The following is a 133,242-nucleotide window of genomic DNA, read 5'->3' on the forward strand; positions in this document are numbered from 1 at the left end:
AAGAAGGGAGTTTGGCCTGACAGGCTACTGACAAGCTCCCAGGTGTGAGAAAAGGCCAGTGCTTGCTTTGGCTGGCGGGCTCTCTGCTTCCTGGGCCCGGAGCTGGGGGGACATTGAGGGGCCAGCCTTCTTGTCCCCACCCTGCATGGAGTCCCGCCTGGCTCTTGAGTGGAGGCCAGGGGCTGACTGGAAGGCTGCCAGCTCCTCTGATTGTTGCAGCTTCACCAAACATCAGGGCCCTCAGAAGACACCCCTTTTCTGAAGGCTGTGACCACCCTGAGGGGCTCCAGGCCACGGTCCTGAATGAGAGTAGACTGTGTGGCCCTCACATGAGAACATTTGGCAATGTGTATGGATAGGGAGCCTAACTTTTGAGTGCTGGTCAACCATTTTTGAACTATCTGTGCCTTTAAAACCTCCAAAATTTGACTGGAAGCAGGTTTTCTCCTGAGGTTTCTGGTAGTTCCTGCTCCACGTAGCCAGCATCTTCCAAGCGCAGCCTTTCCACGGTGTCTGGCATTTGGCTTTCTCTCTGGGCCAGAACGAGAAATGAAAGTGCTGGAAGGGGTAGGAAAGGGTATCTCTCTATTTACGATTGTTACCAAAAATAAAAAGGTGTTAGTCTTTGCTTTCAGAAGAGAAGAGTTGGATTACTATGGATTTCACTCAAACGCGGCCTCTATTAAGAAGGATCCCTGAGCTGAGATTCTTTAAAAGCTCGAAAGTCGGCGAACATTCTTAGGTAATAACACTTTCTGAGAAGTTCAGTGTAAAAAATTTTAAAAGGGCATTTATTTTTGCTTAAAGAAAACGAAAGCTGACTGATTCTGTGCTGTGAGCAATCACAGCAGCCCCCTCCCCCCTCCCACCCCACCAACCCATGCCCGCGTTGAGTGTGGAGGTTCCTTGCTTTGCTTTGTGTTAACTATGCCTCCTGGCCCTCAAACCGTCCACTTGTGCTAATGAGAAACCTTTAGGTGGAATAAAAATGAATAGAGATGCCTCCCTCCCCACCCCCCAGACTCTGCTGCGCCTACTGTCTGTCTCCCTCTTTTCAGTAGGAAGTGGGGCTGTCGGATGAGACAGGGGTTCATGTGGGACTGAGTCGGCTGTGGCTGCAGCGTGGGGCTTTTCTACAAGCATCTGCTCAGGAGAAAGGGCTGTGGGCCACTGGAACAGCTTTTACAGACTTGAAAAGAGAGTGACATCCCTGTAAAATACACAATAAATTCCTCTTCAAGACATGTGGAATGTTGTCTGCCACTTGACCCCAGAGTAGCAAAAAGGACAAACAAGGGTCACAGATGAGCCAACACCCCCCAAAAGATGTCCCGTCAGTGACACACAAGCTGGGCAGAGACCTGTAAGCAGGACGCTGTCTGCATGTCTGGGACATGGCAGCTCCTCATTGGGCCCTGAGCCTGGCCTGCAGCCTTCAGTATGTGGCTGGTTTCACGGGGCCTTAAATGCAAGATGGCTCTTGTAACTTGCATTCTAGAATTCCTCCTTCCCGTTAAAGAAAATCCTGAAAGCCCATACGTGTTTGTCTGTTTGTGGAGTATTGAGGTGCCCCAGGAAAAATTGGGGGACTCCTTGGGATGAGTTTACCCAATCTGCAGCCATTCCTGGGCCCTGGCTCTGCCGCTGTGGTGAAAACTGCAGACGCATCAAACGAAGGATCAGCTACAAAAGTGAGCCCCTTCGCTGTACAGACCTTATTTTCCTGTAAGTCATTAGTTACACGAGTTTGTAGAAATCTGGCAGTCTGCTTCTGTAAAGATTACAGCCTTGGAAACCCTATGGAGCAGTTCTACACTGTCCTATAGGGTCACTATGAGTCGGAATCGACTCGACGGCAATGGGTTTTTAACTCTTTTTAATTTAACTAAGATATACCTGTAATTACCACTTTTAGCATTTACAACTAGTGTCATCTCTAAATAAGTTTTCTGTTAACAAACATCTCTGTATGTTTAAAAAAAAAAAAGAAGAAGGAGGAGGAGGAGGGAGGGAGGGAAGAAAAGATAGAAGTGAGGAAGAAAGGAAAGAAGGAGGCAAGGAGAGAAGAAGGAAGGAAGGAACCAACTTTAACCATCTTAGCTCAGCCTCCCAGGCCAGGATGCCTGCAGCCCTGAGTTGCCTCAGGAAGCCTGCCTGGTGACTGGTGCCTTGTCTCTGTGAGGCTCCCCTCCCCCGCTTTCCCACATACATTGTCTCACCCACAACAATGCCAACTCTTCTGTCCTCTAGAGTCTTTCCAGGGTCACCTAACCGTGGATTCTGACCTTTTCACCCATGCTGACAGATTTCAACATCCAAGTTCCTGTCCAATTTGTAAATTTGTAGACTCCACAGCAGCTTGGTACAGGGAGCCTCGTGACCATAGTTGCTGTCTTAACCCTGTGGTGCCTTTGTAAATGTTTGTCTCATGGTTCCCAGCTCCAGGTTTCAAGCTGAGCAACAGTGTCCCTCCGCCTGTAGTTCCCCACACTCACTGCCTTCTGCTCAGGTGTTGGCAGGGCGACCTTCGTTTAGGCCATCAAGTTTCTTCATCGTCACACCCTTGGCTTCCTCCACCTCAAAACCTCTGTACTTTGCTTACAATCAGGGTGTCTACATGAGCTATCGTCTAAACCAGGGCACTCCTAATAACTATGAAATTTATTTATGAATTATGAAAGGGCAGTTTGAATAATTACGCTGGGGCAGTAGGCTCAGATTCAGACAACCACCATCACCGCCGTGGTAGCGAAGGCCCAGGTATCTGTCTGCTTCCTCTCCGGATAACAGCACTTAATCTTCACACTTTTGAATGTTTCATGTGTTCCAGCTCAACTGTAAACCTTTCCACTTCATTCTCTGGGGAAAGATGGTAGTGCACCTCTCCCTTTAAAGCACAGCCCCTTCCTTCCCCTGCTTACTAGGTTGGGTTTTGCCATTTGGGTTTGGAGGATGCTAGAAAAATGGAAAAATAAGCTTCAGCTTGCATATGTAATTTAAAGGTCCAATTGTGCCCCAGTGTGGTGATAGAAAAGAATGCAAACCAGAGAACTCGCCTCAGTGGGTGTGTGCTACACGTCCACTCATGTGTTTGCTGGGAGACCTGAACGTGGTTCTCAGATTTGGAAACAATTAGAGAGGACAGTAGCTCCGTACCACCCTCTTTATAGAACTTTGTTTTTTAGGATGCTTGATGGAATATTTTATTAGCTTATTGACTCTTTCAGACCATTTATTGTGTTTATTACCTAATTTATTCATTCCTTTATTTCTTCGGCAAGCATTTCTTGGATGTCTTTTATATTCTTCCCCAAGCATTTTAAGCAGATGGTTAATAACAAGAGATAGTACTCCCTCTGCACAATGTGACTATGCAATACCAGGGTTTGCCCTCACAAGGCAATTAGTTAGTACATGAATTCCCACCCCCCCCCAAAATTGCAACACTGTATAATGTGGAGAAATCCTACAAGGTCTCAGGTTTCTTCATTTCAATTTCTTTCCCAAGATAGAGCTGGTAGTTGCCATCATGGGGAGGCCTAGGGTATGAACATCCACGAGCATGTGTGCAATCTTGCCACGATGAAAATACTTCTGAGAAAGTGCGTATAGAGACAGAAAATCTGGAATTGGAAGGCCATGATTCAAACTCTCTCTCCAGTTGCCAGCAGTTACCTAACTGCTCTGAGTTTCAGTTTCTTCGTTTAGAGAATGGGGATAATAAGACCCATTGCCTCACAGGATTGCTACTAAAATTACGTAAGAGAATGGAACTTTGAAACCTTTGAAGCTCTGAGTAAGCCTGGCAGGCAGACCCATTGGTGGGTTGGCGGCAGCGGGTCCCAGACAGAGCAAGGGAGGAGAAGCCCTGCTCCTCTCTCCCAGGGGTCCCGCGCACACACGTGGGTGTCTGCACAGAAAGAGGTCAGAAAGCAACCAGCAACTTTGTCCACTGAAGTTGACTCCTGAACCTGACACTGAGTTTCTCAGTTGCTGGGGTGCTCTCCTGGTTGCCACATGCAACACTCAGGGATCCCTCCTGTCCTTCTGCTTCGACTGTGCCTGTGGGACCTGACTCCCTCCAGTTCAAGGCCTAGAGAGCTGTATCCTGCCAGGCTTGGCTTCCTGGGGGCATTACCACAGATGGAACGTCGAGTTTCTTCAGCAGATCTCGCCCTGGACAGTTGTCTGAGAGGACACCATCGTAGCTTCTCGGTACTGTAAGGGGAGCAAATGGCTTCCTGGGAATTATTCTCCGAGGAGCAAGCAGAGGCTCCTGGGCAACACATAGGACAGTTGCTCTTCTCTGCTTCTGAAACTGGAACTTATTAAGGGATTTCTATGTCCTGGCCGCACTCCCCAGGCCCCAGGCCCCCTTGCACCACCCACAATCGTGCCATGGCCTCCTGCTGCTCGGATGCTGAGTTACTTAGTATTTTTCTTTAAATATTTTAAATACAATCCTTTATGTATGTTTTTAACTTAGCCTTTTTTTTTTTTTTTGTCCTAAGTAAATGTGTAATGTCATGGGCTTAATACGCTCGGTTTTTTGCTTTTGTTTTTTCAATTACACATTTAAATGGATAATGATATGTGATAAATGTTTAAAATAAAACATGTTTGTCCATATGCTACTTGAGAAAGCCTCTCCTGGGTCAGCAGGTCTAGGGGCAGCATGTGGGCTGCGTGGGTTTCTGTGGGTTCCCCTGAGTCTGGTGTCTGCGCCCTGGTGGAGAACCCCGCCCCTGGGCCCCTCTCCTCTGGGTAAGCTGCCCATACGATTCAGGACGAGGCTGGGGGAAGATTCACTTGAAGAATGTCTCCATCTCGTGGTTGTCTCTTTTTATTACACCAGGAAACACCTTCCTGCGGATGTGACTGGCATGGGGTTTCCTTTCAGGGGATGAAGAAAACGTCCCGGAACTGATTGATAGCGGTAATGATCGCACAACTCTGGGAATAGAATAAAAACCTTCGAATTGTACACTTCAAAGGGGTGAATTATATGATGTGTGAATTCTATCTCAAGTTTAAAAAAGAACTATGGTGGAAGGTTTCAATAGGGAACAGAGAAAAGGCATCATCCATGCTTTCTTACAGTGAAATTAAATTATCTAAAGCATAATTTTTTTTTAAAGCATAGACAGGGGTCTTGCCTTTTGTTTGGGGATGTGATGTTTACAGCCAGGAACCAGTCTTAAAAATAGAAATCAATTGTTTCATTTTGAACTTTGTAAACCTCAGGTATAAAAAAAAAATTTTTTTTTTCCTAGTAAACACTGTTTTTCCAGCACTCACTTATCTGATGTTCGAAAAAGTTGCTTCTTTTTGAGGCCACTTCTCCCAAAACAGAGTTTTGGAGCCACAATTACACGGCTCTGAAATGGGCAGCATCTGCCTCTGCTCTGGCTTCACAGTACAGCTTGTGGGTGTGGTTAAATGATGATGTTTTATTCTAAGGGGAGGCTAAGGAAACATCTGCTTCTTGATGGAAACCATCTGCTATTACAAGACACGACGTCAGACACTCTAACACAAGATAGTCCTTAGAATTACACTCACTGAACAGAATACCATTACAGAATTCCCACTAATGTTCTCATCACACACCAACTCAAGAATCTCCCCCTGCACCTCATCGGGGATTGATCAGTGCAATTATTTTGTAAAGGTCTTTGTCAGTGAATTCAAAATAACCAGAAACAGTAATTATTATTATTTAGGATCCAAGTGTTAATTTTCCAGCTGAGATGCAACTCAGCTTTCACAGCTACAGGTGTGGATAAAGTGAAAACAGTCAGTGGTACAGCCTCCTTTCCCACAGGGAGGGCATGTGACGCTCCCCCATTGTTGGGTGGGAAGAGAGCTCCCAGCTCCAGCCAGCAGAAATATTGCCTGAGGGTCTTTGTAGGATCCTGTGTGAGCCTTACTTAGGTCTGTCTGGCCCCTGGTCATGTTTTTACAGCCAAAATACTCGGGGGAGGGGGAGGTGCATCTTCATGGTCTGTACTGCAGACAGAAGCCGCCTTCCTGGGCAGCAGACCCAGGGCATGCCTACTCAGAGGGCTGGGCTGGCCCGGTAGGGGTGCTGGTCTGCAGACACCCCCAGCTTCAGCCTCCTGGGGGCACCTCTGGGGCAGAAAGCCCCCCTCACTGTGGCCAAACCCTCCAGCAAGGCAGAAAGACAAAGGCCCAAGTATTTCGGCACAGCTTTGAAGGGCACTGTGCTCCTGGCCACTATGGGGAGGCTGAGTTGGGGCAGCAGCCAGCATTGCAGCCCAGCTCCCTCTGCTCCACCCACTCCTTTCACAGGCGCTCACCCTAACCCACACCTCACACCTTGCAACCCATCTGCGTGCCAGCTGTCGGCGACCCTACCCTGGGACCTCATGTTATTTAGAGAAAGAACTTTGGAAATGTGCTTGATCTTGGATGAATGGCTTCTCATTACAATCTGGCTGGGTTGGTTTTCGAATTTTTCTTAATTCCAAGGTTCCGTTGATACAACCATCATCTTGAGGTGTAGAATGAAAGGAGGCGAGGCAGGCGAGATACACATGCCATGCTCAGGTGTTGGCATTTTATGCAGAAGGGGGTTCTATGCCATTGAAGATTTTAAGATTTAATATATCAGTCAGTACAGTTGGAGCCCTGATGGCACAGTAGTTAAGAGCTACAGCTGCTAACCAAAAAGTTGGCAGTTTGAATCCACCAGCCGCTCCTTGAAAACCCTATAGGGCCAGTTTCACTCTGTCTTATAGGGTCACTATGGGTTGGAATCAACGGCAATGGGTTTGGTTTTTCTTTTTTGGTTTATCAGTAGAGTTTAGGGTCAATTGGAGGAAGTAGGACAATCTGTTAGAATGCTCCTACCATTATCAAGGTTAAAAAAAAAATGATGATGCCCAAAACTGAGGAGCGGGATTGGGTAGACAGGAGCAAGCCTTTAGAACGTGGGATCGAAAGTCTCAGGTGCTGGCAGGAGAATCCAGGGAGGCCTGTAGGCCTCGGCTTGGGCAGTACAGTGGGAAGATGCCCTGCTGGGGAAAGAGCAGGTCCAGGTGGGGAGGCACGGTGAGTTTCAGATGCTGGCAGACTTCCAAACAGAGATATCAAGTCAAGGGTGGAAAACACGGGTTGGAAGCCTGGAGTGGCAATCTGTGTTTGGGAATCACAAGATGGCTCAGAGAGTAAGGAGGAGATGATCGTGCCTGTGGATCCCCAAGAGTTGAAATGAGGGCAGATGAGGAGAGCCAGTGAAAGCAAGTGCAGAGGAGCAGCCAGAAGCATAGGAGGACAATCTGAGGCAGGACTAGAGGCTATCACCTGTGCCGAGCGCTCCAGAGCAGTGCTGTCCAGTGGAAATAGAATGTGTACCACAAATGTGCTCCATCTGTGGATGTAAAATCTTCTAGTGGACACATGAAAAGATGTGAAAAGAAACTGGTGAGATCAATTTTATTATCATTATATATTTTTTAATTTTTATTATGCTTTAAGTGAAAGTTTACAAATCAAGTCAGTCTCTCATACAAAACTTTATGTTTATACTTATGTAATCCTAGTTGCTCTCCCTCAATGAGACAGTGCACTCCTTCTCCCCACCCTGTATTCCCCATGTCCATTCAGCCAGCTTCTGTCCCCCTCTGCCTTCTCATCTACCCTCCAGGCAGGAGCTGCCCACATAGTCTCATGTGTCTACTTGAGCCAAGAAGCTCACTCCCAGGGAGATAAATTTTAACAAGATACTTTATTTAACTCAATACATCCAAAATTTTAGCACATCAACATGGAATTGATAAAAAATGAGAAATGGGCTAAAATGGGCACTAAGCCTTCCAAACCCAGCATGTCCCCCACACCCCCAACACACCGTATTTGAGGGTTCAAGAGCCACATGTGGCTAAGTGGCTACCTTATGGGACAGTACCCAAGTGGTCCAAGGGAGCTCGTTAGAAATGCAGAACCTCCCCACCTGCTGAGTCAGGGACTGTTAGGAGACCCCAGGGGGTCTGGAGCCTCATCAAGGCTTGGGAAACGATGGTCAGGGGTTAAGGATTGTGAACACATGGGTTCCTGTGCGTTTGAATTTGGATCTGCTAGAAGCGCATTCATTTCAAGGAGGTCAACGATGAAGAAGATAAACTGAGTCTTGGAGAAGAGCCGCTGTTTACAGAGAAATCGGGATTAATGCAAAGCCAGTATGCTTTATTTAGAACAAATACGAACAGACTTCATTTCCTACAGCCAATACACTGCACAGATTAAATTAGCAGCCCCAGACTTTTTGGTCCCAAGACCGGCCCCTTCCCACTCTTAAAAATTATTGAGGCTACTAAAGAGATTTGTTTCCGTGGGTTATTTCTATCAATATTTACCACATTAGAATTTAAAACAGAAAAGGTTTTCATATTTATCTATTAATGCAATTTAAAATTCTAAAAATAAGTCTGTTACATGTTAACATAACATGTTTTAGGGAAAAATAATTAAATTTTCCCAGGAGATATTTGACAAGTGGCATTGTTTTACTTTTTTTTCAAAGTCTGGATTCTCACATCTTCTGCGTTTAATCTATAACAGAACCCCCCCATCATGTAGCCTTTGGAAAAATCACTTTTCTTTCCACAGGGCTGAAATAGAGTGATTGGAACTGGCAACTAGGTCCTTGGGTCAAAATAACTTCAATTTTTCTCCCAAAGGCTTGACTTTGAAGGTGAATAGAGAGAGAGGCCGGTTGCTGGGGAAGCCAGGCAGATCAATGAAGGTGTATGATTCGTGGTCATGCTGGCAGGGAAAAGCAGGAGAGAGGGGGAGGCTGAAAATACAGAGTAAGAGGAGGGCAGATTGAACGGGGTCCCTAAGTTTAGGAGGGGAGGGACCTATAGGGATAGGTTGCCAGATTTAGCAAAAAAGTGAATAAAAATATAAGAAGCCCAGTTAAATTTGATCTTCAGATAAGCAACAAGTAATTTTTTAGTGTAAGTATGTCCCCAACATTGCGTAAGATGTTCTTATACTAAAAAATTATTCTTGGCTTATCTGAAATTCAGAGCCCTGGTGGCTCCATGGTTAAGAGCTTGGCTGCCAACTAAAAGGTTGACAGTTCAATCCACCAGGCGTTCCTTAGAAACCCTGTGGGGCAGTTCTACTCTGTCCTACAGGGTCGCTAGGAGTCAGAATCGACTCAATAGCTACGGGTTTTTGGGTATTTGAAATTCAACTGAGCACCCTGTATTTTATCTGGCACCTTACTGAGAAATCAAGAGAGGGTGGGATTGCAGCCCACCCACTTCAGAAGGGTCCACCCAGAATTAGACATTCCCTTTCAAAATCTGATAAACTGTCCAAAACTGGGATCACTAAACTACAAGTCAGACAGAAAGGGGTGTTTTCCTCAACTACTCCAGTTATGTAGCTAACAGAAAGTTGCTTGGCCTCTCAGAATCTTCTTTCTCATCTGAGAAGGTGGGTCAGGTGACCATTTCTCAGGACTGTGTGGGGAAAATAGGATGAGGTAGGTTGTGTGTAGCGTAGAACTCAGCACACAGAAGACATCGACAAATGTTTGTTTCCTTTTCCTCATACTCACTGAGAAAAAACACTGTTTCCTATGCTTTCCATTTCAACTCCTAGTTGAAATGCTAAAATTTCAGTTGCCACTATAATCCTTGGAATCATCTGTTAATACCAAGTTCATTGCCGTATTTGGCATAACTACTGAAATGTGTGAAAATAGCTACAATAATTAACTTTTCTACAAATTCTACAGCTCTTTCCTATTCAAACGGTTGGCCTATTTTCCTGGAAGGAGTGATGTTTTGCATTCGGCATAATGCAGTCATTTCTCAGCCATGAGTCCGGTCTATTTTACCAGTAAATTTCAAGCACTTTTCATCTTCACATGAACTCACGTATTTTCCTGTTTTCTTCTGTGTCTTCTCCTCTGGCCATTGGAAATCTAATATAAACAATGTATTACAGTAATATATGATGGCTAATAAAGAAATGAGAGATTGATTTAACTTCCAAAAATCCATCAATTAATAGATGCAGAAAAAATCATTTGACAAAATCCAACACATACCCCTGATAAAAACTCTCAACAAACCAGGAATAGAAAGAAATGTCCTCAACCTGATAAAGGACACGTATGAAAAACCTACAGCTAACGTCATAGTCCATGCTGAAAGAACATACGCTTTCCTCCTAAGTTTGTGAACAAGGCAAGGACATCTGTCCTCTCCGCTCCTATTCAGCCTTGTGCTGGAAGTTCTAGTCAGTGCAATAAGTTTAAAAAAAAAGCGGGGGGGCGAAGAGTGGGGGGAGAAAAAAAATTAATTAAAGCCATAAATGTTGGAAAGGAAGAAGTAAAGCTGTCTATTCAAAGATGACATGATCCTGTATGTGTATGTAGAAAATCCTAAGGACTCTTCAAAAAAACTACTAGAACTAATTAAAAAAAAAAAAGCTTAACAAGATTGTTATGCAAAAATCAATTGTATTTTTATACACTAACAACAAACAACCTGAAAATGAAATTAAGAAAACGATTCCATTTACAATAGCCTCAAAAAGAATAAAATACTTACCATTAAAGGTAATGAAAGAAGTACAGATTTTATTCACTGAAAATTACAAAACAACCTGAGAGAAATGATCAAATATCTAGATAAATGGAAAGACGTGCCATGTTCGTGGATTGAAAGATTCAATATTGTTTCAATGCCAGTGCTCCACAAATTGCTATAGAATCAATGCAATCGCTATTAAAAGTCCAGAGTGGGGTTTTTTTGTTTGTTTTTTGTAGATGTTGACAAGCCAATCCTATTATTTATATGGACATGAAAAGGACCTAAAACGGCCAAAACAATTTTGAAAAAGAGCAAAGCTGGAGAGTTTACACCACCTGATTTCAAAAGTTACCACAATGCTATAGTAATCAAGGTCGTCTGGTGTTACCATAAGGCAGGCATAAAGATCAATGGAATAGAACTTGAAATCCTAGGACTTCATGGTCTCTATCTTAGACTGTGAACAGAATAGCACTGTAAAGAGTCATTGGAGAGAAATTTCTTTCTATTAGGGACTCTCTCAACCCTACAGTTTATTCTCATGTCTGTTTTGTGCTGCCTTTCCCTGAGTCAGATCCATTCTCTGTTTTGAATTACACTAAGATGGCCATCTTGGGACTGGCTTTTTATAAACTTCTCTCCAGTGGCTCTGATGGAAACTTGGCAGTCATGAAATGAGAAGCAATTTAGAATGTAATTTGTACACAAATTACAAGTGGAATTTATACGGAAAGATTATTTCCTCTAATACAACATCGAAAAGAAATTCTTTTATTAGGAAAATTATCAAACATACGCAAAAATACTGACGACCCTATTACCTATCTTCAACAATTATTAATACAGAAACAGTCTGGTTTCAGTCCTACCTCTACCATTCCCTAAACCAGATTATTTTGAAATAAATCCCAGATATCATATTATTTCAACTGTAAGTATTTCGGCTTATATCTCTAAATAATAAGGATTCTTTGGATGACCTGAGTCAAAATCAACTCAACACCAACTGGTTTGGTTTTTTGGTCTGGAATCTCCTATAGGAATTTTTTAAATGGTAGTAAACAGAAGAAATCTGTCTAGAAACTGAATGGACTGGCTGCAACTAGTCTTTAAAGCCTGGGGTTCTCTTTAGAAGCCTTTTCAAGATCCATCTGATGATGTAAAGTGAAATGAATCTTATGCTCATTTTTCAAGAAAGTATACTTTTTCCAGCCACACAGAAGACATTGTGATGTTCAGTAGACATAGCCTTTTGCCACAGTTGTGCCCGAAACTCATATTTGAGAAGCCATTCATTTATTCCCTCCCCCATAAAGGTCTACTTGAACACGTGACAACTACAGCGCTACAAAAGCTGCGGGAGGCCCGGAAGCTCGCAGCCCAGTAGAAAGGGTTATTATCTACTTCTAAACCTGGTAAAGTGAATTTTCAAGCAAAAGCTTGTGGTTTGGAAACGTGAATCAGATTAACTCTAAAATGTGTTTTCTTTTTTTTTTTTTTAACTTGTAATAATAAGAAAAAAAATTAAACCCAAGCCATATAACCCATTGCTGTCAAGTCAATTCCGACTCATAGTTACCCTAAGGACAGAGTAACTGCTCCCGTAGGGTTTCCAAGGCTATAAATCTTGATGGAAGCAGATTGCCACAGCTTTCTTCCATGGAGCCACTGGTGAGTTTGAACCACTGACCTTTTGGTTAGCAGCCAAGCACTTAACCACTGTGTCACTAGGGCTCCTCCAAGCCATGTAGCAAGGCTCAAATAGTAAAACTTTGCAATGTCATCTCTATCCTACTAAAATTAATAATATACCTGGTGAAAATTCTAAGAAGGCTTCCGTCTAGCTCTGTTCCTGTCCCTGGAGTCATAATCCCACGGGGCGTTCCAGATGAAGAACTAAGCACAGCTTTTATTGCATCTCCCTTTACTAGGAAGCATAACAATAAAAAGAGCGAGCAGGAAGAATTACAGTCTGTCTATGTCTTCACTCTTGATTACCTGCTTGCTTCAAAGTGCTGGGAAATGTTCCTGCAAACCAGTCACTGAGCACGAAGTGTGTGTGAGCATTCCGACGCACAGCCTCTGCTCACTGATGGTTAGAAATGCATGTGTTCCACACTTTATCCTAGTCTGCCTTGCACGGAGCACCAGATGGTCTCACGGGTAACAAACTGTGGGTGCTGTCTCCATCCTTGTGACGCCGCCTTCCTCCTGCAGAGCATGTGAACCAGTCCTGCTTTTCCAGTTGTCCTTTTCTTCCCATAATTGACATAATATCTACTACTGCAGCCTTAAAAAAAAAAGTTTCCTTTAGTTGAAATGCATTTGTTCTCATTATTTCTCTCTTCTCAATGAGTCACTTTACTGAAAGTAAAGTACTATATATCCAAACCTTTGGGAGTGGTAAAAAAAGAGCCAGTAAAGAGTTGATTAAGCTAGGACAGCCCTAGTACTTAAAAGTTTTACAAAACGGACTTTCACTTTGGGGCCATTATATCATTGCCAAGATGTAATTGGTCTGTGTATTAGGTTGTAGGGTACAAGTGAGCTAAAGTTAATCCTATCGTTTAATAACATCTGATATGCAGAAGTGGTTTTTTGTTTGTAAATACCTTATCTTATAGAGCTTTCTCCCCCAAATGAATTAAAACTCTTATGTCAGAATATCTCTTCCTAGACATGTCCAATAATGCTCTTTTACTAACTGAATCTTTCCCTAGCTCCGCCTGCTTCTTCTGCCCCACTCATCAAAGTAAAAAGGACTTGTGAGCACACGACTCCACTAAGATGAGTGCTACATCTTGAAAAACAGGGCCAAAGAGGAGAATGTTTTCCTCTTTGGTGAATTTGATCCAGTTAAAAACAAAGAGAGAAAACAGAGAGAAGCACTTCCACTTCTGGTGAAACGGCAGTCTAGTTACTCCCAAGTATCGTCACACGAAAGCAATTAGATCCTGTATAAAATATACTTTTCCGTGCCAGTGTTGAACTTGAAGGAAGTAAGGTACATCTTTAAGGCTCTAAAACTCTTATGAGCTGAATCCAGAGGGATGAAATCCAGTAATAAAATGCAAAAATCAGGTTTTCCCTGAAAGAGCATGCCAATATCAGAATTACCTGGCCATTGTGGAGGTGGGCAGGGTAAACCTTGGTCTCCTGCACAGAAGGAGAATTGAACTCTAGACTTCTAACCTGAGAGGATGCAAAAGTGTTCCCACTTGGGCCCTCTGGCTCTTGACAGTAGCAAATGCCACCAGTACTCCCAAGATTAACATCAACTACATTTGAGCTCAGAGTCAAAAATCACCAAACATAAAAGCAAACATGCTTCTGAGAATAAGAGTTAGTGGGAACAACTACAAACACAAAACAGATTTAGACCCACAAAGAACTCAGTTATTGAAATGATCAGACACAGAACTTAAAAAACTATGTGTGAACTATTAAAAATAAAATTACAAAAATGAGCAAGTAAAAGGAGACTATAAATGGCAGAGATTAAGAAATCTGACAATGCCAAGTTGTTGAGGATGTGGGTGGGGGTAACTCTTATTCACTGCTGGTGGGAGTATAAATTGAGACAACTGTTTTAAAAAATATTTTGGCATTATCTCATAAATCCAAACATTTGCATACTCTGTAACTCATTAATTTCACATCTAGGTATATACCTCAATAGACTTTGAAGCATGTACACCAAAAAATTTGCAGAAGAATGTTCATTGCAACACTTTTTATAATACCAAAAAATGGAAACAATCTAAATGTCCATCTACAAGAGAATGAATAAATACAGTCTGTTGTATTCATTTATGAAATATTATACAGAAGTGACAATAAATTAACTATAACTATCTAAAATAATAGGTAATTTTGGATACTCATAATAATGAGTGAAAAAGCTATTCAAAGAAGATGTCATGGATTGGATTGTGTCCCCCAAAAATATGTGTATCAATTTGGCCAGGCCATGATTTCCAGTATGGTATGAGTGTCCACCATTTTTCATCTGATGTGATTTTCCTATGTGTTGTAAATCCTATCTCTATGTTGTTAATGAGGTGGGATAGGCGGCAGTTATGTTAATGAGGCAGGACTCAATCTACAAGATTGGATTATGTCTTGTGCCAATTGCTTTTGAGATATTAAAGAGAGAAGCGAGCCTCTGAGAGACAGGGGAACCTCCTACCACTAAGAAAGCAGAGTCAGGAGCAGAGAGCATCCTTTGCACCTGGGGTTCCTGAGTGCAGAAGCTCCTTGTCCAGGGGAACATTGATGAGAAGGACTTTCTTCCAGAGCCCACAGAGAGAGAAAGCCTTCCCCTGGAGCTGACACCGTGAGTTTGGACTTCTAGCCTACTTTACTGTGAGAAAATAAATTTCTCTTTGTTAAAGCCATCCACTTGTGACGTTTCTGTTATAGCAGCACTAGATAACTAAGACAGAAGACTATATATATTTGTTGCTGTTGTGTGCCATAGAGTTGATTTTTGACTCATAGCTACCCCATGTGACTGAGTAGAACTGCCCTATAGGGTTTTCTAGGCTGTAATCTTTACAGGAGCAGATAACCAGGTTTTTCTCCCATGGAGCCATTGGGTGGGTTCAAACCATCAACCTTTAGGTTAGCAGCTGAGTGCTTAACCATTGTGCCACCAGGGCTTTCATAGTTGTAACAATGTTGGTAACATTCTATGTTTCAGATTGGCTGGTGGGTGTTCACTTTAGTGTTATGCTTTATAATTCACCTATATGCTACACATAGAGGTAAGTTTATATGCCTTACCTTATATGCCTTATAGACTTTTGGTATGTACATAATTTATATAATTTTTAAATGGAAAAGGGAAGAAAAATGGAGAGGCAGAGAGTTAGAGATATCCAACTAAAAGATATTAGATGTTATTATTGGGGTAGAAATGTATCCATATCCTCATCTGTACAAAAGGATCTGGGAGAGAAAATGGAAAATGAGGGACATCAACAATACTAATACTATCTCTCTGAAAGGAATGTTCATGTTTTCTAAAGGAGAATTACTAGCACCAAAACAACTAGGTTTGCTTTATTTAAAAGAGAACAAAACAAAACGTTTTTTTCTGCTGTCCTGTCTGCTATTTCTTCCTCCAGAAACACATCTGTAAGTATTTGTGATTGCAGTGTGATGGATCACTTTTATATGGCCTTTCTTGCCATGATCTTATGTATTAGTTATCTAGTGCTGCTATAACAGAAATACCACAACTGGATGGCTTTAACAAACAGAAATGTATTTTCTCACAGTCTAGGAGGCTAGAAGTACAAATATAGGGTGCCAGCTCTAGGGGAATTCTTTCTGTCTCTGTTGGCTCTAGGGGAAGGTCCTTGTCATCAATCTTCTGCTGGTTTAGGAGCTTCTTAGCACAGGGGACCCTGGGTCCAAAGGATGTGCTCTGCTCCCGGCTTCTTCTTTCTTGGTGGTCGGAGGTCCCTCTCCTTTCTGCTCGATTTTCTCTTTTACATCTCAAAAGAGATTGACTCAAGCTACAACCTAATCATATAAATTGAGTCCTGCCTCTTTAACATAACTACCTCTAATTCTCCCTCACTGACATCATAAAAAAAAAATTTTTTGCCATTGAGTTGATTTCACTCATAGAGACCCTGTATGACAGAGTAGTACTGCCCCATACAGTTTCCAAGGAGTGGCTGGTAAATACAAACTGCCAAATTTTGGTTAGCAGCTGAACCCTTAACCACTGCACCACCAGGGCTCCATTTACATCATAGAGGTTAGGATTTACAGCACACAGGATAATCACATCAGATCATAAAATGGAGGACAACCACACAATACTGGGACTCATGGCCTAGCTAAGTTGACACACATTTTTGGGGCACACAATTCAATCCATAACATTTTGTAACTCCTACCAAATTGTTGGGTGGAACTAGGCAAATAAGGTGCTGGTGGCCCACCAAGGGGGTTGGACAGCTTGCTAATAATGCCAATAAGGTGCTGTGCCATTGTGGGGGTGGGGCCATGCAAATAAGGTATATGGAACCCTAATAAGGGGATTGGTCAATTTTGCCATCCTGCTAGGTTTAAAAGGAGCCCCCCCACAAAACTGCAGAAGCTTCACAGACACATCCAAATGCCCTGAGGGACTAAGCTACTGGGCTGAGGGCTGGGGACCATGCTCAACTGAAATAACATAGTCCATTAAGAAACTGTTCTACATCCACCCGTGGTGAGTAGCGTCCAGGGTCTTAAAAGCCTGTGAGCAGCCATCTAAGATACGTCTACTGGTCCCATCCTGGCTGGAGTAAAGGAGAATGAAGAAAACAAAGGACATAAGTGAAAGATTAGTCCAAAGGACTGATGGACCACAACTACCACAACCTCCACAAGACTGAGCCCAAAACTAGATGGTGCCCAGTTACCATTACCAACTGCTCTGGCAGGGATCACAATAGAGGGTTCTGGGTAGAATGGGAGAAAAATGTAGAAGAAAATTCAAATTTACACACACGCAAAAAAAAAAAAAAAAGACCAGGCTTGCTGGTCTGACAGAGACTGGAGAAATCCCAAGAGTATGGCCCCCAGATACTCTTTTAACTCAATACCAAAGCCACTCCTGAGATTCACCCTTCAGCCAAAGATCAGACAGGTCTATAAGGCCAACAGTAACACACGTGAGGAACATGCTTCACAGTTCAATCATGTATACAAGACTAATGGGCACATCAGACCAAAAGCAAAGATGAGAAGGCAAGAAGGGACAGGAAAATGGGACAAATAGAAATAGGGAACCCAGAGTAGAAAGGGGTAAGTCTTGACACATTGTGGAGTTGGCAACCAATGTCACAAAACAATTAGTGTATTAACTGTTTAATGAAAAACTAATTTTCTCTGTAAACTTTAACCTATAGTACAATTAAAAAACACAAAAACCAATAAACAAAGTAAAAAAATTAAAGGAATAAGAACAAAACACGCCATCCCAGAGGTGGAAATGGGGGTCCTCACTACTACCAAGAAGAAGAGACAGGAGTGGAGTACACCCTTTGGACCTGGGGTCCCTGTGCTGAGAACCTCCTAGACCCAGAAGATGGAGAGCCGGCACAAGATGGCGAGAAGCAGCAGTAGAGAAACTGAAGCAGCAGAACCAGGAAACTGGCGCTAGATGGCACAGTGGGCTTCCTGGCCCACAGAGCAAGGTGGCTACAGTTGGTATGCTGACCCACAGAGCTAGAAAGATAAGTGCCTTCAGGCAATAGGCTTCCTGGCAGAGTGGGGTGCCCCCAGGCACTTATTGATAGCGCTAAAGAGCTTTGTAACACCTGCTCCATCTGGGCAGAGGACAGGCCAAATGGCTGAGGAGCTGACGGAACGAGGGGCCGAGATGTAGAGAAGCTGAGGGCCACAGAGAGGACTTCCTGTGGGCACAGCTGAGAAGAGGCTATCCTGATTGAAGAACTGTATCCCCCATTTCTGATCCTGAATTGTAACCTGTTACTTCTCTAATCAACCTAATAACTGTGAATATGACCTACGAGTTCTGTGGGGCCACTGAAACGAATTATTGAATTCTCTGAGAATTAGAAGTAGAGAGTGCTGTGGGGAGGATGGCTGATGTCAGAATTGGTAAAAAGTTTGGAGGTTGAAGGTATGGCTGAGCTCTGCCTTATAGAAATCAACTTTGGGCTGTTGATGGTGATAATGATTCTCTCCCTTTCCCCTTGTGAAGTTAGACAAGGAGGTCAGATGCGCCCATGGTGCCATTTTTTTAGTAATGCAGAGATTAGTCTTCAAAAAGACGTTAAAATTCATTGTTCTTCAATACAGCGTAATGTCCACAGAAAATTTACATACGTGGTTGAATATTTTTAAAACTGTCAAGGATTTCATTTTACTTGGATCCATAATCAACACCCATTGAAGCAACAGTCAAGAAATTAAAAGGTGCATTGCACTGGACAAATGTGCTGCAGAAGATCTCTTTAAAGTATTGAAAAGCAAGGATGTCACTTTGAGGACTAAGGTGCGCCTGACCCAAGCCACGGTGTTTTCAATTGCCTCATATGCATGCAAAAGCTGGACAATGAATAAGGAAGACTGAAGAAGAATCCATGCTTTTGAATTGTGGTGTTGGCAAAGAATACTGAATATACCATGGATTGCCAAAATAACAAAGAAATCTGTCTTGGAATAAGCACAACTTGAATGCTCCTTAAAAGTAAGGATGGCGAGAGTACATCTCTCATACTTTGTACATGTTGTCAGGAGGGGTCAGTCCCTGGAAAAGGACATCATGCTTGGTAAAGTAGAGGGTCAGCAAAAAAGAGGAAGACCCTCGACGAGATGGATTGACACAGTGGCTGCAACAATGGGTTCAAGCATAGCGACAATTGTGAGAATGGCACGGGACCGGGCAGTGTTTCGTTCTGTTGTGCACAGGGTAGCTACGAGTTGAGCCTGGCGGGACTGTGCAGGTGGAAACTAGCCTGTCTCCATGGGGCCACTGTGTGGAATGAGTCCTAAGAATCTCATCAGGATAGGCTCCTGGTGGTGGTGCAAGTGGTTAAGTGCTCAACTACTAACCAAAATGTTGGTGGTTCAAACCCATCCAGAGGCACCTTGGAAGATAGGCCTGGTGATCTAATTCCAAAAAGCCACCGCCTTGAAAATCCTATGGAACACAGCTTTAGTCTGACACACATGGGGTCACCATGAGTTGGAACTGACTCAACAGAAGCTAACAACAACAACCACAAGAGTCAAGAGGACTATTGGAGTATTACAGTTTGGCCTCTTGACACATATACAGCTCTTCGGGGTCTGGTTTGGGAACAGTAGGAGATAGAGGACTTGCAGTTATAATGGCTTGAGTGACTGAGCACCACCTCCATTTATCAGGAAATGGGTTTGGGGAGCAGAGAAAAATGAAATGCCACCATTGTAAGATGGAAAGGTAAAGTCATTACACCTTATGTGTGATTCTTCTCCCGTAGTCAGGACTAGGAAGAGTCGAATGCTCCTCGTGGCAATAATGCCTGAGTTACTGTTCTCTAAGAAGCAGTGCCAAATTCATGTTAATAGAAAGTATACCCTGGTGGTGTAGTGGTTAAGTGCTACGGCTGCTAACCCAAGGGTCAGCAGTTTGAATCTGCCAGGTGCTCTTTGGAAACTCTGTGGGGCAGTTCTACTCTGTCCCATAGGGTCATTAGGAGTAGGAATCAACTCGATGACACTGGGTTTCTGGGTTAAGGAGCAGTGCCAAAGTCATGTTAACAGAAAGTATATGCTTTCACCATGAAGGCTAGGCTGTTAATTCTAGAAAAAAAAGAGTTTCACTTTAGTGAGATGTGCTTGCCTCTTGGGTGACCGCAGAAGAACTTAGCAAAAGCTCCCTGGAGGGGGAGTGCAGCTGGAGTTGGAACTTCTGCTGGCTCTTCCTCTCTGAAACCAGAGCCCTGGAGCTGGAGGCTCAAGGAGGCCACATTCACCAGGCCTGAGCCCTGGGGCTTTGAAAGAAGCTACTGTGGAGGAAGGCTGTGTATGGGAGGGCCAGAGGCGCGGGGAACAGGAAACAGAGGTGGGAGTAAGAAAATACTGACATAAAACATCTCTCTCTGAAAGGTCTTAAGTCCGTGAGGCCTTTTGTAATACTGAGAGAAAGTAAGTTAGATAAAATTACAACTTCTAGTCCTCTAACTCTTGGCTGCCCCATGAGAGCTGCTTGATGCTGGAGGAAAAGAACATTTTCATCTAGGGTGCCTTTGGTCCATGTGGGAACTCCTCCAGAACAGGGGTCATTGCACCTGGTCAATCTTGTGGATGGGAGGGCTATCTGGGCAGGGATGACCAGACAGAGCTCCCACCAAGAATCACCAGCTGCAGAAGGCCCTTTGGACATCCTGGCCTAAACAAGGAAGGCAGTTGAGATAGAATTCCTCATGTTTTACCCCCTTTGAGGTCAGCATGGAACGCCTGTTGAACAGAAGGAGCGAACCTGGCCATACTGCACTTGTTTTGTCCCCAGGTTGCAGAGGCTTCCAAGTCATGGGATCATGGGCTCCATCAGTCCAGTGAGGGACCTTAGGTCTGGTCCAGATGCTTTTCATTTATGAGAGAAGCCAAGCCTGGTGCAGCATCCTGACTTCCAGTTTGTCCTCCTGGCCCTCAGCTGGAACCCCCTTCTCAAGAGTAGGATGTAAGGGCCTAGGTTTAGTGGGTAGATTCTCAGCAGTTTTTTTCACCAGGATCCTTTACCATTTTAATAAAATTATAGTAATAGATATATCCCAGGTAACATGGACGTTATATGTCGTGATGGCTAATTTTATATGGCAACTCGGCTAGGCTACGGTGCCCAGCTGTTTGGTCAAACACTAGTCTAGATGTTGCTGTGGAGGTATTTACATGTGATTAGTATTTAAGTCTGATTAGCCTCCATAATGTGGGTAGGCCTCATCCAGTCAGTATAAGAACAAAAACTGAGATTTCCCGAGAAAGAGGGACTGTGCCTCAAGATTGTATATAGACATCTTGTCATTTGCCTGGCCTACCAATTTCCAACACAAGACTGCCAGGGTTTCCAACCCATCACTTGACCTATGGATTTTGGGCTTGCCAGCCCCTACAACTGCATGAGTCAATTCCTTGATATAAATCTCTCTCTGTCTCTCCCTACATTGTGTTGGTTCTGTTTCTCTGGAGAACCTAAGACACATGTTTATACATTTAGTCTCACCATTAAATACTTTAGGGTCAAATTTCTCGAAGTAATATCTTTGGCCCACCGCAACCTAGGAGTGTTTGCTAAGTAGTCAGATTCCTGGGACAAGGTCTTCCCAAACCAAACACAAACCCACTGAAGTCAAGTTGATTCCGACTCATAGCGACCCTGTAAGGACAGAGTAGAGCTGTCCCATAGGGTTTCGAAGGCTGTATCTTTACAGAAGCAGACTGCCACATCTTTCCCCAGAGGAGCAGCTGATAGGTTCCAATTGCCAACCAAGTGCTTACCCACTGTGCGCCACCAGGGGTCTCCTTAAGGTCTTCCCAGACCTACTGAGTCAAAACTTTTGGAAATAGGAGCCTGAGCATCCACATTTTAACAAGCTCCTTCTGTGGTCTTTAGCATACTAAATCTTGAGAACCACTGCCTTAGGTGGTTCATGTTCTGCGCTGAAACCTCTTTCAAAGGCCAATATTCTAATTTACATGTTGTAAGAACATGGAATTTTGTATATTAGATTTTCTTAAACCAGGGCATAAACGTTCCACCATTGAGGATTAAAAATATTAAAATAAAAATGATACATAGAAATAGCTACTTTAATGTATAAAATACTGTTATAGGTTGAGTTGTGACCCTAAAAATTTTGTGTCAACATGGCTAGGTCATGATTCCCAGTGTTGTATAGCTGTCCTCTATTCTGTGATCAAACGGAATTACCTGTTGTGGTCGTTAGAAGCCATCGAGTCGGTTCTAACTCATAGCAACCCTATGTACGAAAGAACAAAACGCTGCCCAGTCCTGCACCATCCTCACAGTCTTTACTATGTTTGAGCCCACTGTTGCAGCCACTGTGTCAATCCATCTCTTTGAGGATCTTCCTCTTTTTTGCTGACCCTCCACTTTACCAATCATAATGCCCTTCTCCAGGGACTGGTCCCTCCTGATAACGTGTCCAAAGTACTGAGATGAAGCTTCACCATCCTCACTTCCAAGGAATATTCTGGCTGTACTTCTTCCAAGACAGATTTGTTCATTCTTCTGGAAGCCCATATTCCATACTCTTTGCCAACACCATAATTCAAAGGTATCAATTCTTCTTTGGTCTTCCTTATTCGTTGTCCACCTTTCACAGGCATATGAGGCAACTGAAAATACCATGGCTTAGGTCAGGCACACTGTAGTCCTCAAAGTGACATCCTTGATTTTCTACACATTAAAGAGGTCTTTTATAGCAGATTTGCCCAACGCAATACATTGTCTGATTTCTTAACTGCTGTTTCCACGGGCGTTGATTGTGGATATAGGTAAAATGAAATCCTTGACGACTTTGTTATTATCCTATATGCTGTAAATCCTAACCTCAATGATGTTAATGGAGGCAGAATTAGAGGTGGTTATGTTAATGAGGCGAGACACAATCTACAGGATTAGGTTGTATCTTGAGTCAATCTCTTTTGAGATATAAAAGAGAGAAGTGAGCAGAGAGGGAAGGGACCTCATTACCATCAAGAAAGAAGAGCCAGGAGTAGAGCACATCCTTTGGACCCAGGGTCCCTGCACCGAGAAGCTCCAGACCAGGGGAAGTTTGACGACCAGGACCTTCATCCAGAGCCAACAGAGACAGAAATCATTCTCCTGGAGCTGGTGCCCTGAATTTGGACTTCTAGCCTCCCAAACTGCAAGAGAATAAATTTCTGTTTGTTAAGGCCATCCACTTGTGGTATTTCTGTTATAGCTGCACTACATAACTAAGACAGATAGCAACCCAGCCTACTGGTATATAGCAACAAATTTTGAAAAATGCTTGTAGAACAAACTAACAAACTGATTGTGCTTAGAAAGTACCTAAGTTGATAGAGAGGAGCCCTGGTCAGCAGTGGTTCAAGTGCTTGGCTGCTAACCAAAAGGTCCATGGTCTGAACCACTCCATGGGAGAAAGATGTGGCAATCTGCCTCCATAAAGATTTATAGCCTTGGAAACCCTATGGGACAGTTATCCTCTGTCCTACAGAGTCATTATGAGTTGAAATCAGCTCCAAGGTAGTGGGTTATGTTGATAGACTCTAACTATAAATTAGAGAGAACTTCGATTGGGACAACTGACTCATCCAAGCTGAACTGTGAGTTGCTGAATGCCTCAGACATGCAAGAATATGAAGCAGGTTCTGTTGATGAATACAGTCGAGGACTGATCATGCTCCTTCAACTAAAAACTTGCTCATGTGGTAGGAACAGTTGAGTTGTGAGTGGCGTCAATGAGTTTAGTTCACAGCATTGTGAGACACAATGCTACGACTCCTTTCATTTTTTTTTAATAACTTTTATTAAGCTTCAAGTGAACGTTTACAAATCCAATCAGTCTGTCACATATAAGTTTACATACATCTCACTCCCTACTCCCACTTGCTCTCCCCCTCTTGAGTCAGCCCTTTCAGTCTCTCCTTTCTTGACAATTTTGCCGGCTTCCCTCTCTCTCTATCCTCCCATCCCCCCTCCAGACAAGAGTTGCCAACACAATCTCAAGTGTCCACCTGATATAATTAGCTCACTCTTCATCAGCGTCTCTCTCCCACCCGCTGACCAGTCCCTTTCATTTCTGATGAGCTGTCTTCGGGGATGGTTCCTGTCCTGTGTCAACAGAAGGTCTGGGGAGCATGGCCGCCGGGATTCCTCCAGTCTCAGTCAGACCATTAAGTTTGGTCTTTTTATGAGAATTTGGGGTCTGTATCCCACTGATCTCCTGCTCCCTCAGGGGTCCTCTGCTGTGCTCCCTGTCAGGGCAGTCATTGATTGTGGCCGGGCACCAACTAGTTCTTCTGGTCTCAGGATGATGTAGGTCTCTGGTTCATGTGGCCCTTTCTGTCTCTTGGGCTCTTAGTTGTCGTGTGACCTTGGTGTTCTTCATTTTCCTTTGCTCCAGGTGGGTTGAGACCAATTGCTGCATCTTAGATGGCCGCTTGTTAGCATTTAAGACCCCAGACGCCATATTTCAAAGTGGGATGAAGAGAAACCCGATAACTGGGAGCTCCTAAAAATCAAACACCTATGCTCATCTAAAGACTTCTCCAAAAGAGTAAAAAGACCACCTACAGATTGGGAAAGAATTTTCAGCTATGACATCTCCGACCAGCGCCTGATCTCTAAAATCTACATGATTCTGTCAAAACTCAACCACAAAAAGACAAACAACCCAATCAAGAAGTGGGCAAAGGATATGAACACACATTTCACTAAAGAAGATATTCAGGCAGCCAACAGATACATGAGAAAATGCTCTCGATCATTAGCCATTAGAGAAATGCAAATTAAAACTACGATGAGATTCCATCTCACACCAGCAAGGCTGGCATTAATCCAAAAAACACAAAATAATAAATGTTGGAGAGGCTGCGGAGAGATTGGAACTCTCATACACTGCTGGTGGGAATGTAAAATGGTACAACCACTTTGGAAATCTATCTGGCGTTATCTTAAACAGTTAGAAATAGAACTACCATACAACCCAGAAATCCTTTCATTTTTAAAAAGAATAACCTGGTGGGGTTTTAAAGCTTTGGGGGTAAAATGAAATTGGAAATGATTTTCTTGATAGAACAATACTTATCCCAGGCCTTTTTCTCTGAAAATATTAAAGACTTGGGGAGTTTGAAAGAGTACCTACACTACCCCAATCTAACTCTTCTTCAGATCTGCTCTCTCTAAGCTCTGTACAAAATTTGATGAGATTCTTCCACATGCTGTGCCATCATTCTGTTTAGTGAAATTGATTTTTAAAAAATTATAATAAAAGGAAACGTACAGAATCAGTTTTCCTTTTAAGATACCTGGGATTGATCATATTTAGGATGAGAAAAATAATCAAAAACAATGGCTTTGTCAACATCCGGGATGCTGTGCCATGCGCCATAGAGAATGAATCTGGTATTTTTCCTCAGGGGAAAGGGAAACAGTATTACACACCAAGGCTGAAAGTACCATCTAGGCATGGTGTGCTCGTCAGCTAGGCACAAACTCTGCCACAAGACTGCAGACAATGCTTGTAAGGGCTTAACATACAAACGATGTAACAGTAATTTCTGAAGGAAGTGTAGTCACTCAGAGTACCTGGGTGGTGCAAACAGTTAAGCGTTCAACTACTAGCCAAAAAGTGGTGGTTCGAATCCACCCAGATGCACCTTGAAAGACAGGCCTGGTGATCTGCATCCAAGAGGTCCCAATCTGGAAAACCCTATGGAGCAGTTCTACTCTGCAAACGTGGGGTTACCATAAGTTGGAATCAACTCAACAGTAACTAACAACAACTCTTAATAAAAACTGTCCTCGATATTATCTATCTACATGTCTCCCAGCAGATTCACTATCTCCTCTCAGCAAACAGCCTTCAATATCATGAAGAGCAGATCATTACTTATTCCAAATTACAGGATTTTCCCAATAACTACAGTTTTATTTATTTAGGTACCTAAAATATAGATTAAAAAATTGTAATACATGTATCTCACCTAGAGATAGAATTAGTCAACAACACCCAGTCTAAATGGTGATGCTCCTTCTAATAATTTATTTTTAAAAGACAACCATTTTCACGATTAGTGAGTTTTATTCACAATGATTATTTTTTCTCAGAGAAATTGAATACATATACATTTAAGAGGAAACTATAATTCATTTTGGAAACCCTGCCGGCAGAGTGGTTAAGAGCTATGGCTGCTAACCAAAATGTTGGCAGTTCAAATCCACCAGGCACTCCTTGGAAACCCTAGGAGGGGCAATTCTACTCTGCCCTATAGGGTTGTTATGAGTTGGAATCAACTCAATGGCAAGAGGGTTTTGTTTTGGTTTGGCTATAATTTATCTGAGAAATAAATCAAGTGTATTAGGGTTTTTGTTTACTTAGCAGTGGCTAGGCGGCATCAATAAAGTGACTCAGACATGTGATGTCTCAGTGCAATAGATATTTATTTCTTGCTCCCATAAAAGTCAGCAGGGTAATGTTCCTCCAGGTGGTCATGCAGAGGTCCAGGCTGTTGAAAGCTGCCATCTTCATTTCATGGCTTCAGGGATTGCCATGGGAGCACTTCCAACCCAGACAGCTGCAGTATGGAGGAAATTCTTACGAACTAGGCCCGCATGAGGTACACATCGCTTCTGTTCACATTCCGTTGGCTAAAATTCAGTCACTTGGCCACACCTAACAGCAATGGAAGCTGGGAAATGCAATCTAGATATGTACCTAAAGGAGAACTTGGAGTCATCTCTGCCTCATAATCTTCACTGGTTAAGTCCCTAATATGTGTCATATGCTACTCAGGCCAACAGCGTACAACAGGGACCGGATTTTTTAGGATTTTACTTAAGCCTTGATGGGGACACAGAACTATTAAAAAAAATGAGTGCAGGGAAGCTGTGGAAGTGTCTAACAGGACAGTGGGGGCACAAAGATGAGACTGTGACACACTCAGGGCAAAAAATTACAGCTCTTGGCCTCTCCTTTTCTCCACCTTGTTTTTCTCTCTAATTTGCCCCATTAGCTTCAGTCTTTCCTATTGCAGAAAGGCTTGCTCCCTGGGAGGGAGTGGATTCACAACTGGGTAGACAGAGGGCTGTGGCTGTGGCTGTGGCTGAAGTTTCAGGGTTCAACAACTTTACATTCACAACCCTAGAGAAAAGAGCTTCTATATCCTAATACCTATAGGTAAAATGCCAAGGAAACATTTAATTGGCTTAGCTTGGGTTATCTGTCCTATCATGAGCCAACCAAGAATCTTCAATATTGTGACTAACAGCTCTACCAGAACCACACGAACAGAAGTAGTAGTTCCTCCAAGGAAGGAGGTGCTGTTATCAGAGAAACAGGGCATGGGTTAGGACAGATAAAACCAACACATGTCCACTGTAACCAGCATCTCCATGGTGTCTAAATTTCTTCCTATGAGCAGCAGCACTTTAACAGAGTGTATTAAGTAACCAAATCAAACCAGTTACGTTTGAGTAGATTCTGACTCAGATAGACCCTATGGGACAGAGTAGAACTGCCCCACAGGGCTTCCAAGGCTGTAATATTTTTGGTTTGTTGAAGATCATTCAAAAGCAGCTGCAGCCAGTATACTGACAGGGAACGGCCAGAAATTCAAGCCAGATTCAGAAGAGGATGCGGAACCAGGGATATCATTGCTGATGTCAGATGGATCCTGGCTGAAAGCAGAGGATACCAGAAAGATGTTTACCTGTATTTTATTGACTATGCAAAGGCATCTGACTGTGTGGACCATAACAAATTACGGATAAACGGATAACGTTGCAAATAATGGGAATTCCAGAACACTTAATTGTGCCCATGAGGAACCTACACATAGATTACAAGACAATCGTTCGAACACAGCAAGGGGATACTGCATGGTTTAAACTGAGGGTTGTATTCTTTCACCATACCTATTCGATCTGTATACTAAGCAAATAATCCGAGAAGCTAGACTATATGAAGAAGAATGGGGCATCAAGATTGGGGGAAGACTTACTGACAACCTACATTATACAAATGACACAACCTTGCTTGCTGAAAGTGAAGAGGACTTGAAGCACTTACTGATAAAGATCAAAGACCACAACCTTCGGTATGCATTACAGCTCAACATAAAGAAAACAAAAATCCTCACAACTGAACCAATAAACAACATCATGATAAATGGGGAAAAGATTGAAGTTATCAAAGATTTCATTTTACTTGGCTCAACAATCAACACCCATCAAAGCAGCAGTCAAGAAATCAAAAGGTGCATTGCATTGGGCAAATCTGCTGCCAAAGACCTCTTTAAAGTGTTGAAAAGCAAAGGTGTCACCTTGAAGACCAAGGTGTGCCTGACCCAAGCCATGGTGTTTTCAGTCGCCTCCTATGCATGTGAAAGCTGGGCAATGAATAAGGAAGACCAAAGAATTGATGTCTTTGAATTATGGTATTGGAGAAGAATATATCATTGACTGCCAAAAGAATGAACATATCTGTCTTGGAAGAAGTACAATCAGGATGCTCCTTAGAAGCAAGAATGGTGACAGTACGTCTCACATACTTTGGACATGTTGTCAGGAGGGATCAGTCCCTGGAGGAGGACATCATGCTTGGTAAAGTACAGGCTCATCGAGAAAGAGGAAGACCCTCAATGAGATGGATTGACACACTGGCTACAACAATGTGCTCAAGCATAACGATTGTGAGGATGGCACAGGACAGGGCGGTGTTTCATTCTGTTGCACATAGGGTCGCTATGAGTGCAACCAACTCGATGGCACCTAACAACGACAACAATTTTTATGGAGCTGACTGGTGGGTTCAAACTGCTGACCTTCCAGTTAGCAGCCGAGTGCTTTAACCACTGGGCTCCTCATTAAGTAAACCAAAACCCTTTGCTGTGGAGTCGAGTCTGACCCATAGCGACCCTATATGACAGAGCAGAACTACCCTACAGGGCTTCCAAGGAACTCTGGTGTATTCGAACTACCTTCCATTTGGTAAGCAGCGGATCTCTTAACCACTGTGCCACCAGGGCTCCACATTAAGATAACTCTATTCAAGAGTACTGTGGAAAACTGCTAGAAATGTTCCTGAACATGGGAAAACCTCCTTGCACTCCTCAAATCAAGCATGTATATAGAACCCAGTCTTACCATAGTCTACCTCTGACCATCAGGTGGTGTAGTGGCAGAATACTATCATCAAAACACCTAGATTCTAGCTCCTGCACCATCAACAAGCAAGTTCCTGGGGCTTGCTACCTCCCGTGTAAAATATGTTCATGATGGTTAAAGCGCTCTCCAGTGCTTAAAATACACTGTCTTCCCTTGTTTTGAAAGCTTCTTGGATAACACAGGAGCTGAAAAATTTTAGCTCTTAAAAGATGTCAAGAAAGTGTAAATAATAACTACAACCGGAGCTAAAACTTTGTTGCCTAAATATGAAACTGGGCACAACTGGCTCAATTAGGATTAACCAAGTCATTTATTATTAAGAGTGTTTCCTTAAAAATGTTAAAATAGCACTAGATGAGAACTGGGATAGAAACCGTCTTGGTCCACTTGTAATTTACCACTTGTATTTACTTTGTACTCTTCCATCTGGGGCCCGTCTCCCGTTTCTCAACTCAAGCCTTTTCCTTCCTTTGGGTCAAGAAGTGTGCTGAGGTGTGTTGGGCCGAGGTAACGCGGGATTCCCCAACTCTCCCTCTTCAAACCCTGATGCGCCAGAAACAACTGCATAGAAGAGCCCACCATAAATGAAAGTCCCTACTGCGCCTCTTTTTTTTTTTTTTTTTTTTTACTGCGCCTCTACCACTGCAGCTCCGCAGAGCTCAACCCGTGACCACGGTCTGGGGCAGCCACAGGGGGAGGAGTCAACTGACGGCGAACGCCAGTCACTCCTCCCCTCACCTCCCTCCGGCACCACAGCCGTGTGGCATGCCGGTACTAGTAGTTCCGTGAGGCAGGACCTCAAAGCGTAACGTTCTAGGACAATGACCCGCGTGACACGCCGGGAATCGTAGTTCCGCGACCAGGCCGTAACGTTGTAAAACGGCGGCCGCGTGGCATGACGGAACTCGTAGTCCCCCAACGCCCAGACTCAGAAGAAAACGTTGTAGGACGCCTGCCCGCATTGCATGCCGGGACTCGTAGTTAAACGGCGCTCCGCGCGGCATCCCGGGACTTGTAGTACCACGACAGCGGTCTAGGAGCAAAACGTTGCAGGACGGCGGCCCGCGTTGCATGCCGGGACTGGTAGTTCCACGACACTTGGCCGCAGGGCACAGTAAGCTGTTGAACGGCGGTGCGAGTTGCATGCCGGAACTCGTAGTTCAGCGACTCCGAGCCTCAGAAGGTAAACGGGGCACAATAATAACTGTTCCCGCCGTTTTAAGTCCCCCGAGGTTTGTTCCTCGGCGTTTCCGGTACAGTCGTTCGCACACCGTCCCTTCCGGCCTGCGCGTGGGCGTCTGTTTACACCCGAGGCGCCGCTGCGCACGCACGCAATCGGCGGCGCTTGAGGCCAGCCGCCAGCCCCGCGCCCCATGACGTCAGCGCGTTCTCCAGGAAGTCGAGTGGAGCGCACCGGCCGGTGGGAAGCCGGTTCCCAGAGCGGGAATTGCAGACGAGTCGCCGCGCCGCCGCCGCCCGGGCGGGTCTGAGGCTGCCGCCGCGCTGCGATGGGCGCGGGGCCGTGAGCGCGGGTGCGGACCTTCACCGCCGCCGGCCGCCGGCCGCACCCAGTCTCCGTCCCCTCAGGCTCGGCCGCGCCGCCTGGGCCGCCCCCGGCGCGCGCGTTGCCATAGCGACCCCCGCACGCGGGCCCGGCATGGAGGCGCCGGGCGGGGGGCGCGGTCCCGCCGAGAGCGCCCTGACGGCGACGGTGGCCGACGTGCACTGCCCGGGCCCCGCGCCACTGCGCCTGCTGGAGTGGAAGGTGACGGCGGGCGCGGCGGTGCGCATCGGCTCGGTGCTGGCCGTGTGCGCGCCCGAGCCCCCCGTCTCGGCTCCTGGCCCCCCGCCCGCCGGGCCACCCCGCGCCGCACCGGTGGCCGGGGGCTGCGGGCGCGCGGCGCGGGGGGCCGAGCGCAGGCTCAGATCGGAGCGCGCCGGTGTGGTGCGGGAGCTGTGCGCGCAGCCCGGCCAGGTGGTGGCCCCCGGGTGAGTGGACGCCACGCGCGGGGCCGGGGAGGGCGGGGCCGGGTGCAGGACTCAGAGGGAGCGGGATAGTCAGCACGTGTGACCTCACAGCCTTTAGGAACGAACTCCTTTTAGCCAGCTGAAGTTGCTCTTTAGACAAACAGTTCTACTCTTTTCTGTGTGCGTGTGTGTGTGTAATAAGTAGTTTTTCCATGTTTGTAAACTGAGAAAATGCAAGGTGACAGCGAGTGCAGGATGAATCAAGCACCTTTTCGACTTGTTGTTGAAACATAACCGGTTGAGGTGTGTGCTTTTTTTTTAAGCTCTTGCAAACTTTGTGAAACTCTTTTGTAAAAACTTGATGCAATTTTGCGTCGTAACTAAAGAAGGGAGGACCAGACTCAGCGACGCACCAGGGTGTGGACAGCCTCCCGCGCGCTATTTCCCACTATGGCCGCATAGTTGACAACAGCAGGAGTCACCACAGGCTAGTTTAATGTGACAGGGTAGTGAATTGCCACAGGACAGATTCTGCAGCTGTTAATAAACTCCGACATTGAAATTTTTCGCTAAATCTACACTTTATGTCAGAATTTACCAGTGTTGTTTCTTGAGATTGAAATTCATGGTGCTAAAAGTAGTTTGGGATTGATATGTGTGTACACATGGATATGTACACGGGGTTGTTTGGCTGTTTCGATTGTAAAAAACCAAACCAAATCTGTTGTCGTAGAGTGGATTCCGACTCATAGCGACCCTATAGGACAGAGTAGAACTGCCCCATGGAGTTCCCAAGGAGCACCTGGTGGATTTGAACAGCCGACCTTTTGGTTAGCAGCCACAGCTCTTAGGAACAGTATAAAAATGGTGTGGTGGGGGTGTCTGACCTCCTCTAACATCACCAGGGGGAGAATCAGCATCAGCCCAAAGCTGATTTCTTTGAAGTGGAGGTCAGAGGTATCTCCTGTCTCCACCCTTATTATCAATTCTGACACCATTGTCCCTCCCAAGGCAGTTTGTACTTCTCTGCTAGGTTTTGTAATTTGCTACGGTGACCACATAGAACTCACACACAATACTTAATGACTCTGGGGTTTGTTAGGGAAGTAACAGATTACAGTCTAGGATCAGGAACAAGTGAGGATACACTTCTTCCTTCAGGACAGCTTGGCTGTGCCCACAGGCAGGCCTCTCCCTGACCCTTGGCCCCTCAGGCCTCTCGAGCTGGCCTGGCTTCTGCCCTGCTCAGGAAAGTGTGACAGAGCTCCTTAGCTACACTAGTAAGTGCCTAGAGGCACCCTACTCTGGCAGTAAGCCTCAGCCTGAAGGCGCTCAGCCCTCTAGCCCTGTAGGTCAGCAACCCTAGCGCCATCTCCTATGCCAGCAAGTCTCCTGGCTGAAAGTGCTCAGCTTTCTTGCTCTGTGGGCCAGGAAGCCCACTACACAGTCTCCTGCCGGCCTCCTGGTTCTGCTACTGCCAGTTCTCTGCTGCACTTGCCACTAATTCTTGCCATCTTGCGAGTGTTACAGCTCTCTGTCTCCTGGGTCTAGGGACCCCAGGTCCAAAGGTTGCACTCTGCTCCTGAATCTTCTTTCTTGATGGTAGTGAGGTCCCCCTTTTTCGCTTCTGGGATGGCTCATTTTAAGCCTAGTGGGATGCCAGAACTAACCAGTTCCCTCGTTAGAGTTCCATACACCTTATTTGCATGGTCCCACCCCCACACAGATGCCATGGACCTTATTTGTATTATTAGGAAGCTGTCCAGTTACCTTGGTGGACCACAAGCACCTTATTTGCATAGCCCCACCCCATCTTTTGGTGAGAGTTACAAGACCACGGCTAGAAAGGCCATATAAAAGTGATCCATTGCATCGCAAACAGAAACTCAGATTTTTTGACGAGGGAAGGTTGAGCATCGTGCCTGAGGACATGGGCCTGCCTGAGGTGGGTTGGCTGTGAGAGCTACTTCCCTCTAGGGGACCAGCATCAAGGTATCTTATCTGGCTGCTTGTCTGCTTGAGTAGCTGCTTCTGCCAGCTCCTCACTGGTTCCCTCCCCTGCTCACTCTTGCTTTCTCTAAGTCACTTCAGCTTGCTCATGGCATCAGCTCCTCTCTACCTGTGGCTCACAGTCCACTTACCGTCCATTTGTTAATCGACTCGACAGCACTGGGTTATGTGGCAGGTTTCGCACATATGCTGATAAACAGCGCACCTCTGGAGCCTCGTTCTTGGCTATACACTTCTACTCCTGATATTACCTCTCAGCCTGTATTTACTGGTTCCATTTCTCCAGAGAAAGAATTTGATCCATCATCTGGAAATGGGGCACTGGCCAGGCTCTGGGTTTTCACCTTTGGCTGAGGGGCCCCCCTGCATTTTGAGGGGTGGGAATAAGAGATCATGGGTAGAAGACTTGGCTGCTTCAGGGCTCTGCATAGCTGCTTGTAGAAGGTTATGGGCTTGGTAGGCACTGCGGTTGTACCCGTAACATAACTGTCACAAAAAAGTATATTCTAAGTTATTATCTTGAAATCAAGTCTTTACTACTGCTTGGACCCTAATTAGCAAGTTTAGCATACTATCATTACATAAATGAATGGATAAAAAGTCCAGTGCTAGTTTGCCTTTGTAGAAAACACTGAATGTGAGAAATCTTGGTTCTTTTTATTTGTACAGAAAGGGCAGCTGAGGCCCTGAAAGAGTAAGTGACTTGATCATAGAGCCAGACTCCTTGTTCCGTGCTTTTGATCGAATTAATCTAGTTAATCAGATTAACCCAGTACATTAGTTCAATCAGTCATTTAATTAATTTGATATTAAGTTCCCAGCAGTGGGTAGTTTTTGTGTGGTTGCTGTTATTTTTTTGTTGTTTTGTTTTGTTTTTGATGTTTGAAATTTTGGGGCATCTTACAGCAGTGGTCTGTCTCAGAACTCTTTGAGAAACTGGTGAAAGTTGTATCGTGTCTACTTAGGTATAAGCGGCACCAAAGGCAGTCGTACAACTTCAGGGTTCATCGATCCCTGTGCTGCCTGTCCGTGGACCACAGAGATGGATTTAGAGAAAGCCCATCACAGTATTTCCTTGAATTAATTTTAAAATGCCCTCCCACCCCCGCCTTGCCCAAGTCCTGGTACTTACATGCATTTGTGTACAGGTGTTTTTGTAGGCATTCCAAGGAGTGCTGCAGTGATATAACATCCAGGGCATTTCTAGGGTGTCTCTGTGCATGAGTGTGTACACGATGGCACAGATGGGATGTTGAGATCATTTCTAGTGTACCCACAGAAACAAGCCTCCAAGAATTTTCAGAGTACAGATTGACATGCCTCAACAAACAGGTGCAACGCTGGAAGCAATTAGTCGTCTATGTCAAGAAACTTGGAAGACCTGGCCGGCTGGAAAAAATTCACGTGCATGCCCATTCCAAAGAAAGGTGATCAAATGGAATGTGGAAGTTATCAAACAATATTATTAATTTCACATGCTAGCAGAATTTTACTGACGGTAATTCAAAAATACTTGCAGTCATACATCGACAGGGAACTGCCAGAAGTTCAAGCTGGAGTCAGAAGAGGTTGTAGAATGAGGGATATCATTGCTGGTGTCAGATGGATCTTGGCCAAAAGCAGAGAATACCAGAAAGATGTTTACCTGTGTTTTTATTGGCTATGCAGAGCCATTCTACTGTGTGGATCATAACACAATTTGGGTAACATTTCAAAGAATGGGAATTCCAGAACATTTTTAGTTTTGCTCACGTGGAAGAACCTGTGCGTGGATCAAGAGACTTGTCCAAACGAACAAGGGGATGCTGCATGGTTCAAAATTGGAAAAGCTGTGCGGCAGGGTTTTATCCTTTTACCTTACTTATTCCATTTTTGGAAACCCTGATGGTGTAGTGGTTAAGAGCTAAGGCTGCTAACTGAGAAGGCAGCAGTTCAAATCCACCAGGTGCTCCTTGGAAACCCTATGGGGCAGTTCTGCTCTGTTTTTTGGGGTCGCTATGAGTCAGGATCGACTCGACAGCAGCGGGTTTTTTTTTTTATTTATTCAATCTGTATGCTGAACAAATACTCCAAGAAGCCAGGCTATATGAAGAAAAACACAGCATCAGGACTGGAGAAAGACTCATTAACAACCTGCCGTATGCAAATGACATACTCTTCCTTGCTGAAAATGAGGATGACTTGAAGCTCTTACTGATGAGGGTCAAAAACTACCGCTTTCAGTATGGATTACACTTGAACATCAAGCAGTAGCAGAATCAGTAGCCTCAAACATACCAACAGTCGCGGAGATAGCACAGGACTGTGCACCGTTTCCTTCTGCCATACATAAAGTTGCTGTGAGCTGGAGCTGACTTGATGGCAACCAGCAACGTCGGGATCCTCAAACACAATACTTTGACTTTAAGACTTTTTTCTTTCACTGCTAGTTTGTCTACTCATGGTTGGTGTGACCATTCCCAGTGGCAGCCCCACGGGTTGGACTGGCAATGCCACACCTGGCAATGACTGGGAAACCAGGACATGGAGCTCCAGTAGAACTGTACCGAAACCATTAATATTGTTGCTAGAAAGCCCCAGATGTGTGACTGTTTTACTAAGTCCACACAGTCACATGTAAAGCTAGTTTACAATTGATTAATCTTGACAATCTCCAGGAAGTCTTACTGCTCAAAGTTACATGCTTTTGGGAATCTTTTTATGGGAGAATGGACATTTGGTTAACGTTTGCTTTAAACGTTTCTAGACTTAGATGACTGCCAGCATGATTTATTGAGTATATATCCTTAGAACACCTGCCATATTTTTAAAATCACATACAACTAGTACTGACAGTTATTGGAGTGAATGAAGAACTGTTTATGAGGGAAATTGAGTCCCTACCCTTGGCTCATCTCAGTATGGGAAGGGGTGGCAGTTGGGGAGACACCCTGCTCATGCACACGCCCTGATAAGAAAAGGTTCTTCCCCTTTACAGGGACCTCCTAGCAGCCATGTGTCCAGTCTGCCCTCGGTTTGCAACCTGTGGCTCTCGTCAGAGAGAGTAGTATCCAGCTCTCTGCTGACTAATCAGAAACATGAATGTAAGAAATGGTATTCTTGGAGGGCTCCTGAGCAGTATTCAGTTACACGATTCATCTAAGATTAAATAGCCCAAATTTTGTATGGCGGGCAAGCCAGACCCTCAGAGCCTTTGGTACTTGGACCACCTTATTTTGGCCCTTCCTGGAGTTTTTTAGGAACCTTTGCTTAGTCTTGTCACTGGCTCTTAAGAGACATTATCACAAACGTCTTTAGGAACATTTGAAGAAAGTCTTATGGAACTCAATTCAGAATTTTCTCTAGGAGTGTTTCTTGTTGAGGACATTGTTGACTCCATCATACAGAACGTTCTGGGAGCGTTAGTGATGGTTCTCCTGCAGGCCCTCCTTTCTTTATGAGCCCTGGCATGCTTCCCTGCCCCCCTCTTTTTTGTGAAATTTTATTTATTTTGTTGTTGAGAATATACACAGCAACACATATACCAACACAAGAGTTGCTGCATGTACCATTTAGTGTCACTGCCCCTAAGGTTCTTATCAAGTTGCCGCTGTCAGTTTGATCCCATGTAGATGGTTCTTAAAAGAGCATCATACTCAAGGCAGACTTTTGTTTTTTTTAACTAAACTAAGCTGTTGTTGGTTTTTAAGATTTCAGGTGATATTTTTGGTTTAAGATTTCAAGATTATCTCAGGGCAGTAGTTTCAGGAGTTCATCCAAACTTCATGGCTCCAGGAAGTCTGGAGTCCATGAGAATTTGAAATTCTTTTCTTCATTCCCCCCTCCCCCTTTTTTAATTGTGAAGAAAACATATGTGCCAAAACATCCACCAGCACAACGACTTCCACATTTACAACTCAGTGACGTTGATTACATTTTTCATACTGTGCCACATTTATTGCTATCCTCATCCAAACTTTCTTGGCATGCCTTTTTTGTACTAGCCTTATGGTGGATGCCATCTTTGTTTCTGGTTTGATTTTTCCCTACCCATTATTGTTCATTCATCTTGATTTTTTTTCGTGGAGCACATAAAAATACTTATTTTTAAAAAATGAAGCGAAATTATCTTTTGATGAAAGTAACTAAGCTTACTAATTTTGAGCTTTAAAGGAGTAGGCATTGGTAGGGGTAATTTTGTAATGGATTTGAGATTGAGTGTGTAGACTTTGTCACCTCCTCTTTAGCTAAAATGCCTTTTTTTTTTTTGACCCTATTCAGAATCGACGGCACTGGGTGTCTGGGTTATTCAGAATAGATTGCTTGACAAAACCAAAAAAAAAGCCAAACCCACTGCCATCGAGTCAATTTTGACTCATAACGACCCTATAGGACAGAGTAGAACTGCCCCATAGAGCTTCCAAGGAGCGCCTTTTTGGATTTGAACTGCCGACCTCTTGGTTAGCAGCTGTAGCACTTAACCACTGCACCACCAGGGTTTCCTTTCCTGACAAGTAACATTTTTATTATTGAAATGTTAGTGTGTACCAGAGTGAAAGGCAACAGTGTTTAGGTAATCCAGGGTCAGAATGCTCTCATTCACTCAAACAGGACCTGCCAGGCAGGGTGTTAGGAGACAGGGAAGCTGTGACTTTGTCCTTAAGGAGTTTAGAGCATTAAATCTTAAAAAGATCCTTTACAGTAAGGATTGTTATCAAGGGAAAGGAGAATCCCATATTGGTGTGTAAACTGGCTTTGTATAGCTCTGAAATTAGTTATTGAAACATAGCACTGCAGAGAGTGGGCCCCGGGCCCCGTGGAACTCGCATCTGCCTCCACGTGGAAGCAGCAGGTGTGAGGGAGTGTATGTAACTCACGGACAGCAGAGTTGCACTGTAATTGTCATTGTTACCATCATTGTTATCATCAGCAAGGTTCATCCTGAGCAGATTAGCGATTATTAGGCAAGGGGCAATTCTAGGAACCTAAATATACTACACTTGGGTGTAGTTAAATAGTCATTAGATTATCACTTTGGTCTATAATAGGGTCATACATTTTTAAAGGGCTTCATCCTATCAAGGGAGCCCTGGTTGCACAGTGGTTAACGCACTCGACTGCTAACCAAAAGGTCAGCAGTTCAAACCCAGCAGCCACTCCTCGGGAGAAAGATGTGGCAGTCTGCTTCCATAAAGGTTTACAGCTTTGCAAACACTGTAGGACAGTTCTGCTCTGTCCTACAGGGTCACTACGAGTCAGAATCAACTCCATGGCAGTGAGTTTTGGGTGGGTTCAGCCTGTCAGGGAGAAAGAGGAACCGTGCTCACTTTACAGATAAGGAGCTGGAGGTGCCCATGGCTCGTGCGTGGCCTCACAGAGAAGTGTTGTCCTGTGTCTTCCTCTCCTTGCTCTCTCCTCCAGCTCTGTTTCAACCATAGAGATGCCCAGAGTTGGGAAGCCTATAGAAGGATACTATGTTTATTTTTGTAACATATGCAACACACTTACTTTGGATAGGCTAGTAGTGTAGTGGTTGGCTGCCAACCAAAAGGTCGGCAGCTCAGATCCTTGGAAACTCTATGGGGCAGTTCTGCTCTGTCCTATAGGGTCACTATTAATTGGAATCAACTCAGTGACATTGGGTTTGGTTTGGTTTTTATGTGGATTAAAATTGTTTTGATAATATTCTAACAAGGCAACACCTGTCAGAAACTCTGTGGATTATGAGTTTATCAAATGATTTCCTTCCTGCCACCGCCTTTGCCTTTTCTGTCTGTTGTCATTTACTGGGAGACATTGAAATCCCCAGGAGAGAAAGGAAGAGGCATAAACTTAGAGCTGTATCTGGTGATGGGGTGAAGACTAACAAAACAGTGTCCATGGCTTCAGCTGGAGGTTGTGTGGGTGTTTGTTTTCCTGTGTTTAATTGATATCTGATTGGCCTCATCTCCGCCCTTACAGCCTATCTGGAAGCATGTCTGTATTAGCCAGAGTTTAGTGTGAGAAAACCAAAAAAACCAAACCTGTTGCCATGGGGTCAGTTCCGACTCATAGTGATTCTATAGGACAGAGTAGAACTGCCCCACAGAGTTTCCAAGGAGCGCCTGCTGGATTTGAACTGCCAGCCTTTTGGTTAGCAGCTGTAGGACTTAAGTGCTGCACCACGAGGGTTTGTGAGAGTGCTACCAAAAAGCAAGAAAAAAAATTGTTAAAAAGTGAAAATGATTCTAACAATAGCAGTATTACTGTGTGTATTGCTTTGTGGATTTTAGAATTACGAATCTCGGAGAAACTAAATTTAGAATACGGCCTAAGATTAGGACCCCATTTTAACATTCTAAAATTAGGTTGTGAGAGGTTTTTAAGATTCTAAACACAGTTCACACCGTGCATTGGGATAATCATCTACTGAAGTCTGCTTTCATCCCATTCTGGAGAATCTTGATGAAGTGGTAGATGTTTTAGATAAATTTTTTTATCCTTCTTTGTTGACATCTGGACTATGTAAAAGACAGCCAAGTCCAAAACTTAAGAAATTATTCTTTTGTTTAAATGAACCCATTAAACTGCTAAGGTGTACTTTAGATGGGTTTTTGTTTTGTTTTTTTCCAGTTTTTAGTTAACAAAACCATTGGACCTTTTTACTTCCTTAGTTCTCTGGGCATAAGTTATTTACCTTGGTTGTAGTTCTTTTGATTTTTACGTGTCTCTGATCTAGTCATTTAAATAAAAGCCTTTGAACTATAGATGGGCTTTGAAGCCTGTCTGCCTGAAAATGATACGTGAGTTTTAAGAATCTGTTGTGTGTGTTATCAGATTTATCTCCATGTCTGTTTCCTTTAACATTAATTTTAAAGTGGATTGTATGAAGTCATCAAATATCTAGGTACAGAAGAATAGAAGACTCTTCATCTTATATGTATCTTAAGTCAGTACACAAATACAGGTCATAAAGCTAAAACCAACAATAAATGATGCAGTATGTCCCTTGTCTCAGAAAAAGCGCCTTATATATTTAGAGGAGAGAGAATATAGAGAAAATAGAGCAAATCAGTTTCAGGGTGTTTGTTTTTGTGTAATATTTTCAGATAAATATACTTCCTCATGATTATCAGGTGGTGTACTGAATTTTATGTATTATATAGCCTCATATTTACAAAATTTCTTGTAGTTTCAAGAAGAACTTAAGCTAAAATTTAATATTTTGAGGTAGCTTTTATAAAAGGTTTTCAGTAGTTTTCATGTGGTGCTTTAATTTGTGAATGATACTGGTCTCATGCTATTTTATCTTAATCCATTTTTTTGTGTTGGCTATAAATTGGTAGGAGCCCTGGTGGCGCAGTGATCAAGAGCTCAGGCTGCTAACCAAAAGGTCAGCAGCTCGATTGCGCCAGTTGCTCTTTGGAAACCCTATGGAGGCAGTTGTACTCTGTCCTATAAGGTTGTTATAAGTGGGAGTTGACTCAGCAGCAACGGGTTTTAGTTATAAATTGATAGAAATGGTGCCTTTCAGTTAGCGTTGTGCCGTTAACTGATCTGTAAGCACAGTATTGGATTTTTACCTTAAGCATACAGTGGGGACGGTTATTGCTTTTTAAGATGGAAGCATTTAAAATCGTTGGCATGTTATGTGTGTGAGAGGGATAGATATAAGATATGCGTATGCGTGTATGTATATATACACACATACATAATAGAATTGGGGTAGCCCATACTTGTTTTAGTTTTTTCTCCAGATGCTTTACACTGTCTTTTTACCACCGTAGGTTCAGTGACCACTGCAGGAACCTGACTTGTCCATGGCTTTGAGATGCTCAGTGATGGGCTCTGAGTGGCTTCTGAGCCAGATGCCCCAGTAAATGACAGACCACTGGGGCCCCTGTCAGCGCCAGCCCTGTGGCTGTGGATTGGGTAGGTGGATTTCAGAGTCTCTTCTGCCACCCACTCCCATCCCAGTGGTTACTTACTTAAAAAAAAAAAAAAGCCAAACCAGTTGCTGTCGAGTCGATTCCAACTCATGGCAACCCCGTGTGTTACAGAGTGGACTGTTCCGTAGGGTTTTCTTGGCCATAATCTTCACAGAAGCAAATCGCCGGGCCTTCCTTGAGATTGGAGGAGTTGGAACCGCCACCCTTTAGGTTAGTTGTCAGGTACAAACCTTTTGTGCCAACCTGAAACTTCACAGACAAAACAAATCCTTTTTTCTTTTTAGCTTTTTTTGGGGCACATAATTTCAAACGTAGAGAAAAGTTGTAAGAATAGCATAAGGAATTCTTGTATAAGCTCCACTCAGATTTCTCAAATGTTCACATTTTACTCTATTTGCTTTATTCTTCTCTCCCCCTGCTCACACACACTTTCTTTTCCTGAAAAGTTGCAGACGTGATGTTAGTTTACCCCTAAATGTTCTCAATTTCCTAATAACAAAGATTTTCTCTTGCATGATCACTGTACAATGATCAAAACCGGGAAGTGCATTGATACCATGCCATTTTCTCCTCTACAGGGCTCATGCAGATTTCCCCAATAGCCCCGACAATGTCCTTTGTAACCCAGACCAAACCCAGTGCCATTGAGTCGATTCTGACTCATAGCGACCCTATATGACGGTAGAACTGCCCATAGAGTTTCCAAGGAGTGCCTGGTGGATTCAAACTGCTGACCTTTTTTGGTTAGCAGCCGTAGCACTTAACCGCTATGCAACCAGCGTTTCCTTTGTAGCAAAAGAAAATCCTGGGTCATAGTTTGCATTTAGTTGTCATATCTTTCTCTCCTTTAATCTAGAACAGCTCTTTGTTTTTCTTAACATCGATGTTTTTGAAGCGTATGGGCTGTTTCTTTGTAGACCGTCACTCACTTTAGATCGCTGTCTGCGTTTTCAGTGGGCCTGTCACAGGAGTGGTGATGCGTTTTTCTGAGTACACGTGATTTCATTGTGTCCGGTTCTGATGATGTCAGCGTGGAGCCCTTGGTTAGGATGGTCCCTGCAGGCCTACTTTTTGTGGTGGTCCTGGTTCTCCTGCCTCTTTTAGCCTTGATTTTTTTTTTTTTAATGCTCTTTTCTCTGCCCATCTTTAAATGCAGAGTTCCCCGAGGATCATCTCTGACTGTTCTTGGTGTCCAACCATGGCCTGGCCTGCTTGAGTGTCTGCACCTGCATTTCCCACCCTGACCTTCCTTCCCTCTTATCAGGGGCATGTGAGGACCCCCAGATCCCTTTATGACGAAGTGCTTATCCACCCCCTGCACTCCTGTGCTTCCCCCCTTCTCCCTCAACTTTTGCCCCTTACTCAGTTTTCCAGGCTGTAGTGTTAGTACTCTTTTTAATCTCTTTCACCCTCCCCATCCTCTGTGTCTGTCCGTCATCAGATCTTGTTGGGTTTATTTCAGGAACGTTTCAGCATCCCTGTGATCCATCCTTCCCACCATGGCCAGGCTGCTCTCCACCCATCTCCCTGGCCAGCGTGTGTCCTGGTCCTGGTACTCAGGACTCTTCCTGTCTGGCCTCAGAGCCACCACTCTCCTGGAGGACAGCAGAGCGTTCTCTGAGACCCTTGTGTACTGGCCACTTGGCCATCAGTTTTGCCCCTTCACCTCCATCCCTCTTGTGCTTGCCCATCACCTGTCAAGACCCGGGTGCCACCCCCTTGAAGCTGTCCTGAAGCCTCTTTCCACCTAGAGTAGGAGTCACCATCTGGGCTTCATCAACTGCTCCCACCCCCGGGTTCCCATTGCATGTTGTTTATGCCTTTGCTGGCACTTTGTTTAAAGGCTCCTGTTAAAATTGCTGGTGAGTCTTTCCTTCTGCGTTGGGGCTGTTTGAGAGCAGGCGGTTGCATACCAGCTGTTCAGCATGTGGCTGTTTTCTTCAGAATGTCTCACATCTTGGTCCTTTATTCTCCCTGCCTCAGCATCCTTCCACTTCGAATACTGTTGCAGTTACCTTGATTATTATAGAATTAAGTGCTGAGGAGTTAAACCTCTATGAGGAATATACTTCCACAGGTTTTAGGAAAAGAATTTTACCAAAACCTGTGTGGAGTGCATTTCCGGAGCTGTAGAGCGAGCGGCTACCCTCTGCCGTGGGCTCTGCGGCTCAGGGCTTCGGGGCTTTTTCCTGGGGCTTGCTGTTTGACCTGCACCTTCAGGGAACTCCGCACTGGCTGGGAGCTGTCAGGTGTGGCATTTGGCCTTGTGACATATGCTGCCCTTGAGGAGACCCCCATGTGGCACTTCTGCTCATTCCCAGAGGGGCAGGGGGCAGGTAGGCAATATCTCAGCAGTCTCCTAAGGGCAGGGGGAATTGAGAATTAGAAGAAACACCTGCATGTCTGACTTTATACTAAGCTGGTAACCAGTAGCCCACAGCTAGTAGATTGGGCACAGATTGCACGGCATTTTCATTTTTGCAGGTGGACGTGATTACACCGTGGAGCAAATTTCTCATCTACATCCCAGTTGCCTGGGTGCTTGGTAAATGCTGACTGAGCACAATCCAAATAAAAATCACAAGAGGCTTTTTTGTAGAAACTAACAAGCTGGTTCTAAAATTTATATGGAAATGCGAGGAACCTAGACTAGTCAAAACAATCTTGAAAAGGAAGAACAAAGTTAGAAATTTTTCACTATTTGATTTCAAGACTATAAAGGTACAGTGATCAGGACTGTGGTTTTGGTATAAAAGTAGACATGTAGATCAATAAACACATAGAACAGGAGAGAGTCCAGAAATAGACCCACAAATATCTGACCATAGATTTTCCACAGAGGTGCCAAGGAAGTTCAGGGAGAAGAGAGAAGCTTCCAGCAAATGGTGCTAGAACAGTTGTAGCCCATGTGGTAGCCAGTTAATTGCCCTCCCAAAGTGTCCATGGGCCCTATAACTGTTACCTTGCATGGTAGAGGGGACTTTCCAGGCATGATTAGGTTAAGTACCTTGAGATGGGGTTATTTGGATTATTCAGGTGGATTCAGTGTGACCAAATGGGTCCTTAGAAGCAGAAACCTTTCCCCGCTGTGGTCACTGGGAGATGTGATGATGGAAAAGAGAGCCTGAGGACAGCCCACTGCTGCTGGCTTTTAAAATGGAGAAAGAGGCCACAGCCAAAGAATGCAGGAGGCCTCTGGAATCTGGAAAAGACAAGGAAACAGATTCTCTCCTAGAACCTCCAGAAAGGAACCAGCTCTGCCAACACCTTGATGTTTGTTAGCCCAGTGAGACCCCTGTTGGACTTATGACCTATAAAACTGTAGGATAATAAATTTGTGTTGTTGTAAACCACTAAGTTTATGGTAATTTGTTACAGCAGCAACAGGAAACTAATACAATCCATATGCAAAAAAAAAAAAAAAACAGACCCTTTGCTTATACCATATTAAAAATTAACTTAAAAATACGCCATAGACCTACATGTACGAGCTAAAACTAAAACTTCTAGAAGAAAACAGGAGAAAATCCTAGTAACCTTGGATTAGGCAAAGATTTCTTAATAAGGATACAAAAACTACATAAGATTTGATTAATTAGACTACATCAAAATTAAGAACATTTGCTCTTCAAAAGACTGTTTTTAAGAGTAAATGCAAAGAATGTTCAAAGTTTCACTTCTGTTAACCATGCCCGGAGATTAAAAGCAGAGTCAAGAGGCCAAGCCTCTCATTAGGAAATGCAGCCACGCTCATGAAGGCCCTTTCCCATCACTGTTTATGTACACATTCCTGTGTGATGTTTAATCAACAGAACCTTATAATTAAAATTAAGCAGCTGAAGCATTTTTCAGACTTCCAGATGGTTGAATGAACCAGTTTACTCCATTTCTTGTAATACTTACCCAACATTCCAAGAGGCAAACAAAATAGATTTTTAGGCAAAACACCTCGATTTGGTTACACAGGACCTCACAGACATTTACTAGCAAATCCCTCAGAAGACTCATTGGTAAATTATCAAAATATGTCTGATATTTGGGAAAGAGCCTCAGGTTCCAGTGCTGATTATGCCAGCGTGATCTCAAACAAGGCATTCCACCTTACCAGACCTCTCATGCTCTAACTCATTCAGGAAAGGGTATTTAAGCCAAACAACCAACATAAGCAAAGGAAGTGGAAAATGTAGCAGGTATTTGAGCCTGAATTCTAAATTGCTTGTAAGAGGTTCATCTGGAAAAGGAGGGTGGGACCATGTTGAAGACTTTGAACTCCGCCTTGAGGATGGTGCTCTTAATTAAACTGGGAGCTTCAAGAGGTGTTTCATTAAAGAGAGTTAATCTGGAAGTGATATGTAGAATTGCTTCAAATGAGAGATTGAGACAAGGGAGACTCATTGGTGGTGGTTGTTTCTAGAGGTGGTGGTGGAGGGTTAGAAAAGGGGATGGAGGTGCTCTTGTGTAAGTTGAATTGCTGAGACTTGGTAAGTGATGGAGTGAGAGGGAAAAGTAAAGCATTCCAACGTTTTAAGACCTGATCATTAGAAGAATGGTGTTTAGGTTAAGAGAAATCAGGAGCCAGGATTTGGGAGTTCACATGGAGGACTGGGTTTTGGTGGTCTGTGGTAGAGAGGCTGGGGGGCCGCTGGCAGGAAGAGGACTTGCTGGCTGATGAGGGTGTAGGCTGGAACTGGGAAGCCAGACCTGAACCCCAGCTCTGCGGACAGGGCCCTGTGTAGGCAGTGCTGGGTGTGGGAGGCACAAAGACCGTTGGTGTAAGGCCCAAGAAATAAAGAAGGGCTTGGAGGGACAAACAAACAAGCTGGTCAGTCGTGATGGGATTACAGGGAGCAGGCATGTCCTTGGAGAGTGTTCGATAACCAGTGGCGATTAGTAGGTAGGAAGTTAAATGTTTATGAAAGCTGAAGAGAGAAGGTATTGAGCCATTGCTGATGGGAGTAAAAACAAAATCTCAAACAGTATATGGACTAGTCTTTGACTAAGTTTGATAAAAAGAGGAAGATAGTTTTGAGGACGAGAGGGGCTGTGGTGTGGTCCAGGTACAGGGCTTTCGTATTTCCTTTTTTTTAAGATTGGAGAAATTTGAGCAAATTTCTGGGTAGAGGTTAAAATGGCATTAAAGAAGGAGAAGAAGATACTTTAGGGAGAGGGATCAAGATTCAGGGGGAACTTCCAGGAGTAGAAAGTACCGAGAAAGGGGCTCTGTCTCTGAAAAATGCGCAGCGAGAGTGATGTGTGCAGAAGGTGCCCAGGCCAGATTCACTGAACAAATATTTTTTGTTTTGGGTAACGCACGCACCTGGGTTGCGAGGGATACAAGGTAGGTAAGTGCAGCCCCCATCCCCAGGGAGCTCACAGTCCAACGAGGGTAGAGGGGCACATCCAGTGACTAATGGGGAGCAGTAACGCACAGAATTGAAGGGAAGAAAAGAGGTGAGTGCTTGGGTACTACCCCTGAGTGGAAAGAGGTGGGTGCTGCTTTTGTTAGATGTCGCCATTTGGTTCCTGTCAGCCCATGAAAATTACAGTCTCAGAAGTTGTGTCCCAACTTTGGGATACAAAGGGGTAAGGAAGGAGGTAGTGTATAACCATCCATTTTTATTTATGAGATACTGGTAAGCTGATTCTTTGGAACGCAGAGTGTCTCTATATTTTGTGGCCCATTTTTTGTTTTGCTTTTGCACTTTTAGTGTTTTTAAGAAACTGCCAAACTTTTCCAGGGTGGTGGTACCATTTTAACACCAGCCTTGCAAGAGTGATCCGGTTTCCGCACATCTTTGCCAGCGTTTGGTGTTGTCACTAATTTTTGTTTTAGCCACCCTGGTAAGTGTGTAGTGATATCTCCATAGTTTGAACTTGCATTTCCCTGGTGGCTAATGGTATTGAACATCTTTCATGTGCATCTTTGCCATCTGTTTATCCTCTTCAGGGAAATGTTTCTTCATGTCATTTGCCCATTTTGTAATTTGCTTGTTTGGTTTTTTGCTGCTGAATTTTGAGCACTCTTCATATATTCCAGATAGTAGCCCTTTGTTGATATGTGCTTTGCAAATACTGTCTCCCAGTCTATAGCTTTTTCTTCTCATTCTCTTCACAAGGCTTTTTGCAAAACAAGTCTTTAATTTTGATGAAGTTCAGTTTATCATTTTTTTTTCTTTTATGAATCATTGTGCTTTTGGTAAAGTCTAAGAATATTAGCCAAGAGCTGGATTCTGAAGATTTCGTTTTTTTCTAGAAGGTTTACAGTTTTACTTTTAAGTCTGTGATCCACTTTGAGTTAATTTTTTATGAGGTGTGAGACTTAGGTCAAAGATTTGGGTTTTTTTGGGGGGGGGGGGCTTATGGATGTCCAGTTGCCCCAGCACTGTTTATGGGAGCCTTTCTTTCATTATTTTTGTACCTTTGTCAAAAATTAGTTGGGCATATTTTGTGTGGGTCTATTTCCAAGTTCTCTGTTCTGTTCCATTGATCTTATGTGTCTGTCTGCCCATAATGCCACATTATCCTGATTAGGAAACCCTGGTGGCACAGTGGTTAAGAGCTACAGCTGCTAACCAAAAGATTGGCTATTTGAATTCACCAAGTGCTCCTCGGAAACCCTATGGGACAGTTTTACTCTGTCCTATATGGTTGCTATGAGTTGGTATCGATGGCAGCAGGTTTGGATTTTTGGTTTTGTCTTGATTACTGTAGCTAAATAATAGGTCTTGAAGTTGGATAGACTGATTTCTGTCATTATATTGTTTTCCAGGATTGTCTTAACTATTCTAGGGCCTGTGCTTTTCCATAAAAATTTTAGAATACACCTTTCTATGACTACAAAAAAAAAACTTGCTGGGATTTTGATAGGAATTGCATCAAACCTGTAGATCAGTGGGGGAAAATTGACATCTTTACTATGCTGAGTTTTCCAGTCCATGAGCATAGTATGTCTCTCCAGCTATTAAGGTCCTCTTTGATTTCTTTCGTCATTTTATGATTTTCAGCACGCAGATGCTATGCATGTTCTATTAGTTTTATGCCTAAGTATTTCATTTTCTTTGTTTAGCTATTATAAATGGTATTATGTTTTTAATTTCAGTTTCTGTGTATGAAACCTAGAAATATTTTAATAGTTCTGTCATAAAAATTTCCTCAAGCCATAGCCTCCCTATAGACTGGAAATAACATGAGGAGATAATAACTTTATTAATCTTTGGTATTATGCTAAGCTGTTCCTTATAGTATTTAATTAATTAACAAGTTTTCAGTTTTTATAAATTCTTTATCAGAAATACAAAGAGGTCATCTTAGGTATTTCAGACGATGAATACATCATCCCAAGTCTGTCCTTCTCTCTTAAGTGAGAGACACCATGAGTGAGACTAGTGACAGTGTGGCTTAGTGCCTTCATTTTGTAGATATGAAATGAGATCCCGGGGGACAATGAGACCTGCCTGTAGTTAGACCAGAGCTCGAGGTAGAGTGGTGCTCTCACTCTGATTTACATCCAAGCTCAGGGTAGAGGGTGCTCACACCTGGGTTTACACCATAACTCAGGGTAGAGTGGTGCTCACACTTTGGTTCACATCAGATCTTGAGGTAGAGTTGTGCTTGCAGCTGGGTTCACTTTAGAGCTTGAGGGAGAACAGTGCTTGTACTTGAGTCCATACCAGAGCTCAGGGTAGAGCAGCGCTCATACTCTAGTTCCCATCAGAGCTTGGAGTAGAGCGATGCTCAGACTTCATTTTACACCTGTGCTTGGGGTAGAGTAGTGCTTGCACTCAGGTTTACACCAGAGCTTGGGGTAGAGGGCATTCACACTCAGGTGTATACCAGAGCTTGCAGTAGAGCAACGCTCAGACTCTGATTTACACCAGAGCTCAGAGTAGGAGTAGTGGTCACACTGTGGTTCATACCAGAGCTTGGAGTAGAGTAGTGGCTCAAGCCCAGGTTCACACCAGACCTCGGCGTAGAGGGTACTCATGCCTGGGTTTACGCCAGAGCTTGGGGTGGAACAGCATTCAGACTCCAGTTCACACCAGAGCTTGGGGTAGAGTGGTGCTCACACTCTGGGTCATACCAGACCTTAGGGTAGAGGGTGCTCACACTTGGATTCACACCAGAGCTTGGGGGTAGAGCGTGCGTACACCCAGATTTACACCAGAGCTTGGGGTAGAATAGCATTCAGACTCTGGTTCACACCAGAGCTCGTGGTAGAGTGGTGCTCACACTCTGGTTCACACCAGAGCTCAGGGTAGAGCAGCGCTCACATTCGAGTTTCCCTGTCCCCACCGTGCATACTGATAATGGTGGTTCCATCTGTTTGCAGAGCCATCCTGCTGAGACTGGAGGGATGCAGCCACCCTGTTGTCATGAAAGGGCTGTGTGCCGAGTGTGGCCAGGACTTAACCCAGTAAGTACCACCAGGAGAGAATAACAGTGTCCATCAGCGTTTGCGATCCATTGACCTCTGGGTAAGAAGAGAGTAAATTTTTCAAGGCATAGACCTGGTAGCGGAAGGGCTTTAATTACAAATGACGGATGTCCCCTTCTCTCTACTAGATGTACTCACATCAGATCAGTTTCCCCAGGAGGTCGTCCTTTTTATTTCTTTGCATTCTAAAAACACTAGATTATTTCTACTGGTAGTCTCAAGGGGCATCCCAAATGTGCGGAAGAGCAGGGGAGTGTGTAAACTGCATGGTACTTCCCGCCGTGGCAGCCTCTCTGAAGAAGGCCCAGTTTTGTAGCCTCTGTAGTCCTTGAGCACGTATCTGTGGATGAGATTAGCCACTGACACTGGGTCACAGTGGTTCTAGTTGGTAAATTAAACACCATGTGGGCTATTCTTAACTGGACTTTTTATCCTGTGTTTTCATGTGTAAGAGCTCCCTTGTGTTTCAGAGTGACTCTTAACAGTTTATTTTCATAGAGAACTTTGATTGTGATCATCGGCTTTCTGTTCTCCAGGGTTCCTGTCTGTTTTCAGGCAGTTTCTGACAATGGAGACATTTTAGTGGTAGTCAGCAACAGAGTAAGAGTCCACACTAAGCTAGCGGTACATGTCAATTAAATTATGGGCTGAAACCCTCCAGCGTACACATAAGTGTGCTACTGTGTGCACCCTTGGTTTAGAAAGCACGTGTATAACACTCCTCTCTTTGTACAAAGGCTACAGAGCAAGAATGGGCGGCAGCGGGCACCACTCTCCACGGCCACTGTGTCCATGGTGCACAGCGTGCCCGAGCTGATGGTGAGCTCTGAGGTGAGTCCTGCTGCTTTATGCAAAGTAACATTTGAGAAAACCTTTTCCTAAGGAAAGTCAGGGGCACGCTCAGAACTCCCTTCTTTGGTAGAGGGAGGGTTGGAGAATGCACCAGATTTGCCATCTCCGTTATTTCTGAAATAACTACTCACAAGACAGAAGGAGAGTCCCTGGACGGTGCAAATGGTTAAGTGCTTGGCTGCTAACTGAAAGGTTGGAGGTTCAGATGTACCCAGAGGCGCCTTGGAAGAAAGGCCTGGCCATCTATTTCCAAAGAACCAACCATTGAATGCCCTGTGGAGCACAGTTCTACTCTGACACACATACAACACAGGCCAACAAAGGAGTGGCCTGTGAGCCAAGTGGTCAGGCATGCAGACATTGTGTAGAGGGTCCATATGCATTGGGGTCCATCTGGGAGGTGGCAGGTGGTGGAGATTGGTTAGAACTCCATGGTATCCTTTTTTTCTTAATAAAACTGAGTCTCCTTTTGGCCCAAATACATTTACTTTGTTGTTTTTCTCTTTTTCATTTTAGCAAGCTGAACAATTAGGACGGGAAGATCAGCAGCGACTACACCGGAACAGGAAGCTGGTGCTCATGGTTGACTTGGATCAGACCTTGATCCACACAACGGAGCAGCACTGCCAACAGATGTCAAACAAGGTACGTCTGCAGTTCCTCAGGAAGCTTAAAGCATGTCGTCTTATTTTATCATTTTCCATAAGTCAGCCTGGATTTGAGAAACAGATTGGGGTCATCGATTTTATCTATTTAACTGTGCCTTGTCATTTCATCTTTGCCCGTGTATGTACCCTTTTATAGGGTCTGTGTTCTTAAGGTAGGCCTGGAACCAGACTGGACTGAAGAACTAAGTGTCCCTTATTGCCACTGGTGAACTGAAAATCTTTCTTCATTGGCAGCCTTAGAAGAATAGTATTACTGTATGAGAGGTTTGACAAAAATAGATTTGTGAAAACTATGTGTAATTAAAGTTTTGGTATAAATGGCATCTGAAAAAAGTTTGGTCATTTAAGTTTTGTCTTAGTAAATACACCCACTCTTATCTACATTGTTGGTTCAAAAGACCAGGTGGTTGTGGGAAAATTAGCGGTATATGAATGTGGACGGTGACCAGATCAGGCCACAAGACGGAGGATGCCTATATCACTACATAACTGCCAGATTACATCATTACGTAACTGCCAAATCACTGAGAATCATGGCCCAGCCAAGCTGACACATAACCCTAACCATCACAGCCAGCGTTACTGTCACCTTGCAGCTCAGCATTCGTTACTGCCAGACATATGTCGTTAATGGACAAAATAGTTGGATAGTAGATTTTTCGCTATTGGTGTTAAATGCAAAATGTCAGATAAGAAAATAGAGAGGAGTAGGTGTATATCAGTAATACAAACGTGTACAGTGGTCTGCACCAATTCCTTATGCAGTAAAGCGTAGTCTCCTTAAACTCTGTTGTATGTATCATGGAGGTAATTTAATGTTCCTGGTGACCAGCAGTGAGCATCTCACCTACCAAACACAATTTATATTTTATAGTAATATTAGTCGTTTTTGTGTAGCATCTCACCTACCAAACACAATTTATATTTTATAGTAACATTGGTTGTTTTTGTGTATCCTAGGATCTTACATGGGAATACATTATATTCTTTTGTGTAGTATAAGCTGCTAGCTAAATTTCACCGTACTTACTAAATGCTTTACAAAGTGTACGAATTTTATGAAGATACTATGTACGCATATATACCTGCATGTATTGCCTTGGCTATTTCTGGTTTTATTGTGCCTTTGAAGGTTGGCATTTTTAATTAGTTTTAAGAGACCATTCGAGCTATTTATAAGCTGCCCATTTGCCAGCTTGTGTGATCTGGAGGGAAAGTGTGTCTTTGTGATGGCGCCGAGTGGGTTAGGCACCAGCAGTTGAGCTCGTGTGGGTAGCTTTCACAGGCCACCCCTTCCTGTTTTCCCTCTGCTTTGCACCCAGAGCGGACAACCTGCAGACAACCTGCAGACTGCCTCGTGTCTTGCTAATGGGCTCATTAGGGCTTAATTAAAAGGCTTTTCCCATGTTTACTCAGGATCCTCCGCCTATACTCCACACCTCCTGAAGCTCCTTAAAGTCGTCACCCCTGGAAACCTGCTTGCAGCATGGAGAAAGATGGATTTAATTCCTAACTTTGGGAATCTGAACTTGTATTTTTTTAAGGAAGGTTTTACTACAACTATTGGACTTTTTTTTTTTGTTTTACTGTTGAGTAGTGGAGCCCTGGTGGCATAATAGTTAAGAACTCAGCTGCTAACCAAAAGGTCAGCAGTTGGAATCCATCAGCCGCTTCTTGGAAACACTATGGGGCAGCTCTACTCTGTCCTATAGGGTCGGTGTGAGTCAGAATTGACTCAACAGCAACAGGTTTGGGTTTTTTTGGTTAGGATGAAAGTGGAGCTCTGGTGGTGCAGTGGTCAAGAACTTGGCTGTTAACGAAAAGGTTGGCAGTTAGAAGCCACCAGCTGCTCCTTGGAAACCCTATGGGGCAGTTCTACTCTGTCCTATAGGGTCAGTATGAGTTGGAATTGACTCAGCAGAAATGGGTAGGGTGAAGGCAGTTTATAAAATTTCATACTTCTAAATCTTTTAAGAGAATAGCCTCATCTTGAGGGGTTTGATTAATTCAGAGTAACAAAAATTTAACTCAGCCCTAACAACAAGCATACCGTTTTTTAGTTGTTGTTGTCGCTAATGGTAGACATTTTTACTGAGAAAATTAATGATAAACAGAATAGAAAGGGTCAGAGTTTAACTTCCTAAAGAAAATAAACTTACTTGTGTATTAATCGTGTCTAAGCAGAAATTGGTTGGTATTACTAATTTCATTTGTCTACTAAAGACAATTTCAAATGCAGTTTCAGCTTCTGAATGACACTTGAAAGTAAATAAAGCTAAGTTAGACTTTTAACAAGATCTTATTTTAATTTGGTTTTAATTTACATTTTTGATATTTGCCATCTTAAGTCATCCAGGAGTGTCCAGTTGACTTTTACCAATAACTCAGTAAAATTCTGTCTGTATGTTATGTAGAGATGTGTTCTAAGCAACCTGCTGTGGCTCTGTTATTTGACGAATATTGTTTGAAGAAACAAAAGCATAAATGACATATTTTAGGGATGCTCGTTTTATCTATTATTACAATAATAGCATGGAGTAAAATAGGAAAGTTTAAGGACCTATTTATGTTCTTCCAACCTTCTCATGAGACTGTGTTGGCTAGGCAGCTGGGCGTACAATAGAGAGGGTACTGTTCACCTGGGAGCACACGTGTGGTAGTACTTCAGAATTGTCTTGACAGCAGTAACTTGACATGGAAAGCGTAAAACATTCTGCAAGATTAGTGTCCTAAGGTGCACAAGTAGAAATTGTGATCTTTGTAACAGGTCTTGTCTGCAACTGGTCCTCTGTCCTTTCAGGGCATATTCCATTTCCAGCTGGGCCGGGGCGAACCGATGCTGCACACACGCCTGCGTCCGCACTGCAAGGAGTTCCTGGAGAAGGTTGCCAAGCTGTACGAGCTACACGTCTTCACCTTCGGCAGCCGGTTATATGCACACACTATCGCAGGTGGGTGACCTTTAACATTATGGGAGGGAGGTAGGATGTATTTCCTATTTTTAATTATTAAAGATTTCTTAAAGATTAAGGAGAAGAGAATCAATAACCTATCCCTGAGACTAAGTTGGTAGTTGGGGGAGACCATGTGGACTTCTTCACCAGTGGCCCAGATCTTTGACAAGGGTGGGAGGATAGTGCCTGAATACTGTTGGAGGGCAAACATGCATAGTGGAATCGGATTCTCTTTGCTTTAATGTCCAAGTGGGTTCTACCCCAAGAATGCAAGTTTGATTTAACATCTCAAAATCATTCACATTAGTAGAAAAAAAGGACAAAAATCACACGTTCATTTCAATAGACACACAAAGAATCTGACAAAATCCAATGCCCTTTCATGATAAAAACATTCAACGAACTAGAAGAAAACCTCCTCATCCTGATAGAGGGCATCTATGAGGAACCCATAGCTCACACCAGACTCAGTGTTTTCCCCAACAAGCAAGATAAGGATGCCCACTTTCACCACTTGTGTTCAACAGTGTACTAGAAGTTCTAGCCTAGACGTTTAGGCAAGAAAAAGAAGAAGCATCCGTATTGGAAAGGAAGAAGTAAGACTGTCCTATGAACAGATGACAAGATCTTGTCTATAGAAAAATCCAAGAACTTTACTAAAAAAAACTACTAAGACTAATGAACACATTTAGTAAGGTTGCAGGATACAAGATCAGTATACAAAAATCAATTTTATTTCTATACATTAACAATAAATTATCTGAAGATGAAATTAAAATTTCATTTAGAATAGTATCAAAAATGATAAACCTTTGAGATCACCTTTTAGCAGCAAAGCAGAATGACACAAAGGATATTACATGTTAGATCAGTGCTCTACTAAAAAACTATCTGAGTCCAAGAGGTCAACATTTAATCTGAAGCAAAGACGAAAAGATAAAGAGGCAGGGAAACTAGAGTACCGAAAATTGAACAAACAGAACGCAGAAAATTTTGACACGTTGTGAAAAAATGTAACTAATGTCATTTGATCAGTTTGTGTGGAATTGTAAAATGGGAAAAAGTTTGCTGTGTAAATTTTCACCAGAAGCACAATAAAATATTAAAATAATAATAAAATATTTAAGAATATTTTAACAAGAGAAGTGGAGGATTTATACACTGGAAACTACAAAACATTGTTGAAAGAAATTTAAAAAGTTCTAAATAAATGGGAAGACATACCATGTTCATGGATCAAAAACTTAACATACCCAGCGAGCAAGATGGTGCCATCCACGTTGCTGCACCCCTTCTCCTGGCTGCTGGCCCCAGCCCAGCTCCCAAGCAGCCTTTTAGCTTGGTCAGAGTTCTACGTTCAGGAGCTACTGAATAGCAAGCCTGATTAGCTGAAAGTTGGACTGACCTTATTAAGCACCACAGTCTTCCCGTGGGTCTGTCTCATCAAACAACATAACAGAGATGTTTTAGAGTACAAAAGAAGAAATGGGTTGGAATAAACTATTGAAATACTAATATAAAACCAAAATCCAAACTTGTTGCTGTCAAGTTGATTCTGATTTGTAACAACTCTGTAGGACAGAGTATAACTGCGCCATAGGGTTTCTGAGGAGCAGCTGGTGGATTTGAACTGCCGACCTTTTGGTTAGCAGCTGAATGCTTAACCACCGCGCCACCATGGTATAGTGATTACAGCAGTTCCTCTGGATTTACCAATGTTTTGATTGTAAATGAGTGAGAAAAAGTTATGTTTGAATATATGTTGTCAGCATTTGTGTGTTGCATCAAGTGAAAAAAATAAAAATACTTCTGTGTTCTTCAGATAATGCATATTGTGATGATTTGCAGAAAATGTCAGTTCTAAGGTATAGTATTAGAAGTTTTTCTGTATGGAAGGAATGTTGTGTTAAATGTGCAAGTTGAAAAATTTAATCAATAAACAAAGTTCAGTGTAAAAAAAATCAAAACGCAGCTGTCGTTGAGATGGCAGTACTCCCCAAATTGATTGATGGATTCAACTCTGTGCCCTATCAAAATCCCAGCTGGCTCTTTTTCAGAAATTGACAACCTGATCCCTAAAGTTTGTATGAAAATGTAAGGGACCCAGAGCAGCCAAAAGAATTTTGAAAAAGAGTGAGAGGACTCACCACAGGGCTGCGGTCATCAAGATAGTGTGGTGCCGGCATAAGGATGGATGACACGTGCTTTCCTCTCCAGTGTGCTGAAGCCACGTTAGCTGGCTCCCTGCCTGCAAAGGTGATGTGAAATGAACCTTCAGCATTTGAACTCTGTTCTTTTTTCTTTTAAAAGGCTTTTTAGACCCTGAGAAGAAGCTTTTTTCTCACCGAATATTATCGCGGGATGAATGCATTGACCCCTTTTCTAAAACGGGGAACCTCAGGTATGTACTTGGCTGTGTTCATCTCTCCGCAGATTGCTCCTCAGTCCCATTTTAAAAGTGCATTTTGAAAATGATAGTGATATTTCTGTATGTAACGTTTTCTAGAGTTTTAGGCCCACTCCCCACCCCAATTTGAGTGTTGACCTCAGAGTCTTTAGAAAATGCCTATTTTCTAGCCCAGTCTTCTCCTCTACCTGCCTCCTGTGTTGTCAGTCCTGGCCCTCCCCTTGCCCATGTGGGGAACCTTCTCCCGCCTCCACTGTACCCCAGCGGTCCTTGTGGTAGTCCGCCTACTTTTGAGACAACTCTTAGCGGACTTTGGTTTCCACCCCTGCTGCCCCATGTGGGCAGTCCTAGCCATTATAACAACATCAAGTATAGCCTGTTCTCATGGATACTGGTACCTGAAGAGACTTGGAGAGCAGCCACCTTTGCCTCAGTGTTGGCCACCCTCAGCAAACATTTATTTTTAGATTTAGGAAATCCACATGACTGTGTGGCCTATTCAAGTTAATACCAACTAAGAACAGAATTGAGTGTGTTTCAAAAACAAATCTTTTTACCAATTGCTTTGGGATTTGGAGGCTGATGACAGCAAAAGAGAATAAAGAGTGAGGAGGTGTTGGAGATTTCACTTCCTGAAAGCAGCCAGAGGAGCCAGGTCTGTGGACCAGGTGCTGGCGAGCATTTCTCCCACTTATTTCCTGATCCTAGAAGACAGGTGCGAAGCAGTCATCATTCTGAATGTTGGGTGCTATAAGCCTGCCTGTCTGAGACCCAAAACCGTGGGCCCAGGTTGAACTCGATCAGACACATGAGAATAACAGAGCTATGTCCTGCATTGCTCAGGAGGCCCTATGGGCCTCTGTTACATTCTGCTCACCTTGCATATCCCCATGGCTTTTGGAAATACAGCAGTCACTTTCTTGGACTTGAAAAAACAAGTAAGTTCATGCTCTCCTATCTGAAGTTCCTTACCTCTTAGAGCAGGGCCAGCAAATGCAGCCAGCAGGTTAGCCACCTGTTTTAGTAAACAAAGTTTTATTGGCACATGGCCACACCCATTTACTTACCTGTTGTCTGTGACTACTTTCACACTGCAGTGACAGAGCTGGCCCACAAAAACCAAAATATCTGGGTGTTACATAGAGATTAGAATCCTAAACATTTATGCTCAGCAAAAGGAAAGATTATTCCAGTTTTTAGTTGGTTATTTTTTGTAAATGGTGCTAATAGCTCTGATACATTTTTACTTCTAGAAATCTCTTTCCCTGTGGAGACTCCATGGTTTGCATTATTGATGACCGAGAAGATGTCTGGAAGTTTGCCCCCAATCTGATAACCGTGAAGAAATATGTCTACTTCCAGGGCACAGGCGATATCAATGCTCCTCCTGGGTCCCGGGACACACAGATGAGAAAGAAGGGTGGGTGAACTGCCTTCTCACTGATATAAAAAGAGATTATCACGCTCCTGAAACAAGATTCAGTTTGTTTTTGTTGTTGTTGTTATTTGTGTTACGCTTCGAAGAGGTTGTTAGGTTTATTTATGTAATACTAAAAAGCATGGTATTGTTTAGTTTGTTTGGGTTTTTTTTTTTTTTCCAGTAGTACAAACCTAGATACTTTCTTCAATCAAGTAAAGATTAAAAGATGCTGCTTAATTAATACTTTGGAATACTACCTTTCCTTGTAGTTTCTTTAAAAAGCACAGCAGTGGAAATTTGGCCTAACGTGCTGTTGGGAGAGCGAAATGTGGGGCACAGTGGGCCCCAGTCTCAACCATCTGAGCTCTGTACACTCCAAGCATGGAGCCAAGGTCTCAGGAAAATTGAGAACTTCAGTTTAAAGTATGTCTGGTGATCTTTGGAAACCCTGGTGGCGTAGTGGTTAAGTGCTACAGCTGCTAACCAGAAGGTCGGCAGTTCGAATCCATCAGGCGCTCCTTGGAAACTGTGGGGCAGTTCTAATCTGTCCTACAGGGTCGCTATGAGTCAAAATCGACTCGACACGGCAGGTTTGGTTTGGTTTTACGGGGTGATCTTTAGTTTTCCAGTGCAGTGCTTTGAGTCATGCAATTATTGCTGTCGTCCACTAGGAGGAGTCTAGCGATCCGGGCGGGGGAGAGTGGACAGAACCCTTCTAGGTGCTGGTGCTGGTTCTGAAGTCGTCTAGAATAAGGGCTGGCAAACTGCAGCTGGGTCTGCAAGCTTAGAATGGTTTTTACATTTTTAAACGAGTGTTTAAGAAAAAAATAACGAAGAGACAATACGTGGCCCGCAAAGCCTAGAGCATTTTCTGTCTGGCCCTTTACAGAAAAGTTTGCTGACTCTTGGTCGAGAAGATAGTTAAATTCAAACAACAGGGAGAAGCATGCTGCGTTTAATTTAAGAAGCTCTTTGTCTTCGTGTTAAGTAATGGGAGCTTTTTCTTTTGTGTGTATGTTTAGTAAATCATTCTTCTAAAGGTGCCGATGCCTCAGAGCACATGCTGTCCGGGAAGGACGCTGAGGAAGGAAAGCCTGCTTCTGGGGCAGAGCAGAGCAATGGCCTTGGGAAGCCCCCCACGGAGCTGAACGGCAGCAAGGTGGGGACGGGGGACCCTTCCAGTGGGGACACGCCTGCCCATGAGAAAGCAGACGAGGGTGACAGCAGTGAGCCAGTCAGTGGGAAGGAGCCCCTGGTGTCTACGGAACAGGGTGGCCGAGCATCACCAGAGCAGCAGTCTGCTCATGGCACCCCAGGGAACGAACTGGATTTTGACTTGTCTAGTGACAGCGAGAGCAACAGTGAGCTGGACGGCCGCAGGTCCTCCTCCTCCTCTGCCTCCAACAGCGACAACGAGGGGAAGAGAGGGCGCAGGAAGTCTAGGGTTGCACGGGAGGGTGCAAGCACCCACCCTGGAGCAGAGAAGCCCCCAGGGGTGGCCCCCTCTGGCACCTGCGGACGCAGTGTCCGCCCACAGGACAAAGGCCCTGACCTCGAGGCACCAGAGGAGGGTGAGCAGAGCAGCCTCTGTGACCTGGGGAATGGCTGCGCTGACCGGAAGGAGGCTGAGACCGAGTCCCAGAACAGTGAGCAGTCAGGCATCACCGTGGGCGAGTCCCTGGACCAGAGCATGGAGGAGGAGGAAGAGGAGGACACTGATGATGATGACCACCTGGTCCACCTCGAGGAGATCCTTGTCCGAGTGCACACTGACTACTATGCTAAGTACGACAGGTACCTCAACAAGGAGACAGAGGAGGCCCCAGACATACGGAAAATCGTCCCAGAGCTGAAGAGCAAAGTGCTAGCTGACGTTGCCATCATCTTCAGTGGCCTGCACCCTACCAACTTCCCCGTGGAGAAGACCCGGGAGCACTACCATGCCACAGCCCTTGGGGCCAGGATCCTCACCAACCTCGTGCTGAGTCCTGATGACCCCAACAGGGCCACCCACCTGATTGCGGCGAGGGCCGGTGAGTGCCCAACCCCCCCACCGGTCCTCTTTGGGGTGGGAACCCAGGGTACAGAGAGTGTTTCCAGCATATGTGTAATTGGTCTGCCCTGCTTTTATTGTATTCATTTTCTTTTAAATTAGCACCGCTATTGCTTCCATGTTGAATTTGCAAAAACGTTTTCCCAAATCATGACCTTAAGAGGCTGCATAGATGGTGACAAGCTGGTGAAGCTCTGCTTGACTCCCTATACTTGCCTAGGTGCTTCGTGCCTGCGTGTGTTGTCCTTGTGTGTGCAGCGTGTGCAGAGTCCGTGCAGCATCAGTTACTTGTGTCCTCCGTGTTCTGTATGCAAAGTCTGAATCTTCTGTCCTGAGTAAAAACCAGGAAGCCAAACCCATCATTGTTGTATTGATTCCGACTCATAGGCACCCTATAAAAAAAAGGTCAGAGTAAAACCGCCCCATAGGATTTCCAAGAAGCAGCTGGTGGATTCAAACTGCCGACCTTTTGGTTAGCAGCCAAGCTCTTAACCAGTGTGTACCAGGGGTCTATCCTGAGTAAAGGCCATGAATGGGTTGGAAGTGGAGTATTGACTAGTAAGTCAGTAATGAAGAAGTGGTGAGTCGGTTCTAGAGGAGTCAAAAGTCCTCAATTTACGAGGTAAAAGATTGACCACCCTCTGAGCTGGAACCTGAACACAAAGGTCTGGACTGGAACAAGAGCCCGTAATAGTTCATGGAGGCTGGAAAAGTGGTGGGCAGGGGACTGTGTCCTTACCCAACAGTGAGCTCTCCCTCAGATGCTCAGGGGATCACATCCTTACCCGACGGTGAGCTCTCCCTCAGATGCTCAGGGGATCACATCCTTACCCGACGGTGAGCTCTCCCTCAGATGCTCAGGGGATCACATCCTTACCCGATGGTGAGCTCTCTCTCAGATGCTCAGGGGATCACATCTTTACCCGACGGTGAGCTCTCCCTCAGATGCTCAGGGGATCACATCTTTACCTGACAGTCTTAGTTAACATCTCTCCTCATGCCTGTCTGTGGCTACTTCTCGGGGGTCCAAAAGATGGCATTTGAGCTGGGGGGTGATGGGTTATGGTGGTAGGTGGAGCTGGGTTTGGGCCTTGAGGGTTTTGCAGGGGAGATGAGGCTTCATGAGAAGAGGGGTCTTGTGAAGGCTCTGGAGTAGATGGTTGTGACAGAAGGACCCTTCCAGGAATATTCACCTGGCAGCCCCGTGGGTGTAGATTGATGACCAGGGCAGACGGCCCTAGATGGCCAGATTACCAGATCGGATAGAGGGAGGAAGGGAGGAACAGGTGTAGAGAGGGGCTGTGGAGGGGACACAAGGTTTCATGGCTGTAAAATAGCTTCTCCCAGAGGTAGGCCTGGAAGAGGAAGGTTGGGTTTGATATGGGGCTCATACTCTTCCAGAAAGCCTCTGAGTTCATCACAGTGTGAGGGTCTCAGCGTGAGCAGGGCAACCTGCTGTTTGTGAAGGGTGTGACTAAACCCCAACCACTGTGTGTAGGGAAAATGCGGGGCATGGAATGAGCGTAACTGGGCAGGAGATCACCTAGGTAGGGCAGGGCCAAGAGCAAGCCATGGTTACCTGAGTTGCACCCAGGGCAGGCACTCCTGGGAAAGACAAGCTGGGTGGGCACAGCAACAGGGTATCACCCAGTGAGCTGGAGCGCGTCAGTCCCTCGCTGGCTGTGTGAGGACCTCAGGCCTGTCCGGTTAGGGTCACACAATGGTGTGACATCACTCGCTGTCTGCCATCTCATGGAAGATGGTGAGCAGGTGCAATGTTGGGTCAGAGAAGCCACACTCATCCCGCAGGACACGATGGCCTTGAATAGGGCAGCTGTGGGGGAGCAGAAGTGGACCAACGGGTGGTCTGTGTAGAAGACAAGTTGACAAAACTCACTGAGGGGTACGTATGGGGGTACAGTGGAGGTGTGGGGAAGGAAGTGTCATGGGTGGTTACTCTGTTGTGAGAGGAGCACTGTGGTGTGTGGGAGAGCCACCTGTCAACAAGGTAGACCAGAGGTGTGAGCTGAGGAAAGAGCTGTGGGTGTGACATCCAGGCTTAGGGAGGTCACCCTGAGGGCAAGTCCCTGCCTGGTGTCTGCATGGTGGAGTGGTGGAGGGCCTATGAGCCCGTGAACCCTCCTGGACTAACGAGCGATGTCTCCCTGCAGGCACTGAGAAGGTGCGCCAGGCCCAGGAGTGTAGGCACCTGCACGTGGTCAACCCCGACTGGCTGTGGAGCTGCCTGGAGCGGTGGGACAAGGTAGAGGAGCAGCTCTTCCCCCTCAGGGACGACTACACCAGGATGCAAAGGTAAGTACCCCCCCACTCCTGGCCATAGTTCTCATCACATAGCAGGACTGTGGGCATGGCGTACTGGGGGGAGAGGCCAGGGGCTAGGCTGGCGCATGGCGGCGCCATGGTGCACACTTGGGGAGGCCTGGGTGAAACCACGTCAGTGCCCCTCCACACATCCGTTTGTCTTGCACACCAACCCTGACTATGGATGAGAAAGCTGAGTTCAGTGGTGTGGGAGAGAACCCATTGCTTATGGGTCAGAGCCAGGATTCATGCCCCAGGCTGCTGCGAAAGGCTTAGTGTTCTCGAGAGGAAGTAGAGCCGTCAGTTGGCGTGTGCGTGTCTTTTGCTGGCCGTGTCCTCGCCTTCCCCCCTCAGCCTCTCACACAGCAAGGAGTCCGATGACACCTTGGACTCTTGACCCTGTTTACTCATATGTTACCCAAAAAGTGCTTATGTAGCCATTATCGTTTGTAAAAGAAACCAAAGTGCTTTTTCTTGTAGAGAAATGCAGTATGGCTTTGATAGTGGATATTAACTTCCTTCACAGGAGGGGAATGTTACGATAGGTTTTACCTCACAAAGTAGTGAGAGGGTCTATGACATTAACAAGAAGAAAAAGTGGTGGAGAGGTGGGTGAAGAAAATGGAAAAGGTATATTTTAAGTATTTACAGGGAGAGAGCCACGTGTGTTGAGAAAAGTGGCAAGGCATGAGAGTTAACTAGTTTTGTTGGGAAAGGCTTAGAAAATTGCTGTTCTTTGTCAGAAACCTGAGAAACAGGTATCAGAGAAACAGGACGAGTGTGCTGTATAGTTGCCAGCAAGTGGGAAGTGCACATGTGGGCGGGTGCCTGCCAGCTTAGTGTCCTCCACGCACGAAGTCTGCTGGACACTGGGCTAGCGGGTCTGGCCCTTAGTCTGGAAGACAGTTGTCATTTCACACGTCATATTGCTTCCCCACACTGTTGTTGGGCTGTGATATTTAAGACTAGTCACATACATCTCCCATGAAGTCCCTAGTGGGTGGCCTGGCGGGGTTGTCCTGTGCCCAGTGGCTCCAGAGCCCTCATACACACTCTCCTCCAGCAGGGAGACCAGCCCTGCAGCCTTTGCCGACAGGCAGAGTGCCTTCCAAACGGCCTTGTTCCATCCCACACCCGTCCACCCCAGGAGCCCACCCAGCCCTGAGGCCCGCATCTACGACGCCAGCACCGGGAAGCTCATCAGGAAGGGCGCACAGCGCACGGTGCCACCCCCGTACGCACAGGCCCCTGCACCGCCTGCCTCGCTGTCGGCCCATGGGGAGCACTCCTCCTTCAGGTACATCTGTGGGCGCGGAGCGGGCTTACTGCCAAGTACCATCTACAGCATAACCTGTGTGTCATGCTGGTTGTTTTAACGTGGTCATCCAGGGCGCTAGCAGTACTGATGTGTAAAGTGAAGGGTATTAGTCTCAGGTTGACTCCTGCTTCATGGAGTGCTTCATGGAGTGCCGTGACGTTGTCAGCCATCTTTCTGTCCCTCCCGCTTATCTGTGACCCCAGGTGCAGGTGCACACACTTGAGGTTGCCCAGAGCAGCCCAGGGTGCAGCTTTCGTGACAGACCACATGTGGGCCCTGGACCTCGGTGGGAAAAGGCGAGCAGCTGAAGGTGGTGCAGAGTGACATTGGGGTCTACAGGGATGGCCCTACTTCCTTTTATGCCCCTGCCCCACCCTACTCAAGTCCTTCCCAGCAGGATGGAGAGAAGTGGTCTGCAGTGAGAGCCAAGTAGCCCTTCCGCCCCAGCCTCACACACACCGAGTCTTGGGGAGGTGGCGGCAGGGGGTTGTGACAGGAGGAAAAGACAAGCTCGGGGACGAGAGGGCATGTGGAGCGGAGCACCATGCCAACGGAGAGCGGACGAGCTCGCTGTGCTCCACATGGACCTTAGGTCAGCCCCCAGGCTGAGGTGGAGAGTTACGCAGACTCCCCAGGAAACAGCCTTAGAATGTGCTTTGAGGTTTAAATGAGGGCTCTCCAGATGTTCTGTTTACTTTGGAAGGGGAGGTTGCTTTTGAATTACTACACTGAACAATTGTGGGTCAGTCATTGCCCTCCTTTCCTGGAAAGACCAGGCTGTTCCCTAGGGGAGCCACCCTCCTGCTCTTGTGCAGCCTAGAACTCAGGGTGACCGATGCTGCCCTTGGCCCTGAGAGCAGCCTGGCTGGCCTTCACCGAACAGTGTCATCCCACTGGAGTAAATGTAGGGATGGGCAGCGGCTCAGACTCAGATGCATGCAGGGTCACACTCCTCTCTCTCACGTGCTCAGAACAGACAGATGCCGACAGGTGCTGGTTCAGGTGGAGACACGCCACAAGGGTCAGGAGCATCTCCCTTGGAAAGGGCAACGCCCAAAGAGGCAGAGGGGTGCTGTGGAGAGAGGCCCAAGGCCTCCAGCACCTGCCCCATGAAGCCTTATCCCATACAGCCCCCACGCCAGGCGGCCCTCGTCCCATGAGGCCCCCAGACAAGACATCAGTGCCTTGTGTGCCATCTGCGTGGGGTTTTCGGCTGCTTGTTATTTGGATCCTGAAAGAATCGTCCCTCATTGAGTTCGCATTTTCTTCCACTAATATATTTACTCGTTTAAATAGATTATGTCCTCCAAAGGGTTTTTAGATTTGGTAGTAGTATGGGAGCATTTCCTCATTTGTGTCTTCTCTTTCTCTTCCTTAGACATTAGCTCGAACGGAAGAAGCATTTTATTTACCTCTTCTCTCCACATTTCCACCTGACTTTGTTTTTTCACCCACTGCTGCCGGTTTTTGCTCATTTCGTTCTGTTTGGAAACTACCATTCTTTACTCTCAAGTGCTTTCGTTAGAGTTCTTTAGCATTTGTAAAAAGGTATCTGTATTATTTCTTTAAGGTATCACTTTCTTAGTAGAATGAAACAGTGTTTATAGCTCAACACTCGTTTATTGGTTGCTTAAGTTCTAGGGCCTAAGGTCACAATAGTCTGTGAGGCCAGGGCTGGAGAAGACTTTGAGATAGTCAGCACGCAGGCACCCGGAGCAGCCAGAGATGTAACTCCCTGGTGCTTACAGTGTTGGCAGTTGAAATAAATTGAACTTGAATTATAGACAATGTGTTTGTTTTGTTTAATTTTTAAATTACATAAGTATTGTAACAAATTAAATAATGCAGAGTGTATAAAAATGAATCACTCAGTCTCCCCACCCCTCCGTAGCATGCCTCCTTAGCGTGGTGCGCTGTGTATACTGCTTTTCCCCTTTCGGTAGCTTCACACAGACACAGACATGTAGGTACTGCTCACACTGACAGAGTGCAACCGCCCTCTACACACAGCTACAACTACTTCCCAGTGAATGACTAAGCTGCACGACGCCCGTAACATGAACGCACGATGAGTCGTCCAGCCCGGGTCCAGTTGCTGTGCTTTGGCTTTATTTTTCATCCTGTTTTTGAACATACAGAATGTTAGGTGTTATTCTTCATAGTTAACACCAGTGGCTCGGGCATCTATAAATAATGTTCGTCAAATTAGGTTCAGCCCTGGTGGTGCGATGGTTAAGAGTTGGCTGCCATCCAAAAGGTCAGCAGTTCAAATCCATCAGCCACTCCTTGGAAACAGTATGGGGCAGTTCTACTCTGTCCTGTAGTGTCGGTATGAGTCGGAATTGACTAGACGGCAACGGACAGTCTGTTGTCACAGTGGATTTATTCTGTATTCCTTCTTTTTTTTTTTTCAAATTCTTTGGTGATCAAATATTATTTCAGGTAAATTCTACATATTTTTTAAAGTGTAGCCTTGTCTTAGGACACATAGATAGAATGGATATTTGGGCATTTTCTATTGCCAGAGCTATTGCTAAATGAATTGCTGAGTAATTAAAAGTTCATCTGAAGCATGTAGGGAAGTCTGTTTCCATATTTGTGGAGGGTGTGAAATAAAAAAAAAAGAGAAAAAAAGTTTTTCAATAGTTTATAATAACTCCAGCTCTTAGGAAAGATTTGGGTTTTGGATTAGAGCACTGTATTTAATTTACTGTCCCAAAGAATTCCAGAGGTAGATGGATTTTTTTAAATCTAGGCTTATCATTCCCTTTCTTAAATGCAGATAGATTTTAAAATAGGCTCTCTGTATTTTTTGTTTATTACTTTATAGCATCTGTGCAGAAGTGTTTTTCAATCAGATCCTTCTCACTTCTAATGTATTCTAGGTTAGAAAGTAATTGGGGTGTCTGCAGTGGAGCACCAGGTTCTCAGACCACATGGAGAACACCGCCATGCTGTGAGGGGCCACATGGTACTGTAGGCAAGCCACCCTGATTTTGCACAGAAGTGGCTGGGCCTAGTGCTCGACCACATAGATAGACGAGGGCGCATGTCCTCTACACGGCCCCCTACAGCAGCTGCAGCACCCGTGGAACCGGCACACCTGCCCTGTGTGGACATGCCCAGTGCCATGCTCTCACTACTCCTGCCTCTTAGGGAACTCAGTGCTGGCATGCTTTTTGCTGTTGGTAGTCAGTAATTGCTGAGTTAAATTGTAAAATGCAAAGTTTTTCGTTTGTTATTGAAATTGGAATGTCTTATAGCTAGAAACCCTGGTGGCGTAGTGGTTAAGAGCTATGGCTGCTAACCAAAAGGTTGGCAGTTCGAATCCATCAGGTGCTCCTTGGGAACTCTATGGGGCAGTTCTACTCTGTCCTGTAGGACTGCTATGAGTTGGGATCGACTCGCTGGCAATGGACTTGGTTTGGGTTTGGGTATAGTTGAAGTATACATATATAACATGGTAGTGTTAATTTAATAACAGCTTTTCAAGAAAAAAGATCCTTGATTAAAAGCAAATAATATAATTAAGAAAAGGCTCACCAACCAAGTGGGTACTCAAGACAGAAAAATTACATTTTTGTGTTTCATAAGGTGAAAAGGTGGGCCTTGGAGACAGGAGTGGTGTTAGTAGAAGATTGTAAAGAAACTTCTTTTTTAAAAGCTCTGTATTAAAGACTATTAAAACATACAGAGTTAGAACTGTATGGTACTGGCTCAAAAATAGAACAACATACCAATGTAAGAAATCATATAGACCTACAAGAGTCCTCGTGTTTATTTGTCCTATATACTTGATGAAGCACATAAGCCAGGGAGATGGGATAGAAAAAGCTAAGGAGCTTTAGCCCTGCCGAGATGGGAAGGGTGGGGAAGCTTGGCAAACACCCCAGGCCTTCAGCTGGGATCTTGGAAGGACCATGCCCTAGTAGTAAGGCAAAACTGAAGTAGATAAGCGCTAACAAAACCACAGTCACAAACTTTAACAGGACTAAAATGACCACTTGGTATTCCATCTGCCCAAAGAAAAACAACCTTTGGAGTCTTCATAATGTTTTATGTACAATGTATAATATCCAGTCAGAAATTACGAGACATGCTAAAAAGCAGTACCAGTTGGCCAGGAACCAAGAGAAACAATAGATGATAGAAACAGACAAATACCGTCTTTTTGGAGTTTAAAATAATTATGTCTTTTATGTTGAATAAAATAGGAGAAAGGAGTAAAATGAGTGAAATGATGGAGAATTTCAACAGAAATTGCAATCTGTAAAAAATAAGTGAACATCCTAAAACTGAAAAGATGATCTCTAAAATTAACTGGAAGATAGCTCAATAGAAGATAACCAAACTATCAGTGTCCAGAAAAAAGAGAGTGGGGAAAGCAGAACACCGGAGCTCGTGGGACACAACCTGGAGGTCCAGCACCCAAATCGTTAGACTCCCAGGAAGAAGAAGGTGGATAGAGATAAAGGCTGAGAAACAAACCCACAGATTCCAGGAGCTTAGTGAGCCACGGCTGGATAAATGGGAGAAAACCAGACATAAACACATCATAGTTAAGCTTTTTAAAAGGCAAAGGGAAAATCTGAAAAGCAACCAGAAAAACAAAAGTGCCTCACCTTCGAAGAAGCAACAGTAAGTCTGAGGGGCCAATTTTTCAACAGATTACAAGTACCACAGAACAATGGAGGGATAAAAAAAAAACCTACTAACCCAAAATTCTACACCCGGTGAAAAAAACTTCAAAAATGAGGACAAGGTAAATAACTTTTCAGACAAACAAAATCTGAGCAAATGTGTGGTCCCTTGACCTGCAACAAGCACTACTACAAGGAATTCTTCTAGCTGAAGGAAAATGCTGCCAGACATGCGGAAAGAAACAGAGAACACCAGAAAGAGTCGACACGTGTCAGTGAACACTGGCTGTTAAGACAGCTGCAGTGGTGTGTGCAGTATTGTCCACGGTAGGGTCACCTCGAGTGCCTGGCTGGGGTGGTGCTGTCTGATAAAGCGTGGAAAGTTCATATGATGGCATGCCGTGCAGTGATGAGAAAGCTCTGTGTATAGAAGAACTGGAGGACATCTGTGACGTGTTGCTGGCTGACGGACACAGCTGTGAGGTAGCATGTATAATGTGATGCCATATGCAAACTTGTATGGACAAGAGGAGAAGACATAAAGAGGGTGTACGTCAAACCGTCAGGGTTAGTCACCCTGCTCAGGGGGGAAGGGCTCGCCGTGGATTATTAAATTGTCTCTTGCGCTCTGAATTGTGTGACTTGATACAGTGAGCTTTTGAAAACTGTAAAGCTTCTTTAAGCAGTAGAAAATATTCCATAAAAAATGCCAATTTTACCCATTTAATATATAGCAAAAAAAACAAAGAGTCCAATTATATTTTTGAATGCCACAAATACAGCAGGGCTAATAACCTTAATATGTAATAAGACCAAATAAGTAAATAAGAAAAACCATGTATTTAGTACTACTAAGGCTGTGGAGATGAGATTAATAAAAATGAATAGATAGCAAGCCATATAAGCCTGTGTAATTAAATGCTCAGTTGTTTGGAACCTGTGCATGTCCCGGAGGAATTCAGATAAGAGAGGGCAGCGATGGCCAGGAAGTCAGGGAAGCTGTGAGAAAGAGGCAGATTTGAGCTGAGCCTGGAAGGTCAGGAACAGCTCAGAGAGGGGAAGAGGATGGCTCTGAGAAGAGGCTGTGCTGGTCCAGCCTCAGGAGGTGGTGGTGTTGATCGGTGGGCCCACACTGCAGTGGTCCAAACCCTGAGTGGTGGGCGTGTGCTGGGACGGTGGGAGGAGGTGGTATTGAATGATGAGCTGTATCGCAGGGGCCCCAGAAGCCATCAGAGGCCCTCACCTGAGATAGATTTAGTATGTGTGTTGGCAGCTGACCTACTGACGTGGCTGTTCGGTGGAAAGAGGCCTCACAGGTTTTGCGGTTGTGCTGTACTTCTTGAGATCAACTTCAGTTCTGTCATCTTGTAAAGTAATTGCGTAGTCACTGCCATAAAGTTGATAGTGCCTGTTCTTCCTCAAATCAGTGCTCACAACTGGGGTCAGTTAAGCCCTCCCCCACCCCATATTTGGCCATGTCTGCAGACATTTTTGGCCATAGCTGGGAAGGGGTCGGTGCTAGGCTCGGTTGCCGCTCCTCATCCTGCGGTGTGAGCCCCCAGCCCCAGCAGAGCTGCACGGCCCAGACGTCTGTGGTGCGGATGTAGGGCCACCCGCTCCACAGTCAGCACAAAGTAAGGACGAGTCATGGATCATGTTTTTTACATCTTAAATAGCTCTTGTTTCTTTTTCAAAATACTCATCAAATTATGGTACGCTAACTTTTTATTAAAAAGAAAAATGTCCTTGTATAATTAAATCATAAAACTATGAATGGTGGTGATTAACATTTTTAATTCATAGGGTTCTTAGTTTTATTTAGGTATGCCATTTTAAAAGGATTTTCCTGTAGATATGGTTAGAATGGTAGTATTACCAAAGTGACATGATTTAGAGCAGTGGTTCTCAAATGTTCTTGCCCCGGGACCCCTTTATACTCTTAAAAATTAGGGTTATGTCTGCCCATATTTACCACATTAAATTCAACAGATTTTTTTTTTTTTTTTAGCCTAAACGTCCATCAAAAGTTGGCGATATATATTTATTATGGTACATCAATACAATGGCTTACAACTATTGTAATTACATATATAGTCCCTGGATAATACAAATGGTTAATGTGCTTGGCTGCTAACCAAAAGCAAAGGGGTTCGAGTCCACCTAGATGCAGCTAGGAAGAAAAGCCTGGAAATCTACTTCTGAAAAACCAGCAACTGAAAACCCTATGGAGCATAGTTCTACTCTGACACAAACGCGGTCGCCATGAGTCAGAACTGACTCTATCGCAACCGGTTTTATAAATAAATAAATAAATGCATCAGCAGATATTTTTAAAATATTCATGTATTTAAAAGTAACGGTAAAAGCCATTGCATGTTAACACAAATAGCATTTCTTAACGAGTTCTATTTTCCAAATGAAAAGAGATGTTACAGGGGCATCCCCGTAGTGCCCGACGTGGCTGAGGACAGTGTGTTTGGCTGCTCTGCTGTCAGTCTGCCGGGAGGTGGTGTTCTTGTGGGAACGTGCAAGGGGCAGGGAGGGTCTATGGGACACCTTGATTTTGGCCCCTCCATCTAGCGTCTTACCCAGTTGAGGAGAGGCACGTATGCATGTGGGGTGCGGCCCACTCAGAGCAGCCTCCTCGCATGGACGCTGAGCGTGTGTCCCAGGTCTCTGTGCATCCTGTCCACTCAGTGCCCAGAGCAAGGGGCTCCTCTGTCTCTAGGGCCCCACACCACCGGGTATTGTCAGCAGCCCCTGCACACTGAAGGTCAGTGTTCTCCTGACCAGCGTTTGTGGGGACATAGACTTGTTCTGGCATTTCTGAAGGGAAACTGTAACATATTTGTTTTTAGGAAGAAGGACTTTTTTGCCTTTAAAGTTTTTGTCCTTTGTGAACAAATGATTTTAATTTCAACCCACTGAAGTCTGTTTCTTAAATTTACCAACAAATTTTTTGTGCCTGTAGCCCAAGTAACTCACATTTCTTAAGTGCTATTGATAGGTAATAAATGATTCTTTTTTAAATCTTATGGCTGCCTTGGCCCCACCTCGAGGATAACTAGCACTTCCTGCCAGTTTCTGGGAAGTTGTTCATCACCGTTCTTCCACATGCCCCTTGTTCTGACTCTTGTGGAGCCAGTGGGCGCTGCCTGCGGCCACATGGTCTTGTCACTTTTGTTGATAAAAGAAGGTAGGTGACAGCTTCCCACAGACATGAGTGTGGACATGGCTGCCCTCACCTGGCTCAGCTCGCAGAGATTCCATGTTTTAAATAAGCTCAGATAAAGTATAATGAGCAGGTACTGTTGATGAAGCTAAAATGTTGTCTGTATGTATGCATTTGTTTACCTGCCCAAGCATCAGGGTCTGATTCAGTGCTGAAAGGTGCAATGCAAACCGATTTCCTCATGTGGGACCTATAAAATTCATTTCAGAGTTGTTCAGCCACATCAACAGCAGATGTTTGATGAAGAGTTGCGCGATAATCCAGATGAAGAGCAGCCTGGTCCTTCTAGAAGAAAACGGCAGCCCAGTATGTCAGAGACAATGCCGCTGTACACACTTTGTAAGGAGGATTTAGAGAGTATGGACAAAGAGGTGAGCCAAATGGTCTTGCGCAGGGACCCAGGGCACCGCGCCCGCGGGCTCACCCCATGAGAGCCTGTGTGCAGGCGCACCCTGAATGTGCACCAGCACACCGAGGCAGAGCCCAGGCCTATGCACACGCCGTGTGGAGCGCTGCGTGTGGGGCTGTGGGCGAGTACCTCCGTATGCCGCGGAGCACTCCTGTAAAAGAGACCTATCACTATGTTAAGTGGTGTGCTGCCAAAATTTGGCACGAGTACACTTTAAAAATCAGATTTGGTAACTGCGTCAACAGTTCTCAGTCCCCTCTCCCACCCCCAGGACATTGGGCAGTATCTGGAGACACTTTGGTTGTCACAGCTGGGCAGGGGGAGGCGATACTGGCATCTAGTGGGTGGAGGCCAGGGAGGCTGCTACATACCCTGTGGTGCACAGGACGCCCCACGGCAGAGAATGGTCAGCCCAAACGAGGAGTGCTAGAGTTGAGAAGCCCTAGATGACCGTGTTTTCAGTTGAACATAGATGTTTTGTCTTTAAAGTCACAAATCACGCTGGCAGTTTATTGTAGCACCTTATTACACCACCAGGTGGATTTAGGCAACACAGGTGGGGCTGGTGCGTATTTTTTCAAATCTTCGTAGTGGGAATAGTGATAACAGGACTCCAAGTCCATTTTGAATTGGAGACTAAACATAATGGAGACGTTCCTTAGATGAAAACAAACAAAACTAAAATAGTTTTATAAGGCCACATTGCCGTCTGTCTCCTGGTTTCATCTTCAGCAACAACAGGACCCCCCAAAGCTTGAATAGACACTCACATGTAAGGCTACTTGCAGTCCCCAGCACCCTCTCAGCACTTAGCCCAAGGCTTTTGTTGGGAGGTTTCATACCTTTTGGGGTTTTTCTTAGTAGGAGGTTTGTACAGATTCATTCTGTGGCAGATGGTTCTTCAGAAGGGCCGTTGCAGAAGAATACACGCACGACATGTGATTGTGGTGTGTACACCCATAAGATGTGTGCCTGTGGTGTGTACACCAGTGAGTTGCGCCTGTGCCAGCTCCCAGCCAGAAGCTGGGTCCTATGAACGCCGTCCTTCTCTGCTTATATCTTAGCCTTTCCTGCAGACAAATAGCAAGCCCGCCATTCACACATGCACTTGGGGCCTGGTCCGTGAAGAGAAGAACCATCTCCATTCTTGTTGGGAATGCTGTGGGAGCATTTAGGGGGAAACACCAGTATTTTAGTTTATTTTCAGCAATAGCAGAAAAATGCAGAGGGTTATGTTCAGTGTTGAATCTTATTACAACTCAGATTACAGGCTAAGACAGTAGCATATTTTGTTAGAAATTAGCTCTTTTTTCAGGTGTGCTGAATGGCTCTATTTGCCATTTTTCTGCCTTTTAAGAAAATTTTTTTAAATATGTGCTGGTTTTTTTATTCTTTCATGAAAATTTTTTTCTGGAAAAATTCCCCTCAACTACCACTTCTTCTCAGGCCCAGTCTCTTGCATCTGGGACATCAGGTTGTATGAGAAGGGGTGGCTGGCTGCTTTCACTCAGGGGAGAGGAGGGCAGCATTCCATAGCACCCAGCTTCCACTGCTCCGTGTTTGTTCCCTCCTGGTTTTCCTAGGTGGTCAGTGGCACTTTGTGTTTGCTGTTGTATCTTGTGTGGACATGCAGTTGGTTTGCCAGGTATTACAACAACTCTGGTTCTTGTTCATTTGATATCAGAGGGGATTAAAATCTTAATGTGCATTAAAGTCTTAGATGCTGCCTTAGTTGGGCTCTTAAGAGGAGCAAACCAGTGAGACATACACATAGAAAGAGAGCAGTTTACTTCAAGGAAATGGCTCATGCAGTTATAGGGCTGGGAAGTCCCAAATCCATAGGTCAGTTGGCACGCTGGAGACTCTGCTGGCTCACAGGGTTGCAGGGGCTGGCGAATCCAAATCTGCAGGTCAGGCAGCAAGCCAGAGACTTCTGCAGGCTAACGGTCCAGTATCCAGAGGTCAGGTGAAGAGAAGAGCATAGGGTCAAGAGAGAGCAGACTCTGCCAGAACATCCATTTATATTCTGGAGGTGCAGACCGCAGTCCCAAGAAGGCTTCCCTTTCAACTGATTGGTAGATCACACCAGATCACATCATGGCTGAAATTACATCACATCATATCACTGTCATCCCATGGCATCATCCCGTTTCATCACATACTCCCATCACACCACCCATCACGTCACCCCATCTCAACATCACATCTCATCACTTCATCCAGCCCAGTGTCTTCCAAACCACCTAGAATCAGCCTAGCCATGTTGACACACAAAATTAACCATCATAGATGCATACAGCGGCTTTAGTCACTAAAATCAAATCCCTTTCTTTCAGAAATAAAAATTAACCTTAAAGCCTTAGATTTGGCTTTTCAGGAGCAAAATTGTTAGAGAGGTTGTTTGGACTGAGAGCCTGGCGAGCAGTGCACTGGTGTCTGATAAAGGTCCTGTGTGTGCAGGGACACTGTGTCCTGAGGGAGAGACAGTGCTGTTCCTGCCCCAAGGCACTGATGGCCACTCACTCCTGGGGAGGCGTGCCCAACCCTTCCTGCTGGTCTTGGGGTGGCCATGCCTCAGGTTTCTGGAGATCCTGGGAGGTTGGTTGCTGTGTGGTCATTGCTGTGCTCTGTGCCCACCATGATGGGTGACAGTGAGGAACACCAATGCCATGTGCCATTCTTGATGAAGAGGAAGGGTCAGGGACCAGTGGGCACAGTGGTATATAGGATGTAAGAGCTCACACCGCTCACTGCAGCTGTAGCCCTTAGATGTGGAGGCCACACCAGCAGCTACTGAGCCTTAGTGTGTGGTCCTCATCGTCCCCATCACACAACAAGGGCTGCGTGGGTGTGGGGAGTGGCAGTGAGGGCTCAGGCCTAGTTCCCCTTAACCTCAGTACCCCCTGGCAGCCTGAGGGGTACCACCGTCTCATAGCGAAGGCCCAGAGCAAACACCTGGCCTGACAGCCCCTCGGTTTAGGGACTGGCATGCTTGACTCAACCCCACGCTCTTGTCTTATGCTCCAGGTCTACACCTGCTTATCTCTGACCTAGTGTACTCCCACGTATAGTGTCTAATGGCACTGATGGCTGTTGGTGACGGATGAGGATGAGCATTTGAGCCCAGGGGCAGTGCGTCCTGCACTGATGACACTTGGGGTCCCGCAGTGTGCAGCAGGCAGGGCGCACTCTGGGCCCTTCAGCTCGATTGGGTCTTGGGCCAGTTCTTTAGATGCTGACTCCCTAAGATTCAAGGGGCGCCAAAGCAAGACTTGCTTTGTGGCTACTGCATTAGGGAGGATCAGACCAAGTGATGGAAGTGGCACCCATGGGTGAATGCATGAGTGGAAAGCAGGTATTAGACTGAATCTCAGATGGGGCTGTTCACAAAGCCACATGGCTGTCACGTGCAGCAGGCGCGATGCGTGAGGCTATTTATTCCACCACTGTGAGATGGGCTCCACCCAGGATAGCTGAAGGGCCCCACAGCTACTGGCTGTGTCCAGCCTCGCCTCCCCTCCTGCCTCTGGGACCTGCTTTCCGATGAGGTTTACCTGATACCAAGCAGAACTTTGAGATCGCAGTTTAAGAGGACTAATGTTAGAAACTGCTTCTGTTTAAAATATAAATTACAAGCATGTATGTGTATTACATTGTATTGTTTTGTCCTTGGATTTTTGAAAGTCAGGTATATTACATTTTGTGATATTACAGTAGCCATAGTCTTTTCAGCCCTTTCTATAAAGAACTGGAAGAAATGCCGGAACTCCTCACACCCTTTACTGTAAGGAGGCCCACGCTGGTGGTGATCTTGCTCAGTGTAGGAGTTAGTGCGGGAACCCATCACATCTTCTACTGTACCGAGTCCTGAACAGATGGTGGTGGTTGCACTTGGTGTAGAAGTCACCACAGGAACCCATTACACCCTTGCCTGTACTGAGTCCTGAACAGATGGTGGTGGTTGCACTTAGTGTAGAAGTCAATGTAGGAACCCATTACACCCTTGACTGTACCAAGTCCCGTGTGGTGGCGGTGGGTGTACTCACCTCCACCACAGTTGAAGGGCGGAGGAAGCCAACATGGGAAGCACGTACCTCTCTGATGAGATGTAAAATGCAGTGTGATTCCACGCCTCAGTGGCTTGAAGATGTTAGAGACAGTAAGCGCTGCTCTGAGGAGGGGCCTGTGTGCCTTCCTGAGGGCTGAGGGGCAGTTTCGTGCCTACTACCCTGAGTTGACATGGGCACATCCATCGTGGAAAACGAGTGCCTCACCTTGGTGCTCGCTACCTGTGGCCCCGTGTACACAGTAGTAATGCTGTCTCTGTCAGGCTGTCCCTGTCATTGCTGCAGGCGGCCTGGTGTTCTAACTCCTCCCTGATCATAGGACATTTATCAGACCAATTACCACTCTGCTACACCCGGCCGTGTGAGAAATGCCAGTCTGGACCCTACTGTGAGGAGGTAGTTGCTGCCTTAATGAGACACGCCTGACATCTTGTGCGGTTGTCGGCGTGATCTATGGTACTCACGCGGCTCCCTGTGACACCTGGTTAAGAACTCTGGTATGCACCTCTTCTCCTCTCTCCTCTGCAGAAAGAGTTCCACACAAGTTACAACTTCAGGGATTTTTGTTATTGAAGAATCTAGCGTACGGTTTATTTTTAACCTTTTCAACATGTTTCAGGTTTTGTTTTGTTTTTGTTGGTTGGTTGGTTTGGGAGTTTGAGGAAGATAGGGGCCAGGACTGTAACATAGATATCATTGTTAGCTGCTGTCAAGTGAGCCCCGACCCCATGGAGTCTTCATTGGCTGATTTTCAGGAGTAGATCATCAGGCCTTTCTTCCTTGTCTCAGCCTGGAAGCTCCACTGAAGCATGTTCAGCATCGTTGCTGTTATTGGGTGCCGTCAAACCGATTCCAACTCATAGCACCTCCATGTGACAGAGTAGAACTGCCCCATAGGATTTTCCAGGCTGTAATCATTACGGAAGCAGATCATCAGGTCTTTCTTCCTTGCCTGTCTTAGTCTGGAAGATCCACCGAAACCTCTTCAACATCATTGTTGTTGGGTACCATCAAGTCAATTGCGACTCACAGCAACCCCATGTGACAAAGTAGAGCTGCTCCATAAGGTTTTCTCAGCTGTGATTTTTACAGGAGCAGATGGCCAGACCTTTCTCCTATAGAGCCACAGGGTGGGTTTGAACCGCCAGCTCGTCCGTTAGCAGCCACGCAAGCCTCCACTGACGAGTGGGTGGTGGCACACACTTGGTGGCAGAACTGGTGTCCGGCCAGGACCGTCCTCATCCCTCTGTGTCTCTGTCCCAGTAAGTGCTGCCTCAGTCCTTGTGCGCAAGCGTTTCAATAGGAGGAGACCTATATTGAGCAGCAGCCAGCTGGCTGTGTGCCCCTTGGGCGTGCTGGGTGATGTGTGTGTCAGACTCTGTCCATGTCTCCCCTTTCTCCTCCACCACCGTCTGTCATGTCTCTGGCCTTTTCACCCTGTTTGTGTTTCTCATTTTGTGTGTGTGCATCCTGCTTCCTCCACATGGCTGTGTGTGTGGATTCACGTGTGTGTAAATGTGAAACATCTGCCTCTTTCATGCTCACCTCTTCGTATTTCTCCATTTTTGTCTCTTCCCACTTTCTTTTCTTCTTAATCCACCTTTCTTTAACTGGAGGCAAATTAAAACTTGATGCCATTTTTGCTTCTTCTGGCCATATTATATCTTCATTGATCTATCTTAAAGGGCCACTAACTAGAACTTGGAGAATATACTTTCTTTGATGGCCTGTGTTTGCCATATTCAAAGTAGATAAGAGGTTTTTGTGGTTGGATATGTGGGTTGTGGCTCCAAAATAGAAGAAAAATTCTGTAATTCAAATCCAAACATACAACAATCCATTCTAAAGGTTAAAACATTAAACTTGTTTTTGGGGTTAGATAACTGGTTAAGTATGAGCTTTAAATAATCAAAGAACAACTTGATGTAACAGAATCATTTTGATTTCTAAAAGTAAAGCATTAGAGTTTGTTTGGAGAGAAATGCAGTGAAGGGCTCTTGGTGCTGGCCCAGGCGAGTGGACTTTTTCCACTGACTACAGCTCAGTACCCTGGACAGCATCTAAAACCCACTCTGAAAAGTCAGCAGCAGCAGCAGGTCAATTGAGGAGGGTTTCACTGACCTATGTGATACATAGGTCAGCTGTAACACAAACTAAGGGAGGCTAAAGAGGTGTGTGGTTGTAAGGCTTCTACATTTTACTTGAAGTGGTAAAGTGCTCGGTGAACTGTGGAAGGGAGGGAGGAGGAGGATGGAAAGAAGGACAGATGTAATCTCAGAGCAGCTACTGACAAGTCATACAAAGAGATATAGCCAAAAAGCCAATAGATAAATCAAGTAGAATACAAAAAAAAGTATTCAGATAACACAATAGGAGGCAGCAGAAAGGAGAGACAGGACAAAAACAGAGGATACAAAGAAAAAATATTAAAAAGACCAAACTATATTCTGTCTGTAAGAATCACACTTTAAATATACATTAAAAAAAAAAAAAAAACCAAACCCAGTGCTGTCGAGTCGATTCCGACTCATAGCGACCCTATAGGGCAGAGTAGAACTGCCCCATAGAGTTGCCAAGGAGGGCCTGGAAGATTCAAACTGCCGACCCTTTGGTTAGCAGCTGTAGCACTTAACCACTACGCCACCAGGATTTCCTAGATAGGCTAAATTTTAAAGGCTAGGCAAAAGATACTAACATGCAAACACTAATCAAAAGAAAGTTAGAGTGGCTATATTAATGTCAGACAAAATAGAATTCACAGTAAGGGAAATCACCAGAAATAAAGCAGGACGTTGCATAATGATCCAGGGGTCAGTTCACCAAGAAGACAGAATGATTTCAAGTATGTGTGCACCTAACAAGTGAGCTCCAAATACGTGAAACAAAACCTGGTAGAACTGAAAGGAGAAATAGACAAATGCCCAGGCATAGTTGGAGCCTCGAACATTCCTCGGTAATCTTAGGACAAGCAGATGGGAAGTCAGCAAGGACACAGGACCTGGGCAGCAGCATCCAGCCTGGCTGAATCACATTCGCAGACATAGCACGGTCTTCCCAAGCCGTGGGTCTCACATCAACACACAGTGGTCTGGGCCGTGGAACACACTTCAACAGAGCTACGAAAAAGGCTCTGAGAACTAATAAATAAGTTTAGTAAGGACTCTGGACAGACGGTCACTGTACGAAAATCAGTTTTATTTCTACATAACAACAGTGAGCAATTAGAAATTGAAATTTTTGGAAAGTACCATTTATAGTTGTTCTCCCTAAAATGAAATACTTAGGTATAAATATAACAAAATATGTGCAGGATACATAACGCCTTATATCACAAAACACTGATGAAAGAAATCGAAGACCTAAACAAATGGAGTGATATCTCTGATCCATAACTGTGAGTATTCAAGGTTGTTAGGAAATTGGTTCTCCCCAAGTGGACCTGTGGAATCAATGCCGTGTCATCAATATTCCAGCAGAAATTTTCTTAGATATCAGGAAGCTGGTTCTTAAACTTACATGAAAAAGTAAAGGAACTAGAATGGTCAAAACAATTTTGGAAAAGAACTAAGAGCACTCACTACCTGGCTTCAGGCCTTCCTACAAAACAATAGTGTTCAGGACACTGTGGGATTGACAGAAGGATACCCACAGATTGATGGAAAGGAATAAAGAATCCAGAAATAGACAGACTCAAATATGGTCAGTTGATTTTTGACAAAAGTGCAAAGACAGTTCAATGCAGAAGAGGGTAGTCTTTTCAGCACATAGTGGTGGGACAATTGGACAGCCATCTGCCACAAAAAGATCCATTGATGCATGTGTTACACCTTATTCAGAATTTCACTCAAGATGGGTCATAGATCTAAATGGAAATTGTAAAACTTCTAGAAGGAAATATAGGAGAAATTTTTTGTGACCTTGGTTCAGGCAATGAGCTCTTAGATGCAACACCAAAAGCATGATGGCATTAAAAAATATAAAACTGATAATCATCAATTTTAAAAACTTACCCTGTGAAAAATACTGTTAAAAGAATGAAAAGTTAAGTCTGGGAGAAAATAGTTACAAAACATGTATTTGACAAAGGATTTGTATCCAGAAAATATAATATATTCTCAAAACCCAACTGTAAGAAGACAAACAGTTCAATAACAAAATGGGCAAAATATTTCAATAGACACCTCACCAGAGAAGATATATGGCTAGCACATAAGCACATGAAAATATTTTCCACGTTACTAGTCATTAAAAAAACCAAACCCGTTGCTGTCAAGTCGATTCCGATGCATAGCGACCCTGTCGGTCAGAGTAGAACTGCCCCACGGGCTTTCCAAGGAGCGCCTGGTGGATTCAAACTGCTGACCTTTTGGCTAGCAGTCATAGCTCTTAACCACTATGTCACCAGAGTTAGGGAAGTACAAATTAAAGCCACAGTGAAAATCAGTGGAGAATTGCTGGAGGGGGGTGTGAATGGTACACCACTTGGGAAAATAGTTGGCAGTTTCCTATAAATACTTACACTTAACATATGGCCCAGCAGCCCCGCTACTACTAGGTATATATTTACTCAAAAGAAGTGAAAACTTACGTTCGTGTAAAGCTTGTACACAAATGTGTATAGCAGCTTTATTCATATCTCCAGGGACTGGAAGCCCAGATGTCTCAGGGTGTCTGTGCAGTGGAACAATACTTCTTGGCGGTAAGAAGGAGGGAGCCTGGTAGACACACGGCAGGATGGTCTCAAACGCTTTGTGCGAGGGGAGAAGCCAGTGCATAGGCCACATCCTACACATGGTGTCTGCATGATGTCCTAGAAAAGACCACAGAGGGGAACAGACCAGTGGTTGCCAGGGGCTGGAGCTGGGGCAGGGGACTGACCACAAAGGGGCTTCATGAGGGACTTTTTTGGGTGGTGGAATTGTTCTGTAACTTGATCATGGTGGTAATCTATGTACTTAGGAAAACTAATAGTGAAATTAATGTATGTAAAATCTTAAGCAAACTGAATACTTAAATTGGAAGGAAAAATTAGTAAATGGAGTGTTTTTAAACTTATTCTATATGCCCCATTGTTTATTGAACATAGTGATTTTAGCTTTATGTTTTGAATCAGCGTTGTTGTTAGTTGCAGTCAAGTCAATTCCTACTCATGGTGATCCTGTGTATGTCAGAGTAGAAACTGTTCTATAGGATTTTCAGAGCTGTGACCTTTTGGAACCATATCTCCAGGTCTGTCTTCCAAGGCGCCTCTGGGTAGGTTCAGACCACCAACCTTTTAGCTAGTAGTGAAGCGCTTAACCATTTGCACCACTCAGGGATTCATGGCATATACTAAACCCTCAACTTTATTGAAGTATAATTTGCATACCGCAAAACATATTTTAAGTGTTTGTTGTTGTTAGGTGCCATCAAGTTGGTTTCTGACTTGTATCGACCCTATACACAACAGAACGAAACACTGCCCGGACCTGTGCCATCCTCAAAATCGTTGCTATGTTTGAGCCCATTGTTGTAGCCACTGTGTCAGTTCATCTCATTGAGGGTCTCCCTCTTTTTCACTGACCCTCTACTTTACCAAGCATGATACCCTTGTCCAGGGACTGGTCCCCTTGATAACATGTCCGAAGTAAGCAGGACGAAGTCTCACCATCCTCCCTTCTAAGGAGCATTCTGGCTATACTAATTCCAAGACATTTGTTCGTTCTTCTGACAGACCATGGTATATTCTTCATCAACACCATAATTCAGTTTTACGTGTACTGTTTGGTATCTCTTGATAATTGTTTACCCCATGTAACCACTACCACAGGCAAGACAGAGAACTTTTCCATCACCCCTGTAAAGTGTCATACCCTTTGCAGCCCCCAGACTACCCTCCTCTGACACCAGCGGGCCACTCTGTGTGCTGCAGACCAGTTTGGCCAGTGGTGGGGTTTCATTAAAATGGAGCCATCTCGTGTACACTCTTATGTCTGATTTCTTTAGAATATGCAGAAATGGAAAATATATTCCAGAATAAATTTGTAGGACTTCAGAAAGGGTAGGAAATCTTAAGCTTCATAGACCTCAATAACTAATGCCCATACTTCTTTTTCTTTTAAATTTTGCCTGAACATTCAAGCAGCTTTGAATCTTCTTGAAACAGACTGCCCCTTGCCCCCGCTTTACAGCTGTCAGTCTCTCTCTGGTGCTTTGTTTTGTTTTAAACAAGATCTGCTGCCTAATAAGGAGTCACTGAGTGGCACAAACAGGCACTCAACTGCTAACTAAAAGACTGGCACTTCATATCCAGAGGCACCTTGGAAGAAAGCCCTGGCGATCCACTTCAAAAACTGAAGCCGTTGAAAACCCAGTGGAGCACAGCTCTCCCCTGACACACATGGGGTTGCCGTCCCTGAGTCGGAGTTGACCCGACAGCAGCTGGTTTGGTTTTTAAGTTTTGTTTTTTACTGCCTAATATCAGATTTTCATTCTTCTTAATTTAATTTTTATTAATACTTTAATCAAAAACCTGCACGTAACTTTAAAAGTCAAATAGCACCACAGGCTTCACACGAGAGAGCACTAGCACTCCTCATTCCCTCTCCTGGGTCCTGGTTGTAGACCCCCCGCCACATAAGTGTTAACCCCTTGGGTGTTGGTCCTGGGCCCCCCATGAGAGCATTAACCCTTCAGGTCTTGGTCTCGGCCTTCCATGTCAGTGTTAACCCCTTGGGTCTTGGTCTCCAACCCCCACTTGAGCGTTAATCTTCTTCCCGGGCTCCTTACATTGGTGTTAACCCCTTGGGTCTTGGTCCCGGGCCCCACGTCAGTGTTAAATCCTGTTCTAGTGCCACTTTCTGGCTTCTAAGTCCTGAGCCTACACTGTTGTTTCTTGAGTTTAAATTTTCAACTTTATCTGCTTCACAGCAATTCTCACACTCCCCCCCGCCCCACACCTGTTCCTTCTGCCTTACCTTCCTGTGTAGTTGGTGTCACGAATCTTGGTTAAACATGACTGAATAGTGCCCCTGGCTGAGTCGCAGTATAATGGGACCACGTTTCATTTCTCGTACAGGACTTTGTTCTTCTTGGAGGTGTTAGGTTGGCTTTTTGTTTTTTTGTTTTTCCATACATATGACACAGTTCTCCAGACTACAGCAGAAACATGGAGCCCGCACCGTAGGCTCTAGCACCCTGGGTGTTCTTAGCGATGTCTTCAGCCTGGACCCGTGTTGCTGGTTGCCTCAGGGAATTCCTGAGCTGGGGAGAAGATTTTTAGATCTCACATATCCAAAAAACCTTTATTCTGCCTTCAGCCTGACTTGTCATCTGGTGCACATAAAATCTAGGCGCGAACGCTGCCCTCACTCTGGCGTCATCATGCCGGTTCTGTCGCCTCAGCGTTGCTGCCAGAGAGGCGGGTGCTACCACGTTGGTGCTGCACTCGTATGCCGTGTAAGCTGGGCCCTACTTCTAGAGTACATTTTGGTGTCATCTCTTGGACAACTTCCTTTCCCCCCAATCTTTTCTTTCTGGAACTCGTGTCACACTTGGGCAGGACCTCCTAGGTTGGCACTCTCATCGCGTTACTTTTTCAGCTTCATATCTCTGTCTTGTTGCAGTTTTTGGGAGACTTCTTCAGCTTAACCTTCCAACCCTTCCGCTTCTAGTTTCTGCTCTCAGTTTTTAATGTCTGAGGATGACTTACTTTCCCTGAATGTTTAAGTGCCGTCTGTCACTCACACCAACTTTGTTTAAGATCCCTTCCTGCTGTTTGCCGGGTATGGTCTCTGCCATTTCAGTTAGGGAGCCCTGGTGGCATGGTGGTTAAGAGCTCAGCTTCTAACCAAAAGATTGTCAGTTTGAATCCACCAGCCACTCCTTGAAAACTATGGGGCAGTTCTACTCTGTCCTATAGGGTTGCTATGAGTCAGAATCAACTCAGTGGCAACGGGTTTGGGTTTTTTTGGTTTATGTCAGTTAAGGTTTTCCTCAAATGTCCAAGGATCCTTGGCTTTCTGTTCTCATTTAAAAGGGACACAATAAAAGCTGACTGGGCATTCCCAGTGTAGACAGGTGAGTCTTCTCAATGTAGACAAATGTGTTCGTGCTCAGTGTAGACCGGTGAGTCCTCTCAGTGCAGATGAGTGGGTCCGCACTTGGTGTACATGGGTGACATTCATTGTAGGGTGATGGGGAGACTAGGTCATTTCCTTGGGGACAGTCAAATATCAGTGCAGTCAGCATTTGCAGAGAGGGGTCTCAGAGTTGAGGGTGGAGAGGGGGTTGGTTTCCCTTAACCCTGAATATACCTCTGCAAATCACCGTTCTGTTACAGCTTCACCACACTGTGCTTCTGCTTCCTGCTAGGAAGGAGACTCGGAGGGCCGCACAGATCCCAAACCACACAGATTCTGACCAGCCTCCTGTTTCAGCCTAAACGCCCCCTGAGACACGCGTCAGCCCCTGCCCTTCACCTTCCTGGCCCTTAGGGGTCAGTGCCTGTGACAAATGCTCTGGGGCTACCTCTTGCTCTCAGGAGGGCCTGGGGTCGGCATCTGTGTACTCTGTGGTGTTGACACAAGGACACCTCCGTCTGTCTGTGGGCTTTAGGTTTTTATTTATTGAAAATTTTGTTTACTAAAGTGCTAGTGGTTTAAAGTTTTACTGTGTGTGAAAATCTGTATGTAAGAAAGAAATTATGGTGTTATCTCTGATTTTATAAAAGATTTATCATAATCTTCCTCTAAATGGAGAACTTTCTCAGTGAATTTTAGAGTACCTGATTTGCATAAATCACTTTAGGGAACATATGTACTGCCCACCGCCAACATCTTGAGTGTGGTGTTTAAATCACACAACTCAAGTTTGGCTCCTGTCAGAAGCCATTTCTGAATACCTCAGGTTGGTTTTCTGTGTTTCTTTTTCACGTCATAAAATTTCCTCTTTGACCTTTGAATTTTTGTGTTCATAAAAATATCTTAATTGGCATGATTTGCTTAAAAAATACATTTTAACTGGCATGTTAGTCTTCTTTGCTACATAACAAATTACCACAAATTTAACGGCTTAAAACGGCACCTATTTATTATCTTACAGTTTCCATGGGTCAGAAATCCAGGCATGGTGTGACTGGGGACTTCACTCAGGCTCTCACAAGGCTGAAAGTATCAGAAAGGCTGCAGTCCTTTCTGGAGCTCAGGGCTTCCTCCAGGCTCACATGGTTGTTGGTAGAATTCAGTTTTGTGGTGGTAAAACTGAGGTCCTCAGCTGTGCACAGCCCCTGCCATGTGGTCCTCCCACGGTCAGCTCGCACCACAGAGCCCACATAGTCCTCCCATAGACAGATCACATCACGTGGTCCTCTCACAGACAGCTCACAACACAGAGCCCATGTAGCCCTCCCACAGACAGTTCACACCACGTAATCCTCCCCAGACAGGACAGCTCACACCACAGAGCCCCCATGGTCTTCCCCACAGACAGCCCGCACCAGTGCCCAAATGATCCTCCCACAGACAGCTTACAGCACAGAGCCCATGTGGTTCTTCAGCGGAAAGTTTACACGCACAGTTGTAAAATGAGAAAGGAGAATCACCTGGCTCTCCCCGTCTTTAGTCTTGTAAGAGGGAAGTACCTCAGTATATGTTGGCTTGCAGCAAGTCCAGCCTCACAGATAAGTTTGTGGGTGAAGCAGTGAAGAAGCGGGTGTTACAGAAGTGGTGAGGGTGCTCGGCCACCCAGGCCCCAAATGTGGCCACAATCTGACCACGTCACAACTGACGTGGGCATACCTGCAGGGGTCAGGAAAGGCTCTGCACAATGTGTCGCTGCCGTATCCTTCTTCTGTGTACATATCTTTCTGGAAAAAGGCACATTCACTGTCTGCTTCTGTGTAACTTCAGATCCCAGTATTCACGTATCGTGTGGAATTATTATCTAGTCCACTGCGGAAATTTTGCTTAATGGTGGAAAAGTTACATCTGGGAGTTAATCCTCTGTTACAGTTTTTCTTCCCTTGGGGATGGGGGCAAACTGAGTGGATTCTTTAGAAAATTAACGTAAACATACTTTTGGCCAATTATCAGGTGGATGACATCTTAGGAGAAGGCAGCGATGACAGTGACAGTGAAAAGAAGAAGCTGGAAGAGGAGGAGGAGGAAGGGAAGCCACCAAACAGGGAAGCCAAGGCCCCGGGAGCCAGAGCAGAGCAAAAGGCCATGCTGTCTTGGTCCAGCGAGCAGAGCCTGGCAGGCAGTGTTGTACCCAGGTAAGCATCTGCAGGTACGGAGAGAATGCCAGACCACCCACGACAACCCCAGGAGGCGCTGGGCATTAATGGTGTGTCAGACAGCTTCTGTTTTCATTACTGCGTCATTGTCATCATCATTATTCTGGGTGTCTTACCAACCAGCACGGGAAACAGGTGCTGTCTCACCAGTGCTTGCATTTCCTGGCCACAGTAAGTGTTCAGAGCCGCCATTTTTCAAAGCTGCAGGAAGTGGGAACGCTGCATAAACGCTGAACACCAATGGTCCAGAGCTTGGGACCTGAGATGGCAGATACTGCTGTCTTGTCTTGTTTCAGAGTTTTTAAGAGCAAATATAGATTCTTAACACCTTAACATTTTCAGAATAAAGCATTCACGGTAACGTGAATTTTTATTGAAGTTTTTATGATTTGAGTTACTAGGCACGCTGATTTTTTTCTCTATCAAAAAGTTGCCTGTGTGTATTATAAGTGGCACTGCACGTGTGAGAGTGTGTTCAAGCAGTGCACAGGGAGTGCAGTGGAATGCTGCTCACGCTAACCCAGTCCATGTTTTGAGAGGGGATTGCGGTCAGTGATTCATGGTGTCCTTGTGGGGGTGTTCTTTGTATCAAGGGCGGGCACAGAAAGGCCCCCTTTCCCTCCCCTGCCCAAGACCCTCTCCCTGGCATCATGTGTTTCCATGTTTAAGGCTGTGTCTTGGAGCTCATGCCATAATCAGAACACTGGATTTTTCTGATCCTTTTTTGTGACTAACCATGTCCCTTGTATGATGCCAGCGTGTTACCCAGCTGGCCCCATAGTCCCCAGCACTCTGCCTAGAGAGACCATGTTGCAGCGTGTCTTCTCACATGCAAGTGTAAATGTGGGGAGATTCCTGGGCTTTCTGGTTATTAGCACTAGTTTCTCTGTAACACACCCTTGTTGAGACAGAGTCATGCACAGCCCTAGTCCCAGTGTGTCTGCCTGTCACTGTAGTCACGTAGTGCAGATGGTCCCTGATCTTTGGGAGGCAGTGCTCACGCACTCCCCATGAAGGAATCCGCATGATCCGGTCAGTGGGTCATATAGGGAGCTGTTTGCTTTGGTCAAAAATACTAAATAGAACCTTCTGTCAGCATCATCACCTGCTTGCTACTGTCTGGACAGGCTTCGTTCTAGTCCTGTGGCCAATTTTATCATTTAGTAAAACATCCCCTTGAAGTTAGAGCCTTAAGTGGCCCCTATATGGTCCTTGATGTTTTTAATCCAGTAAACATCAATCCAGTGCTTTTAAAGGAAACAATATAGCTGTAGTTATTCTATCAAAGTGGTCCCCAGCTCATAATATCTCCACAAGGCAGTATTCTCACACATTGGGACTCAGGTGACACTGCCCAGGTCATAGAGTGACCTTCCTTTTCTCTGAAAGCCCACATTCACTTTTGCTATGCTCGTGTGTTCCACAAACCAGCCTCCACCTGCCTGGGGGATGGCCAGCTCGCGCCTCCATACGCAGATGCCATCTCTCAAGTCCTTGGCCCTACCACTTAGCACTGTGCTGTGGACTCCCATAGGCACGCCACCGAGCTTTTCTGATCTTGGTCACCTCACCTAGAGAATGGGGAAAATAGCGTGCTTCCTGGATTGGAATTCAGGAGATAGCGTATACAGAGTACTTGGAGCACCCAGCACCTGGGAGAACCTTGAGAGGTCCACCACTTCTCTGAGAGCCCCCAGCTGCAGGGCCCATGCTAAGGCCACCCTTATCGGCAAGTGGCTGCATCTCCCTGACTTGTACCTGCCCCTGCTTTGGGGCAATCGTAGCAGACACCAGTGCTCAGCAGACCTTGAGGAGTGATCTGTACAGGACTTGGTCGAAGAATGAGAATGAACATCCTTGCTTTGTTTTTTTGTATTTACTAAATTATCTGTCTGTGGCAGAACCGAAATTCACAAAGTAAATCAGGTTACATAAACAAGAGCCTGCTCTCCTGGGTTGGAGGAGAGGGGAAAAGCTCTGGCGCGCTGTAGAGGCAGTGTTGTTAAATGAGTGGCCAGTGGGCCCAGGAGGGTAAGGTGTTAGGCTCAGCTCTGCATCTCGTTAGTTGTGGCCTTGGGCCAGTGTCATGGATTGAACTATGTCCCCCCAAAATAGGTGCCAACTTGGTTGGGCCGTGATTCCCAGTATTGTGTGGATGTCTCCATTTTGTGATTTCCATATGTGTTGTAAATCATAACCCCTGCCTGTGGTTAAAGAGGATTAGGGTGGGATGTAATACCCTTGCTCAGGTCACATCCCTGATCCAGTGTAAAGGGCATTTCCCTGGGGTGTGGCCTCTACCACCTTTTATTTTACAAGAGATAAAATGACATAGAAGCAAGCAGAGAGTAGGGGACCTCATACCGCTAAGAAAGCAGTGACGGGAGCAGAGTGCATCCTTTGGACCCCAGGTTCTGCACAGAAAAGCTCCCAGTCCAGGGGAAGATTGATGACAAGGACCTTCCTCCAGAGCCAATAGAGAGAAAGCCTTCCCTTAGAGCTGACCCCCTGAATTTGGACTTCTAGCCTACTAGACTGTGAGAAAATAAATTTCTCTTTGTTAGAGTCGTCTACTTATGGTATTTCTGTTACAGCAGCACTAGATGACTAAGACAGTGAAGCACTTGATTTTTCTGTGCATCCACTCCTTCCTGTGCAGTGAGAGGATGACCCAGCATCCCCTCAGATTTCCCCTACGTTGTTGGAGCAAGTGTTCTGGCAGGAAGCCTTTATGGGATTGATGGGCTGTTAGAATCCTCAGGCACGTAGTGGGGGCTAGGAGGATGTCAAGAAGTGAGAAGGACAGGTCGCTGTGGAGCTGGAGCAGGAGTCCAGGTGGATTGGTCGTCAGAGTTCCTCTTGCTAACTTGCTCCTAAATTGGCCTCCCAGGAACCTGCCTATCTGTTTGCCAAGTCCTCAGGCGGGAAGGGTGGGCATACTTTACTTTAATCATAGTTTTACTTTGTGCTTGATATATTTGACTTGGGTAATTTGTGGAATTTGAGATCAGAAAAATAAAGCATCCTAAACATTTGGTCACATTCAGCTTTGTTTCATACAGACTCCATTACATCTTTTACCTGCTGTAAAGCTTTCTTTCATTTGTCAGCTAGACTAATGCAACATAATGCAATTCATTAGGAATTCATTATAAATAGAGCCTATTTTCCATTCCTACCATGTGTCTACTTTGTGTGTATTTGGCCATCACAAAAGGTTTAACATGTGATAGCAGCAGCCCAGCCTCCAGTTGTGAGCCATTGTGTGCTTTCATCTCCAGCCTTTATTGGGGGATGTTCACATGTTCTCCCTCAGCTATCAAAATTGTGACTCTCAGATTCATGGGATCTTATTCCTTTCAATACCGGAAACTTAATGAGTATCATTTTCTGGTTATATTTCATTCCCTTTCCTAGGGGAATAGAAGTGTGTTTTTTTTGTTTTTTTGTTTTAATTTTCACAAAATAGTATTTTTATTTGAAAGGAAGTCGAGCATGTTTTGGGCGTTTTTGTTTGTTTTGCGTATAGGGTGTCGATTCTGTAGTGATTTCCCATGTGCTGTGACACATTCCATATTGAGATGCAGGTTTGGTTTGGTAGCACAGCTTGCTGATTGCACGTGGGCAAGCTGTTCTCCAGGATCGTAATGTCACTTAAGCTTGAAAATGACTTAACAGAAGAGGATAGATGTATTTTTAAATTTGTCTACCAACTAAGAGTTAATTCTTTTCTCTTTCAGATCAACAAACGCTAAATGTCTGTTATATACAGGGCACTTTCATTACTTAGGTAAATCACTGAGATAAAAAGCCAAGTATATTTGAAATGCATTTGCCCCAAGAAAATAACTTCAGAATGTTTAAAATACAAACACATCATCATCACCACCCTTTGCAAATAATGGAAAAAGTCAGTACTAATGCAGTGTATTCAAGATCTTTAACGTTCTGTTCATTTCTCAGGTAGCGCCAGCTTGTGCCTCATGCTTGGGGTAGTGGGAGGGCCTCAGAGCTGGCAGCAGGCGACTTCAGGAAAACAACAGAAAATGTGGTTTCTTCCTTCAGATTGTTTCTAGAGGAAAGTAAAAACAAAGTATTTAACTAGCAAAAAATATAGTAGAGCATAGCTGGTAACCGTTATGGTAGAGAAAGTCAAGAAAGAAAGATGGAGGTAGCAGTTTTCCACTATCTGTTGACAGTGATAACAGCCGCCTTTTTCTTCACTAAAGATCTGTTCTGTAAGTACTAGAATATTTTGGTCTTGGCACTGCTTCCCATCCATCTGGTACAGTGATAACAAGTAAGGAAAATAACACCATTTCTAAAGACTTAACTTCCTGACACAAGTACCAAGCTACCACAACTCAGTCCTCCCTAGCCATCCCCCCCTCCCCATAAGGGACACGTAGCCACATGCTCTGTAGACACTGATACAGCCATGAGCTCCTTTCCCAAGGTCTGTTCTTTCTTCTTTCTTTGCAGGAAGATTACATCCGTTTCTACTCTTACATATAGACCCATTGCTATAAAGTCGATTCCAAGTCATAGAGACCTCATAGGACAGAGTGGAGCTGCCCCATAGTGTTTCCAAGGCTGTAATCTTTATGGAAGCAGACTGCAGCGTCTTTGTCCCTCAGAGCGGCTGGTGGGTTCAAACCACCCACCTTTTTGTCAGCAGCCAAGCACTTAACCACTGCGCCATCATGTAGACGAGCGTCACTAAATAATGTTCCAGAGGAACTCACACCCCAAAGCTGTTTTTAATGTTGAATAATTCACCTTGGCAAGATTTTCTTTAAATATGTTTTGGAGGGACATTTGTCATTTCTAAAAAGGGAGAAAACATGAAGCTTTGTAGTAATGTTAACTTTCAGAAAACAAATGTCCAAAAAAACCCCACTGCCATCGAGTTGATTCAAACATAGCTCACATTTATTTTTGTGAGTTTTTGTCATTTGTTTCTTCTAACTGCTCTATCCCCTCACCTTAGTTACTGTTGATACTGGAAGGGAGAGGATCCAGTATCTGCTGACTGACTGATAATAAAATAAGTGAATCTGGGTCTCAGGATTGTTAATCTAGGGATGTAAATTTCCCTTCCTTATTTTCACCCCAAAATGGTTGCATCCTGTATAGTTAGTGTGATGCCATACTTTTTCTTTTTTCACAAGTATGTTTTAGAGGTCCTTTCTAATCTATAAAGAGCCGCCATGTTCTTTTTAATGGATACATATATGTACATGGGACATTCTTCTGGATAGACTGTGTATTAGACATAAAACAATAGATTTAAAAGAAATGAAATAATACAAAGGATATTCTTAGTCCACATCACAGTGAAATTAGAAATCATTAACAGAAATCTGAAAAACTCAAAAAAATTAAACACACTCCTAAATAACCAGTGAGTCAGAGAAGAAATCTCAAGGGAAATGAGAAAACACTTTGAAACAGATGAAAATGAAGACTCAACTTGGCAAAACTCATGGGGTATAGCTAAAGCAGTTCTTAGAGGGAAATTTATAGCCCTCTATATTTTTTTTTATTATAAATGCCTATATTAAAAAAATAAGCAAGCTGTGAAATCGGTAACCTAACCTTCCACCTAAAGATGCTGGAAAAAGAAGAGCAAACTAAACCTAAAGCAAGCACGAGGAAGATTATAGCAGTAATTAATGAAATAGATAAAATTAATGAAACCAAAAGTGTGGGTTCTTTGAAAAGAGCAACAAAACTGGCAAACCTTTAGTGACATTGACCAAGAAAAAAAGAGAGAAAAAAGGTGTTGGTTCTTTAGAGAGAAGAATGTGGACCAGGATGTGTGAAGCCATACTCAAATCCTTTCCTGGGGAAGTCCATATTTTTAAGTAATCATGCCTCTTAGTCTAATTTTGTAAAGGTGTTTCTTGTTTAACTCAAACTTAAATAGATATAATAATACAGATTCAATCTCCCATTGTAGAGTTGCCAAGGAGGGGATGAGCTTCAGCCCGCCTGAGCTGGAACACAGTGGGACCTGATCTCTGGATTCTGGTCCCTGCACTTCTGACAAATGATGCGGCAGAGCCGCACAGTGGGTGGGGCACCCGGGAGTTACTCAAAGTGGGTGGCGTGCACTTGGGGACGAGCTCTGTCCCCCTACAGGCCTGCTTGGTTGTCCGGTTGACTGGCTGAGCCCAACCACCATCGGCAGATGAAAGCACCACACCAGGGCTGGCTCCCCGAATGTGGCCCAAGTGCCAGTTCCCAACGGCCCTACCGGACCCTGCTGGTGAGAAGAGTCCCTCGTGCCACCCAGCCCTCATTCTCACAGCGGAAACAAATCATGTTAAACAAAATTGTGCCCTCCCTGTGTGCAGTGCTGATGTTTCCTGTTTTTTCTCTGCCAAAAAAAAACCAAGCCGGTTGAAACTAGCAATTTGAAAAACACATGCTATACAGATTGTTTGATTCTCATTGGGTCACATGCTGTGTCATGGAGTTATGACGTGAGTATACTGCACCGTCATGAAGGCAGCTCGCACTGGGCACACGTCTGCGTGTGCGTGGCAGCAGTGTGCCCAGAGAACCGGAACCTCACAGAGGACACGGGGATGTGCTTGCTCTGCTCTGTGCTCTTGCCTTATCCACGTTGAATTTGGGATAATTTTACAAACTGTAAGCTCTTCCAAAATTAAATCTTGGCACGTTTCTGCAGTACTGTGCAGTTGGTATAACAACAAAATGTAAATATTGCGTGTCGTACTAGGAGGAAATGAAGCCGGCTCTGGTAACAGCATTTATAGCGTGATTTGCAGCTGTCTGTTTCCAATTTTTGAGATAATTTTTAATTATTAATCTTTAGTCATGTGTTGTATTTGAAAACATCATGCCCCAAACATTATCTAACCAGAAGTGAAGGTTTGCTTTATTCCTGGTAAAGCCTTTCTAGTCCTCTGCTGCAGAGCCATAGAACCACCAAGGGCTGGGGTTAGCCCTCACTACCAGGAGTCCCCGTGGGCGCACCACTGTCCCCTCTCGACTCCCAGGACACTCTGTGGGGGCAGGGGGACTCCTGAGTGTGGTGCCTTCCCCCGGACCCCTGAGCCAGAAGTTCAGAAGCAAGCTGGGCCCTGTGTTTCAGCAACAGTTGTTTACTAGTGAAATGTACAGAAGTCGTTCATTTTCTGGGCAGGGTGAGTGGTGGCATGGCCGTGACAGCCCTGTGCCCTTGCACTGAGTCTGGAGCCTGTGTCACACCCACGCATGTCCCCACCAAGTGTTTCCGGAGCGGGGGGGTGGGCAGGGGTGTGGCCATGATGCCCCTGTGCACCTTGCCAGTGAGGCTGGGCCTGCACAACAGGTCATACCCACACATGTCCACACGGATCACTCACGTCTGCCTCTCTCGTAGGGGCCATAAGAGGAAGCTGAATGAAGAGGACGCAGCAAGCGACTCCAGCAAGGAGTCCAGCAATGAAGATGAGGAGGGCAGCAGCTCGGAGGCTGACGAGATGGCAGCAGCCCTGGAGGCCGAGCTGAGCGACTTCATGTGACCAGCGGGGGTGGGACATGTGTCCCATTCCTCATTCCAGCCCTCCTCAACATGGGTTCCTGTTCTCCCAGAAGGACGTGTATATCATACAGAAACACATTATTTTACAGAAATAGGTGTTTTTAAGAAGTTTTACTACATACAGGAAAGTCTACTTTTTTAAGTGACAGGAGTATTAATGGGAGTCAGTGTGCTCAATGCCAAAGACGCTGTGAATGCTGTGCGCTCCTGTGGGGGCTGGGCCTTGTGACTTGTCGGGGGTGAGGTTTTTTTTTTTTTCTGGAGGGGGGGTTCCCTTTAAATGCCACAGCAGATTATTTAGAGTAAGGAATTTAGGGGGGATCAGACAAGACATAAAGAATGATATAGCAAGAACCTGATAATCTTTTGTTTTTTTTTTTCAGAACTAAAGCTATTGGGGTATTAAAGGATTTTTAAATGAAACGTGTATAAATGCTGAGAATTGTGTGCACAGGCCTGGCAACACCCCATGCTGCTCAGAGAATGCGTGCTGCTGCGCTGTGTTCACAGGGCTGTGTGCCAGTAGGTCTGAGAACTGCTCAGCTTTTAGCTTTGCTGCAGGTTGACCTGCTGCCAGGACCCCCATCTGGGGCTCACGAACAAGAGTGGCATCAGTGGCCTTGGAGAGCATTTTGTGTCTTTTGAGAGATCGAATGTAAAGTGTTTGTATATCTGTTTCATATTTGACCCACCAAGAAGACTTTTCCTTCATTTAATAAAAGTCCTTTTTGTAGTTCTTTCCTCCCTGGTACATTGCTGCAGCAAGTTGGCTCCTGCATGGGGCTGGTCCCGCCCACCGGAGCGTCCTGAGCAGGTCACGCGGTATGAGGACACTGAGGTTTGCAGGACACTTTGCTGGAGACGCACCTGAATGCCAGGATCTTAGACATTCAGACAAGGAATCCTGGTGGTACAATGGTTAAGCACTCAACTACTAACTGAAGGGTTGTGGTTAGAACCCACCCAACAGCTTTGCAGGAGAGAAGACCTGGCGATCTGCTCCCATAAAAACTACAGCCTGGAAAGCCCTATGGGGCAGTTCTACTCTGTCACTTTGGATTGCTATGAGTCGGAATCGACTTGACGATGCCTAACAACAACAGATGTTTAAACAAGAATAGGTGCTTTCATTTATTCTCTTAAGCCATTCCGTTTTTACTTTTTCCATTAATTTGGGGGGAATGCTTCCAAAGCTTGCACCAAAACATGAATAATGCAAGGAATTGTCATTGTATCTGTTTATTAGATTTATATGAATTAAATCTAAGAAACAGATACAGATGGCAGCTCTGATCACAGAAACTTAATACCCACCCCACACATACGCACACACATTCACACTCACGCGCACATGTACCACACACACCACTCATAAGACACATGCATATGTATACACACTCATACTCCCATGACACACACACATAATACACTAACATACACAGATACACACCACACCCGGGCTTGACATAAGGCAATTTGCCAGTGGAACCAGAAGCCCAGGAAGTCCTTTCTGTTTAAGCAGAACTCAGAAAAAGTAATGTAATCAAGTTTGTATATGAGTAACCATTAGGGATTTTTAAAAATTCTTAATTATGGAAAATTTCAAATATGCACAAAAGCAGATAGAATAGTATAAAGAACTTCAACACTTAACATCCTTAGACCAGTCTGGCTTGATCTCTGTCCCACTCCCCCCTTCACCTTGAAGCCTATCCTAGACATCACATCATTTCATCTGTAAGTATTTCAGTAGGGATCTGTTTTTAGCTTTTTTTAATTGTAAAATATATATAACATAAAACTTGCCATTTTAACTGTACAATGCAGTGCCGTTAATTACATTCACCATGTTGTGCAGCCATTGCCACTATTTCCAGAAGTTTTTCATCACCCCAAACTTGGAACTCAGTACCTCTTAAGCAATAGCTCCTCTTTCCCTTCCCATCTGCCCCTGGTAACCCCTGATTACTTTGGTCTCTGCATTTGCCTATTCTAGATGTTTCATGTAAGCAGGGTCATACCATACATGTCCTTTTGTGTTGGGCTGCTTTCGTGTAGCTTTGATGTTTGCAAGGTTCATCCACCGTGTAGCTTGTATCAGAGTGTCATTTCCCTTTATGGCTGAATAACATTCCCTCGTGTGGATAGACCACGTGTTTATTCATTCTTCTGTTGATGGACATGTGAATTGTCTCCACCTTTTGGTTATTGTGAATAATGCTGCAATGTCAATATGTATCTTTAAAAGATAACTGTTTTCTTTTGAAAGAAAAACATAACCACAGTACAGTTTTCACAACTAAAATGTTATACTTTGATATTATCAAGTGTCTAATCAGTGTTCCAATTTTAACCACCACATAATCATCATAAATGTTTTTACAGTTTTATGTTTGAATTAAGATCTAAATAATGTCCACACTGTACAACTGGTTGATATGTCTCTTAAGAGTCTTTTAATCTGTACATTTGCCTTTAAACTCCTTTTGTTTGCAGTTTACGTGTTGAGTGGTTTGTCCTAAAAAGCTCCCCCTAGTCTGGATTTTGCTGATTGAGCCCCACCCCCGTGCTGTCTAACCTGTCCTCTGTCTTCTGTGTACTTAAATTAGCAATCAGGTATGGAGATTTAATTAGATTCAGGTCCAATCGTTTAGCGAGACTTCTCCGTGGCAGTGTTGTATTTTCCATCAGGCACAGAATGGCAGGTTGTCTCTTGTGATATTAGCAGCCGTGGAAGCTCAATGTGTACCCTTGTTAAATCAGTAGGGTCCTGAAATGATGACATTCTATCATTCTTTCTTCATCTATCAGCTAGAATTAGGATAATGAGTTTCTTTTCTATAGAGAGGACTTCCCACATGTATGCTCTGGCTCCCCAGCAGTAGACTGGGTGGGGTGGTGAGTGTTTAATAACTGGCTTGGGGGTTGGGGGCTGATTCAAAGCATTTGCCATTTTCTGCAATGTAAATACTCCCACCTGACTGATTTTGAGCTACTCATGGATGTCAGTGAAGGTAAGTTTGGGAAGACATGCAGGCAGCGGACTCAAGAGCTGGCACAAGGCTGCTGCAGCCCATACTGGTGCCGTGGATCCAAGCCAGGCAAGGGTGAGTGGAGTGAGGCACCAGGCTGAGCACTCCTGGGACCCCCAAGTGCCACACTGCGGTAGGGAGGCCTCACCCTTTCCCTCATCTGCCTCCGGCTCATGGATGAGTGCCCAGTTTCTTCTCTTCTTCACCAGTTTTTATAACATCATGATTTGGTTCATTAGCGTTCTTCAATGTTGACCAGTTTTTTTTCCTTGTTGTGTGTAACAATACTATGAATTTTATGGATTCAGACAGATTTTATGTGTTTCATTTCGCTGCAGTTATTATTCTCACTGATGTTTGAATTGCCTGTGGCTTGTTTCTAAGTGTGTTTATGGAAAGCCTTGAGAGAGAGAGATGTGAGGACGTTTCCTTGGCTCAGGAGCAGACCTGAGGAACAGAGTATTTCCTTCTGAGGAAGGGTCACACCTGCCAAACCACACTCAGGCTCAGTGTTAAATCAGCATCTCCAGGCACAACTGAATATGAAGGGTCACTTCACAATGAGCCTCTCAGCATGGGACAGGAGGTATCTCCAGTCAAGAGAATAATTTAAAAATCTTATAGATCTGTTGCCAGAAAGACTCGGTCCAGGCATTGCTAACTAGCTTCCCACAAGGTCCCTGAGAGACTTATCTCCAGGAGCTGTGAGCTTGCACTTTAACTGTACCTTTCTGTAGCAGGGTCCACAACCACAGGGACAGTACTGTCCACACCCACTCAAGCGCTCAGACTAGCAGTAACTGGGTGGAAATGCCCTGCCTCCTCAGAACTGTCAGTCTGCCACTGGGCAGCTGGTGCTGGCCACCAACACTCAGGACCAGCCAGACTTTGAAACACTGAGCTTTAGAGGACAACTCTAAAGCATTGTGGTTGGTGTGTCAGCTGTGACTGACTTCTTGACAGGGCTTTGTGCCTTCCCATGAGCTCGCTCACAGAGGTTCATCTGCTGGTTTTCCAAAGACAAACCTTTTGTCAGAGGCATCCACAATCTGTTTGAGGCTGTGGCACTGAGAGGTGCCACACTCCACAGAAAGACTCACCAGCAGCTTAGCCCCTACTGTCCACCGCACCTGAGGATGAAGGCGTCATCTTGAACCCACAAATTATCACTAAGCACAGGTGTGGGGTGGGGGAGTGGGCCCCCAGGGCTATCTGAATTGGAATTGACCAAGTGGCATGATGGGTCTGTCAGTTTGTCATACTGTGGTGGTTTGCATGTTGCTCTGATGCTGAAAGCTATGCCACTTATATTTCAAATACCTGCAGAGTCACCCATTGGGGGCAGGTTTCAACTGAGCTTGCAGGCTAAGACTAGGAAGAATGACCTGGCAGTCTACTTCTGAAAGAATTAGCCAGCGAAGTCCTTGTGAATAGCAGTGGAACACTGATATACTGCCGAAATATAAGGCACTCCAAAGACAACTGGGGAAGAGCTGCCTCCTCAAAGTAGAGTGGATGGAGTCAAACTTTTGGGACCTTCACTTACTGATGTAGCACGACTCAAAATGAGAAGAGACAGCTGCAAACATCCATTAATAATCAGCATGTGGAATGTACAAAGTATGAGTCTAGGAAATTGGAAGTCATCACAAATGGAATGCATAAGCATCGATACCCTTGGTATTAGTGAGCTGAAGTGGACTGGTATTGTCCATTTTGAATCAGACAATCATGTGGTCTGCTATGCTGGGGATGACAATTTGAAGAGGAGTGGCAGCACATTCACTGCCAAAAAGAACATTTCAAGATCTATCCTGAAGTACAATGCTGTCAGTGATAGGATAATATCCATACGCCTACAAGGAAGACCAGTTAATACGACTGTTATTCAAATTTACACACCAATCCCTAAGGCCAAAGATGAAGAAAGTAAAGATTTTTACCAACTTCTGCAGTCCCTGGAGAAGGACACCATTCTTAGTGAAGTAGAGGATTATGGAAAAAGAGGAAGACCCTCAGCAAGATGGATTGGCACAATGGCTGAAACAATGACTCAAGCAGGACCAGGCAGTGTTTCATTGTTTTACGTAGGGTCGCTATGAGTGTATCCGACTCGACGGCACCTAACAACGAATGGCATGAGATTGCTTCTTTTGATAAACAAGGTAGTTAATGAGATGGCTGAGAGAGCAAAAGATACTTCTTCAGCCCACAGCGTCCAAACTCTCTCAGGTCCTTGGCTTCTAAAGGGGGTGAAGAGAGAAGGAAAAACCAGGCATTGGCAAAAGGTTTTAGCCCCTAGGATTATTTTTATTGTTAAAACCAGTTTAAAAATCCATTTTTTAGATTTTGCAGTGAAGAAAGAAGGAAAGCTATGTCAGTAAGCGCTATGTGAAGAGTCATCTAGTGACATTCGTGACATGATAACAAAGCTGCTATCGAGAAGCCTTTTGCCTTTTAAGTGTCGCTCGGAGAGTTCCAAGTCAGAAGGCTGGAAGGCTGAACGCTAAGTAGCAAATGCTTTTAGTGGAAGTCTTAGGAAAAAGTTGGTTGCCTGAAAGTCAGAAATAGGCTCAGCCAGAAGAGATGCAGTGATTTTAAAGGTGAACCATCTTTGCCAAAGGTTTTTAAAAAACATAGTTGGATTATATATTTGTCCGAGGAAACTAACAAGCAATTTCTTTACTCCAAAAAACTCTTCAGATGCTTGGAAGAGTCAGGAACGAAGAAAGTGGTAACTCCCGCTTTATGCACTAAGACAGGAAAAAGACAAATGACAAGAGAAAACGCTTTCAAGATTATTCAAGTGTCATTTCAAATATCCATTCCAGCCTCTTCCCTGGGAAGATGTATTTTGATCATCCAAAGGTATTGAACCTCCACATGCACATTGCCTTGGCACTTGCCTGCTACCCACATATTGTTACTTCTTTTTAGGTATGTGCCACATTAGGTTAATTTCCTTTTTGCGTTTCCTGGACCTGGAACAATAACATGTATGGAGTAAAAAAAAAGTAGGGGCTCAATAAAAGTAGAAGGAGATACAGGAAATTCGTCATTGCCCTTGCTCTGGGAAATGTTTGTGCTGTCCAAGTTTAGACTCCCAGAGACACCTCCCAGGGCCTGGAACGATGGCTCACATGACAGTCACATGTTTATCATGGCACCAATGTGCACTCTATGGGAAATAAAGACCTGAAATCCCAAGCCTGATAATACCCACCTATAGGTCAATAGGAAAATTCAAATGTGTTTCCTTCCTCTTCAGCACACATGGGGCTGAAAGTGCTGATCCACCTTTATCCCACCGTATGCTTTTGATATTTGTTTATTACTGTTTGGGCCAGATTCATCTTAAAAAAGAGGATTACCTTGCTTTTTCTTCTTTTCTGCTTCCATCCCTCACCCCTAGAAAGTGCTTAAATTTTTTTCGTATTGCTTCCTTCCATACATATCTCCTACTTGCTAAGCCCATTTCATTCTGGCTAAATTACCCATATTTTACTCTGTCCAGATGGAAAGCTCTGCTTATCCCACAAGTTCTCATGCCTGGGTCATTTCTTCTAAAGTTCCTAAATTTTAGCCTTAATTCCATCTCACTTTATTGATCTGTTTGAAAAATGCTAATGGACTTCAAAATGGTAGATTAGACGCTACTAGGTGCTCTATAAGGAACCCTTGCAGTGCAACGGTTAAGCACTTGACTGTTATCCAAAAGGTTGGTAGTTTGAACCTACCCATCGGCTCCACAGGAGAAAGATAGGGCAATCTGCTCCCATAAAGATTACAGCCTAGAAAACCCTATGGGGTAGTTCTTCTGTGTCACATAGGGTGGTTGAGAGTTCAAATTGACTCAGTGGCATCTAACAACAGGTGAAAATAGCTAACAGTGTTGAATAACATTTGAAAGGAAGGAGATTTTTATCCTGAAGGTAACCTGTCAGACCCTGGTGATCTTGAGCTTCCAGTTTGACAGCTTTATGAGGCAGGAGTTAAGTAAGCCTAGGATCCAGCTAAGGTAAAACATCTAATAGGAAATACCACAAATTTGAGACCTCAGAGGACTACACTTTCAGTGCAAGACTAAATAAGCCCCCCGTGCTAAGGACATCAGTAAGGAAACTTGGTTGTTTTGATCTTGAGTGAAGGGAGGGGAAAAAAAAAAGTCCTTTGAGAATTAGTAACCACAAGCTGGTCCCCAAGCAAGTCTGTAGCCAAAATTTATGCTACCTATGTAATCTGAAAAACCTCAGGTGGATAATATAATTTAAAGCATACCATATTGGAAATGTCTTCCGGCAACTAGCAGAAGCAAGTACAAATCCTGTCTAGAAGACCACAACTTCAACTTAAATCTCCATACCCACAGGTAAAACTCAACAGAACATGAAATAATAATCAAAAATCACCAAACACACAAGTCACTGTGAGTGAAAGCCAACAAAAACGAGACAAAAGAGACTTCATATATCAGACATAGATAGAAACTGAAGTAGGCATGTTTAATATTTTTAAAGAAATAAAGGTGTGTGCACACCTGTGTGTAACAAAAGGCTATTAAAATCAGATTTTAAAAGAATTTTCACTTCAAAAATTTTATTTAAGAGTTTAATTGAAATTTAAAACTCAATGGACAGATTGAACAGCACATTAGACACAGCTGAAGAGAAAACTAGTGAACTAAAAGATCCAAAGAACTTCAGAAATCAGAGACAAGAAGATAGGAAATATTAAAGAGAGGTTGAGACACACGGAGGTCAGGATGAGGAGGTCCAGGGTGTATCTAACCCAGATTTCAACAGGAGAGACTAGAGAAAGCAAGGAAGAGGTAATGTCTGAAGAGATAATTGAATTTTTTCCAAAATTGTTTGAAGACCTCTGCCCCCAGATTCTAGAATCTCACTGACTCCAAAGCAATATAATTAAAAGCCACACCTAAACTCATCATAGTCAAATATGGGGAAAAGGGCATGGTCCTTAAAGCAACCAGATATGTTACCTAAAAATCAGACTGACAGCTAACTTTTCAGCTGCAACAATGGAAGGAGACTGGAAGAGTATCTCCAAAGTACTCAGAGAAAATAACTCAGTCTAAAAGTATATACCCAGTGCAATCTTTCAAGACCAAAGACAAAAATACTTTCAAACAAAAACAGTAAGTTTACGAACAACAGACCCTCACCTAAAGGAAATTCTATAAGATGTTGTAGCCAGTTCCAAGATGGCCCTTTATGACCCTTGCCTCCTAGTATTCATATCCTTATGTATTACATATTGGATATTGGTATGTGTACACTTAACAAAGGTAAGATCTACTAACATAGCTCCAAAATAATTTTTGGATTTGTCATAAGAAAAATCTGAGAGAACTCTGAGGAAAAATTGACAAATTTAACATAATTTTGGGAGATTTTAACACTTCTCCATAATTGATACAACACACAATAAGAATACAGAAGGAATGAACAATGCAAGCTTGCAGTCTCAAATCTCTACAAATCTCCCCCAAGTATAAAATTAAGTCCACATCTGCTCTCCTGTCATCTGGCACTCCTTTTTCTTTGATTCCTCCAAGCATAGAATCAAGGTCAGGACTGACTGAGTGTCAGGGCTGCAAGTCCAGAGCGTTATTTGCCTTCCCCTCACTACCTAAACTTCCTTATGGCAGAGATTGTGTGTCCTCCACAGGGTCTAACAGCACTTCTGCAGAGTAGGTATTTGCAGGAGCTTTTTCCTGGGCCTTTTGTCACAAAAGATCACAAACTGGGGGACTTAAAACCACAGGAACGTATTCTCTCACAGTTCTGTAGGCTAGAAGTTCAAAATCAGGGTGTCTGCAGGGCTGTGCTCTCTCTCTGAAGGCTCTAGAGGAGAATCCTTCCTTGCCTCTGCCAGCTTCTGGTGATTGCCAGGGTTCCTTGGTATTTCTGGGCTTGTGTATGCATCGCTCCAATCTCCGCCTCTTTCCTCACATTGCCGTCTTCCCCATCTCTTCTTCTCCAGTCATAGGGGCACCAGTTGTATTGGATTAGGACCCACCCTACTCCAGCATGACCTCACATTAGCTGATAACATCTTCAAAGATTCTATTTTCAAACAAGGTCACATTCACAGGTACCAGGGGTTAAGACTTCAACATATCTTTTGGGGGACACAGTTCAACCCATGACAGTATTCAATGGATACTTGTTCGGTGGATGAATAAGAGCATGAGTGACTCAGAGCTGTGATGCACAGAATGCTAGCATTTAGTTGGAAATATGGAGAGTATTTTATTCACTGGATGTTTTTCCATCACTGGGTGTCAATTTTTTTTAACTGGCAGGGATCTTGAGTAAGAGCTTGTGGAATCTTTTCAACAGCATAATGAGTGAGATGCTGGGAGCTCTACTATGCTTCCCCTGTTGGGGTCAACATTCCAAGGAACAGAGCAGCCTTCCTGGAGACCATGCCTCCCCACAGGGGCCCGGCATCAAAGTATGTGGCTACCAGCAGCTTTTGAAGAAAGAGAAGCTGACAAATTGCAACGAAGGCACCATTGTCCTTGCCTGGGCCTTGTTGCCTCATCTGTTTCATAAACATCCCCTGAGAACAATGAGGTGCATTCAAGTTTAATAATTGTGTCGAGAAGTTGATATGCACCTACATTTTGAGAACATAAAAATAGGTTGTTAGCAGCCTGTTTGACAGAAGCAAGGCGATTGTGTGGGCGTAGTGTTCCAGGAGATGAATATAGAATAATTATAAAGAGCTATACTTTTAAAATAATAGCACTAAGAGAAATGTTAAGTAGGTTTGGGCTACTTCCTCCTTCCTAAGGCTCAGAGCCATTACCACCTGCATTTGTTTCTAAGCATTCTGCACTAACAGCTGCTAAGTGGCTCGCTGCTCTTGGGGAATAAGGAAAAGAATAACTTCTTTTTCCCTTGATTACTGTTATAATAAAGCCTTCCAATACATTGTCATTAAAGGGTAATTCTTCTGACCTTGGCACTAACCATCATTTCCTTTTAAATACATTGGGGGAGGGAGAGGTGGCTAAGACCACACCATGACAGTGAAACACATTATTTATGTTAATGTTTCCAGCAGCCGTTTTGCATTGCTGGAAAGCTTCGGGGGCCCCCAAGTCACACTTTGCTTCCTAGCGGTAATCCCAGAACCCAGGATTTTGAACCGGTTCAGTCATGGCCGATGAAGTGAAACCAGAAGAGACCAAAATTTTTTAAAATTTGGGTGATGCAGAACCATAACCAGAAAGGGAAAAATCATATGGGTTGAAGCCCTGGAATGGGAGACTCGGAGGAGGCATAATGAGCCCTTTCAAGGGCATGATGCATGAGATTGGATTTTTGCCAGGACTCAGGAGAGTGACACATTCAAAGTGGTTTGGTCAGCCACCATTTTTGAGCTGGACACTGTTGTTTCCAACTCTGTGCAGGATCCTACGAGGCAAGAAATTTGGTTGCTATGCAACATGTACGCTGCCCTTGTTTTCTAATAGGGAGATTAAGTTTCTATCAGGGCTTCAACCTATAGTTTTCCCCGTTCCAGTTATGGTTCTCGTTCATCCAAATTTTAAAAATTTTGGGCCTGTTATGGTGTCACATCATTGGCCATGATTGACCTGGAAGAATTGGCTCAAAGCCCTGCTAGAACCTGATGCGAGCCCCATTGTGCTGCAATCCCCAGTACACAGTCTGCCCAGGGCCACCCCCGCCCTTGGCCCCTTCTTGGCTGTGTCTCTGAGAAACCCAACTTCCTAAAATGGGCTCAGGCAGACACATGAGCACAGAGGCCAATTCAAGAGATTGTGTCTGTGAGTCAAAATAGTATTAATGTATTATCGCCTTAAGATATTTTTGAGAAATGTTCTGTGTTTAAATAAACTCAACTGCCTTTAGAACTCCAAACATGAATGGGAGATCTGGAGCAAGCATATTAAATTCTAGGCTCTCTTAAGAATAATTTATCATATACATATTTTTAAATCCCTCCAATGCTGCTGATTAAGTCCATTTTTGTTCTCGGTTTTTCTCTGGGACGTTAAACCCCCAAGTCACTCAGTGAGTTAGTGACAAAGTTTGTGTCCCAACAGAGTGGCCTATCACACTGTGAACTGTCACACTGTGCTGAGAGTGAGGGGCAAGGAGAAACTGATCAGGTTGTTTTCTTTCTGTCCTATTGCTCCTGTCACTTTTATTAAGTGCTTGCATGATTATTCTGCTGGTAGCTTATTTTTCCATCATTAAAGGAACGAAAAGATGAGATCTGCCATGCTGAGGTTGAGTGACTCATTTTATGCATTAACTTTTTGGGGCTGTGGGAGTGCCTTGCCTGAGAGTGCTTTGGCCCATGTAAGTATAAGTTAGTGGTTAAGTAATGGTGAAGTTGGGACATTCATCCCAGTCAACCCCACAGTGTGCTTGAAAAGCAGAAGGTTCAAATCTCAGCTCTGCCATTTTCTAGCTGTGTCTAAGCATGTTTCTTACACCCAAACAAAAATGCTGAAATTTCTTTGCCTACAAAATGGACATAATGTGGTTGTTGTCGTTGTTAGGTGCTGTCAAGTTAATTCCAACTCATAATGACCCCACATACAACAGAACAAAACACTGCCTGGTCCTGCACCATCCTCACGATGGTTGCTATGTTTGAGCCCATTGTTTCAGCCAGTGTGTCAACCCATCTCTTTGAGGGTCTTCCTATTTTTTGCCGACCCTCTACCTTACCAAGCACAATGCCCTCCAAGGACTGGTACCTCCTGATAACATGTCCAAAGTATGTGAGACAAAATTCTCACCATAATAACGGTACTGAACCTTATTGGGTAATTTAAGAATAAAATAAGTTAATGAAATGAGGCTACACACGGAGCAATGAGGAGAATGTGATCATGGGCCAAAAATTATGATTAATCCAATTCTTTGTATCTAGGGTCCTAATGAAATGAAATAAAAATGCTGAGTGTGATATCTTATGCTTTATAAGAGTTCAGAAACTGTTACCTGCACTTACTATTGTTGGTGTTGTTATTATTATTACTATTAGCCTTCAAGGGCTCCACGTTGTCCCCAGTTTGAGGATAAAGTTAAAGACCCCTAGCACAGCACACGAGATCCTCCAAGACCTGGCCCCAATGCATCCTTCTGCCATCCTTCTTCTGCCCGTGCACCCTTCCTCATCTATTCCCCGACCTTGCCATCCAATTTCATGTTTTCATGCTTTTTCATATGTCATGTCTCCTGCCTGAAATGCCCTTGCTCCTTAGCCTAAGAAACTCATTACCCATCTTTTAAGACCCAACTTAAGTTTCAATTATTCACTGAAGCCTTGTGCTTGGGTTAAAGTGTAGCCTCACTTATTACTACCTATAGTCATGTGCCTTCTTCTCGAGATTGTGAAGTCATTGACGTTAATACGCACATGGTGCTCAGTACAGTGCCTGAGAAGGTGGATGGATGGATGGATAGAAGGACAGATGGACAATTAATGGATGGATGGGCAGAGACGGATGGACAGACGAGTGGATAGATGGATGGATGGGTGGGTGGATGGACGGACCGGCGGGCGGACGGACGGGTGGGTGGGTGGACGGACAGGTGAACAGACAGATAGGTGGAAGAGACTAGAAAATATTTTCACTCATACACAAGGATACCTTGTTGAGGAGCAAGCAGCATCCACCAGGAGCTGGGATTGGCTTCAGCACAGATGGAATGAGAGGCAGGTGGCAGCATGCAACTATACCCCTCCCCGTGCCCTGACAGGCGTCCCAGTCATCATGGCCGCTGTGGCCATGAGTCCTGGCAGCAGTGTGCCCACCAGGAGGCTCTGCCGGCCAGGAGGAGCTGCCCACCAGGAGGCTCTGCTGCCATACCTGACGTCATTGCTGGGGAGACAGGCCTCTCCCTTCCCTCACACCCAAGCACAGAGGTACACTATCCACAGAAGACGGGCAAGCCTCCACCTCTTGAGGTCATCTGCACACTCATCCCTGGGTGCCTCCAAAAAGCACTTTCTTAGCAAAGACAACACAGCAAAATCTCCCTGGAGGAACCATGACCCAATAAATGCCGGTGAATATGAGGCAGGGGAGCTGAGACCCCTGTAAGAACTCAAACCGGCAGGTGACAGTGCTCTGCTGGACATTTCCCCCCTGCTGCCTTGGCGAGACATTTAATCTCTTAATCAATACTTTGGCAAATTGACCACCAAACTCTGGGCTGGATTGCTACTATGATTAACGTTTGCCTGCAAGGGCTGGTTTCCAGACTCTACTCTGCAGCTGCCACGCCCAAGAGGACAGTTGCTTTTATCTGTTAAGCATAGAGTACTTCCATTTGGGGAATTCTGATGGATATACATAAGCAATGCTGACAGACTAATAAATGGAGATATCATGACACTATTAGAGCAGACAGGGAGGCTGGGATAGGAAGGCAGGGAGGGACAGTACGTAATGATGTCACTGGCAGCATGTGTCTCAGGGCATTAGAAATATGGAAAGATGCCCCCTGAGACCCCAGCAGAATGCGCAGTGTGAACTGCTTTGCTTAAATGCAGCACTGCTGCTGAGAAGCCCCGGGCCGAGACAGTCGGTAGACTAGAACTTTCCAGGGCACCTCCCAGTAGGTTGGGTCCGGCTGGGTTCGGCTGGGTTTCCGTGTCCAGCAGCATTTCTGGGCTGTGGTGAGTATTTCTAGGAACAGAGAAAAAACTGCAATTTGCTGCTGTAGCTGATTGTCTTGGGAGTTATGTTAACTTCACAAAGGTTATTTCCCCTTAGTTTACTGCGGAATCAGCGATGAATTCTGGAGCACTGCTTCTCAAACTTTAATGTGCATATGAGGCACCAGGGGGTTATTAAAATGCAGGCAGAAGCAGCATTTCCATCAGGCTCCCAGGGGAGTCACCAGAGCTACATTCGGGGACACATGAAGAGGCAATGGAGTGAGCCCATGGGGCAATTGGTTCTCAAGGGGCCTTCTTTCAGTGGAGGGACACTCGGCCCCTCACCAAACCCTGATTTGTGTCCTCAGTTCTGTGGTCCATTCACATGTCCAGTGGCTCATAGTCAGGCGGAAGCCCCCCTCCCTTGCTCCCGAACCCCATTAGCTTTCAGACAATGCCACGCGCAGAAGGAACACCTGTCTGTGACTTGCAGGTGGTGGAGGATGTGCCCTGCAGGGCAGACTGCTTCCCACCCTGCACACACGAGATCGCTCCCTGTGGGTGCTAACCTGGGAAGTCACAGAACCAGCAAACAGTGCTAGCTCTGGTGGCATCGTGGCACCAGCCCAGAATGGAGTCATTTGTGTGGACACAGCTTTTCAGTCTCAGCAGCACCCACAATGTGAGCTGACAAGGTGTGTTCTGCCATCAGACGGTATTAAATGTGACGTGTCGCTTCAGAGGGACTGGAAAGTGTCCTGGAACATTTTTCCCAGACAGCTGCTTCCTGCTTCTCCATTTCCCCAGAGATGAGGGTTTGCTCCAGAAAAGTCTGTATGGATCTGAGATTGGGCAGCTCTAACATGGAAGACTGGGCTTCCGGTGCATGCCACAGGCAGGAGTGAGGGATCAAGGCCGGAGCTGACTTAAGGTCAGGGCCCACTCACCGAAGGTCAGGCCCACCCAGAGTTAGGTCCACCCAGCGTCAGGCCCATCCAGAGTCAGGGCCATTCAGGGTCAGGGCCACCCAGGGTCCAGCCCACCCAGGGTCAGGTCCACCCAGGGTCAGGCCCACCCCAGGTCAAGTCCACCCAGGTCAAGGGCCACCCAAGGTCAGGGCCACCCATGGTCAGGGCCACCCAGGGTCATGTCCACTGAGAGGGCAACCCAGGGCCAGATCCACCCAGGGGCAGGTCCACCCAGGGTCAGGGCACACCAACCTTGCAAGCCCACTCCTTTCGAGCCAGGCGGGTCTTCAGGCACCCTAGCACAGTGTCATCTCCAGGCAGTACTATAGCTACCCCACCTCAGACCCCAGGGACTGTCTCAGAGAAATGCAGCCAAAGAACTGAGTGACTATGGAGCTGGGAGTCCTGCGGGGTCAAAGGAAGCACCTCCCTCCCTGTCAGTGACGCCTTGGGCTGCTGACCTGACCTGACCCTGCCGCCTGCATGTAGGTGGCCCTGGAAGGGTCTGAGCGGGGCTGGGGGATCAGGTCAGCCCCGTGCCAGGGTCAGGAGCCTGGATAGCCCCGCCCTACCACCTCCGTCCATACCCGCAGGCGCCACAAGCTTCACACACTCCTTCAGAAAAAAGAGATTGGACTAAAAATTGTATTAGTTCGTTATTTTTCTAATCTCAATACTAGAAACTGTAAGGTAAAATAAATGCATGTGACCAAGGTTAGAATCGAAATGCTCCTCCCTCCTATTTTTCCCTAAAGCACTTTCCTCACATCTCACTGATGGCCTGCAATTCACAGAAGGTTTATCCTGAGAAACACTGGCTCTCAGTTTTAATTAACTCTTAGCAGGATCTTCCCCTGCTTGCAACCCAGTGTTCTGCTAGGAGACTGTTGTTCATTACCCATTAGATACGTGTGATGGAAGGCCCTGACTCTGAGCTAGAATGGCCTGGAGCCCACCTTTCGACCTTCCAGGGACCTGCATCTTTCTCAGTGCCGCCAGACTCCATGGAAGGAAGGCTTCGTGCAGCGGCAAGCCCCTGCCATTCTCGGAACAAGGCTCTGCTGCACGTGAGTGCAGGTGTCTCCCAGGCCCTATGGGCGCCTCTCCCCATGGGCTCATCTCTCCTGATCTCACTCTGGCTCTTCCCCCATTTCTGAAATCCTGCCAAAACCAGCCTCCCCCCAAAGCTCATTCACAAACAACAGGGCCGTTCACTTGCTGTGTCTCGGGGACAGTGTCCCTCTGGATAGTCACATGGAGGACTTGACACTCATTGTACCCACTGGGGCACTGGGAACAGAGTATGTTATGCTTAAAGCCCAAAATCTACATAGAACTGGTGTTAGTTTTGTAATTTCAGGTTCTACTAAATATGTGTTGATTGATTTAGTAGCATTTCCTCACACAGATCTAAGTAATGTTAACGTTCACAAAAGCCACAAAGTCAAGTGCAGACAAGACCCACAATACTTCTCTCTGCTTCCCTCACTCTGCATAACTCTAAGCCCTGGAAATCACACAAGAGGCAACCACAGTTCTGGGAAGAGGCAGGCAAGCTGCTTGGACCCAACGTGGAGCGGCTTGCACCCCGACCCAGCAGAAGCAGGCAACACAGCCCACATCCTGGTGGCCCAGGAGGGCCCCCTACTGGGCCAGGCTTAACGGGGGTCCCACCAGCAGTACCAGTTGTCATTACATCTCCCTGTCTGGGGTCTGCCCCAAGTCTGGGCTTGGCGTCTTTAGAGCTTTCACTCAAATGTCATAGAGTATATCCCAATTTAGGTGCCTTGCTTAAGAAAAACGCTGTTTATAACCGTTGGCTGTTTTCCTTTTCCTCCCCTTGGTTTGCTCTGTGTTTTAATCGGCTCGTTATTATGATTGTGAGGAGGAGGCTGCATCTCACAAAGTCAGGTCACACGGTCAGCTTGCTGTGAGGCCCGTTCTCTCATTTCTGTGTTAAGGGCTAATGTGAGCTCTTTATTACTCACTTTATCTCCACCACCTCAATAACAGAGGCAATCCAACTCACTGCCTCCAAGTACCTTAATCAAATAAGGTTGAAAACTCCAAGCTAAACAAATGAACAAGGAAGACATTCAAAAATTGCACACATTCTGCTTCAAGAGTTCTTTCTTCTACTCCAAATGGTCTTAAATCCACCTCCAAAAGCCCTATGTTATATAAAAACCCATTGCTGTCGAGTCAATTCACGCAACCATGTAGGACAGAGTAGAACTGTCCCATAGGGCTTCCAAGGAGTGGCTGGTGGATTCAAACTGCTGACCTTTTCGTTGGCAGCCAAGTTCTTAACCACTACAGCTGAGCTGTTAACCACTGCACCACCAGGGCTCCTATTATCATATACTAGGAATAAAACGGAAACCCTGGTGGTATAGTGGTTAAGAGATGCAGCTGCTAACCAAAAGGTCAGCAGTTTGAATCCACCAGGTGCTCCTTGGAAAGCCTATATGGCAGTTCTACTCTGTCCTATCGACTCGACAGCAAGGGGTTCGGTTCAGTTTTCGGTTAGAAACAAAAGATATACTGCAACTCTAGAACACGGTAACACGAAAATCCATTTCATGGTTGCTTCTGCCCATGTGACACCAAAATAATTCAATCAAGACAATTAAAAATGGAAAAAAAAATAGAAAAGTGCATGATAATTTGGCATCTTGCAAACCAAACAAAATAAAAGACAGCTTAACTGCATTTTTCAGTTCTTAGGTTTTTTTCAGGGGTCACCAGGAAGATGCTGCCTAATGTTTTTTTTATAAGGAATCTATTTCCCAGACATCTGTGACTATGTACATGAGCATGCAGAAGGCATCCTTTTAATTAGCTAGAACTGGCGTTAGTAACTACTGAACTCTGCCGTATGTCAGTTTCATTCAGAGAACAATATGTTGTGAAGTTTGTTCCCTTTCAGAGGAATGCAAAAACAAGAGGAGCATTAACCCAGAAGCCATTTTTATTGGTTATAAATCATTCCCTATAATTGAGAGAAGCAAGTTTTCTGGTGTGCCAAGTTACACACACCCAGAAACTCAAATCTATGTGAACGAACGGTGATTCAAGAGAGGGAAGAGCAGAGTGCAGCAGTTTATGCCCCAACCTGTGTGCAGGTCACGTGCATAGCTGCCTCATACTTAGCAAAAATCACCCATTATCTTGAAGGGGTTGCCCAGTCCATGGGTTGCCTTTAACTATTTTGGGAAGTTGAAAAGTTAAGAACCACACTATTCCAACTATAGACACTTATCAATGCCAGTAAAATAAGTTACCCCATACCCAAGTTTGCAATTTCCCAGCCTACTTCCCAATCCTGATAATAGTAACTATAATACCCATGGTCCCTCCTTGGACCCCTAGTGGACACACCACTTCTAGCAATGTTGTGACCTGACACTCACCCTGAGGAATGGAGTTTGGAGTCCTAGTTCCACATGTTAAAGGCTGAGGCCCAGAAAAATCCAAGCACTTTTCCAGGGCTGTACACTCCAGGGGGCAGAGCGGAGCTCAAGCCCAGTTCCAGGTCCTCTCAGTGGCGAGGTGGTAGACACCTCACTGGGGAACCTGGGTGTGTCCCAGAGCCCACAGCCCAGGGGCCCACATGCCCGTGAAAAGCTTTTCCACCATGCTGCACTAAACCCAGTACGTTTGCTGGGAGCAAAGTGTGTTTGCTTTTGCAGCCACTGCCCAAAAATGGCCCTGGGGACAAAACAGACATTCCAGCTGTTATTATTAAAATTATAATAACCTTCAGTTTGTTTCCCCAGATGTTCCATGGCCTACATCCTTCAGTTCTCCCCACAATGTGGCCCAACCAGCCTATTAAAAAGTCACCGTCCTACCCAGCACCCTACCCCTCCCCTTCATTATCTCACATGCGGGCACCACCATCTATAGGGCCTGGGACACATGAGTAATGGGCAACGGCAAGGAGAATCAAAGCTCTGGCTTCAAGATGTTGGAGGATTAAAGGTGTGGAACACGCTCCAGATTCTAGAGGTTTCTACTCCTAACGCACAGAGAGATGGAGGAAGATCAGGGTGGGAGTTACCCCTTGTGCTTCCTCCTCAAGCTCCGCTCCCCCACACAGACCCACTTCACAGCCTTGTGTCCACACACTGGTCTCCACCCAGACGGTGTTTGAGGAAACGGTTTCGCTCATAAATATTAAAAACAACAACAACAGCGTTTGAACTATCACGCCTAAATAACCTGTTAGGGACTTCCAGCAGTAAAGAAAGATGTAGCACTGTCTTCTTCCTCGATGGGAAAAAGTGTTTGTCTATTCGTTTCCATTCGGGTGTCAGAACGTGCACTTTGTAAATGAAAAGGAACGCACAGTCAGCTCAGCACAGCGACCACACCCGTGGATTCCAACAGGAAATAAGAACTCTCACCCTTAGGAGACTGAGGAGTCAGGCCAGTACCAGCCCGTTTGCCTATGTGGAGTGACTCCACAACTTACAGCCAGGAGGGAGGTGCCATGCCACTGTCTCTGTCCTCACAGAAGGGGGCTCTTTGTGGGAGCCTTCATTCCCCACACCAGCGAGGACAGTGAGGGGTCCTCCTTACTCCCACCCCTGCTTCCGGATCAGGAAGACCACAGTGCAGTGAATTACTTACCATGGCCCTTCTAGCCTTGGTCTTTGTGACTCATACACAATGATTGAGTGGGTCTACGCAAATAAGGTATGTGGAACTTATGTTTGTTGGGGTTGTGTGTAAACTTGGCTAGGCCATGATTCCCAGTGTCATATGGGTGTCCTCCATTTTGTGTGTTGTGAACCTAACCTCTACATATTAATGAGGCAGGATTGGTGTGGGGTGTATCTTGAGTCACAGCCTTACAGTAGAGAATGACTCAAATCTCGCCCCTTTTCAAGTTACTCTATTCCCTGGGGTAAGATACATCCCAGATATATATGTGGGTGCCCTGGCAGGGCTCTATCTGTCTCTGCACCTAGATCCCCCATCTGGTTCATGATCATCTAACCTCCAGCTCTTGGGACTTAAGCCATCAGCCTGCCATCTGACTTGCCAATTTTGGAATTTGCCAGGCTCTGCAGCCCCATGGGCAAGCAGCCTATCATCTGACCTGATTTGACCTGATTCACCAGCTTCAGAAGCCTGGTGAGGCAGCAGCCTGTGGACTGACCTGCTGGTTTGGGCAGCCATGTGTATCAAGAGAAGCCTCTACAACCACTATAGCCATTTCCTTAATACAGCTGGTGAGTTCTGTGAGACGTTGTAGTGAATTATGAAACCCAAAGACGGGAGATAGAATACTGAGGGTAGGAGAGTAGCTGATGTTAGAGATGATGGAATGGTACAGCAGTTTGGAAAAGTTGGACCTTTGGGACATCTTCAACATTCGCCTCATAGGAACCAGCTTTGTGCTGACCCTTATAAAATAAATTATTCATTTAAAGACCCTGAACCTGAGTGAGGTTCTTGGCTCAAGTAGACACATGAGACTATGTGGGCAGCTCCTGTCTGGAGGTGAGACGAGAAGGCAGAGGGGGACAGGAGCTGGTTAAATAGTCACAGGAAATATAGGGTAGAGAAGAGGAGTGTGCTGTCTCTTTAGGGGGAGAGCAGCTGGAGTACATAACAAGATGTGTATAAGTTTTTGTATGAGAGACTGACTTAATTTGTAAACTTTACTTAAAGCACAATGAATAAATAAGTAAAGACTGTGCACCTGCCACCTATGGATCATGCTCCTCCCAGTGGCCGAGGGGCCAGGACTAGTCTAAGATGGTCACTGGTGGACAGTATAATGTGGTGTGGGTGCTGGGATATGAACCAAACGTGCTCTCTCCTTCAAAAGAGCCCAACCACAAAAACTGTGCTTGGAGACAGGTAGACTGCCTGGTCCAGTGTCTACCCTGCCCTTTCCCTGGTCCAGACCCGATCCAGACCTCACATTGCATCTCATTGTCAGGCTGCCAGATTCCCCCCAGTCTGTGACAACCCCTCAGTCCTTCGTTGTCTTTCAGGACCTTGAAGAGTCCTGGTCATTTGTTTCATAGAATGTTCCTCAGTTTGGGCATCTCTAGTGCTTCCTCGAGAGGAAATTCACAGTCACATGTTTTTACAAGAACCTCAAGGCGATGAGCCCTTCTTGGTGCATCTTCTCAGGACACAATGCCTAGATGCATCACTTCAGGGCTGACCACGCAATTAGAGAGGTGTCTGCCGGGTTTCTCCCCTGTAAGTTACAGATTTCCCCCTTATTATTTTAAGCATGGGCGAGGGCTTTGAGACTGTGTAAATTCTCTGTCCTATTTCCATAATTCCTTCTGTGTTTACTAAATGAAATTCTACTGCGAGGAAAGGCTGCCCCTTCTCCCCATTTATCTGATTTCTCGTTTACATTGGGGTGGGCTTGAGGGTATCAGTTTTATTCTGTGAGTAAAATCACTGCCTCTGCTACTTATTTTGTAGCTCCAATTGTGTTAGTCAAATGCAGTTATAGTCTGTGCATACCAGGAGGGCTGGGCGACCCAAACCCATCACAGGGACGCTTTGTGGCCCCAGAAACCAGCCTTTTTTTGCAAGGGGATGGAGCTGAACTTGTTTGCTTTAATAACGGAGCAGAGAAAGCAAGAACACAATGCCAGGAGCTGGTTCTAGAAGAAAACAAGACTTGGGGAGCTCCTGTAAGGGGCTGGGTTGAGATGGAAGGCTAAAAGGGGCTGTTAAGGCCTAGTTCCCAGGATGGCAAAAGAAGCTGGAAAAGGCCTAAGTGCCAGGAATGGGAGAACTCGTCTGGTGTCCAGGAGGCAGCGCTCTCACCTTTGGGTGAGACTCAAATTTCATCCCCAGACCTGTAAGGGGGTCTCCTACTAGCTCTGAAGGTGCCGTAGGAGGCCAGGAAGCTCTGGACCCTGGAGAGGCAAGACTTCTCCTGGCCCAGGGGACTCCAGAAAGACCAAAGCCACTGGGCTCTGCCAGGAATGAGGAAATGATCTCATAAATGGGCTGCCTTTTCCTCTTCCAGATCAAGGTATTCGGTGGTGTCAGGAATCCTGGGCCCTTTTCACCAAGCACCAGGGGGTCAGAGATCACCCCAGAGCTGAAGCAAGGTATTTGCCAAAGCTATTCAGGAGCTATTTCCTTTATAGCAGAAAATCCAGCCACTGTCACTAGAACAGCACCCACAAACAGTAAAAGGAAAGGGTTTTTTTCCAATGTTTGTCATTTTTTAAAATCAGTATTATTGGAAGTATATTAGAGAGCGCAGATGTAAAAATATGTATGCTGAAGATATCAGAAAACACGCACATGTATCCAGCTGTGGTTTTCCATTTCAGCAACAGAAAAAGACATAAATATGAAAGCCACAAGCAAATAAACTGAAATTTTGTTTGCATATATTACTCTATAAATGCATATGTGCATTTTGAAAGAGATAAAATTATCATTGGGCCACCCCCAGAGGCAGCAGCAGCAGAGTAGGAGCCACCCTTTAACTGATATGTATTCCTTAGTCTTCCACCGTGTTTTCGAATCAGACTAGCAATGCCTCTCTACAGCTCCATGGGCTACAGGGGTGGGAGTGAAGGGCAAGGTGGTAGGTGGGTGAGGAAGGTAGGGTTGTGGGGAGGAGGGCAGGGTGGTGAGTGGAAGGGCAGGGTGGTGGGGAGGAGGGTAGGGTGGCGGGAGAGAAGGCAGGGTGGTGGTGGGGGGAGAACAGGGTGGTGGGTGGGAGGGCGGGGGGTGGGTGGGGAGGGCAGGGTGGTGAGTGGGTAGCTCTCCAGCTGAAAACACCCGTGTGGCTTCACTTTGTGTACTCAGCTGACATCCTCGCGTCTTGAGAGAAGGACCGCGGTGGGCGCAGCCACAGGACCTGCCCTCCTCATCCTCCAGGGAACAGCTCAGCCACTCACAATGAGACCACCACCAGCAATGACCGGGTCAGGGAGGAGAGTCAGGCAACTGTGCCCCCTTAGCATGAGTCCAGGGAGGGGCTGGAGGTGGAGCCATGGCCACCTGGCCAACTACACCTTCCCAGCCTCAGTCTGAACCTCCTCCCCCCATTCCAGCACCATCTTCAGCCACCACTGAGAAGCCTGGAAAGAGACAGTCATCAGGACACAGCTGGTGTCCCTGAAGCTGTTGGGGACACAGGAAGACACACAGCACAGACTCCGGGTCTCCTTGCCCAGTCAGCCCACTGGGGGCAGGAATGATGAATATTGAGGGTGGTCAATAGGTGCAATAGGTGGTCAGACCAGGTCGGCAAGGGTGAGCTACAACATGGGTGAGGGCCCAGATGTCCCACTGAACTAGAGTTTGTCTTGCAGAATGAAAGCAAATAGGTGGTCAGGTGGTATATGAGTCTCCTAGGGCAGCCGTGACAAAGGACCACAAGCTGAGGGGCTTCTAAGAGCAGAAACTTACTGGCTCGAAGTTCTAGATGCCGGGAGTCCAGATTCAAGGCACTGGCAGGGCCATGTTCAATTTGCTTGAATCCACAATCAATGCCCATGGAAGCAGCAGTCAAGAAATCAAACAATGCATTGTGTCGGGCCAATCGGCTGCAACGGGCCTCTTTAAAGTGTTGAATAGCAAAGGTGTCACCTTGAAGACTAAGGTGCCCCTGACCCAAGCCATGGTATTTTCAATTGTATCATATGCATGTGAGCACCGGACAATGAACAAGGAAGACCGAAGAAGAGTTGATGCCTTTGAATTGTGGTGTTAGCGAAGAATGTTGAATACACCATGGACTGCCAAAAGATCGAACAAATCCGTCTTGGAAGAAGTACAACCAGAATGCTCCCTAGAAGCAAGGATGGTGAGACTGCATCTTACCTACTTTGGACATGTTGTCAGGAGGGATCAGTCCCTGGAGATGGGCATCATGCTTGGTCAAGTACAGGGCCAGCAGAAAAGAGGAAGACCTTCAACGAGATGGACTGACACAGTGGCTGCAACAATGGGCTCAAGCATAACAACGATTGTGAGGATGACGCAGGACTGGGCAGTATTTCATTCCGTGGTACACAGGGTCACTATGAATTGGAACCAACTTGATGGCACCTAACAACAGCAACAACAACACACTGCCCCCAGAGCACCCTGAGATAGTGGGGTACACACTGTCCCCACACCACCCCTGAGATAGTCCACAAAGCACCCCCAATAGTGGGGTGCACACTGTTCACAGTGACTGGTAATTGGCTAACCATCAGCTCTAGGAGTCAGGAGGGGACCAATGTGTAATGTTTGCACGTTTTAGTGGTGTAAATGCTGCCACTGTGGCCAGTCTCAAGAGACCGGTATAATGTCACTAAGTGCAAGCTGAGAAGTGACATCCCCCAAACATTCTACCCCCTGAACCTGTGAAGGTGACCCTGTGTGGGAATAGGGGTTTCTTTTGTGAATGAGGTCATACCAGAGTAGGTAGGTCCTAAATCTAATCCCTGCTGAGAAGTGTCTTATAAAATGAGCCAGACAGACACACATGGGGAAGGACAGATGCCATGTGCAAACAGACACACGACGTATAGGTGCATCGACAAGCACAGAATGCCGGGAATTGCTGCAAGTACTAGAAGCTGAAAGAGACAAAGAAGGACCTTCCCCTAGAGGCGAGCCCTGAATTTGGGCACTGAGCCTCCTGAGCTGTGAGACAATAAATTCCTGTTGTCTAAAGCCACCCACTTGTGGTATTTCTGTGACAGCAGCCCTAGCAAAAACTGGGCACCGTTACGTGGTATTTCCCCCTCACGGATGCAGTATCCACCCTCAGAGCAGAGGTAACAAGAAAATGTAGGACAATAATTAGAAGCTGAAGAGTTGCATTTTTTTTTTAAGATGCTTCAGTTAATTGTAAGGTTATGAGTTTTAATTTTTAATAACGGCTGTGTCAACAGCTGCCTTGCAAAAACTCCCAAAAATTTAACAACCGGCTCCACAAGCTGGCCCAGCCACTGTACATATCTCCCTGTGTGGATACGAACATTAAATGAGCAGAATTCTCAATAAGCGTTGCTCTGTTGTCCACTGTGTGGAAGAGTCACTCATTCCACTGATCCCTTTGTAGCCTCTTTAGCACCTCCTTTCTTTCCACAGAACCAACTAAACGTAGCCCCAGGGGAGACTTCAGGGACAAGGGCTTCAGTCCGGAGCTTCTCAAACTTTAATCGCTGGCAAACCACCTGGGGTCTTGTCAAATGCAGGTTCTAACTCAGTGGGTTTGGGTGGGGCCTGGAAACCTGTATTTCTAGCAAGCTCCAGGGTGCCGATGCCAGCTGGTCCACAGACCACACCATGAGCAGCAAAAATCTAGTCTAATGCCTTTAATTTAAGATAAGGCAGCTGAGCACCAGAGAGATTAAGTAACTCCCCCCAGTCTCCCTGCTGGTTGGTTAGACTAACTGGCTATTTGTTTCCCTCCCCACTTCCTGTCGTCTGCTCTCCTCTATTTGCCTTCTTATGACCTTTCCAGCTATTTTATTTATTTATTACAAATTTGCAGCTATTTTTAGTACACTCACACTATACACACACACACACACACACACACACACAAAACCAAAGAAATGAGTATGTAAATAGAATTTTCCCCAGGAATATTGTGCATGTAATGAAATGGCAGGAAATATGCAAGCTGGCTATACCAGGGTAATCACTTGAGCTTCCAAGCTCATACACCAAGATGTTCCTTTGGGTTTCATTTCTCAGCAATAATCTACCCACTGCTTAGAGACTGAGCAGGAAGAACTATGGTGTGGCCCTGTTGGGCACGATTCTGAAAAGGCTCTGAATTGGGTGCGAGTCCTGCTGCCTGTCTGAAATCGTGACTCACTGCACCACGACCAGGCAAACGCCGGGACAGAGGTTCATCCAATTAACAAATGTCTTTGATTCCAGAACTGAGGAAACAGCTGCTTCGTGAAACAAAATATACACAAAATCAAAGTTGCAAACTGGAGTTCTTTAAGGCTCCTCTTACAAATAAAGAAAATGAAACCATTTTCTTTGTCTTGCTGCGGATAGCAGCATCTTGAGACACACTTCCAGTTGCCGCCTTTGTGAGTTTTCTGCACTAGGAATTTCTCCAACATGCAGTCCTCCTGGTTTCCAAGAAAACTCCTCACTGTAGCCAGGCACTTGCCTTTCATAGCCACACGGCACTGGGTTTTTTTTTATGATGTGACTAAGGTATGCTTGGCCCAAGCCATGGTCTTTTCAATGGCCTCATATGCATGTGAAAGCCAGACGATGACATAGGGAGACAGAAGAAGAACTGATGCATTTAAACTGTGGTGTTGGGGAAGAAGATTGAATATACTGTGGACTGCCAGCAGAACAAACAAATCAGTCTTAGAAGAAATACAGCCAGAATGCTTCTTAGAGGCAAGGATGATGAGACTTTGACTCATTTACTTTGGACACATCATCTATCGCTAGAAAAGGTTATCATGCTTGGTAAAGGAGATCAGCGAAAACAAGGGAAACCCTCCATGAGACGGATTGACACAACAGTCACAGCAATGGACTCAAACAAACCAACGATTGTGAAGATGGCACAGGACTGGGCAACGTTACGTTCTGTCATACATAAGGTGGCTGTGACTCAGAGCTGATTCAACAGCACCTAACAACACTATGTGTCACCGGTTGGCTGCTTTTAGGACAGTGATGGGCTCTATCACCTTAGAAAGAAACTAAGACTGTGAGGCAGCTCCTGAAAGTTTACATACCTCTTGCCACTCAGTCTCCTGCCTGTCTCCCACCCCATCTACCGCCTCTCTGCATCCTCCTGCTTTGCCCAGCTGTAGAAGGAGAGCGGGTGTCTATCTCTGTCTCTGAAATGCTAGCCGAGGGTAGAGGGATGTTTCATCCTGAGAGAAAGCTTTTTTGGAGACTTCTGGTAGCCTGTAAGACATCCACTCAGCAGGTTACGCGGCTTGTGGAAAAGTGCAGCAAGGCATGTTTTCTGTTGTACCAAACATGATAGCACTGGAAAGCTTTCAACCAGGCACTGGGAATACACAGAACAAGTGCCCCAAAAATACCCACCCGCACTGGGAGGCTTCCCCCTGTGGTTCTCACAGCACCATAGTCTACAGGCCTGGTCCTATCTAGAACCATCAGCCCAGGTGTCTCTCCCTAAAACTACACATTTTCAGTTTATAACTTGGCCAGAGTCCAACGTGACAAGAAAGAAAATTAAGAGCTGGCAGCATGTAATTTTTTTTTCCTTCTCGAGTGCAAGTGTGTCTTTAATTGCCCCGGCTGTTCTGGAGATGCTGCGGAGCAATGTGAAAACCTCAAGTGGAGCCTTGGTCACACGCTGGGCCGTTGAAAAGCTGCAAGGTGCTGTTTTATTTCTGCCCTGCTGATCTCTGGATTGTAGGTGTGGAGGGACAGGAATTTTCCAGTCACTCCAAGAAAATACAGGAAATACAAAAGAACAAAGTGACAATCCAGTGCCATGCCTTCGCCTTTCCAAAAACTGCTTTTCATTTCGGGTTGAAGTGCTGGCCCCAGGGCTAACCAATTGTTCCCTGAGTAAACGCTCCAGACCACACACGTCAGGGTTCCTACTGGCCATGACCAGTCACTCACAAGCCACGCGGCTGCCCCGTGCTGCAAACTACTGGTGGTGGGCAGGCTGTCCTTAGCTGCTGTGTCTGCCCCAGCAGCTGGTGCAGCGTCGGCCTATGGGCCCCGAAAAACATTTGCTAAAAGAATAAATGAATGAACAAGCAAAGTTTTCCTTGTCCACATAGTACAACGATGTCTCTATGGATGTCTGATACCTGCGTCAAATCACTTGAGTTTCAGAGCACCCGGGAGGGCGCCGGCTGTGGGAGCAGGAGTGGCCAGCTCCTCTTACCCGGGCACCTCCCGAGCCACTGTCCCTGAATCTCCAATACAGATGTTAATCTCTCCCCACGGCCACGGCAGGACAAACACTCCATCAAGCACTGCTCGGGCACCTGGGATGGCCAATGCTGCCCCCTGGTCCTGTGGCATCATGGCCACAGAGGGCAGGCTAAGGGCCCTGATCCCACCCTCTGCAGCTTTCCCCAGGCCCCAGAGCCTTAGCCTGAAAAAACCCAGAACAGAACAGCTGTGCCTGGCAGTGCCGCATGCTGGCCTCACCAAGCTGAGCCAGGGCTCTTCAAGCGGGTGTCTCCTAGGTGCATTCAGACACCGCTCAGTGATACTTTGTACACGTCTCTGCATAAAGCCAGGTTTGCCTGGAGGTGTAGCTATGAGCCCATTCACACATTCTGAAGGCCCTGACCTGTGGGTTTACAGCTAAAGCTCCCATCATCACCGGCTGAACCAGGGTTAGATGAGCCTCAGGGGACAGCTTGCAAAGTCTTTTGAATTTCCTTCCAATGAAGTAGTTGTTCTAAAGAGTGTGTCTTTTTAATATTTGTTATCTTACTATCTGTCAAAAAACCAAAATTTTACAACCAAACTAGCCTTGGAACCAAAGTTGTTGCCATTATCTACAGATTTGTACTTAAGATTCCTCACTTTGTTTCCCACTTCTGATGAGTTGCAAAATGCAAATCACAGGTGAGAGAGACAGAGGGAGAGGGAGATAGAGACAGACAGAGAGACAGAAAGACAGAGACAGAGAGGAAGAGAGAGAGAGAGGCAGGGAGGGGGCTGATTTAGAGGTGGTGCCCAGCCTCTAACAGACCCTAGCTCAGCTCAGTCCTGTAAATCTGTTGATCTCCTGTGGACACCCTTCTCATTCCCAACCTCCGTGATGGATGTACCTGGTAGTTTGATTACTAGTCCGCCGATTCATCAGAAGTTTCAGGAAGACCTGGGATTGTGACCTCCAAGGGTTCCCACTCCCAGCCTTGTTAAGAGGGACCCCAGGGAATTTAGGAAGAGTCATGACCTCATGCATCGTCCTCACACATTCTGACTCCTTGGCTCCAGGTGCAGCAAGTCCGTGGGGGCTGTGCTCTTGTGTCACAGATGCCCCCTCTCACCTCTGTCCTGCAGAAAAGGCAGCACTGCTGGCCCACTCAAAGTCACCGTGGTCGTCCACAGGAGGGCAGGCAGCCGGCGCAAGTTCACCGTGGTCATCCCCACAGGGAGGGCAGGTAGCCAGCGCAAGGTCACAGTGGTTGTCCCCACAGGGAGGGCAGGCAGCCAGCATGGGGTCACCCTGGTCGTCTCAGCAGGAAGGGCAGCCCGCAGGGGGTCACCTTGGCCATCCCCACAGGAAGGGCGGCTGGCCTGCAGGTTCACCCTCGTCCCACATCCGAGACAGGCGGGTGCCAGGCCGGGGAGGTAAGTACCACAGACAAAGCCTGTCTTCAGGATGCCCTGCCTGGACAGAGACCAGGTGATCCGAGCCGCATGGGAAGCACTGGAGACCGTGACACTTAGGGTAGGGAGGGGAGGTGGGTGAGGGGAGAACATTCTAGTCTCACTGAACAGTGGGTACCAGGAGCAGGCCAGGCCTTTTCTGGGTGGTGGGTGGTTCTGGAGGCTGCCTGAGCAGAAGCAGGAGCCCCAACCCCCGGCTCCCTATACAGGGCTTTCTGGCCCCCCACAGTCTATGTGACAGCAGCTGGTCTGGCTCCTCATTTCAGGGAGTGGGTTCGGTGGCCTGAGAGGTTGGGGTCTGAGAGGTCAGTTCTGACCCAGGCCCACACTCATGGTTGTAAAGGGGCATTTTCAGTACCAGCTACACCTGGCTTGAATTGGGCCCCTATCAGATGGTGCTGTGGACAGGACAACTGACAAGGACAAGGTCTCCTATCTCCATTCTTGTGCCTGATAATCCAAGACACCACTTGGGTGTGGACTGTGGGCATGTGGCCGAGCAAGCGGATGACCCATCAGCCGGGCCCTTCTCCATCTGGCTCCAGAGTCCTGTCTGAGGGATTTTCACTGGAGTGGAGGAGCTGAACCAAAGGTTTCACTGTTCTCAGGCTGCCTAGCACGTCACCCAGTTCCCGGAAGAGGAGAGGAAGTATGCACACACAGCGTTGGGGAATGGATTCATATTTGTTCTACATCACTCCACGCCCTTTGACAGTAAGAAGCCAAAATGTCGCAGGAGTCACTACAAACGCTGCTTTGCCGATCAACAAATCAGAAGTGAAACTATCACTTCTTAGTGGAATTCACGTGCCATTCATTCCTTCTGTTAAGTCGCCACCTGGGGTTGTAGGGAACAGACACCCACCCTGGAGGAGAGACAGTGAAGAGCAGCTGGAAGTTGTGCCCTCTTGGAGCCACGCCCACCCATCACCCCCAATAACACCTTCACAGAGTACCACCTGGCCTGTCCGGGCTACGCCTCCTCCTCCATGAGCCAAAGCCCTCAGAACAGGACCCTCGTGAGTACAGAGCGCTGGCAGGTGGAGCCTTGAGAGGTGCTTGGCCTCCTGGGGTTGCCTTAGCAAAGTACAACAAGCTGGGCCACTGGAAACAACAAATTCATTCTTTCTCAGTTCTGGAACCAGAAGTCTGAATTCAGGCTGTCAGCAGGCAGTGGTGTCACTAGGGTTGGTGTCACCCAGTGCGGTAACTCATACTGTTAGCCCCCCATAGACTTCCTCCGGTACCAGACCACACAGGCCCTTAGTAATGTTTTTTGTACTCATGAATCATAATTCCCACATATCGCTCCTTTTTTTCCCTTTAGTTACTACTTTATTTTCAAAAAGCTATTGATATAGGTTCACAAATACTAATTATCACAGTATTGTGGCTAAAACACCAGAAAATTTGACCAAATCAATGACTATAAAGACACCACCAGCAACAAAAACAGGGCTTGCTGGTAGCAGATGCCAAAGAAACCACCGAATGGAAGCATCACGTGATAAAGACAGCTCTGTCTGGAGCACACCAGAAGGCTCAGAAAGTAAATCAGCCTAGGGTTATAGCCGTGTAGGTATATTGTACACGTAAGCTGGGCTTACAAAAAAATGCTTTTGTTGTTTAACTACCGGGATCTTTTTATAGACAGTTATTTTGATGTCACCCCCTCTGAAAGTGTCACCCAATGCCATCTGCACCCCCCACACCCCCAAGTGACGTCACTGTCAGCAGGGCCTCGCTCCCTCCAGAGGCTCTGGGGGAGGGGTCCTTCCTTGTTTCTCCCAGCTTCTGGTGGTCCCAGGTGTTACTTGGCTTGTGGCTGCCTCATTCCAATCTCTGCTCCATCTTCACATGGCTTTCTCTCTTGTGTGTCCAAATCGCCTGCTCCTTTCTCTTATAAGGCTCCCAGGCCTTGGATTAGGACCCCGCCCTAGTTCAGCATGACCTCATGTTAACTTAATGACATCTGCAAAGGCACAAGTCCCAAATCAAGATGTGGGCAGAGCCGTGCTCCCTCTGAAGACTCTAGCTTCTGGTGGACTCAAGCGTTCCTTGACTTGTGGCTGTGTCACCCCAATCTCTACTTCCATCACCGCCTGGCCATCTTCCTTCTATGTGTCAGTCCCTTCTCCTCTTCTAACAAGGACACCGGTCATAAAGAGATTAGAGCCACCCTGATGGCCTCAACTAATTCCATCTGCAGCAACCAAGTAAGGTCACATCCACAGGTACTGGTACTAGGACTTGAACTTAATCTTTTTGGTTACACCATTCGACCCATAATAAATAATAGCAGGTAATTAAAGAACGTTCTTGAATGAATTAGAAGAAATTATTTTAGGATAATAGGAAATTTAATAGGTGTTTTCATTTTTTTGAATTTGACCAGTCAATTCAACAAGGAATGCATGGGGTCATGCAGGTAAGCTGGTTGACTGGTATTTGGAGTCAAAACAATTAAGTTGTTGATAAAGCCTATGCCGACGCTGGTTGCACAAGAACAAGCAAACATAAGAAGACATGCTGAAGTATATCGTGTACTTATTCCAAGTTATTTGATGAAAAGGTTTCCTCTGAGGCACTTGGTTGAAAATCTATTCCAGTACCTGCAAATGTTCCCACAGAGCACATCGCTCCCAAGGACGCTCTGCACTGATTGTAGAGTGATTTTAAATGCTGGCTCTTGCTACGGACCCACGGCTTACAAGAGAGAGGGAGGACTCAAGACGGATTTAGTCGTGGGCCACACAGATGATTAAAGTGTTGGCAGATAAATCTTATGAAAAATTGCTAGTGGGATCGGAATTATTTAGCTTGGAGGAGGGAGAAGACAGCCTGCATTCATTACCCGAAACAGCTCGCAGCTCTATTTTTAGCTTCTGCAATTCCCATTTTGGAGGCTTGGGAATTTGGAGGACTATTAGGGGCGATTCTTTTGCTGGAGCTGCCATTGTCTTGTCGAGGGGGGCCGGGGCAGCTCCCGAAAACCCAGCATGTTCCTCATCATGCTCCCTGGGTGGCCAGGGTCACATTTTCCCCCTTGCAGTGAGCTGTCAGCCACAAACACTGGGGACAAACCAGGACTCTGCCTTTCCCCTTTGGTTCCTCCAGGCTATATCTGAGACAGTACTCACCTCTCCTGGAAACCCTGGTGGCATAGTGGTTAAGAACTATGGCTGCTAACCAAAAGATTGGCAGTTTGAATCCCCCAGACACTCCTTGGAAATTCAATGGGGCAGTTCTACTCTGTCCTATAGGGTTGCTATGAGTTGGAATCAATGCAAAGGGGGTGACTCACCTGTCCTAGCCTGTGACGTGAGAGCCAGTGGTCTCTAAGGCTAGATAAGCCCAAGGAATTTGAAATCTCTGCTACACAGCAATGTCTCACATTTATTCCAGTAGAGAACCCTCGGTGGCGACTTTCTATAGTGCAGTCGTTGTCAACAGAGCTGATCTTGTCCACCCTTCCCCCCTGCTGAAGACATTTTTTATTGTCACAACTTGGGGGAAGTGGTACTGGCAACAAGTGGGTGGAGACCAAAGACACTGCTCAACATTTTGCAGTGCATACAGAAGGACTTGACCCTGGGTGTCACGTACTGAGGTGAGATGCCTGGTCCGGGTCACTGAGCTCACCTGGGCTGAACCATAGGGTACCGTGGATGGTGTGGTAGTCTGCTCAGCACACATGCCAATCCCTCCACCCCCTTCCTGGGGGGACTGCAGTCAATAGTCCAGCTGGGATTGACCCCCAATCTCTCAGTCTGATCTATAGAGCAGTTCATTCTCTGGCCACCAGTGCAGGTCAGGACACATGACCTGAACTAAGCCAATCCAATCTCCGCCCTGGGACTTTTCCAGAACTTTCCTTGCACTGGAGCCACTAAGATGAACATGGAGAGACAGGGTTTCCTTTATCTCCATGTGGGGGAGCCTGTGGAGAACAGAGCCAAGACTCGGGAAAACAACAGTACCTGGTGGTTGAGAACCAACACACTGTACAACCACTGCACTGTCCAAACCCTCAGCCCAGGTCTGCCCGAGCCAGGCTCACTCCATGAGTAGGCTGGTGGTCAGGGGGCTTCCCTCCACAGAAGCCAGTTTGGGAAGCTCTTCTGTCATTTGCAATCGAGAGTCCTGGCTGATACACTTATTTATGTCATAAATGTTTTCAGTAAAGGGGCAATCTATGTAGATAAAATACAGCATCGTTCACTCTTCAGTACACACTTGGCCTATAACTCTTTTATCCAATTGGAAGTTGGAAATATTATATTCCACCAGATTTAGTGTTCTTTCCTTCTTCCCTTTTTTTAAAATATCAGGTAGTCTAATAAACTAGCTTTTCTTTCTGTTTTATTTCTATTCACTTCATCATTTTACGGTTAGGAAGAACATTTGGTTTTCTCAGCATTTCACCAAATTGTAAAAGAACCTGCTTGTAAATGCTGCTAGGGCATTACACATAAAGTCTTATTTGGGAATTCAGCAGGTTTTACAGTGAAAATACAGAAGTCTGACATGCTGGTGGCAGGTGACTCCTTCCCTTACTGGGGTGACAGAGAAAACATCAAAGAATGAAAAGGACCCCTTTTTTCATGTCCTACATTTTTCACCTTTTATCAGTATGAAAGTTACACGTGTTCTTTGTAGAAAATACGAAAAATACAGAAAAGCGTAAGGGAGAATTTTAAAATCACTCAAATCTGGCGAACTACAGATAACTATTATTCTGGTCTCCGTTTCCAGACCTTTGTTCTTGCTTATGTATGTTAGCAGTAATGGCAAACGTTTACTAAATGTGACTATGTGCCTGGCAGTGGAATCCCTAGATGGCACAGTTAATGTGCTTAGCTGCTGAGAGGTTGGAGGTTTGAGTTCACTCAGAGGTGTACCAGAAGAAAGGCCTAATGAGCTACTTACAAAAAATCAGCCACTGAAAACACTGTGGAGCATAGTTCTACTCTGAGACACATTGGGTCATCATGAGTCAGAATTAACTTGATGGCAAGTGGTTAAAAAAAAAAAAAGTGCCTAGTATTAGCTAAGTACTTCACATAGAGTACCTCAGAGTAATCTCAACATCCTACACCTGTGTGTGATTGTGATCCCATTTTACAGACGAGAAATGTTAAGATTACAGAGAAGTCATTTCCCCAAGGTCACAGGGCTAGTAAGTAAATGAAATATTTGAACCCAGCCTGGCAAGAGTCTGGGGTTAACCACTGTACCACGTGTACATGTTCGCTTGGTTTTATAAAATTGACATCATACCATTAAAAAAAAACAAACCCAAACCCATTGCCAAGTCAACTCTGACTCATGATGATCCCACCTGACAGAGCAGAATAGTTCCATAGGGTTTTCTTGCTGTAACTTTTATGGAAGCAGATGGCCAGGCCTTTCTTCTACAGAGCTGCTGGGTGGGTTTGAACCTCCAAACTTTAGGCTAGCGGCCACCCAGGGGCCCTTGACATCACACACCATATATCCCACTTTCTACTAACATGATGCCATGAATAGTTTCCAGTGTTGTTAAATCTTTTTTGGAAGTATTTTTAATGGCTACATAGGATACATAGGAAACCCTGGTAGCGTAGTGGTTAAGAGCTACAGCTGCTAACCAAAAGGTCAGCAGTTCGAATCCACCAGGCGCTCCTTGGAAACCGTATGGGGCAGTTCTATTTTGTCCTATGGGGTAGCTATCAGTCGAAATTGACTCGACGGCAAAGGGTTTTACATAGTATTCTAGGTAGGATACCAGCTGCAGCAGTCTGAAATGGATCGAACATGCAGTCAAGATGCATTGATAATTACTGGCAATTGGAATGCAAAAGTTGGAAACAAAGAAGAAGGATCAGTAGTTGGAAAATATGGCCTTGGTGATAGAAACAATGCTGGAGATCAAATGATAGAATTTTGCAAGACCAATGACTTCTTCATTGCAAATACCTTCTTTCACCAACATAAACGGTGACTATACACATGGACCTCACCAGATGCAACACACAGAAATCAAATTGACTACATCTGTGAAAAGATATGATGGAAAAGCTCAATATCATCAGTCAGAACAAGGCCAGGGGCCGACTGTGGAACAGAGCATCAATTGCTCATATGAAAGTTCAAGCTGAAACTGAAAAAAATCAGAGCAAGTCCACCAGAGCCAAAATACGACCTTGAGTATATCCCACCTGAATTTAGAGACCATCTGAAGAATAGATTTGATGCATTGAACACTGGTGACCGAAGACCAGACGAGTTGTGGAATGACATCAAGGATGACATACATGAAGAAAGCAAGAGGTCATTGAAAAGACAGGAAAGAAAGAAGAGGCCAAGATGGATGTTGGAGGAGACTCTGAAACTTGCTCTCGAACGTTGAGTGCTAAATCAAAAGGAAGAATTGATGAAGTAAAAGAACTGAACAGAAGATTTCAAAGGGTGGCTAGAGGAGACAAAGTACTATAATGACATGTGCAAAGAGCTGGAAATGGAAAGCCAAAAAGGAAGAACACGCTTGGTGTTTCTCAAGCTGAAAGAACTGAAGAAAAAATTCAAGCCTCGAGTTGCAATAGTGAAGGATTCTATGGGGAAAATATTATATGATGCAGGAAGCATCAAAAGAAGATGGAAGGAATACACAGAGTCATTATACCAAAATGAATTAGCCAATGTTCAGCCATTTCAAGAAGTAGCATATGAACAGGAACTGATGGTACTGAAGGAAGAAGTCCAAGCTGCTCTGAAGGCATTGGAGAAAAACAAGGCTCCAGGCATTGATGGAATATCAATTGAGATGTTTCAACAAATGGATGCAGCACTGGAGGTGTTCACTCATCTATGCCAGGAAATATGGAAGACAGCTTCCTGGCCAACTGACTGGAAGAGATCCATATTTATGCCTATTCCCAAGAAAGGTGATCCAACCAAATGTGGAAATTATAGAACAATATCATTAATATTACACGGGAGCAAAATTTTGCTGAAGGTCGTTCAAAAACGGCTGCAGCAGTATGTCGACAGGGAACTGCCAGAAATTCAGGCCGGTTTCAGAAGAGGACATGGAACCAGGGATATCATTGCTGATGTCAGATGGATCCTGGCTGAAAGCAGAGAATACCAGAAGGATGTTTACCTGTGTTTTATTGACTATGCAAAGGCATTCGACTGTGTGGATCATAACAAATTATGGATAACATTGCAAAGAATGGGAATTCCAGAACACTTAATTGTGCTCATGGGGAACCTGTACATAGATCAAGAGGCAGTTGTTCAGACAGAACAAGGGGACACTGATTGGTTTAAAGTCAGGAAAGGTGTGCACCAGGGTTGTATTCTTTCACCATACCTATTCAATCTGTATGCTGAGCAAATAATCCAAGAAGTTGGACTATATAAAGAAGAACAGGGCATCAGGATTGGAGGAAGACTCATTAACAACCTGCTTCATGCAGATGACACAACCTTGCTTGCTGAAAGTGAAGAAGACTTGAAGCACTTACTAATGAAGATCAAAGACCACAGCCTTCAGTATGGATTGCACCTCAACATAAAGAAAACAAAAACCCTCACAACTGGACCAATGAGCAACATCATGATAAACGGAGAAAAGGTTGAAGTTGTCAAGGATTCCATTTTACTTGGATCCACAATCAACACCCATGGAAGCAGCAGTCAAGAAATCAAAAGACTCATTGCATTGGGTAAATCTGCTGCAAAGGACCTCTTTAACGTATTAAAAGCAAAGATGTCACCTTGAAGACTAAAGTGCACCTGACCCAAACCATGGTATTTTCAATCGCATCATATGCGTGTGAAAGCTCGACAATGAATAAGGAAGACCGAAGAAGAATTGATGCCTTTGAATTGTGGCATTGGCAAAGAATATTGAATATACCATAGACTGGCAGAAGAACGAATAAACCTGTCTTGGAAGAAGTACAACCAGAATGCTCCTTAGAAACAAGGATGGTGACACTGCATCTTACATACTTTGGACATGTTGTCAGGAGGGATCAGTCCCTGGAGAAGGACATACTATTGGCAAAGTACAGGGTCAGCAGAGAAGAGGAAGATCCTCAACGAGGTGGATTGACACAGTGGCTGCAACAATGGGCTCAAGCATAACTACGAGTGTAAGGATGGCTCAGGACCAGGCAGTGTTTCGTTCTGTTGTGCATAGGGCCACTTAGTCGGAACCAACTTGATGGCACCTAACAACAACAAGTATTCTAGGTACCATGTGGATGTACCATAATCCATCAAACCAATCTATCAACATTCTTGGACCTAAATTTTTATGAACTCTCCAATTTATTTCTTAGGGTTGACTTCTAGAGTAAATTAACTGGGATAGTCAGAAGATACTCTTCTAGCTTTATAGGAAATAGTGTCTCATGGTTTAATTTGCATTCTTTAAGTGAGGTTGAACCCTTTTTCAAATGTTTGCTGATATTTCTATATTTTGCAGCTTTCATTTTAGTCCTCAAGGAAGGTGCCTGTCTTGAATATTCTCAGAGAGCAAACAAATAAAACACCTCCTTGGTCTGAGAAGCAAATCCACCAGGGAAGGAAATGCTGAGGAGGGTTTTGGAGTTAAAAGTCAAGCCTCGTGAGAAAGAGGAAGGAAAGAAGGCAGATTTGGGCTTGCTGTCACTGTCGCTGAGGAAGTCCTCCCATACCTTCTCTGTAAATAGGGATAAAGGACACTTCCCTCTGGGGGAGCTGTGAGGTGGAGTGCATGGTAAAGAGCTATTTGCTGGTAGGGCAGCCTCCCTTCCCTGATACAAATGGAAAGGAAAGGCATAGCCTGACCACGTTCATGCTCATGCTTAATCATAGCCAATCGGGAGGGATGCTTAGGTGGATGAACAGTGCTGCGCTAATCTTTGCCATCCCAGTGAACAGCTGTCTAACAACGTGCTGGCCTTATCATCACCATCCCAATGAACTGCAGTCATAACAATGTGCTGGCCTAACCTTCACCATCCTGAGGAATGGTGATCGTAAAAATATGCGTGGAAAGCAGTGGTCCTGCTCTGTATGGTGTCAGTAGACAGCCCGTTTCTGACCCCAGAGGAGGGCTCAGCCCCCTTCATGTTGTGTGCTGGGGGCAGTGCCGGTATCTGGGGGCACATTAAGCGAGCCCAGCTCACAGAGCAGTTCTGAGAGCCTCAGCACTCAACAGGCGCAGTGGGACTGTGCGAGGCCGGTGATCAGGTCAGTCAGCTATGTGTGTGCAGAACACCCTGACATTCCAACCTGCGCATGCAGGACAAGGCTCAGCCCTCAAGGGCCCAGCTGTGACAGCTCTCTGCAATCACACAGTGGTCTCTCACAGCGTGCAGGGACGCCCTTGTTACACACAAGACAATAGGGCTCCTTCTCAGAATGACTTCTCCCCGAGGTTATACCAGGCTCGAGCATGTCAGTGATCATGAAGAGAGTGCAGGGCTGGGTAGCGTTCCATTCTGTTGTGTACAGGGTCACCATGGGTCGGAGCCAACTTGACGGCAGCAGCAAAGGTGATACCCACAGTTGTCCTGGTTCTGAGTTCACAATCCTAAGCACGCTTTATACTTGTCTCTCCGTTCTTCCATCCCAGGGCCCCAAATTGGCTCCCGAGGTTCAGGCTGAGGTAAATTCTAACGATTTCCATCAGGTATTATCCATTGTCTGTAGTATTGTATTTCTGCTGCAACACTTTTTTCTGGATAGATGAAAACCTCCTAAGGCCATGTCTGGTCTTATTACCTAGCATACCGCTTTCTCTCCTCTTTGGCTGTTGAAGCAGCTAATCACCTCTTCCGCGCATTCATCAATCATCCCTTTGCTGATACCAAACGCCATTTAAAAAAACAATAACCAAGAATGCAGAGAGATTTCATCTCCAAGGGAGAGTTGAACAAAGAGAAAGAGTTGTTTTTTTTTTTTCTATCTACTTAATTGCCCAGCTGGATAAATTTCAACCAATTGATTACAACATGGAAGAAAAATTTTAGTTGATTACATCCAGCAAGGAGGAGTTCACCCTGGCCTCCATTTTAAAAATTTCAAAATAGTTGCTTGTTATGCAAGAACTACGTCCAGTTTGTTTTTTTTTTTTTTTCCAGAAACCTGTAGTGATTGTGGTATAACACCAGCAAAGCGCTAGGTAACAGCGTGCAGATAGAGAGATGCAGTGTACATTTAGAAGGAATCGTTCTCTACTGTTAAATATGTGACCACAGTTGCTCCCCCATGTGTGATCTGCTTTCCTAAAAATTGGGGACCTCTCTCCACCTCCTCCAGGCCTCTCATGCCACCTCCAGGGAACTAGATGGTTTCCTGGTGTGGTCCCCCTGCTCCTCACTGGGCTTACCCTGGATGACACCCTGGAGAGCACCTCCCATCTTCAAGGCATGTCTGAATGCGGGGTGTTTGCCGGGTGTCTGTCGGATGCCTGTGCCCACTAGGACCGACCCCTCTCAGCACTGGGGTGCTGCCAGGACAAGTGGTTGGCGTGCTGGTCAGCAGCCTCCATCAGGTCAGTGACATGCACTGCATCAAAAAGGTGCTGGCAAGGGGCAGGAAGGGGCTAGGGGTGGGGCCGAACCAGAGGTCAGTGAGGCACCAACAATAATCCAAGCAGGAAGCGTGGTGGCTGGAACCAGGAGAGTGGCAGGGAGCTCGGAGAGAGGCAAATGCGCAATAATGACTCTCTGTCCTCTCCACTGAGGACTAGCAACAACTCTTAGCCAGGGTGGCGGGACCA

At 45.3% G+C, this 133,242-nt stretch overlaps 1 protein-coding gene and 1 pseudogene across 6 annotated transcripts; both read left to right on the top strand.

The window, feature by feature from the left end:
- Positions 1–30,111: 30,111 nt before the first annotated feature.
- CTDP1 (CTD phosphatase subunit 1) lies at positions 30,112–96,729 on the top strand. 6 transcript variants are annotated; one of them, XM_049900560.1, is made up of 13 exons: positions 30,112–30,166; positions 49,198–49,281; positions 50,040–50,133; positions 50,671–50,799; positions 53,623–53,773; positions 56,087–56,177; positions 57,437–57,603; positions 58,626–59,636; positions 61,828–61,969; positions 63,042–63,275; positions 71,377–71,539; positions 85,715–85,896; positions 93,311–96,728. In XM_049900560.1, the coding sequence occupies exons 2-13, from the start codon at positions 49,241–49,243 to the stop codon at positions 93,450–93,452; spliced, it is 2,547 nt and encodes an 848-aa protein (XP_049756517.1). In that variant the 5' UTR covers positions 30,112–30,166; positions 49,198–49,240; the 3' UTR covers positions 93,453–96,728. The 6 variants fall into 6 exon arrangements, with proteins under 6 accessions (XP_049756517.1, XP_049756512.1, XP_049756514.1 ...); XM_049900555.1 differs by lacking the exon at positions 30,112–30,166 and adding an exon at positions 30,347–30,972 and having other exon boundaries at positions 93,311–96,729; XM_049900557.1 differs by lacking the exon at positions 30,112–30,166 and adding an exon at positions 30,347–30,972 and having other exon boundaries at positions 63,045–63,275; positions 93,311–96,729.
- LOC126085317 (NADH dehydrogenase [ubiquinone] 1 subunit C1, mitochondrial-like) lies at positions 54,914–56,069 on the top strand (annotated as a pseudogene).
- Positions 96,730–133,242: the final 36,513 nt, after the last annotated feature.

This window comes from Elephas maximus, chromosome 11 (genome assembly GCF_024166365.1).
Source record: "Elephas maximus indicus isolate mEleMax1 chromosome 11, mEleMax1 primary haplotype, whole genome shotgun sequence".
Taxonomy (NCBI): domain Eukaryota; kingdom Metazoa; phylum Chordata; class Mammalia; order Proboscidea; family Elephantidae; genus Elephas; species Elephas maximus.

Excerpts from the sequence above, each read along its gene's own strand:
- CTDP1 (XM_049900555.1), top strand. The coding sequence starts at position 30,641 with ATGGAGGCGCCGGGCGGGGGGCGCGGTCCCGCCGAGAGCGCCCTGACG. Across the intron at positions 56,178-57,436 it reads TCTAAAACGGGGAACCTCAG|AAATCTCTTTCCCTGTGGAG; the intron begins GTATGTACTTGG and ends TTTTACTTCTAG. Across the intron at positions 85,897-93,310 it reads GCAGGCAGTGTTGTACCCAG|GGGCCATAAGAGGAAGCTGA; the intron begins GTAAGCATCTGC and ends CCTCTCTCGTAG.